Source organism: Jaculus jaculus, chromosome 1 (genome assembly GCF_020740685.1).
Source record: "Jaculus jaculus isolate mJacJac1 chromosome 1, mJacJac1.mat.Y.cur, whole genome shotgun sequence".
NCBI lineage: Eukaryota > Metazoa > Chordata > Mammalia > Rodentia > Dipodidae > Jaculus > Jaculus jaculus.
Window position 1 is genome coordinate 269,643,906 of NC_059102.1, and position 136,195 is coordinate 269,780,100.

General features: G+C 45.7%; 1 protein-coding gene and 1 non-coding gene across 2 annotated transcripts; both read right to left on the bottom strand.

Moving 5' to 3' along the window:
• Window positions 1-257: 257 nt before the first annotated feature.
• Window positions 258-113,404, bottom strand: Pkd1l2 (polycystin 1 like 2). Its single transcript, XM_045143266.1, has 43 exons — window positions 113,104-113,404; window positions 110,262-110,426; window positions 109,620-109,805; window positions 105,060-105,170; window positions 101,633-101,780; window positions 88,528-88,757; window positions 87,016-87,420; window positions 85,093-85,170; window positions 83,716-83,765; window positions 81,026-81,140; window positions 79,271-79,478; window positions 76,768-76,888; window positions 75,085-75,226; window positions 73,791-73,967; window positions 69,865-70,010; window positions 69,105-69,296; window positions 67,509-67,640; window positions 65,702-65,884; window positions 64,193-64,317; window positions 62,152-62,278; window positions 61,064-61,195; window positions 58,919-59,141; window positions 57,393-57,586; window positions 50,628-50,858; window positions 49,392-49,493; window positions 45,370-45,548; window positions 42,760-42,906; window positions 37,907-38,106; window positions 36,722-36,939; window positions 35,598-35,814; window positions 25,120-25,348; window positions 22,763-22,967; window positions 20,880-20,979; window positions 17,215-17,352; window positions 13,742-13,927; window positions 11,458-11,785; window positions 10,576-10,709; window positions 10,143-10,270; window positions 8,416-8,576; window positions 6,204-6,414; window positions 3,787-3,888; window positions 1,617-1,748; window positions 258-682 (listed from the first exon to the last, which is right to left on the bottom strand). Exons 1-43 carry the CDS (start codon window positions 113,402-113,404, stop codon window positions 521-523), a joined length of 7,401 nt encoding a protein of 2,466 aa, XP_044999201.1. The 3' UTR covers window positions 258-520.
• A 5,095-nt stretch (window positions 113,405-118,499) lies between these two features.
• On the bottom strand, window positions 118,500-118,607 carry LOC123458266. The gene has a single exon (XR_006635559.1). It is a non-coding gene; the product is annotated as a U6 spliceosomal RNA (small nuclear RNA).
• Window positions 118,608-136,195: the final 17,588 nt, after the last annotated feature.

A 136,195-nucleotide genomic window follows, 5' to 3' on the forward strand; every position in this document is an offset into this window, starting at 1 on the left:
AATGCTAATGGAGCCAGACATGGTGACCACATCTTTAATCCCAGCACTTGGGAGACAGAGGTAGGAGGATTGACATGAGTTTCAAGGCCACCCTGAGACTACATACTGAATTCCAGATCAGCCCAGGCTAGTGTGATTCTACCTTGATAAAACAAAGCAAAGCAAAGCAAAACAAAGCAAAAAAAGAATAAAAGAATTACTCTTAAGGCCACTTCCCACCAACCAAAACAATGAAATAACTGTTCTGTAGAGAAAACTTTTTCATACAATGTGTATGCTTTTATTTCTAGGAGAAAACACATTTGAACAAACAGGCTCTCGCACAGTGGCAATAGTATGAATGTATGTGTAGATATATACATACATGTGTATGTATGCATTCTTATTGTTTTGCTGGCTGGGCTTAGAACTCTTCTACAAACACTAAAACCAGTGCTCAGGAGAAACAATAGAATAATGTACAAGTGCCAGCCTCAGGTTCAGGTTTCCTCATGCGTGGATGATCACACTGGTGAACAGCTTATTCTCTGGGCAAAGCTTGTGCCAGTTCAGGGGACAGAGCCTCTAAGGGTGACATGGGCAGCTCGCTGCTGCTCCGAGGCTCCTCTCTTCTGCACTTAACACCCAGGAAGCTGAGTATTTTTGTCAGGAGCAAATCTGCAATCTCTCCTTCCTCTGACAGCTGCAAAGAAAAAAGGACCCACAGATGGATCTGGAACTTCCTCTTTAGCACTTTTATTTTATTTTATTAAGCTGGGTAACACGTGGCATTTTTATGTGAGTATATAATGTATTTAAGTATATCTTCCTTATTGTTTATTATCCTCTCCTTCCCCATCCTCTTTGTTCCTCTAGACATTTTCTACTTTTTTTTTTTTTTAAAAATACTTATTTATTTGAGAGAGAGAGAGAGGAGGGGGTGCAGAAAGAGAGAGAGAATGGGCATGCCAGGGCCTCCAGTCACTGCAAACAAACTCCGGATGCATGTGCCACCTTGTGTATCTTGCTTACATGGGTCCTGGGGAATAGAACCATGGTCCTTTGGCTCAAAGCGGTTAAGCGCTTGCCTGTGAAGCCTAAGGACCCCGGTTCGAGGCTCGGTTCCCCAGATCCCACGTTAGCCAGATGCACAAGGGGGCGCACGCGTCTGGAGTTCGTTAGCAGAGGCTGGAAGCCCCGGCGCGCCCATTCTCTCTCTCTCCCTCTATCTGTCTTTCTGTGTCTGTCGCTCTCAAATAAATAAATAAATAAATAAATAAATAAATAATTAAAAAAAATTCCATTGTGCAGCTGGGTGTGATGGCGCACGCCTTTAATCCCAGCACTCCGGAGGCAGAGGTAGGAGGATCGCTGTGAGTTCAAAGCCACCCTGAGACTCCATAGTGAATTCCAGGTCAGCTTGGGCTAGAGTGAGACCCTAACTTGAAACCCCCCCCAAAAAAATTCCATTGTGCATATATAACACATTTTCTTCCTCCACTGATGGACACCTAGGTTGGTTTTATAACTTAGCTACAACACAGATAAGCCTCAAGAATATTAAGAGGAAGAAGCCAGGCATGAAGCACATGTGCATATGACCCCATTTACAAAGAGAACAAACCAAAGGCACTCACCTGCTCATATTTTTGCTCCTCGTTGAAGGCCACCAGAATGACAGAGATAAATAGATTCAGCACCACAAATGTCATAAAAACTATGCAGGACCCAATGAGGAAAGAGCCAAGCACTGGGCTGTAGTCCAGGACCTGAGAGGAAGAAAGCCACTCATTCCTGTGTCTTGTGCCCATGTCTTCAGAGCTGAGAGGCTGGATCCAGGAAGATGCCCTCTGCCTGGAGCTGAAAGTGGGGTCTGTGCTGTCGAGCAGCTTGGAGAGGGTGTAGGCGATATCCCTGCCCACTGTGGCCCCTTGTAGAGACAAATGCCATTCCTTCCTAAGGTTAGACATGCCCCCTAGTACAGCCCTCCCCTGATTAGGGAGTGCCTGGCAGCAGAAGCTGGACATCACATTTTGATGAGCAGAGGTCCCTAGGACAGGCTGCCTAAAATAGAGGGGAGATTTTTATTGGCCCAAAGCTCTGCTTGCCAGGCCATATACTCAAAAAGGTTCCCTAGGGGAGGGTAGGTAAGAAGTGCTTTTTTTCTTTGGAGACGGTCTCATGAATCCTAGGCACTGTGTAGCTGAGGATGATTTTGAATTTCCAATCCCCTCTCGTCTCTACTCCCAAGTGCTGAGAGTACAGGCATGAGCCACCATACCCATTGTGGCCATTTGAATGTGGAATGACCCCTATAGCCTCATGTGTGTGGAATACTTGGTATCTAGCTGGTAGCAGTTTACTAGAGGAGATGTGTTGCCAGGAGCGGGCTTAGGAATTATGTTATAGCCCAGTTCCCTTTGCCAGTAGAGCTCATCTCACTCTTGCTGCTTTCTGCCAGCTTTTGTGGCAAAATGTGATGTCCAGCTTCTGCTCTGCCATCTTTTCCCTGCCATGTTAAAACTTCCCCTCAAGACTGTACGCCAAAATAAACCCCCTCTTTCCCTCTGCTGCTTTGATCAGGTGTCTTGTCCCAGCCATGAGAAGGTAACTACAACACCCACCTAGGAAGTGTATTTCTTCTTTTTTTTAAATTTTTTTTGTATTTATTCTTTTTAAATTTTTTTTCTTTTTTTTTTTTTTTGAGGTAGGGTCTCACTCTAGCCCAGGCTGACCTGGAATTCACTATGTAGTCTCAGGGTAGCCTCGAACTCATAATGATCCTCCTACCTCTGCTTCCTGAGTGCTGGGATTAAAGGTGTGTGCCACCAAGCCCGGTCTTTAAAAATATTTTTAGGGCTGGAGAGATGGCTTAGCGGCTAAGCGCTTGCCTGTGAAGCCTAAGGACCGTGGTTCGAGGCTCGGTTCCCCAGGTCCCACGTTAGCCAGATGCACAAGGGGGCGCACGCGTCTGGAGTTCGTTTGCAGAGGCTGGAAGCCCTGGCACACCCATTCTCTCTCTCTCCCTCTATCTGTCTTTCTCTCTGTGTCTGTCGCTCTCAAATAAATAAATAAATAAATAAATAAATAAATAAATAAATAAATAAATAAAAATAAAAATATTTTTATTTTTAGCTGAGCATGGTGGTGCACACCTTTAATCCCAGCACTTGGGAGGCAGAGGTAGGAGGACTGCAAAAAGTTCAAGGCCACCCTGAGACTGCATAATTAATTCCAGGTCAGCCTGAGCTAGTGAGACCTTAGCTTGAAAAACAAAATAATATTAATAACAAAATTAATTAATTTTTTTTAAATCCTTGAAAAACCAATATATGTGTGTGTGTGTGTGTGTGTGTGTGTGTGTAAAATTTATTTGAAAGAGTGAATGGGCATGCATGCCAGGTCCTCTAGCCATGACAAATGAGTTCCAGATGTATGTGCCACCTTGTGCATGTGGGTCCTGGGCAATAGAACTTGGGTCCTTTGGTTTTACAGGCAAACACCTGAACCACTAAGACATCTCTCTAGGCCTTTTTTGTTTTTTTGAGACTGGATCTCATGTAGCTTAAGCTGGCCTTGGACTTACAATGTAACCAAGGATAACTCTAAACTTTTGATCCTCCTGCCTTTGCCTCCTAAGTGCTAAAATTTTAGGAGTATACCACCACTTTGGGCTTATAGCTCCTGGGGGTTGACTCCAAGGCCTTGTGCATGCTAGACAGATGCTCTATCAACTGAGCTACACCATTCCCTACTCCAAGATTCACAAAGGTATAATGGCAATGGCCATGCCCTCGTCCCACTTACCTCCTCATAATTAAAGATCCCCAACTGAAGGCTGATCATCGTTTCTGCCGCATCAAAGAGGGTTTTGTAGGAACGGAGTTTCCAACCAAATACCAAGTTTGTCTGTCACAGAAAGAGTCTTCATGAACAGAGAAAGAAAATACAAAGGTCCTCCCACTAATCCTGCTGACTGAGATGCTGGCCTGTGTCAGCCTCCTTGGCCTGACCAAGCTGTGGGGACATACCTGGACTTGCAAGTGGATGTGTATGCATACCCAGGTCTATATGAGATGTGTTTCTCTGTGGGCCTGTGTGTGCATGACCATACATGTGTGCCTTTATGAGAGTGTACATTGGTACTTACACACATGCACTTGTATGGGAGAGTATGCTTATGCTGTGTGCTCTGGAAGAATCTGCCTGATGACCTTGCCCAGAACCTTAGCTGTGTTCATAGTCCGTTGATGACGCCCACCTCCATATCCACCAGACAGGGAACACTTTCAGCAATCTCAGGGATTCAGCATCCCCTGTCTGAGCTACTACTACATTCATCAGATGGTGGTTCAAGACTCAGTGATGAATCTGGGTGCTCCCAGGCCCCAATCACTTTGTTGTGGTAGAGCTGAAATGGAAGGACAATGGGCTTCTGTCTGAACAGGACTCTTCCTCCACCACATTTTTCCTTACCCCACCCCAAGAATATACTAGGGCTGTGATGTCAGAGGAAGACCTAGAACTCCCTGGCTTTGTAGTTTTGATTTCTAGTCCCAGAGGATTTTTGCCATGTCCCTGAACTGCAGAAGGAGAATTGTGTAAATTCATGTGAACTAGGGTATTTGTGTGGGAGAGTTAGGAAGACACAACCTTTCACTACACATCTTCCACCATTCTCTCAATGCACCCCAGCTGTTCCTAAGGGTGGGAAAGGAAGATGGAAGAGCAGGGATGGGAGGATGCAGGGCTGTGGTGATTGGTATGCATAGTGGGGCTGAGGGAGGATGGAGTGGAATTTAGGCTACTGTGGGCTACAGATGCTAATGGTCAAGAAACACTGGCAAGCATGGAACTAGATGGGACCAGGATGAGGATGGGAAAGGGCCAGGGTGAGAAGATGACCAAGATAGGGCTGAAGTGGGTGGTAACAGGGCTATGCTGCAAATCACAGACTTGTTGAGCTTTAGGGTTGGAGTGAACTTGGATGGAGATCAGGATATGGTGAGGGGCCAGAAGAGGTCTTTGTTTCTCTTATTGCTGGAGAAATGGCTCAGCAGCTAAAGGTGCTTGTTTGCAAAGCCTGCTGGCCTGGGTTCACTTGCCCAGTACTGGCGTACAGCTAGATACACAGAGTGGTGCATGCATCTGGAATTCGTTCATAATAGCAAAAAACCTGTTACATCCAGTTTCTCCCCCTCGCCATTTTTCTCTGTTCTTTGCAAATAAATAGAAGTATTTAAAGAAAGAGTTGAACATTTAATGCTTTTTTTTCAGCCACAATTAAATGTGATTGTCAAAATGTTTTCACTGTTGGGCTGGAGAGATGGCTTAGCGGTTAAGCGCTCGCCTGTGAAGCCTATGGACCCCGGTTAGAGGCTCGGTTCCCCAGGTCCCACGTTAGCCAGATGCACAAGGGGGCGCACGTGTCTGGAGTTTGTTTGCAGTGGCTGGAAGCCCTGGCATGCCCATTTTCTCTCTCTCCTCCTCTGTCTTTCTCTCTGTGTCTGTCGCTCTCAAATAAATAAATAAAAAATGGCCGGGCGTGGTGGCGCATGCCTTTAATCCCAGCACTCGGGAGGCAGAGGTAGGAGGATTGCCGTGAGTTCAATGCCACCCTGAGACTCCATAGTGAATTCCAGGTCAGCCTGGACCAGAGTGAGACCCTACCTCGAAACACCAAAAAAAAAAAAAAAATTTAAAAAAATGTTTTCACTGTTAAGGTGCCAAGTAAAATAGCATTAGCCCTACTTAGCTTAAGTTTATTTTCATGTCTGGGGCAATAAGTACTGGAATAGCTTGTGTACATGGCTGCCTCACCTCCCCATCTCTCCTAGCTTAAGGACAGGGTAGCTCAGTTCGTCCATAGGCACATTGTGATTATTCTACCCACGTCTAGGAATTAGCCAGGCACTTTCAGAGTAATTGGGGTATCAGGAGAACTGGCATCTCCAGGTAGGTCTAGCTACAGAAAGGAGTCTTGCATGAGACACAGTTGGGTCCTTTTAGTCCCAAAGCTTATGTTTTATCACCTCCTCCTGACTGAGGTCCCAGTCTTTGTCATCAGAGGTGGCCATTTTATGAGCTCCCAGCTAAAAGACCCTAGACTCAATATCCATCATCTCCCTTGGGGTTCCCAGGATCTCCTAATCCTAACTGTCCACTCACAGCACCAAGTAGCTTACCACACACAAGCCTGAAATTTTCCCAAAGGAAGCACTCACTGCGATGGAATAAGCCAGGAGCAGGATGATGATGACAGTGGTAAAGCCTGAAATGTCACCCCAGGCACGGCGTAGGGCCGAGGTGACCATGTTCATTTTGGGATTCAACCGGAACAGGTGCCAGAGCTTCACTGTGGACAGGAGCACCAGGAAGGCAATGACGTATCCAAGGGCAGCGTCAGCCGCTGCTGTCTCGCTGAAACTTATCCCCCTGTCGGTCAGAATGGGAAGGCCGTCTCTCAGAGACCATGAGCAGCATAGCTGGAGTTCAGCTGGCTGCAGGCTTAGACATGCCATGATCTCAGAGGCCATCATGTCCAGTAATAGGTTTTGGAGGTAAAGTGGTCCCAATTATCCCAGCTAAGTAATGAGATAGTGATGAGAGTATCATCATGTTTCATATTCAGTCTCAACACGAGTGTGCTATTGTTTTTTGTTTTGTTTGAGATAATGTCTCATGTAGTCCAGGCTGGCCTCAAATATAGCTGAGGTTGACCTTGAACTCCTGATCCTCCTGCCTCCACCTCCCAACTTCTGGGATTATAGGCTAATTTGTTAATATAACCAATATTAAATTTACTTCATTATATTTAGGCATATTATTAATGGCATATAATATATAAATAGTAGGTGTGGTGGTTTGATTCAGGTGTCCCCCATAAACTTAAGTGTTCTGAATGCTATGATAGGTTCCTAGCTGATGGAGATTTGGGAATTAATACCTCCAGAAGGCAGTATATTGTTGGGGTGGCCATAAGGTGTTATGGCCAGCTTCCCCTTGCTAGTGTTTGGCACATCTTCCTGTTGCTATTGTCCACCTTATGTTGGCCAGGGGGTGATGTCCATCCTCTGCTCATGCTATCATTTTCCCCTGCCATCATGGAGCTTCCCCCAAGTCTGTAAGCCAAAATAAACCTCTATTTTCCCACAAGCTGCTCTTGGTTGGGTGACTGCAATACTAAATATCAGAGGCTTAAGGTTAAAACTCAGTGATAGAACAGGTACAGGAGAGGCCCTGGGTTCAATCCCTGAGACCAAAAAGAATATATATATATATATATATATACATACATACATACATACATACATATATGGTATATATATATATATACACATATATAATAAGAACATAATCTAATTAGCTATATAATTATAAATTATATCTTTATATATAGCTAAGAAAATGGACCAACATGTGTTTTATTATAAAAATATGAATGTAAGTATATAAAGTATAATTATTTATATAACAACTAATTATACAGAATTTATATGGTATGTGTATGTGTATGTGTGTGTGTATATATATATATTCTTCTAAGAAAGCAGGCCAATCAAAGATGGTGATGGGTTTGAAAGTGATGATAATGGTGGTAATATATCTTATAGTTTTTGTTGTGGTAGTTACTTTGAGATGGGTGGCAGGGGGTGCTCACTGATTTTTCCCGTGCTAGCCTTGAACTCCTGGGCTCAAGTAATCCTATCTCAGCCTCCAAGTGTGTGTCATTAGGCCTTGTTTAAAGTTCTTTTTTGTTTTTAGCCTTTTCTCCCCTAGGCTGCTTTGGCATGGTTCCTACACGGCCATCTTAACCAGAAGTCTAAAGTTTTTAAATCTATTGTTGTCTATTTTGTATTGTTGTTCTATACAGACATGTCTAAAGAGTCCTCTTGGGGGTTGGAGAGATGGCTCAGCGATTAAAGGTGCTTGTTTTTGGAGCCTGATGGCCCGGGTTCAGTTCCTTAGCCACCCAGACAAAGCACAAGAGTCTTGCATTTTATTTCAGTGGCAAGAGATCCTGGTGCACGCGAACACACACACACACACACACACACACACACACACACACAAAATAATAATAATAATAATAGAGTCCTCTCTACCTGAGGTGGAATGATAATAGGGTGCGTGAGTGTGAATATGATCCAAGTATGTTAAACGCATGCATGAATATGTCACAATGAAACCTATCCTTTTTGTACAATTAATATATGCTACTAAAAAGTAGGGAAATGAAAGAGACCTCTCCACCTCCATGACATCTGCTCCAGGCCCCACCCAGGCATGAATTTAGGTGGCTGCTGCAGTTACTTTTATCAGATTGTCCCTCTATCCCCCCCGAGGGCAACATTTCCAGAGCCTCCCATTGATAAAGCTGGTGGGCCAGGGGAAGGAGAAGGGGAAGGGCAGGGGAGCCAAGAAGAGGCCACTCACTGCCCTCTGTGCTTCCTGTAGCGCTGGATGTCACGCTCTGCCAGGACAGCCCTCTTCACAAACATTGCCAGGGCACTCCAGCTGGCCAGGATGATAGCAAGTTCCAGAAGATTCCACTTGCTGCAGAAGTAGCCCCATTTCTGCTTCTTCATGAGCTTACCCTGGGAAAAAAAGCCCAAGGTTCAGCTAAAGCCATACCAAAGGGCCTCTGGTAGGAACTGCTCTGGTTCCAAATGCTTAGGGTCCCTGGAGGCCTTTCTCAACCTTGTATGCAGACCCATCTGCTCTCACCACTAACACCAGCTGCAAGACTGGAAAGAAGTAAATATAATGTGTGTGTGTTGGGGGGGAGGGGGAGGTGGGAGTGTGTGTGTACTAAGGGCCTCCACATACCAGGCAAAAACTCTATAACTGAGTTTTATTCTCAGCCCTCTTTTTACTTTTTATTTTGAGACTGGCTCTATTAAGTTGCCCAGCTGGTATTGAACTCACTCTATAATCTAGGCAGACCTTGAACTTGCAGTGGTCCTGGCTTTGCCTTCCAAATGCTGAAATTACAAGTGCAAGCCACCATTCCCAGCTTGGTACCCTGTTTTAGGAAGCTCATAGGGGTGAGTTGCCTCATGGGGGAGGTAAGTGCAAAGGCCAAGTATCAGAGTCTGGATTCAAATTCTGATCTGGGGTCTGAGGGTGTAATTCAGTGTCGGAGTGCTTTTCTAGCATGCAGAGGCCCTGCCTCTGACCAGCCTCAGACACATGATGTCTGGGCTTTTGTGCCTTCCTCTCTGCAGTGAAGCAACAGGATCCATGTCTTATTAAAAGAAGAAAGCCACATAAGATCCTTCACACAGTGCCTGTCTCACGGTGAGCACTGAACCCATCCTGACTTTAAAGGTTGATAGGCCAAATGTGGAGGCTCACACCTGTATTCTCAGTACTTGGAAGGCTGAGACAGGAAGACTGCTAAGAGTCTGAGAACAGCCTAAGTTACATAGTGAGTTCTAGGCTAGTTTTGGCTACAGAGTGGTGAGATTCACTCAAACAGCTAACTACAAACAAATAAATAAATTGTTGGAGCAGGGGGATGACAGCCAAGAGACCTACTTTAGGAATGCACCACGGCAGTGAAGGAAAGTAAGAGAACAAGCTGGGCGTGGTGGTGCACGCCTTTAATTCCAGCACTTGGGAGGCAGAGTTAGGAGGATCACCATGAGTTCAAGACCACCCTGACACTACATAGTGAATTCCATGTCAGCCTGGGCTAGAGAGAGACCCTACCTAAAAAAAAAAAAAAAAAAAAGACAGGGAGAGATAGAGAGAACTTTACCTAATTCGCAGGGACCCAGGAGAACCAAAGCTGCTAAGATCCTCACATACTAAATTCACAGAATCCCCCCAGCACCAGGAACAGCCATCCACCCTGACCAACCTCTCAGCCCAGCTCTTTGGACCGTCTCAGTTCAGCAGGCACAGGACAATAGCATACCCACCCACCCCCAGGAAGGACCACCTCCGAGGAGTACCAGCCCCACTCCTTCCCGTGCCCGAGGCTGTAAACAGCAGCCTTGGCCATCCAGCCCTCAGGAGCCAAAGAAGGTCTTCAGACAAACCCTCAGGTAAAGTCTTCCCAGACTTCTGCCTTAGGCCCCACCTCAGGTAGATATGAAAGAAGACAAGGGACCAGGGCACCCCATTCAACCTCACTGGGGAGCCCCTGTTTCTCTTACCTGCACCACCATGTAATAGAAGAGGAAGAGGAAGTAAGCAAGCTCAGCCGCCACCACGAAGGGGTGCCAGCCATCTGTGAAGGGGTACAGGCGCAGGCTCTGCAGGGTCGCGTGTGTGAAGAAGGTTCCTGGGGAGCAAAGCACTTTTTGTTCACCCTGCCTGCTTAGAGCCATGGCTTCAAGTGGGAGCCCTCAGATCTCATGACTCAAGTCCTCTGCAGTGCTGGCAGGGTAAAGACAATGGATGCAGACACCCAGAGTGGACACAGGTTGGACACCCAGAACAGTGGACACACAAGAAAGGTAAACCAAGACCTACACCCCCAAATTTCCTAAACAGCTCTGCACTGGAACCCTGGCCTTGAGGCAATGGAGACCAGTTAAGTCAGGAGAAACAGCACAGGGTGAAAGTTTCCCAGGAGAACAGACTCACCCAGGGCACTGGTCTCCAGCGTGAGTGTGACAATGCAGAACAGGTTGACATTGGCATTGTAGACAGTGAACTCCACAAACACGGCTCTGGTCAGGGCATCGAGCCAAGTGTTGTCAAAGAGATATTGGAGAACTCTGTGGGGGAGGAGGGGTATTTTGGCATCTCCAATCTCTAGAGAGTCTCTGCTAGGGGCTACAGCTTCCTATGGAAACATTTTCCCTGTGCTCAGCCTGTGGCATGAGATGTTGGTTCCTGTGGTCTCCTGGCCATTGGAGAGAAGTTCTCAAAGGGGGCCCCTAGACCAGTTTTTGGAACCTGTTGAAATAGAATAGCTGGTGCTGGGGCCCAGAGAGGGATGTGTTCTTGGATGAGTCCTCCATTCTGGGGAGTAGAGTTCTTTTTCAGTCTGACAGCCATGGTGTTAGAGTGACCTTACAAAGCACGGGGGCTCAGGCAGGCAGCGGCCGCAGCAACCATAAAGCCAGCTTCCCTGGCACTGCCAGTGTCATGTGTTGAAAAGAGCATGTGCCCTGGGGAGGGGGCAAAAGGACCTGGGTCAAATTCTAGCTGTCTTTTGGGGAAGCTAGTACCTTTGCTAGTCCTTGTTTTCCCCATTTGCAATGGTGTGAATACCAGCTCCTTTAGATCACTATGAGGAGAAGACAGAATGTGTGTGTAGTAATGAAAACTGGAGAGGGCCTTCACTTCCAAGTCTGGAAACATGCTAAAAATCCTACTTGCACTATTCTAACTGTCCCTTTCCTTCTCACAGTGAGGTGAATGAACCTGGCTCAGTCCTGTTTTGAAGGCTACATCCTTTAATCCAATATGAACTTTAGCAAATGGCTTCACTAAGTTGCCAGAGAACCAAGTCTGCCTTACCTTGATGCACTTGGGCGATCTGTCCCCAAGGGGACCACGTAGCCACCTCCCCCATACACAGTGAGTTTGCCCCACATGGGATAACCTTGGCGTTGGCTTTGGCTCTGGTACTGCCAAGCCTGGGGAAAAGCATTGCTGTTATTGAGGGTGGAGACATTCCAGCCTTCTCCATAGTCTGCCAGGTCTTCAACATCCAGGGAATACGCTGCACGGCATCCATCCAAAGAAGCCTGCAGCTGCCGGGCTAGAGGACAAGAGCTCTCCTGGATCCTCACTTGGCGAATGTGGGCACTTCCAACCAGTTTGGAGTTCCCGTCAGTAACAAAGCCTAAAGATGAAAAGCTGGGTGGGCAACTGTATCAACTGAAATTGGCCTAATGTATTCCATGCTCCCAGACCTAGTTGCTAATGTGAACTTCCATGTACCCATCAGAGAGAGCCAAGAGAAGCCCATGGCTAACCTTAGGCTGCATTTATTTATCTTTCCATCTACTGTCTATGTAAGAACCCCATCAACTTGTCATCGACCTGCACACCATCTGTATCTTCCTCAACTCTCATATCCCAGTGGTACCATGGCCTAGTCACATTGCCTCTTCCATGTTTGGTTTGGATGTGGCATGTCCCCTATCAACTCATGTACTTGAACATTTGGTCCCCAGTTGTAGGCATGTTTGGGAAGTCTGAGGGACATTTAGGAGGTGGAGCCTTGCTGGAGGAAGTATGTCCCTTGGGACGGTCCTTGAGGTGTTACAGTCCAGCCATACTTGGAGCTCTTATGCTTCCTGTTTCCTTCCTGCTGATGTGATGCCGGCTGTCTGCTCCTTCCATACTTTCCCCACCATGGCTGACTTCCCCTTGAAACTGGAAGCCAAAATAAACCACTTCCTTCCTGCTTCCTGTTGGGTAACTGACACAGGTACCACCCTCCCTTTTCATCACCACTCTGCCATATCCCCACCTTGGCCTCCATCATGTCTGTCTAGCATCCTGTCTCAAGACACTTTACTCCAGCTTCCAGAATGAGGCTCCATAGACCACCAATTTGTGTTGCTCTCTTGAGTAGAAACCTCCATGATGCCTCTTTCCTTTAGGATAATGTGGCTATCCAACCTCGTCCCCCATCTCTCTCCTGTGCTGCTTCACACTCAGACACCCATGGCAGCCACACTAGGTGCTTTGCAGTTGCAGTTTCAAGGATACGTGGTTTTCTCGTGCTATTCTCCTTGCCTAGTCCACTGTACTTACCTGACCAATTCAGGCTTGCCTATCCCTATTTTTTTTAAAAAATATTTTATCTATTTATTTGAGAGAGGGAGAGGATATAGATAGTGGGCATTCCAGGCACCCAGCCTCTGCAAACAGATTCCATATGCTTGCATCAGCTTGTGCATCTAGCTTACATAGGTCCTGGGGGATCAAACCTGGGTCCTTTGGCTTTGCAGGCAAGCATCTTACTGCTAAGCCATCTCTCCAGCACAGGCTTACCTATCTCTTATTCAAGACATTCTTCATTCTGCATTATGGATTAGCTGTCCTTCCCACACACAGCCATTTGATTATCTCTCCTTCAAAGCATAGGGTCTATTACGTTTTTACATGTATATATGTGTGTGCATGTGTGTATGTATGTCTGCATGTGTAAAGTACACATGTGTCCAGATGCATGTACAAGTGAAACGTAAATGTCAGGTTTCTTAATCTCTCTCTATCATTTTTCTTTTCAAGGTGGGGTCTTGATCTAACCTAGACTGACCTGGAATTCACTATATAGTCTCAGGGTGGCCTTGAATTCATGGAAATCCTCTTACCTCTGCCTCCTGAGTGCTGGGATTAAAGGCATGCACCACCACACCCAACTTTTTTTTTTTTTTTTTTTGAGGTAGGGTCTCTAACTCAGGCTGACCTGTAACTTACTCTGTAGCCTAGGCTACCTTGAACCCAGCAAGATTCTGCCTCAATACCCACTTCTACCATATTTTATGGGATAGAGTCTCTCATTAAACCTGGAACTCACAGACCAGCTAGCTCAAGGGATCATCCTGTCTCCACTTCCCCAGGTGCTGGGATTATAGGCATGTGCCACCAAATCTAGCATGTTACTGAAGACCAAACTCAGGTCCTCATGCTTGTGTGGCAACTGCTCTAACCACTGAGTGTCTTCCCAGTTCCTGGTGGCTCTTGCTTTTCTTATGAGGCAGATGCTACCCGTGACCTGCACCTGCTCTCAGACAGTCACATGCACAAGGGAGTCTGACACAGTCTCAAGGCCAGATTACTGTACCTGGGTGATGACCATACAGGTTGCTCACAAGAGTAGTGTTTGCCCACACAAAGAAATCTTTGAAGCTCAGCACAGCAGAAAAGCCTTGAGTGAAGCTGTGCTCGAGGTGTCTGTTGAAGTAGTAGGCACTGGGGTCCCTCTGCCCATAGGCCACCAGTAGCAGCATCCACAGGAAGCCCAGGTAAGCTGAAAAGTATACACAGCCTGGGTCAGGCTTAACTCCCACCAAATCTAAGGTAGGGAAAGGATCAGTGCATGGCTCAGAATAGTGCTGGTCTCATAGACAGGCCCTTTGCCCCTTTGGTACCAGAGGTGGCAGAGAGGAGGGAAGTGCACAGACCACAGATTTTAGCCATTTCTTCCCCATGCGTCCTTTGCAAATGATTCAGCCCTTTTGTGGCTCATTCCTTATCATTCATATAATTCTGAGACATAGGATTGTGATGGATCAGTTAACAGGAATATGATTAATGTCAATTATGTTATTATTAATGCAATATAGCACATTAACATATACCAATTATATCAGTATATTAAGTAATTAATATTAAGATTAATCAATATTAATTAACATTAATCATAGCATATTCAAGTTAATATGAATATTAATATAAAGCATTAAAAACAAGACCTACCCAGAGTTTGTGCTTTATAAATGTCATGGTTTTTTTTTTTGTTTATTTTTTATTTATTTATTTGAGAGTGACAGAGAGAGAAAGAGGCAGATAGACAGAATGGGTGCACCAGGGCCTCTAGCCACTGCAAACACACTCCAACTGCATGTGCCACCTTGTGCACCTGGCTTACATGAGTCCTGGGGAATTGAGCCTCGAACCGGGGTCCTTAGGCTCACAGGCAAGCGTCTAACTGCTCAGCTATCCCTCCAGCCCAAATATTATCTTTTTATTGTTGTTTTTTGAAGCAGGGTCTCACTCTAGCCAAGGCTGACCTGGAACTCTGTAGTTGGCCTTGAATTAACAGTGATCCTTCTGCCTCACCCTCCTGAATGCTAGGATTAAAGTCTTGAGACACCATGCCTGGCTTATTTTTATTGTTGTTTTGAGACAAAATCTTATGTAGTTGGCCTTGACCTTGTTATGTAGACAAACTGGCCTTGAATTCCTGATCCTCCTACCTTAGTTTCCTTAGTCCTGGATTACGGGTAAAAACCACCAGACTGACAAGCATTTCTTTTTTTTTTTTTTCCTAAACTATTTATTTATTTGTTTATATTTATTTATTTATTTTGGTTTTTCGAGGTAGGGTTTCACTCTAGTCCAGGCTGACCTAGATTTCACTATGTAGTCTCAGGGTGGCCTTCTGATCCTCCTACCTCTGCCTCCTAAATGCTGGGATTAAAGGCATGCATCACCACGCCCTGCTTTTTTTTTTTTTTTTTTTAGCAGGTTCTCACTCTAGCCCAGGATGTCCTAGATAGAACTCACTCTGTAGTCCCAGGATGGTCTTGAATTCACAGCAATCCTCCTACCTCTGCCTCCCTAGTTCTGGGGTTAAAGGTACGTGCCACCATGCCTGGCTTTTTCTTATTTATTTCTTTATTTGTACAGGTGCATGTGCACTATGATGAGCATGTGGAGGTCACAGGATAGCCTCAACGTGTCTGTATTCTCCTTCTATCTTCTTTGAGACAAGGTCTCTTGACACTGCAAACTAACTCCAGTCTAGCTGGTCTAGAAGACTGGGTCAGCAGGCTTTGCAAGAAAGTGCTTTTAACCTCTGAGCCATCTCCCCAGCCTTGTATAAATTTTCTTTTTTTTTTTTTTCCCTCCCTCCTTCTCTTTCTTCTTTCTTTTTAAATATTTTTTAAATTATTTATTTATTTGAACAGAGAGAAAGGGGGGGGCAGAGAATGGGTGCACCAGGGCCTTCAGCTGCTGCAAATGAACTGTAGATGCATGCACCACTTTGTCCATGTGGCTTATGTGGATCCTGGAAAATTGAACTTGGGTCCTTTGGCTTTACAGGCAAACACCTTAACTGCTAAGCCATCTCTCCAGCCACTCTTTTTCCTCTTTCTCCCTCCCTCTCTTCCTTCCTTCCTTTCCTCTTTTTTATCTTTCTTCTGTCCTTTCTATACAGAGGATAGAATCCAGGACCTCATCCATGCACTCTACCTCTGAGTGTACTTCCTCCTTCCCTTATTTTTGAGGCAGAGTTGCACTGTGGTTCAGGCTCACCTGCAATTCACTATGTAATGCAGGCTGGCCTCATACTCATGGTGTTCCTCCTTCCACAGCCTCCTGACTACTGGGATTATAGACATGAGCCACAACACCCATCTCCATAGGTATTTCTTAGAATTTGCAAAGACCAGAGCATTTGCCATGTGATGGTGATGATACAGTAATGGCAGGAATCTCCTTGCACTCATGACTCTCACCACTTGCTGGAGACAGATGGGTGTGATGTAAGGATGAAGGGCCATTTAGACACAAAAATGTAAATCAAGAGGTCACCATCCTATCAGGAATATAGATTCCTACTGAACCAAATCCTCCTGGCTTGGGTGTGGGATCAGCATTCTGGGAACCTCTCACCCTGGGGGGCTTGGATAGATACCAATAACAGAAATAGGATAGGATAACTTGAGGGTACACAACCCCTCCTTCTATGAGGGTACACTGGTCACATATCCTATTTCTTAGCCTCTATCCCTCCTTGATGTACTTTCTTTGCCACCAGTGTTACTGGGATCACCGTGCAAATGGATTACATGCATCCAGAGCTGCTCTGGAGCCAAGAGGAAGAACATGCTGGGATGAGCACTCCTGGCCAGAGGCCGGAAGTCTCTCTAAAGAGACATTTTCTTCAGTGGTGTAGCCTCTGTTAAGTTGCCCATGCTGTGGTATATAACCCTCATCCCTGCTCATGTAAGCAACCTAAACTCATTGTGTTATCAAATAATAATAATAATAATAATAATAATAAACATGAAAGCAGAAGAGGGACTAGTTGGGAAAAGGAAGGAGGGAAGGGGTGCACTGGAATGTGAGGGGGATAAGACAGGACAATGGTAGGATTAACAAGATCAACATAACAGTAAATACATGTACGAAATTCTCAAATAAGTATTTAAAAACAATGATAAGAAGAACTAGCCCGAAGGAAAGGTGGGAGGAAAGAGGCATTCCAGACAGGTGAACTGCAGCAGATCAAAAGCTAGGACTCAGGAGAGACCAGTATACCTCGAGCTTAGGGTACAAGGAGCCCAGGGTGGCAGGGTGTGTGTGTGGTGGAGGACGGGTGGTGGTGGCGGCTGAGGGGGATTAGGGCAACAGGAGGAGCTCAGAGCTTATCCTGCAGGTTTAATGAATTTCAGGTGCAAGGGAGAAGTTGAGGTAAGTGCCATGCAGGGAGGCCTAGAAGCAGCAAGAGACTCATCCAAGGCCGCTTGCTTGGCTGGTGTGCCTGCTTCCGTTGTACAGAGAACCCAGGCACGGGCAGCCGCTCACCCAGCATTTCTCTGATGAAGGCGAATGCTCTCTGCTCTTTGAGGCGCATGGCTTTCATCTTCTCCACGGCCGCAGTGAGAGGGGGCTGGTAGGTGCTCTTGCTGCTGTGTCTGCGCCCTCTAAGAAAGGAATGGGGACCTGTGGGGACAAGAATACCAAGACAGTTCTCCACATAGCAGTGGAGCTGGGTGTTGTCACTACTTGGTACTGTAGCCATTCTGATAGGTGTGCCCTGACACAATAGTCTACCTCACTCCCAATATCTATCATTGCTTGTCTCCCTCCTGGCCTCTGCATTTCCATCTGTGACCAGATCCCTCTGGTCTCCAAAAGCAAATATAAAAATGTCTATAAGATCACACACTGGGTTGGGCCACTCTGCTAATCACAGATGTCCCTGTCTAAGCCCCAACATTGCCCTAGACCAAGGCCCATACAACCTGCTCCTTAACCCCTCTCTACCCTCACTATGAACCATCTCTCCCCACACAACTCCCCTTGCTCCAGCCATACTGTCAATAATGCCATAACATGACGAGCTCTGCCTCCCTTCAGAGGCTTCGCATGGGCCCAGGGTATACAGTTCTTTCCCTGCCCCCATCCTTCATGGATGGCTTAGATAAGCTGGAACAGTATTATTCCTCCCCAACCCTGTCCTAGTCACAATTCCTTAGATGTCACCTGCCCATTTACTTGCTTAATGATGCCTCCTCATAAGGCCTGGTGGTTTTTTGTGTGTGTGTGCATGTGTGTGTGTGTGTGTGTGTGTGTGCATGTTTGTGCATGTACAAGAATGCATTTGCATGTGAAGGCCAGAGGACAACCTTGGGTATTATTCCTAAGGTATCATTCACTTTTTATTTTTGGGGGCTTTTTTTTTGAGGCAAGGCCTCACTCTAGTCCAGGCTGACCCGGAATTCACTATGCAGTCTCAGGGTGGCCTCAAACTCACGGTGATCCTCCTGCCTCTGCCTCTCAAGTACTGGGGCTAAAGACGTGCAGCACCACACCTGGCTAGGCATCATCCACTCTTTTGAGACAGGGTCTCTTACTGGCCTGGAGCTTGCCAAGTAGGCTAGATTGGCCTGTCATTGAGTTCCAGGGATGCTCCTGTCTCTTGCTCCCTACCTAGCACTGGGATTATAAGAATGTAGTACCATAGCTGGCTACTTTAAGCCTTATCAGTTTATCAATTTAAGGCAAGTAATTAGCCATGAGAAAAGAGTACTTTTATTAAGCTCTGTTGATGAGAAATTTTTGATTGATAGCATTAGACTATAAGTGAAAAAAAAATTTCTTTCGCTGAAGAATGAAAAAGTAGCAAATGAGGAAGTTTAATATGTTTTAGCTTTTGTATCATGTTTGTTTAAATTTATTAGAAAACAGCAATATAGACATCTGTAGTGGTTCTATGGATTCTACATCACCGTCAGTTTCAGAACGTTGAACACGTCAGTGTAGCCCTCCTAACACTATACTACTTGGAGAACTTGATGCTACTATTAAGTTGTTGAAAGTAATTTGAAAAGTTATCCCGAAAATTATATTAATTCATGTGTTTTATTTTTAAATTTTCACTGCTCTGTCAAGTTTTCAGATTTTGAAAATAACCACAGGGAACTATCATTCAGGCCACAATTGTCAAAATTAAGCTTCTAGGTATTAGAAGTTGTTTTAAGGTATAACATTAAGATAAGCAGACCATACAAAAATCATTCCTAAAGCATACTAAGTGAATGTGTCTTGATGGACATATATTAAGATGCCTATTCTAATTTATTTCACAAATGGCTTTAAGAGTAAAAATGATAATCCCAATACTCGGGAGGCAGAGGTAGGAGGATTGCCGTGAGTTCAAGGCCACCCTGAGACTCCATAGTGAATTCCAGGTCAGCCTGGGCTAGAGTGAGACCCTACCGCGAAAAACCAAAAAACCAAAAAACAAAAGAGTGAAAATGAATGTTATAGCTCTGCAGGCATACTTGCATATGTAATACTTACATTTGCAAATTTCTCAATGTTTTATTAATTGTGTGGCTTTCAGTTTTTTAAAATATACATTTATTGATTGATTTGAGAGAGAGAGAGAGAGAATGGGCACACTAGGGCCTCTAGCCACTGCAAACAAACTCCAGATGCATGTGCTACCATGTGCATCTGGCTTATATGGGTCCTGGGGAATTGAACCTGGGTCCTTTGGCTTTGCAGGCAAGTGCCTTAACCACTAATTCATCTCTACAGTGAAGGCTTTCAGTTTTAAGTGAATCTATATATAGCCCATAACTTTATAATGACTACTCATTTGTTTTATCTTCAGTTAGTGAAAAATGTTTCATCTTAACTAAAAATCAAAATGTTGTCATCTATGTTCCATTTTTCATCATTTGATTTTTTTTTTTTTTTTTTTTGGTTTTTCCAGGTAGGGTCTCACTCTGGTCCAGGCTGACCTGGAATTAACTCTGTCATCTCAGGGTGGCCTTGAACTCATGGCAATCCTCCTACCTCTGCCTCCCAAGTGCTGGGATTAAAGGCATGTGCCACCGTGCCCGGCTCCATTTTTCATCATTGTTATTAGATTTAGTTAATTGTATAAGGCCATTAATGTATGTCATAAATATGTTGTAAATAAAAGATGTTTAATTTTGTTTAAAAGCCCCTCCCAAAAAAGGGCAAAAAGGACCATCCTGTTTTAAGTCTAAATTGCAGCCATAGTTACACACACTAAATTTACTAGAATCAACCAATTGTACCAACAGGAAACGAATTCTGTGTCAACTGTGTCCTCAGCCATCATTGCCTGACGCCCAGCCAGCCTCCTGGAAGAACTGCCAAATGAGGCACTGTATAATATTTAATTGGTGTGGAAGCTGGCGTTTCTTTGGAGAAAAATTACTCCTGTTTTGGAAGAGAATGTTAATGGAGTTTTGAGATGTGCAAAGCCAAAACTTGATCCTAGCCTGGAAGAATACAAACCCAGGGAGGCGACCCCACTGCCCAGCCGAGCTTCTATTTGTTGCCTCCTACTTTAAGCTCTCTGAGAGTCAAGATCATTATCCATTCAGTTTCACTTGCTGATTTGTTTGTGTAAAGCTCCTTTCAGTTTCTCTTGGGCATTTCACTTGGGAAGGAGAAAGTCATGTGGGAAGGAAGGGACTGTCCTACAACCATCAAAGGTCAGCATGGCTGTATTCATAAATCTTTATAAAAACAGGTAGAGACAGGTCTGGCACTCTGGTTGTGGTTAGCGGACACTCTGATTATGGTTAGCAGACTTTTGGTCTATTTTACAGCTATAATCTGCAGCTCATCTGTGAACTGATTACTTGTTTTGTTTTCATTCTAAAGTCCAGGATTATGAATGCCACCTGCTTGGGATTACATAGAACAGAGCCCACGCCAGACAGCTGAATCCCCAAGGGGGCTCTTCTGGATGAAAGACCATGTTGGGGTGTCAGAAAGAAAGACTGGAAGGGAAGGAAACAAGGAGGGAGTCTGTTTTCTCTGGCTGGTTTGGAGTGACTGATAAACCCAGGATGAAGGCTGGTGGGGAATAAGGTCTGAGGTTTAAAATGCTCCAGAGAATGGTCTCTGCAGGCTCACTCCGTCTTGAATAACCACTGGTGGTGAGGTCCCTGCCCCCCACCCTCCAGCCAAGATCCTATTACCTGAGCCAGACAGATGTCCCAGCAGTGGGAGCACAGACTCCTCTTCGTCATCCTCCTCTCGCTTCAAGACCAGTGCAAAGAAGGCAGCAAAGCCCAGCACCTGGAAATCACCCAGCATGAACCCCTGAGCCCACACTGGAACTCTCAAGGCCTACTCTGAGGGGTCGGGCTTGGGCCCCATTTGGGGGCAGTGGGCTCAGGAGCCAGGCTCTGAAGCAGTCTTGGGCAAGTAGTCATTACCTGGCAGAGGTAAGTCTTTTCTTGGAGGGAGGGCCATCAACCAGTTAGGAAGGCTAGAAAGTCCCAGAACTCTCCTGAGCCTTCCCTGGGTCTGTCCCTCCATCTTATTTTTTTAAATTTAATTAATTAATTAATTTATTTATTTGAGAGAGTGAGAGAGGGAAAGAGGCAGACACACACATGCGCACATACACACACACACAGAGTGGGGGGGGGGGGAGAATGGGTGCGCCTGGGCCTCCAGCCACTGCAAACGAACTCCAAACGCATGCCCCCCTTGTGCATCCCCTTGTCCTGGGAAATTAAACTGGGATCCTTTAGCTTTGCAGGCAAATGCCTTAACTACTAAGTCGTCCTTCCAGGCTCTCCACTTTATTTTCTGAGGTAGGTTTCTCACTGAACCCAGAGCTCACCAGTTCAGGCTAGACTGGCCAGTGAGTCTCCTCCTCCCCGGTGCTGGGATAACAAGCGCATGCTGCCTTTTGTATATGGGTGCTGGAGATTCACACTCAGGTCCTCATGTGTGTGTGGCACATTTTACTGAATCACCTCCTCAGTTCTCTTAACTGTTTCCTAAGGGAATAGCTTTTTTTTTTTCTTTTTGAGGTAGGGTCTCACTCTAGCTCAGGCTGACCCTGAATTCACTATGTAGTCTTGGACCAGCCTCAAACTCAGTCCTTACTTCTTTTTCTTTTACTTTCTCTTTTTTTTGTTGGCAATAAATAAAATACCTTTATTACATTTTGAGTTAAAATTTGCATGTTTCCTAGATAAAGTAGTAATTTTTTTTTTCAAGGTAGTAGCTCAGTCTATCCCAGGTTGACCTGGAATTCACGAGTCTCGGGCTGGCCTCACACTCAGGGTGATCCTCGTACCTCTGCCTCCTTAGTGTTTGGATTAAAGATGTGTGCCACCATGCCCAACCCTAGCCCTTACCTTTTTTTTTTTTTTTTTTTTTTTTTGGTATTTTGAGGTAGTTTTTTGCTCTAGCCCAGGCTGACCTGGAGTTCACTATGTAGTTTCAGGGCGGCCTTGAACTCATGATGATCCACCTACTTCTGCCTCCCAAGTGCTAGGATTAAAAGTGTGCACCACTACGCCTGGTTTTTTTTTTTTTTTTTTTTTTTTTTTTTTACAGTTATTTATTTATTTGCCATGAGGGAGGAAGAGAAAGAGAGCACATGGGCACTCCAGGGCCTTTTGCCACTGCATGCAAAGTCCAGACTCATGTGCCACTTTGTGCATATAGCTTTATGTGGGTACTGGGGAATCAGACTTGGGTCCTTAGACTTTGCAGGCAAGCACCATAACTACTAAGCCATCTCTCCAGCCCCAGACCTTTTCAATTTAAGTTTTCTCAGCTATAAAAATTCTCACAGTCCTAGTGGTCATCGTGACTATGAAGTGTGTTATTCCTCAGCACAACAGTATGTAGGGCCAAGGGAGTGACCAGGAACGAGGGTGACGATGAATGTAATTGTCTCCATCACCTTCCCTGCACCAGGACCTGCAAGGAGGTGGTGGTCCACATTTGTTAAGATAAAACAAAGAATGACCAAAACTCGAAGAAGGACTGTTCACAGGAGGGTAAGGGCGGGCAGAGGAAAAAAGGACAGCTACTTTGAGGGGCTAAGGGTTCTGACCTTCAGCGGCTGGGTGATGAAGACACTCTCTACAAAGGAGACAGCCATGGAGATAAGCCACCTGAAGGAGCTGGCCCGCCCATAGTGCAAGCCATACAGCATGGTGAAGAAGGCCGCTACTCCGCTGGTGGCTGTCACCAGAAGCCAGCCCACCAGGACACACCACCAGGGCAGGCCGCGAGGGGGCTTTCTAGCCCGAGGAAGGCTGGAAAGAAGAGTAGACAGATTTAGTCAGAGTGCCACCAGTGGGCTCAAGTTCAAATATTTGGCATAGTGGTGCACGCTTTTAATCCCAGCTCTCAGGAGGCAGAGGTAGGAGGATGGCTCTGAATTCAAGGCCAGCCTGAGACTACAGAGTGAATTCCAGGTCAGCCTGGGCTACAGCGGAACCCTACCTCAAAGAAAAACAAAGGAAAGAAAAAGGGCTGGAGAGATGGCTTAGCAGTTAAGTGCTTGCCTGTGAAGCCTAAGGACCCTGGTTCAAGGCTCCATTCCCCAGTACCCACGTAAGACAGATGTACAAGGTAGTGCATGTATTTGGAGTTCGTTGTAGTGGCTGGAGGCCCTGGCACACCCTTTCTCTCTCTCTCCCTCTTTCTTTCTCTGTCTGTAGCTCTCAAATAAATAAAAATAACCAAAAAAAAAAAAAATTAAAAAATTTCCTTTCTGCCCAGACCTCTGTGACCCTCAGTTTCTCTTACATAATTGGTACCTATTGAAAGAGATAATTGAGATAATAGGCTTCCAAGATAAGCAATCTCATTTATTCAATGATTACTAGGGGACAGCCCCAGTCGAGGTACATGACATAGATTCACTCCATCACCCTCACAGCAAGCCTAGAAGGTAGGTTCTACATCACTAGAGCAAAGTTCTTTATTATGAAAAGGTCTCCTCCAATCAAAATCAAAAAGGACAGCAAACCCCCAGGTACCCATCTACTGGTTTAATGGTCACCACCTTGCTATGTCCATTTCATCTACTGGTACCCTCTCCATTCCTTTTCATCCATGATGTGTGTGGAGAAGACTTTAAAAATAAATTCCAGGCGAAATGCAAAACCATCACTAATTACCTCAGAATACTTCTCAAAATGGTTATTATACTTAGTTGCCATGCCTTTGTTACTTCTAGCAATTTTTTATATTTATTTGAGAGTGACAGACGAGAGAGAGAGAATGGATGCACCAGGGCCTCCAGCCACTGCAAACGAACTCCAGATGCGTGCACACCCTTGTGCATCTGGCTAACATGGGTCCTGGGGAGTCGAGCCTTGAACTGGGGCCCTTCGGCTTCACAGGCAAGCGCTTAACTGCTAAGCCATCTCTCCAGCCCACTTCTAGCAATTTTTATTTTAAGTATTTTAATTAATTAATTTATTTATTTGAAGAGAAAGAGGGAGAGAGAGAATGCGCGCACCAGGGCCTCCAGCCACTGCAAATGAATTCCAGATGTGTGTGCTCCCTTGTGCATCTGGCTAACATAGGTCCAGGGGAATCCAACCGGGGTCCTTTGACTTTGCAGGCAAACACCTTAACTGCTGAGCCATCCCTCCAGCCCAATTTTTATTTTATTTTAATAACTTCGTTTTATTTTTATGGTTCTGAGGATTGAACCCAGGACCTTGAGCATGCTAGCCATATCTTTAGCCCTTTGAATGTAGTTTTGAATTACGAGATAGGGTATCACTAAATTGTCCAGGCAAGCCTTGAACTTGTGGTCCTCCTGCTTCAACCTCCCTAGTAGCTGGGATTACATAACTGCAATGTCAGCCCAGCAAGTGAATAATTCCTTACTGACATCTGATAACATCTGTATACAAAGCTCACTAATTATCTTTTATTGTGGGGGGACTGAGGGCAGGGTCTCACTGTAGCTCACATTAATCTGGAACTCACTCTGTAGCTCCAGGCTGGCCTTGAACGCATGGTGATCCACCTACCTCAGCCTCTTGGCTGCTAGGATTAAAGGTGTGCATTACCATGCCCAGCCTTCTTACCTTTAAAAATGTCCTTGTATAGCGCTTGCCTAGCATGTACGAGGACTTAAGTTCAATCCCCAGCACTGCATAAATTAAATAAATATATTTTAAGTTTGAATCAAGAGATGGACATTGTCTACTTATTTTATAGCTAAAGATACTGAGGCCCAGAGAGCTTGGCCCAATGGGAAGCAGCCCATTCAAATATGGTTATACATTGTACAGAGAGAGAGCCCTGCTCTCCCCACCTCCTTGACGACCTTCATGTGCATTCAGTGGGCTCCTGAGTCCTTATGCTGGGAGGACTGACTGTTTAAGGCTGATCAAGGTGTCCTGTCCTATAGCCCCAGGCTCGGAACCCAAGGAAGTGTATTACCTGGCACGTTCTAGGGCAGAAGTGACAGGCTGTCCCCCGAGGCAGCTCTTCAGGATGTGCAGCTGCTGGAGAGCCTGGGCATGGCTGTGGCTGTGTGGGAAGCCTTGGGGTCCCACCAGCCGCAGCTCCTGCTCCACATGCTCCAGCTGAAGGTAAAGACACTGTCTATAGGCACTGTCCTTCCAAGTTCCACTCCGGTCCAGCTCAGCCTTGGGGCACCATGTTTCCTCTGGAGGATCAAGAGGAAAGTGATCAGCTGGTGGTCATGACCATACACGAGCCACAGTGAAAACAACAGGGCTGGAGAGTTGGTAAAGTGTTTGCCTTGAAAGCATAAGGACCTGAATTTGATCCCCTGAACCCATGTTAAAATGCTGGGTGTGGTAGTACATGCTTATAATCCCAGTGGTTGAGAGGCAGAGACAGGAGAAACTCAAGGGCTCCTTGGCCAGCTAGTCTAACCTAATTAGTGAGCTTCAGGTTCAATGAAAGACTTGTCTCCAAAGGAGGTAGAGATATCTCTGTCACACCCTCCAAGGCTCAATGACCATTGTGGAAGAGATGGTGAAAAGGATGTAAGAAGTAAAGGATGGGGAAGAGATCTTTGGAATGTGGTCTTTAAGATACAGAGTGGCTATTGCATTCATGAACTCATAGTGACTGGCTATTCATGACTTACACATGACATGCATAATATGAGGGTAACGACAACAAACAATGCCATCAAAGTGGAAGAGGGATAAGTTGGAAAGAAGTAGTTCAGAGGAAGGGGATAGAGTAGAGAGGACAAAGAAAGGCAGTGGGAAAAAAAAATTTAAAAAAAAAAAAAGAAAGAAAGGCGGTGGGAGGGGGAGGGGATAATGACCAGGGTACATTGGGTATATGTATAGAGTTTGTCAATAAAAAGTTAAAAGAAGGGCTGGAGAGATGGCTTAGCAGTTAAGGTGCTGCTTGCCTACAAAGCACCCAGAATTGGTTCCCCAGGACCCACGAAAGCCCGGTGCACAAGGTAGCACATGTGTCTGGAGATCCTGGCCTGGCATACCCATTCTATCTATATGCCTGCACCCCCTCTCAAATAAGTAAATACTTTATTTATTTATTTATTTATTTTTGTTTTTTGAGATAGGGTCTCACTCTAGCCTAGGCTAACCTGGAATTCATTATGGAATATCAGGGTGGCCTCGAACTCACAGCGATCCTCCTGCCTCTGCCTCCCAAGTACTGGGATTAAAGGCATGTGCCACCACGCCCGGCAGTAAATACTTTTTTTAAAAGTTAAAAGAAAAAGAAGTGGACAGTGTTCCTCAGGAATGACACCAGACACTGTCCTTTGACCTACACACATACACACACATGCAAAATGAATGAATGAATAAATAAACACTACAGTAACAGTAGCAACTTTGAGTTCATTTGCCATGTGACATGTGTGAGAAATCTGAGGTGCAAAGGGACTGGAGTGAGCACCTAGGGCTACAAAGCCTGCTGTATGATGTCAATGGTTTTCTTTTTACTGGGGACAGTTTGAAGGCTTCTTTACTCATAAACAAGAGAATACTCTCTTCATTCATCACCAGCTCCACACCACTGCTGTTTCTGCCTCACTGCTGTGCCCTGGAGTCTCCTAATGGCACTCCTGGATACAGCACCACCCTGTCTCAGAACCTTCAACATGATCAGATGAGAACTTGAGTCCTGCTCTGCCAGGCACCAAGGATCAGGTAAGTCTTCATCTTTTGTGATCACATTTTTTATACAAAATATTTCTAATAAGGTGAATATGGTGACTCATGCCTTTAATTCTAGAACTCATGAGGCAGAGGCAGTAGAAACATTGTAAGTTCAAGGCCACACTAGTCTACATGGTGAGACTCTCAAAAAACAAATAAACAAAATAAAACAGGGCTGGGGAGATGGGTTAGCGGTTATGGTGCTTGCCAGTAAAGCCGAAGGATCTAGGTTTGATTCCCCAGGACCCACGTAAGCCAGATGCACAAGGTGACATATATATTTGGAGTTCATTTGCAGTGGCTGGAGGTCTTGGTGCATCCATTCTCTCTCTCTTGGGTATACCCACTCACTCTCTCCATACGGACTTTGTTTTTGAAACAGGGTCTTGATCATGTCCAATCTGGCCTCAACCTGACCATCTTCCTGCCTCAGCTTCCAAAGGATTGGAATTAGAGGCATGTGTCACCTATTTGGCCTTCATGAGTGTTTTTTTTTTTTTAAACAGCTGAGAAATTTTATTGAAAATGGTAATACAGAAATACCAGATTCTCATTTTAAAGTGAAATTGACAGCATCTTCCAGAACTTTCCTAGTACTTCACCTTTCCTGTTATTACACAGAACAAGTTTCCAGATCCAAAATAACAAATAAACCTACTAGTAAATATTTTCCCTTGGCTCTAGACTCTATCCTAGTTATTTTTCTAACTTTTACTTTTTTTTGAGGTAGAGTCTTGCTCTAGCCCAGGCTGACCTGGAATTCACTATGTAGTGCCAGGCTGGCCTTGAACTCACAGAGATCCTCCTTCCTCTGCCTCTGTGCTGGGATTAAAGGCGTGTGTCATCATGCCCTGCTAACTTTTGCATTTTACCCTTTCAAGAATGGTTATTTTTTAAACTGACTTATAACTGTGAAAATTGGATGAGTGTTTTAATTATTATTATTATTATTAGTTTTTCAAGGTAGGGTCTCACTGTAGCTCAGGCTGACCTGGAATTCACTATGTAGTCTCAAACTGGCCTCAAACTCACAGCAGTCCTCCTACCTCTGCCTCCCAAGTGCTAGGACTAAAGGCATGCGCCACCGCACCTGGCTTCATGAGTGTTTCTCTATAGCTGGTTTGTTATAATTTAAGTTTCCTTTTTTTTTTTTTCCCCCAGTGCTGGGAATGGAACTGTACAGCTTATGTATTCTAGGCACATGCTCTTCCACTAAGCTACATCCTCAGCCACAATCCTTCTAAAATGGTTTTTGCTTTGTTTTGTTGTTTGTTGGCCAGGGTCTCTTGCCACTGCAAACTTTCTGGCTTTATGTGGGTACTGGGGAAATGAATCAAAGTTGGCAGTCTTTACAGGTAAGTGCCTTTAACCACTGAGCTATGTCTAACGTCCCCAGCTTCCTAAAGTTTTAAGGATTTTTTTTTTGTTTTAAATCAGAGAGGCAACACATATTTATGATAAGAAAAAAACACACACACACACACAAATTCAAACCTCTCTATGATACCTAAGCCCTTAAGAGACGGGTTTGAGGGAGAGAGCTCAGGGCGTAAAGCAATTGCTGCTCAAGCATGAGGACCTGAGTTTGAATCCCCAACACCCATGTAGAATGCTGGGTGTGCAGGGCGTACCTGTAATCCCAACAGTGGGGAGGTGGGATTCCTGGATCTCACTGCCTAGTTACTCTAGCTGAATTCAAGAGAGACACTGCCTCAAAAATTAAGATGAAAAAAGCTGGGCATGGTGGCACATACCTTTAATCCCAGGCAGAGGTAAGAGAATCACCATGAGTTCGAGGCCACCACATGCAAAAAAAAAACCCAAACAAACAACAACAACAACAAAAAAAACAAGATTTAGAGACTCTTTGTCTCTGTAGTTGGAATAAGGCCTCAGTCCTGGGGCCCTGAGCTGGGAGTGGCTGGCTCCCAGGACACACTGCCCTAGGAGTGGGCTATGGACTGGTGTTCATCTTCCCTGGGGATGCAAAACAGCTAGCTCCCCCCATGCCTGCTTCCCTTGTCACCAGTAAGAGGTGAATATGAAAATACCATATGCTGGTGTAGGAGACAATGGCTGGCTACGTACGTCACAGTCCCTGACTCAGACTAGACAAAGGCCCAGGGTCATGTTCACTCTACCTCCCTCTTATTGGAAGCTTCCTCCTTCACATTCCTGATCTGGCCTTGCTCTCTGAAGTCTCAGCTAGAGTCCAGAGCCAACATCCGTGGTGTTGTAAGATTTCTACTAATGTTCTGGGAAGACTTTGTCCACACCAATCATAACATTACTCACTGAACACCTGCTTTGTATCAGGCTGGTGTCTAAGCATTTTACATGGCTTATGACCTCATTCAGCGTTCACATGCCAAGAAGCAAGGTAGGTCAGTACCCCAAATGACAGAGGAGCAAAATGCTCTACGAGGTGTTGAGCAATTTATCCCAAGTTGCACAGCTGCTATTGCAGCTGGGAGATTCCAAAAGTCTTTGTGCTTTTAATCTATCTATATCTCTATCTCTATTGATATCGATATCGATATAGGTATATATAGATACATATAATTTATTTACTTATTTATTTATTTGAGAGAGAGAGAGAAAGAATGGGTGTCCCGGGGCCTCCAACTACTGCAAATGAAATACAGACACATGCTCCACCTTGTGTATATGGCTTACGTGGGTACTGGAGAATCAAACCTAGGTCCTTAGGCTTTGTAGGCAAGTGCCTTAAACCACTAAGCCATCACTTCAGCCCCCATTCTGTGTTCTTTAAAAAATTGTTTTTGTTTATTTTTATTTATTTGAGAGCGTCAGACAGAGAGAGGAAGAGGCAGAGAGAGACAGAATGGGTGCACCAGGACCTCCAGCCACTGCAAACGAACTCCAGATGTGTGCACCCCCTTGTGCATCTGGCTAAAGTGGGTCCTGAGGAATCAAGCCTCAAACCAGGGTCCTTAGGCTTCACAGGCAAGGGCTTAACCGCTAAGCCATCTCTCCAGCCCCTGTTTTCTTTTTTTCTTTTGCTTGTTTTTACAAGGTAGGGTTTTACTCTAGCCCAGGCTGACCTGGAATTAACTATGGAGTCTCAGGGTGGCCTCAAACTCACAGCAATCCTCCTACCTCTGCCTCCCAAGTGCTGAGATTAATGGTGTGCACCACCACGCCCAGCCAGTCTGTGTTCTTAAAGTGTGTGGACCACTGTGCGCACCAATGCCCCCAAACTCAGCTAGTGCCCATTGAAGCCAGGGGTTGTCTGAGCTGCATAATGAAACCCTTATCCAAAAAGTGGGAGGCTCTGAAGATGGCTCAGTGGGCAAGAGTGCTTGCTGTGCAAGCATGAGGACCTGAGTTTCTTCCTCAGAATCCATGTGCAGAACTGGGTGACCCCAGTGCTAAGGGGGCAGAGATAGAGGATTGCTGGGGCACCCTGGACAGCTAATGTAACCTAACACCCCAGGTTCGGCGAGATACTTTCGAGGTGCACACATACACTCACACATGTGCACACAAGACAAAGTGACACCAACTGATTCTTTCCTTAACTTCTTTACTTCATTAGGATGATTAAAATAGGACATGGTTGCACCATTTCTTTATCTTTCCTCTCTCGTTCTCTCTAAAAAAATATTAAAAGGGCTAGAGAGATGGCTTAGCAGTTAAGGCACTTGCCTGTGAAGCCTAAGGACCCATGTTCGACTCTTCAGATCCCACATAAGCCAAACACACAAAGGTGAGGGAAGTACAAGGTTGCATCACTAGGAGGTGCAAGCATCTTAGAGTCCGATTGTAGCTGAGGCCCTGGAGCTCCAATTCGCTCTCTAAAAAAAAAAAAAGATTAAAGGGAGTATGTTTGGAAATGGATCTGGTTCACTTTGTAGCCCCTGGGGCTTTACTGGGGCCCAGAGAACTGAGTAAATTCATTAAGGTCATAAACTGGCTCACAACAGGACAGGGACACAGAGACATTTCTGATAAACAGAGATCAGATCAATGGATGGATCCCACCTCAAGAAACTCGAGTCAAAAAAGATGGTGTGTGAAGACTTCCAGTTAAGATGGTGGTGTAGGAACCACACTAAAGCAGCCTAGAGGAGAAAAAGCCAAAAACAAAAAATAAAATAAAAAAAGAAAGAAAGAAAAATACACTCTTCTACTAAAAAGTGAGGAGTATAAGAAATTATCAACTGCAGCAGAGAAGTAGGAGAGATTCAGAGCACCCAGAGCCCACAGAAGCGGGCAGAGGTGGCTCCAGCAGCGTCAGCACCAGGTCCACGTGGCCACAGCTGCAAGGCTCGGCTTGAGCTGCAGGAAGAGCCCGGTGAGGGGATTCTCCATGCACATGGGCCTCCTTGCAAACTGAAGAAACATGAAGGGATGACCGCAGGGACCAATGGAGCAGCTCATGAGGAAGAGGATTGCAAGAACCAACAGGAGAACTTCAGCCGCCATCCATAGTCTCCCCTCTCCCACCGCCAGCACAAGCACCAGAGACCTGGGGAAGGGAGCTCACCTACGCAGTACCCAGCACAGGTGATCAGAGCAGTGACCCAGTCAGCCTACCTGAGCCCACAGCACAACAAAGAGGGACCCAAGCAGGAGCGCAGCATAACTGAGACCAAAACCATCTAGATGGATTCAGTGGTGAATTTTACCAGACCTTCATGGAAGAACTAACACCAATGCTTCTTAAACTTTTCCATTAAATAGAAAAAGAAGGAATCCTACCAAACTCCTTCTACAAAGCCAGCATCACCCTGATATCAAAGCCAGACAAGGATAGAAAAAGAAAAAAAAGGAAATTACAGACTAATCTCCCTCATGCACATAGATGCAAAAATTCTCAACAAAATATTGGCAAACAGAATATAAGAATATATGAGAAATATCATTCACCCCAACCAATTGGACATTATTCCAGAGATGCAGAGATGGCTCAACATATGCAAATCAATAAATGTCATACATTATATAAATGGACTGAGGGACAAAATCACATGATCATCTCATTAGATGCAGAGAAAACATTTGGCAAAATTCAACATCCCTTCATGACAAAAGTCCTACAGAGACTGGGAATAGAAGGAACATATCTCAACATAATAAAGGCTATCTATGACAAACCTACAGCCAACATAATACTAAATGGAGAAAAACTTGAAGCTTTTCCACTAAAATCAGGAACAAGACAAGGGTGTCCACTGTCCCCACTTTTATTTAATATAGTACTGGAAGTCTTAGCCATAGCAATAAAGCAAGAGATGCACATAAGAGCAATACTTATTGGAAAGGAAGAGATCAAGTCATCATTGTTTGCAGATGACATGATTCTATACATAAAGGACCCTAAAGACTCTATGAACAAACTCTTAGAGCTGATGAACTCTTATATCCATGTAGCAGGATATAAAATTAACACACATAAATCAGTAGCCTTCCTATATGCTAACAACAAACAAACAGAGGATAAAATCAGAGAATCACTCCCATTCACAATTGCATAAAAAATACCTTGGAATAAACCTAACCAAGGAATTAAAGGATTTTTACAATGAAAACTTTAAAACACTCAAGTGAGAAATTGCAGAAGACACTACAAAATGGAAAGACATTCCTTGTTCTTGGACAGAAGAATCAACATTGTGAAAATGGCAATCTTACAAAAAGTGATGTACACATTTAATGCAATCCTCATCAAAATTCCAATAGCATTCTTCACAGAAATAGTAAAAAACAATCCAAAAATTCATTTGGAAGCACAAAAAACCTCAAACATATAAAACCATTTTGAGAAACAAAAATAAGGCTGGTGGTATAACCATACCTGATTTTTAATTTTTTTTGAGGTAGGTTCTCACTCTAGCCCAAGCTACCTGGAATTCACTATATATTCTCAGGATGGCCTTGAACTCATGGTGATCCTCCTACCTCTGCCTCCTCAGTGCTGGGATTAAAGGTGTGCACCACTTCGCCTGGCTAATCCATACCTGATTTTAACCTATATTACAGAGCCATAGTAACAAAAACAACATGGTACTGGCACAAAAACAGACATGTAGATCAATGGAACAGAATAGAGGACCCAGATGTAAGTCCAGGTAGCTATAGCCACCTGATATTCCACAAAAATGCCAAAAATACTCATTGAAGAAAAGACAGCCGCTTCAGCAAATGGTACTGGAAAAACTGGATATATATCTGTAGAAGGATGAAAATAAATCCTTATCTTTCTCCATGCACAAGAATTAAGTCTCAATGGGTCAAAGACCTTAATATCAGGCCTGAAACTCTGAAACTGCTACAGGAAAAAGTAGGGGAAACTCTTTAACATATTGGTATTGGCAAAGACTTTCTGAATATAACCCCAGTACTCAGGAAATAAAACCACAGATCAACTACTGGGACCTCATGAAATTACAAAACTTTTGTATGGCAAAGGACACTGTGAATAGAGCAAAGCAGCAACCTACAGGATGAGAGAAAAACTTTGTCAGCTATACATCTCATAGAGGATTAGTATGTAGGATATAGAAAGAACTCAAAATATAAAATAATAAATAAAACAATCCAGTTAAAAAGGGGGCTATGGAACTAAATAGAGAGTTCTCAAAAGAAGAAATACAGATGGCATATAAATATGTAAAAAATGTTCTATAACCTAGTCATCAGGAAAATGCACACTGAAACTATGTTGAGATTCCATCTCACTCCTGTCAGATTGGCTACCATCATGAAAACAAATGGCCATAAATGCTGGTGAGGATGAGGAAAAAGAGGAACCCTTCTACACTGTTGGTGGGAATGCAATCTGGTCCAGCCATTGTGGAAATCAGTGTGCAGGTTCCTGCAAAAGCTAAAAATAGATCTAACATATGACCCAACTATACCACTCCTAGGCATATATCTCTAAGGATTTGTCTCATTACCTTCGTGATACGTGCTCAACCACATTTATTGCTGTTCTATTCACAATATCTAGGAAATGGAACAAACCTAGATGTCCCTCAACTGATGAGTCCACAATGAAGATGTGGCACATTTACACAATGAAGTTCTACACAGTGGTAAAGAAAAATGAAGTTATGAAATTTTAAGGAAAATGGATGGATCGGGAAAGGATTATACTTAGGTAACCCAGACTCAGAAAGTTAAATGACACTGTTCTCTCTCATATGTGGATCCTAGCTACCAATGATTTGACTTTTATGTGAGAAGGAATAAAATTCAGTAACAGAGGGACAAGCTAGAAAGGAGATATAAATGCAATAGAAAGGAAGGAAGGGAAGAGGGTACTTAATAGGGTGGTATTGTATATATCTAAGTAGAAGAATAGATTAATGGGGGTGAAAAGGCCTAAGTGAGGTCAGGGGAAGAGACTGAGTAAAGGAAAGGTGGAGGGAGGGCTAATCAAAATCTAAGAGAAGCCGGGTGTGGTGGCGCACTCCTTTAATCCCAGCACTGGGGAGGCAGAGGTAGGAGGATTGCTGAGTTCAAGGCCACCCTGAGAATACATAGTGAATTCCAGGTCAGCCTGAGCTAAAGTGAGACCCTACCTAGAAAACAAAAGAAAAGAAAAACATACAAAAATCTAAGAGGATACATTGGCACATGTGTCTGGAATTCGTTTGCAACAGCTGGAGGCCCTGGAATGCCCATTCTCTCTTTCTCTTCCTCTTTCTCTCTCAAATAAAAAAAATAAAAATAAAAACCTTTAATTAAAAAAAAAGAGAAATGTGGACAATGACTGATTCAAGAATGTCAGGGGTCTTATGGGAGAAACCAATTGCTCTATAATCATATCTGAGGCCCACCCACTCTACAAGAGAGAAGTCACACGTGGTATTGTAAATTTTGGCCAAAAAGTCTATGGCTAGGTACCTAGGCCCTAGGGTGGGGGCCAGGGGGTGCAGTGGGAACCAGTGCTGTATTGGAATTAACTATGTAGCCTCAGGGTGGCCTCGAACTCTGTGATCCTCCTATCTCTGCCTCCCAAGTGCTGGGATCAAAGGCGTGCGCTACCACACCGGCTCAAGGAAGATTTTTAAGGAGAAAGTTAGAAGGACTCCTAGGTGGGAGAGGCAACTGGGTAGGGGAAAAGACATGGGGGAGGGAGGGAGAGGAGGAGAGGCACAGGGAGACAGGAGTCTGCTAACACTTTGCCTGGTTTACTTGCCTTTTATGGAACTTATGACAGGAACTGGATAGAGAGTGAAGTAATCTTTTTTTTTTTTTTTTAGATGCCGGGGATCGAACCCGGGGCCTCATACAAGAGAGTGAAGTAATCTTTATTGCATGTGATTTACTGTGGGCTTGAACCAGTGAGGGGCCTACATACCCTGTGCATGCGCTGATCACATGCCACTCACCCCACCAAGGGGATGATCACAATCACCTTGTCTGCTCCCTCTCCCAACTGGTAGAGTCCTTTTCCTTTCTTGTCCTTCAGCTACACATGGCTTATAATGTGGGTCACATGACTCTCTTATTCTCCACCACAGACCCTGCCTTCACTGCCTAGAGGAACTAGCTCCTGTCTCAGTGTGAGGCAGCTTGGCATTTCTGAGGACAGCAAGGTCTCTGTAGTATGGAGAGGGTGGCAGCAGTGTGGTGTCTCCTCTCAAGCAGCAGCTGGGGAGGGGAACCCAGGGTGAGTCCTTGAGCCCCTAAAAATATAGACATGGCCCTCTGACCAACTTCACCTGACTCTGGAGAGTTGCTTCCCTTAGCATGGAAATGTTCAGGACTTACCTTTTACTTGCACACACCCAAGAGTGAGGGGGAAAGGGTCCTCTTTCTTTTTAGCTTCCTCTTGGAACCCCTGTCCTTCCTTGTTCCCTGGGCAGATGATGTCTTCTAGCAAGGCCAGGAGATTGTTGATGTCCATCAAGTTCACAGCATCCCAGCTGGAGGCTGGGGATGGCAGCTTCAGTACTTTAAATAGTGAGTTGACAAGTCTCCACATATCCTGCAAGGTAGCCCCGGTGTGGTTAGGGCATATGAGCCACAGATGAGGGCAAGGAGGTCAAAAGCATCCCATGCCTGCTGATCCAGAACCTCAACCCCTTCTGAGTTATGATTTTGACCTCTTTGAACTTCTGTGACCTCTAAGATTTATCTTCTAGGGTTATTTTATGTGCACGTGTGTAGTATGTGGTGTGTGTGTGTTCATGTGATGTGTGGTGTACACAATGCATGTGTTGATGCGGCACTCCATTCATGTGCCTGTGGTGGCCAAAGGTGAATGTCAAGTGTCAAGAGCCACAGTCTCTTCATTGATTCTGGAGCTGTGATGTTTTTGTGAGCCCCAGTGATTCTCCAGTCTCTGCTCCCCACAGCACTGGGGTTCCAGACGTGTATGGCAACATCCAGCTGTTTACGTGGGTACTGCAGATTAAACTCAAGTGGTCTTAGGCCCCTTCAAGCCCATAGGCTTGCACATGAAGCACCCTTCATTGTAGCGCCATCTCTCCAGCCCTACTCTTCCAGGGTTTAATAGACTCATTCTAGGTTGCACTCTTCACGCATGGCACATATTCAGCACTGAAGAAAGGCTTATTGAGTAAATGATTGCACGGGGAGTTTCTTGTATAGGCTTCCAGCCTAGGAATCTACAGTGATGGTGGGGTTTTCACAGTAGGTACTTAAAACTATGCATCTGTATGTGTGTTGTGTCTATCTGTGTTCGTGTGTGTATATGGGGGGAGGTTGGGTATGTGTGTGTCAAATCTGTGTTTTTAGCTGATGAATCTTGGTAACTAAGACCTCTAGATAATATAGGGTTGCCAGGCCCCAAGACCCAGCCTGCAACCCACTTCTTCTGAGTTATACCACCCCTCCACCCACATATATACCAGTTGAGGTTGAGGACATGCCTTGGTCACTGTTTCAGGTGTCAGAAGTCCATCCTCCACAGGCTGTGTGGAGGGAGTCAGGCTGGGGAAGCCCTGGTCCTGTTTCCCAGTATCCTGGGCCTTTGTGACTCGAGCACGGGCATTTCGAAAGATCTGGACTATCAGGAGGTTGATTGGAAACATGAGGGCAGAGCTCTCCAGCCCAATCATTACTTCTTGCCAAGTGAATTCAATTTTGCCTGGGGAAGGAGAGATAGAGGGTATCAAAGAGAGACACAGCCACCAAGGACCCAGTCCCCTCTGTCTAGATATTCAGTGAAAGAGTAATCCCGCCCAGGTCCTGGGAAGTCACCAGTAAGTCCTTGGCTGATAAGAGGTTCTTTGTTACCCAGGGCAAAGGATCATGCCAGATAATTTGTGCTGACAGGTAACTTGTGGTGGGCCTGACCCACATGGCTCAGCTTGACCTCTGAAGGGGCCCGAGGCTAAGGTCACCATGCAGGGACCTGGTCAGCCATATCTACAGGACTGAGCTTCAGTAATGACTGTGGATCAAAGCCAGATGTGTGTACACACCTGTAATCCCAGCACTCAGGAGAGGCAGGAGGATAGTGAATTCTAGGTTAGCCTGGGCTACAAAGACCTTATCTCAGAAAACCTAACCAAAGGGCTGGAGAGATCACTCAGCCAGGAAAGTGCTTGCCTCACAAGCTTGATGACTGTGTTTGATCCCTAGTACTATGTGCAATGTCAAGCATGGTGGCAGAACCTGTAATCCCAGCACTGGGGAGGCTGAGACCCGAGGATCCCCAGGGCTCGCTGGTCACATCGTCTGGCCTAATTAGTGAGCTGCCACTGAGAGACCATGTTTCAAAGAAGATGGACAGCAAACCCGAGAATGACTCCCAAGGTTGTCCTTAACCTCCACATACATGCACACATATGCACATGTTCTCACTCATGTGCGCCCACACACATGAACATACACACACCCCTCCAACGTGCATACATATACATAAAAAAGAGAAACAAACTACATTAAAAACTAAGAAAAAACAAGTGACTTGTTTTAAAGGAATAAATGAAAACAAACAAACAAAAATACTAAGGAAAAATCCCCCTGGGTTATCATGGCCTTGCTGGGGCAGTGAAGACTGGTGTCCATCAGCAGCTGGCCCCAACCATCATAAGAAAGCTAGGAGCTACCTAAGTCCATCTTTTGCTCAGCTGGATCCTTGGGCACACCCCAGAACATGATGCTGGTCAGCATGGTGCAGAGGAGCAGGGAGAAGCAACAGGACACCCTCTGGACACGTGTGAAGTTGCTCCGAGTTGAGCCACTGAAGACAGAGTACCAGATATGTCCTTCCTGGAAGCCCGTGGAGATTTTCATGAAAAATAGGTGGCTGCAAGCAGGTCAGAGAGAGGGGTGGGCATTGAGGGACAGAATAATTCACAGAGAATAGTGTTTTAGGAGCCATCCTGTAGTCACTTGTAAGATTTAGTGCGTGTATATCTTGTTTTTGTTTTGAGATAGGGTCTGATGTATCTCAGGCTGGCCTTGTACTTGCTATGTAGCTGAGGATGACCTTGAACTTGTGATTCTCCTACTTCTATCTCCCAAGTACTAAGCACTGTGATTGTAGGCATGCATCAAACATCAGTTTTTGTTTTGGGCTTTTTAGAATATTTTATCTGTTTGTATTTATTATTATTTATTTATTTATTTGACAGAGAAAGAGGGATAGAGAGAGAGAATGAATGGGCACACTGGGGTCTCAGCCACTGCAAACGAACCCCAGACACGTGTGCCCCTTTGTGCATCTGGCTAACGTGGGTCCTAGGGAATCGAACCTGAGTCCTTTGGCTTTGCAGACAAATGCCTTAACCTTTAAGCCATCCCTCCAGCCCTTGTTTTGAAAGGCCCAAGAAGCCAGGAGCCTAGAAATACTATCACGCTCCAAAAGAAGCTTTAGCGGGGCCCTGCATACCTCAAATTCCAGGCCCTACTCTCTGCTAGAAAGTAAGTAAAAAGTCACTCTTCTTATTGTGTCAGAGCCGGACCTCAATATAAAACTAGGTAAAAGGGCGTAAGACAGGCCTTTAAGGATGGGAAGTGAGTAACTGATTAAACCACTTATCTGGCTTCTGTAAACTGCTCGCACCATAAGCCCTAGTAACCTGTCTTAACTACACTTTGTCACCCCCACCCAAGAGCCCACGCAAATGCTGACCTCTGAGGTTATAGGAAACTGATTGGTCCATGGAGCATGGGCTTGAGTAATTTAAAATGATTGGCTTAGAAACTATGGAGTGGCATAAACCGACTGGCCTGCACTGTGCGGGCTCCTGATGCTAAGAAATGATTGGTTTTAATGCACAGGCTTTGTTAGAAATCCTATAAAAACTGTCCCGTTCCTGCATTCGGGGCTCTGCAGTCCTCTACTCCTGTGTGGTGTACGACTGTGGGCCCCAGCGCGCTTGGAATAAAAATCCTCTTGCTGTTTGCATCAAGACCGTTTCTCGTGAATGATTTGGGGTGTCGCCATTTCCAGGCAGAGCGTGGGGTCCTCGTTCTGGGGGGTCTTACAGTTTATCTTTTTAAATTTTAATTTAATTTTATTTTTTTTCAAGACAGGATTTTATTCTAGTCCAGGCTGACCTGGAATTCACTATGTAGTCTCAGGGTAGCCTTGAACTCATGGTAATCCTCCTATCTCTGCCTCCTGGGTCCTGGGATTAAAGGTGTGCACCACCACAGCAGGCTTTGTTTATTTTATTAGAGAGAGAGAAATGGGCACACCATGATCTCTAGCCACTACAAACAAACTCCAGACACATGTGCCTCCTTGTATATCTGGTTTTATGTGGGTACTGGGGAATTGAACCTGGGTGCTTAGGCTTCATAAGCAAGTGCCTTAATCACTAAACCATCTTCCCAGCCCTGTTTTGCTTTTTGAGGTAGAGTCTGACTCTAGCCCAGGCTGATATTGAACTCACTCTGTAGTCCCAGTCTGGCTTCAAACTCATGGTGATACTCCTACCTCAGCCTCTGGAGTGCTGGGATTAAAGGTATGAGCCATCATATCCAGCCCACCAAACATCATTTTTTAAAAGCATTTGAGACAGTATTAGCATATAGATGTTTAATCACTGTTTACATTATTTTTGTTGTAATTTGAATATAATAATATAACCATATGTGGTGGTTTGAATATATTCAGTTCTTTATTGTTTGTAGTTTGCATCTGCTGGCTACCTGGCTGGAGGCAATATCACTGGGTGATCTTAAGGTGTGGTGGTGGGTTTCAGATTTCAATCTAAAGATACGCAAAATGTGCCTAGCTGGAGTTCCTGAAGTGTGCTGTGGCTTTTGGCTTTTGGCTTGTGCTCTTCTCTCTCTCTCTCTCTCTGCTTGGGCCTGTGAAGGCAGGCTAGCTTCTTCTGCCATTATGGAACTTCCCCTGGATCTGTAAGCTTCAATAAATATCCCTTCCTCCATAACTGTGCCTGGTCTGGAAGTTTATCTCAGTGAACCTGAATCTGTCTGCTATACCATAATTTATTGATTTTGTTATAATTAGAACCTTGGAGGATAGTGGTACAAACTCTGTGGCTTTGGGTTCAAACTGAATTCAGTTTAAGAGAACAAAACCTGCAAGCAGGGTGTCTGAAAGTGAGAGTCTTAGTAAGGATGTGTGTCATTTCCCATGAGCGTCATGTAAGAAGCCACTGGGGATATTCTAGGGACTGTACATCACCCGGCCTTGTGGGTAGACTGGACTTGTAGTGAAGGTACACAAAGAGAGAGGTCAAGTACCCATAATAGTGATTTTTCCATGTTAGCCTACCCATCAACAAGTATTTGTACTTGGCACTATGTGCCAGGTACTCTTCTAGGCCCTAGGGGCTTGAGGTAGGAAGACATGGCCTTGCTTCCAGAGAGCTCCCTGCTGAGCCCTCCCCTCCCCCCACAGCCTAGTTCTGACACAACTGGGTTATAACATTTGATCCTGTGACTGATAACCTTGAAACACACACCAGACATTGTTCCATGGAATCTGTATGCTCCCTCCAGGATCTACGAAAGCTGAGCCCTGCACAGATCACACAACAAGCCAATGGTGGATGTGTGGGATCTACTCCACATCCTGTCTGTCAGCCTCTTGTGGTGTAATTTCAACTCTTCCCTCTTGGAGGCAGTTGGGAGGAAGTCACCTGAATGAATGCACTGGAAGCCGACCGAGGGTCCATAGATAAGCAGTGGTGGAGTCTGCTTTGTGTCATCCAGTCTGTGGACTATTGCAAAACAGTTTATGGGGCAGGGGATGTAGCTCAGTTGGTAGACTGCTTGCCTAGCATGCACACAGCCCTGCTTTTGATCCTCATCACTCCTGGTGGGTGTGGTGGCTTATGCCTGTAATCCTAGCACTCTGGAGGCAGAGGCAAGAGAATCAGGAGTTCAACTCATCCCTAGTTACATATTAATTTCAAGGTCAAGCAGGAGTTCACGAGACACTGTCTTAGGAAAAGAAAACAAAGAAAGAAGGAGAAAAGAAAGTAAGAGAGAAAGAAAAAAAGAAGAAATGAAAGGAAAAGAACAAGAATTGGAAGCCAGGTGTGATGGTGAATACCTATGATCTCAACACCCTGAAGCGTCAGGAGTTCAAGGGCTGCTTTAATTATATAGCAAGTTTGAAGCCAGTCTGGGCTAATGAGGCCCTACCACATACAAGATAAAAACAAATTTGAGGACTGGGGAGATGGCTAAGCAGTTGAAGTGCTTGCCTGCAAAGCCTAGGGACCCAGGTTCAACTCCTGAGTACCCATGTAAGCCAGATGCACAAGGTGACACATGCATCTGGAGTTAGTTTGCACTGGCAAGAGGCCCTGGCATGCCTGTTCTGTCTCCCTGTCTATCTGCCACTTTCTCCCTCTCTCTCTCAAATAAATAAAGTATTAAAACAAATTTGACTCAAACATACTCCCCCAAAACAATGGACATGATACATTATTAATAAAAGGCAACATATTTAGAGTAATGTACTACCTTTAAACAATATACAGAGTTGAATATGTTTGTGTGAGGGTGTACATTAGTATCTGCTTCGATCTGTTTGCATAGCAGCGTGGAAGGACAGACAACAGAAAAGGGGATGTCAAAAATGAGTAACCCCAAGGGAAGCATGTGCTGAAGATCAACTGGGTAAAACCACACAAAAAAACGAGAGCAAATGACCAGCTTCCCAACAACCATTCAAATACCATGTTCACCAATATGAAAATTACTGTCAATATGCAATACGTTTATACAATAAACTCAATTGATTAAAAAATACTACCCTATGTCATTTACCAAGAAATATGGATAACTGTCCCCGTCATTCTCACCACCTAAAGACATGTTTTTTTCTTCACAGAAAAAACAATGTGTGTGTGTGAGTGCATGTGCGCTGGTGTGCTTGTATGGGCCCTCGCTGGTCCTCGCCTTCCACTCTGTTCAACATAGGTTCTCCCTTGTTGTGGTTTCGCTTCTGAGAATGCCTGTGAGCTTTGCAGTTCTCTTGACTCTGCCTCCCATTGTTGTCCTAGGTACATTAGGATTTCTGATATTTGAGCCACTTTTCTGTTCAGCTTTATGTGGGTGCTGGGGGTATGAACACCAGTTGACAGGCTCACAGAGCAAGCATCTTTGACTATTGAGCCACCTCCTCAGCACGTGGAAGATACTTGGTCTCGGAGGGTGCACATCACCCTTGGGACAGGACACAGCGGTCTTCATGGTTACATAATCACATACACCTGCACTGTGAGGCTATTTTCCCCAGAGAGGAAGGAAAAGGTAAGGACAGTTCTTTATAAGGAAATAGGAAAATAAATAAAAAAGAAAGAGACAGCCAAGCATGGTGGCACACGCCTTTAATCCCAGCACTTGGGAGGACAAGGCAGAAGGATCACAGTGAGTTTGAAGCCAGCTCGAGTTTAACTCCATTTTGGCCTGGGCTAGAGTGAGAAACAAAAAACAAGAAAAGAGAAATAAATGAAAAATGAGGAAGCACCTGAACTGCTTTCTGTCCTGCTCTGTGGCCACTGGAAACACCTTGTCAAGGACACAGTCTCCAACATCAATGGACAGCCATGAGTTGCAGAGGAAGCACCACTTGCGGTCCGTCACTGGGTCGTAGACCAGCACACGGCTCACGTACCTGGAGAAGGAAGCCATAGTGTTGAGGCTAAGGTGTGGGGGATGACGTTTCCTTGGATACCACAGAGGAAAGCCTTTGCAAACTTGACCCTCAAGAACAAGAGCTCCTGGGACGTGCATGCATATTCTCCACTGTCCTTGGTGCTGGGCCGCGGTGTCAAGCGGCCACCTGTGGGAGGATAGCCAGTACTTGGGGCCAGCCAGGAGGGGGCCACGTGTTCACAGACAAGCTTTGGAAAAGCACATTTGGACACTGAACCTCCACCAGGCAGGCAGCCATCTCAGGGTCATGCAAGAGGAGCCAAGTAGTGGGGAGGGATGTATTCTGGTGAGTTGTGGGCTGAGAACGGAGAACACAGACCTCTCACATTCTGTCTAGACAGCAATGCCACCATCCTCTACCTAAGTCCTAGAACTTCCTGCATCTCCTCTAGCCCAGTTCAGTTCTCCAAGGCTCGGAGGATGTGATGTCACTTTGCCTGTCACAGGAGGTCAGGTACAAGTGCAGCTTCCTGTCACTGCGTAGCCAGCAGAAACAGTCATGATGGCCAAGCCACCTGCCCTGTGTGCTCACCACAGTGGGCACCGTGCTGAGGTGCCCTCCACACATAGCTCTCATTTCTGGGAACAGAACCCCATTAGAATGCAAAGGCCACCTGTGTTAAGATCGCATGACCTCTGGGGTGGTTGACACCCAGTGATACACAGCCTGATGTGAGCAGGACCTGAGCATTTTTTCTTTCATGTGTGTATGTGACATATGCATGTGTATATACGTGTGATCATATATGTGACACACACGGGTGTAGGTGCATGTGTGCATGTGTATATGGAGACCAAAGGTCAAGTTGAGTGTTTTCTTCAATCATTCTCTACCTTATTTGAAAAAGAGAGAGAGAGAGAAAGGGAGAGAATGGACATGCCATGGCCTCTAGCCACTGCAAACTAACTCCAGATGCATGCACCACCTTATGCATCTGGCTTACATGGGTCCTGGGGAATTGAATGTGGGTCGTTAGGCTTTGCAGACAAGTGCCTTAACTGCTAAGCCATCTCTTCATCCCCTCTACCTTATTTTTTTCTCCCTGAATATGGAGCTCACCAATTCAGCTAGTTTAACTAGCCAGCAAGTCCCAGTGATCCTCCTGCCTCCCTCTCCCCAGTGCTGAGACTGCGGGTATGTGCCATTGTGCCCGGCTTCTCTGTGGGCTCTGGGGATCTGAGCTCAGGTCCTCATGCTTGTGCAGCAAGCTCTTCACTGACTGAGCCAGGACCCGGGCATTTGATTCAACTTTGAACAGCTCCAGGATCCCTAATCAGTTGACTGGGCTGCACCACAGCTCCACAGCTCCCTCTGGCCTTCTGTGCCCTCTGTCCTTCCCACTCCCCAGAGGTGCTGACTTGAGGACCCCCTTAACAGACACCCCACATGTTCAACTCCATCTCAGGGTCAGCTTCATGGACATATGGTAAGTTAAAGACAGCAGTAAACTGGGCATGGTGGCTGTGGTCCCAGCATTTGGGAGCCCAAGATAGGGACGACCACAAATTTGAGACCAGCCTTGGCTACATAGTAAGAGCTCTCCTTCCTCCCCTTCTTTTTTTTTCCTTCCTTCCTTTTTCTCCCTTCCCCATCTCTGCCCCATCCTCTCTCTTTCTTTTCTTTTGACAGGTTCTGTCTCATGTAGTCTAGACTGGCTTCAAAGTCACTATGTAGCCAGAGATGACCTTGAACTTCTGATCCTTCTGCCTCCACCTCCCAAGTGCTGGGGTTATAGGCATGCACCAGGCCTGACTTGTTTCTTTTTTCTTCTTTCTTTCCCTTCCCTTCTTTTTTTTCTTCCTTCCTTCCTTCCTTCCTTCCTTCCTTCCTTCCTTCCTTCCTTCCTTCCTCCCTCCCTCCCTCCCTCCCTCCCTTCCTTCCTTCCTTCCTTCTTTGTGTCTCTCTCTCTCTCTCTTTCTGACAAGGTCTTAACTGTAGCTCAGGCTGGCAAGGAGCACACTATATAAAACGAGCTGTCCTGGCACCTCCAGTCATCCTCCTGCCTCTCTCTCTCCTCTCAAATATCGGGATTACACATGTGCACTACCATGCTGGAGAATGCTGTGCTTCTTTCAAAGCCGCCAACTGCTGGTGTCTGGTCAGACCGACACCATTCACCTGGGTCACTAGCTTTGGCTTCAGGAGGCCTGGACAGGACCTTACTCTGAACGTGTAGCTGTGTGACCTTGGATATGTCTTGTGTTGATGCTGCAAAAAGGCCAAGTGCGGGGCCATCCAAGTCCTTCTCCTTTGTACTGTTCCAGTGTGTATGGACCGGGAGCCCAGGGGCTTCTCTGAGCCCAGGTTGCCTCACCTGTGGGATGGATCCATTCTGTGTGTTTGCAGGGCTGTGAGAGCCAGGAAGGCAGCCTCAGCCCCCTGAGCTTGGCACGACCTGTGGACAGCCCTCTCCCGACTCACCATGCTGGCCGGTCCCCTGAGTTGTCGTGCCACAGCCTGAGGCCCGTCAGCTCGCCCAGGGGAAATAGGGTAGCGAGAAGGAAGACATCCACTCCTCCTCGCTCAAACACGGGGGAGTCTGGGGCTGACAGGTGGTGGGGCTCACTCTCTCCAGCCAGTCCATACAGCGTGATAGTCACCTGAAATCCAGAGACCAGGAGTGGCTAGCTGTAATTAGAACTGAGCCAGGCCGGCCTGGCCCTGTCACTTTCTTTCCCACCCCCTCTTGGGTCTACCCGAGTTATATTTTCTGTCACATGCGGATTTGGGGCGACCCAGCTACATTCATGTCTTGGCGATGAGTAGACTCCTAAGTGCTGGTGGTAACCTTTTCACATTCAGCATACGTTTATTTATAAGGGCCAATGGTAGGAACTGGCTTCTTGCCTAACAACTATCTTTCAGTACCTGCAAGGGTGCCTGGCCTTGAGACAGAAGTGGAGAAGTGCTCACCACTCTGCAAGTACACATTCCAAGGGTCCACCCTAGATCTGCTGAGATCTGCCAATTAAGAATATTGGGGCTGGGCGTGGTGGCGCACGCCTTTAATCCCAGCACTTGGGAGGCAGAGGTAGGAGGATCGCCGTGAGTTCAAGGCCACCCTGAGACTACAGAGTGAATTCCAGGTCAGCCTGGGCTAGAGTGAGACCCTACCTCCAAAAACAAAAAAAAAAAAAAAAAAAAAAAAAAAGAATATTGGGGACTAGGCCCAAAAGTGTGTTTTTCTGAAACTGTCCAGGAAGTGGTGAGGGAAGTGCCTGGTTTTCTGAGTCAAAGTCAGCATTGTTGCAGATTCTGCCTCTGCTTTGCCTGCATCCCTCAGCCTTGCCAATGCAGTGCTTCCGCATCCTCATCCAGCTGTCAGCAACTGAGGCTCTTTTCTCATCCTTCTGTTTTTGGAGCCCTCCCTCCCTCCCCCATTCCTCCTTCCTTCCTTCCCTCCCTCCCCCATCCCTTCCTTCTTTCTTTCTTTCTTTCTTTCCTTCCTCCCCTCTCTCCCTCCTTCCTTTCTCCTCCTTTCCTTCTTTTCCTCTTTTTCTTCCTTCCTCCTTTCTTCATGCCTTCCTTCCTTTTTCCTTCATTTCTTTCTTCCTCATTCCTTTCTTGTTACTTTGTCCTTCCTTCCTTCATCCCTTCCTCCTTCCTTTTTCTTTCCTTCCTTCCTCCTTCTTTCATTTCTTTCTCCTTCCTTTCTCCTTCCCTCTTTTCTTCCTCCTTTCTTCCTTCCTCTTTCCTGTCTTCCTCTTTTCTTCCTTCTTTCGTGTGTGTGTGCACATGTGTGTAGTATGCATTCATGTGGAGGCCAGAGGACAACCTTGGCTGTCATCCTCAGGGATGCTGTTTGCCTCTTTTGAGACAGGGTCTCTCATTGGCCTTGAACTCACCAAACAGGCTGGAATAAGCCAATAAACTCCAGAGATTCTCCTGTCTTCACCTCTCCAGCACTAGGATTCAAACATGCACCACCATGCCCAGCATTTTACATGGGTACTGGGGATCAAACTTAAGTCCCCATGTCAGGCAAGCACTTTACTCACCAAGCCATCTACCCAGCCCCAAGAACATGTTTCTTATGGTTTCTGAGCCCCATGGTGGGTAGGGGAGATCAGGCTCAGGAGCCAACAAGGACAACTGGATTCATGATGCACCCGTTACCAGCCCAGGGTCCTTTCTCTGTGTGGTGTTCTACTCCCCTACTGGAGTTTCCTAGGATCCCCGGTCAGAGAAGTGCCTTCTCTGGAGCCCTCATCTGAGAGTCAGCTTCTACAGAGGTGGCTGGATGTCTCCTGTTTTATCAAGTGTCAGCTGGGGCAACATGACCTAGACAAGAACCAGTGTGCTCGAGGAATGTACACTAAGGCAGCGTCAACCTGTGGCATGACTACAGCATCCACGAAGAGAAACTAACTGCCAGTGAGCTCAAGGCTTTTAAGTCCTCCTGACGGCGACTCTTCAGTGTCACATGGCAGTGAGGGAAAGGGATTTATGAATCCACACAGCAAATAGTTAACTAAGCACCAACTCTGGATGAGATGGCTTGTCTAGACCTAACACATGGCAATAAAGAGAAATATTTAATATTAGGCAGTGGGTAACAAGAGAGGGTGATAGAGGGAAGAAAGAAAATATTGCATGCTTTCTCATGTGGAATCAAAATTAACGACATGTACATGTGACATGAGAGCAGAAGGAGGACTCACTGGGGGAGGAAGGGGAGCAGTGAAAGGTAGGAGGAAGGATTGAGGACAGTGTGTGTGTGGGGGGGGTAAATATAAGCAAAGTACAATTATATATGCAATTGTTATAATAAAAATTATTATTATTATTATTATTTATTTTGGTTTTTCAAGGTAGGTTCTCACTCTATCCCAAACTGACCTGGAATTCACTACGTAGTTTCATGGTGGCCTCGAACTGTTAGATATCCTCCTACTGCTGGCTCCTGAGTGCTGGGATTAAAGGCGTGTGCCACCACACCCGGCAAAATCTATTATTTTTAAGTTCAGAAAGATTTTGCTCCAGAGCTTAAAGCCTAAGAGAAGGAAGGAAGACAGCACTCTTGCCAAGAAGGAGGTAAGAGGGTGTTCTGGAAAGTGAAATAACACTTTGAAGCCTATTTTGTATCCTAAGTAAAGTAATTATCAAAAACATTTAAAAATTTTAAAAAGTACATAAATAAAATCATTTAAGAATAAAGGAAAAGCCAGGCGTGATGGCACACGCCTTTAATCCCAGCACTCGGGAGGCAGAGGTAGGAGGATCGCCATGAGTTCAAGGCCACTCTGAGACTCCATAGTGAATTCCAGGTCAGCCTGGACCAGAGTGAGACCTTATCTCGAAAAACCAAAAAAAAAAAAAAAAAAAAGAAGAAGAAGAAGAATAAAGGAAATAAACATGAATCCCCTTCTCCCAGCGAGCTTGATTCCATTTCTGAAAACAATGGCTTTCTTCCCAGGGCTGTGTGTGGAGCTCTTGAAGTGTGCAACTTGGGTTCTGCCATAATACAGGATAGGTTTGCTTCATCTGTGAGCAGACTCACAATGGTGCAAGACACTGGCTGTCTGGTGATTTGGAGGGGCATGTGACATATGGCCAGACCCAGGCTTCTCTGAAGCTTCCTCTGCTCTCCTCTGACATCCTGGAGTTCAAGGTTAAGAGTCTGTTTGACAAAGATTCTTTCCTTGAACAATAACAACAAATGCTAGTGAGGTTGCATGCAGAGAGGGTGTGGGGAGAGAGATATTGAGCATGGCCATACCAGGCCTCTTGCCACTGCAGATGAACTCCAGATGCATGTGCCACCTTGTGCATCTGGCTCTATATGGGTACTGAGGAACCAAATTCAGGCCAATAGGCCTTGCAAGCAAGTGCCTTTAACTGCTGAGCCATCTTCCCAACGCAACAGGCCCAATCTTGAGAGGGTCTCCTGAGGGAATTTTCATCATTTCCTCTGGTGGCTCTTATTCCCCTCTTCTACAATGTTCCCTGAGCCTTGGAGAGGATGGTATAAATTTATGGTTGTTTTCTCCCACTTAGGGCTGAACATTGGGCCACTCTGGCACAGTAATTAAAAACATTTTTGGAGGCTGGAGGGATGCCTCAGCTGTTAAAGGCACTTGATTGCACTTAACTTGGCTTGTTAAAGGCCTAGGTTTGATTCCCCAGTGCCCACATAAAGCCAGATGCATAAAGGGACCCATATATCTGATTTTCATTTGCAGTGGCAGGAGGTCCTGGTGCATCCATTTCCTCTCTATCTTTTTTCCTTCCTCTCTATTCCTTTCCCTCCCTTTCTCTCTCTACTTGCAAATAAATATATAAAATGAAAATATTTTTTAAAACATTATTTTAAAATATTCTTTTCTCTAAAATATCAAGGCAAAAGAAGAAAAATAACTCAGTAAAACTCAACACCTCCACCACAGCAGAGCCAGCACTTGACTGGTGAGACATACAAGCCAAGGTTCTGTGTTGTCAGGTACCTTTGAAGACGTGGCTGCCCCGCGCCGGTGTCCCGTGTAGACTGTCACCAGGTAGTGGTACTTGGCAAAGGGATCATTGTCCTCCAGCACTGTGACCTTCACCTGAACAGAAGGACAGTGTTAGGAAGACCCTCCCCAGTGAGTGCACACACAGCTGAGAATGAACTAGGCATTCATGCAGGGTATTCATCCCATCAGGTGAGAATGGTTCTTTATAAAAGCAGCAGTTCAAGTAAAAGATATTGGTAAAATGAAAAAAAAAAAAAAAAAAAACAACAACCCTCAACGTGCATTCCTTTTTAAGTGTGCCCTATGGAGTTAAATTGGAAATGAACTTAGTATTAAGCTGACAATATTCAATGTGAACCACACCAACTGTTCACATGCAATTTCTCAAAATGGACTAACCAGATCTGTTTCTGAGGGAATCCAGAAGGAATAAAATAACAAGGGAAGCTAACACAAACTGCAAAAAGTTGGAGTCCTTTGGGAGCTGGTGTGACCTCTGGGATACGTGGCTCATCTCTCCCTTCCTGGAAGGTCTGTGTCCCAACTGCTGGGAGCTATGGTCAAGGATATGGGGGTCATCCTCCTGGGGCAGCTGACAGCCACTGACCCATCTGTGAGGAAAGACCTGGACATTTCAACCCAGCTTGGGACTGGTTGGACTGTTGCTGGCAGTGGCTTGACCTCTCCTGCTAGCCAATCTGCTTACTCCCTAGATGCCCATATACCCACATATACCCACAGCCTCAACTTCTGGGCAGAGGGCAGAGAGACCAGGCTCTGCTTGCCATTGTTCACTCCCAGTAGAATGTACACATGGCGCTTTTGTGTGCTTGCAGCTGGTACAGTCGTCTTGTGTCTTATGCCACCATGTGACGTGGTCCTCTAAGAAAAACCACTATTTTGCAAACTACTGTCCTGAGTCCTTCTGGGAAACTATTGAATATGGGGGGGGGGGTGCTCTCTGGACCTTTCAACACAGGTACCTTTCTCGTAGGCTTCTGGGTGCATAAATGGGGTAATTTCTAACATGTAGTAAGACCATAGTTAATGACCAGAGTGTTATCTTCTTGGCAATCTGATGAAAGGAGACCTAAACAAAGCGACTAAGTTAACCCCCAGCGCTTAAGGATGGAATGAGCACTGGCCCTATTCAGATCCCTGGGCTCCACCCTCCACAGTGCCTGCAAGGGGATGTCCATTGCTCCTTGGTCCATTCCCAGGCCTCACCTTGGCTTGGTCCTGCGCATCCTTTCTCCTTGCCCAGATCACCACCAGCACGTAGACCACACAGAGGCAGCCCACCGTGGTCACCACCACAGGGTTGTCCTCGAAGGTGGCAAAGAGCTCGGCAGTCTGGCGTACGTTGACGGCATTGGGCATCACTAGGAACGTGCTTCCAAAGAAGGTGAGGTGGTTGCAGAGGCAGTGTGTCTGGGAGGCAGTGCTCCGAGGCCCCACCTGCACGCCCCCAAAGAGATTACTTGTGAACTTGCTCCTGCCTGAGCCCAGGAAAGAAAAATGATGTCCACTTTGGGGTGGACACTGGACAGCCAGCTTCTTGCATCTATGGATTTGAGACCGTCTCAAAAATTTGTACATATATATTATAATCTATATGATATCTTAAGATATCATATATAATATTATACATTAAAATAAATGGGCTTGTACTGAAAACGTATAGTCATATTTTTTTCCCTTGCATCGTTCACCAAGTGATACAGAGTAACAACTGTTTTACATAGCATTTATATAATATTAAGTGGGTGTTAGGTGTTATAACTGGGACTCCAGATGATTTAAAGTGTATGAGAGAATGTGCACGTATTACACTTTTTATATATAGGACTTGAGCTCCTGTGGATTTCGATGTTCATAGGCAGTGCTGAAATTAACCTGCTTTAGATAAAAAGGGACAAATGAACTGGGGAATGAGGTTACGAAAACTGCTGGGCCATTGGCTTTAGGGTTGTATGGGGATTTTAAAGTCGAATTAAAATTTAACTTTAAAATTTAGAGAATATTATTTACATTTCCTTGTGCTGGAGTCTTTCCACAAAGAGTAGGTATATAGAGTATCATTTAGTACTCGATCACTGCACCACATCCCCATCTAGCAAATATTACAGTTTCTGTTTGAGGCTTTTAATTTTCGGACAATTTCAAACATTGGAGTGCAATGTTATCATATTTGCCCCTTATTACTCTCTCTTATTCCCCTCCCACTCCTGCTGACCCTTCTATTCCCAATGAGTCCCCCTTTTATTTTTATGTCTTTTTTGTGACCTACTGAGTTTAATTAGGGCTGTGTGCATGAGCGAGGGTGGGGGTATTTCTTGGAGCATGCCCACACACACCACAGAAGAAAACAATGCCCCCGCTCCCAGCAGCCATTAACTGCTCCTCGGAGACAGAGGTGGGGCCTCGTCGGCATTCTTTGGGGTTCTTTTTAGAGAGTCTGTGCAGCCCAGGCTGGCCTTGAACTTAAACTTCCTACCTCACTTCCTACCAAGTGCTGGGATTAGAGGCATGTATCACCCTGTCCAGCTGTATTTTTTTTTTTTTTCCCCCAGGTAGGGTCTCGCTCTAGGCCAGGCTGACCTGGAATTCACTTGTAGTCTCAGGCTGACCTCAAACTCTTGATAATCCTCCTACCTCTGCCTCCCGAGTGCTGGGATCAAAGGCAAGTGCCATCACACCTGGATATTTTTTTTTTTTTAATTTTTATTTATTTCTTTGAGAGCGACAGACACAGAGAAAAAGACAGATAGAGGGGGAGAGAGAGAATGGGCGCGCCAGGGCTTCCAGCCTCTGCAAATGAACTCCAGACGCGTGCGCCCCCTTGTGCATCTGGCTAACGTGGGACCTGGGGAACCGAGCCTTGAACCGGGGTCCTTAGGCTTCACAGGCAAGCGCTTAACCGCTAAGCCATCTCTCCAGCCCACACCTGGATATTTTTATTTATTTATTTGCAAGCAGTGAAAGAGAGAAGAAAGAGAGACAGAGAGAATGGGCACACCAGGACCTCTAGCTGCTGCAAATGAATTCCAGATGCATGTGCCACTTTGTGCATCTGGCTTTACATGGGTACTGGGGAGTTGAACCTGGGCTGCCAGGCTTTGCAGACAAGTGCCTTAACCACTGAGCAATCTCTCCAGCCTCTTGAGTATTATTTTTAACAAACAGCTTTATATCCATCAATAGCAGATATTTTCCAAGTCTTGCCAATCCACTTTGCCTGTTTTAAAGAGGGATTATAGACGAAAATGGGTCCCTATTGTTCCATCCTCCAGGAGCACTCTCAAACGCAAGCTGTACCTTCTCATTCTTTGTCCACTTGAGGCTCAGCCCCAGGATGAGCAAGAAGTGCTGGGAACTGATGTCGGGCCTCATGAGCAGCCAGGACAAGAACACAGTCTCAGTTGCCTGAGAGACTTTCTGCTTTGCAGGCTGCAAGTCCTTGAGACCCAAGTACTCTCTCAGCCTGGAGAAAACTAGAATGGTTGATGAACAGAAAAGGCCAAATTTGGGAAGCCAGGGGAAGAAAAGGGAGGGACAAATGTTTACCTCCAAGTCTGGTGCCAATGCCATGCAGCCCCTCAGGTGGGCAGGCAGGACACAGGTTGAGCAAGGGCAGGCACCCCCCCACCCGACCTGTGCTCTTGCTTTACTCCAAACCCCTTGGGCAGCTTGAACCCCACCCCAAGACCCTTTCATGTGGGGAGATTTAGTTCATCTTTGGAGCAAGCCCAGCTCTGCCTTTCATTCCCAAGTCTGGGTGATAGGGACAGCCAAGGCAGAAAAGACTGATATCTGGAAAGTTCTATGCTTAAGCACCTGATGAGGAAGTGCCTCCACAGCCCCATTATGACCCCACAGGTCTCTCCTTCCATTAATGACCCACCAGCCAAGGTTCACCCAACACATGGGCATCATGCCAGCTGCTCATTACAGTTCCATGTGAGTCTTGGTTCTGTATCTGCTCCAAGGTATTTCCCACTGTTTCCTAATCCTGGTCAGCATTTGGCACACAGCAGCAGCTCTTACTGGAACACCTGCTACACCTGAGAATAGGTGGGGTTGGTTTCAGAGAGGAGACCCAAGCAGGTCTGGGAGCCAGGGACCAGTCTTGGTTTATACCCAACATCTTTGCCCTGCAGGGTTTCTCAAAGATCGTGAGGTCAGTGGCTTTCCCAGCCTTTTCTATAACCAGAGTCCCTTTTGGGAAGTAGGTGCTGGGGTCTGAATCTAAGGCCTCCAGGGTGCTCGACAAGTGCTCTACTTGTGAGGTATGCCACATCCAGGAGGATGCATTTGAACATCAGCAACTAATCCGCGAACCTTCCTGTGCCAGCAGGTGATTTTAGCATCCTTGGAGGAAATACGTACAGGTTTTCAGACACAGCAATAATTCTGCCTTTGCCCTGAATAGGGTCCTGCAATTTGGATCTGTCTTTGACTTTTTTTTTTTTAATTTTTATTTATTTATTTGAGAGCAACAGACACAGAGAGAAAGACAGATAGAGGGAGAGAGAGAGAATGGGCGCGCCAGGGCTTCCAGCCTCTGCAAACGAACTCCAGATGTGTGTGCCCCCTTGTGCATCTGGCTAACGTGGGACCTGGGGAACCGAGCCTCGAACCGGGGTCCTTAGGCTTCACAGGCAAGCGCTTAACCGCTAAGCCATCTCTCCAGCCCTGACTTTTTTTTTTTAAAGCCTGCTTCTTAAACAGGGCATAGTGCCTTGTGCTTTTTTTAAAAAAATTGTTTAGTTTTATTTATTTATTTGACAGTGACAGAGAGAGAAAGAGGCAGAGAGAGAGAGAGAGAGAGAGAGAGAGAGAGAGAGAGAGAGAGAGAGAGAATGGGCATAGCAGGACTTCCAGCCACTGCAAACGAACTCCAGACACGTGCGCCCCCTTGTGTATCTGGCTAATGTGGGTCCAGGGGAACCGAGCCTCGAACCGGGGTCCTTAGGCTTCATAGGCAAGCACTTAACTGCTAAGCCATCTCTCCAGCCCCTGTCTTTGACTTTTTAAAATTATTTTTATTTTTTGGTTTTTCGAGGTAGGGTCCCACTCTAGCCCAGGCTGACCTGGAATTCACTTGGTATTCTCAGGGTGGCCTTGAACTCATGGTGATTTTCCTACCTCTGCCTTCCGAGCGCTGGGATTAAAGGCATGTGCCACCACACCTGTCTTTGTCTTTGACTCTTTATAGAATTCATCTAAACATAATGATTCCATATGTTTATTTATGGATCCTCAATGAACTCGATGTGAAGATCTTATGTTCTTACAGCTGCATCTATCATGAGCATCACCACACAAAATAGATTCATCATAACTTTGGGACTACACATGACATCTGCATATCCCATGATCATCTGTGTCTGCCTTAGAAAATGTTTTTTTTTAATTAATATTTTGGTCTTGTTTTTGAGACAAGACCTCATGTAGCCCAGGCTGTCCTCACTGTGTAGCTGAGGTTAACTTTGGACTACTGATCCTTCTACCTCTACCTCCAGAGTGCTGGGGTTACACACCTAAGCCACCACCTCCATTTTATGTACTATTGGGAGTAAAACCCAGAACTTCATGCATACTAAAAAGCCACTCTACTAACTGAGATAACTAGCTCTGAGAGTGAATTTTGTTGTTGTTTATTTGAAGGTTTTTCACTGTAGCCCAGGCTGACCTGAAACTCACTCTGTAGCTCAGGATGGGCTTGAACATCCTTTTACCTCAGCCTCAGAGTGCTGGGCTTAAAAACATGAGCCACCATACCCAAGCTGTAAGGTGTATGTTTTTAATAACAACAAGCATCTCGGAATTGGTCACTGGATTCATCCATGAGAAATTTCCCCAAAACAGGTTTAGCTAAATGGTTCTATTCCCTATCCCCACCACTATCTTGAGCTTTCTGTCCTTGTCTTTAAAAAAAAAAAAATATTTGAGAGAGAAAGGGGGGGGGAGGGAGATGAACAGAGAGAAAGGGAGAGAGGAAGAGAAAATGGGTGTGCCAGGGCCTCTAGCCACTGCAAATGAACTCTAGATGCATATACTACTATATGAATCTGGCTTATGTGGGTCCTGGGGCATTGAACCTGGGTCATTTGGCTTTGCAGGCAAGCACCTTAACTGCTAAGCCATCTCTCTAGCTCATGTCCTTGTCTTTTGATTTCCATCTTTTTAAATTTTTTTTGTTTATTTTTATTTATTTGAGGGGGGGGAATGGGTACACCAGCGTCTCCAGCCACTGCAAATGAACTCCAGATGCATGAGCCACCTTGTGCATCTGGCTAATGTGGGCCCTAGGGAACCAAACCTGGGACCTTTGGCTCTCAGGCAAATGCCTTAACCACTAAGCCATCCCCTCCAGCACCTCTTGATCATTCTGGATCCAGGTCACCCAGCTAGTATAGAACTTGACAAGTCTATCTGATGGCTGAGCAGAATCCACGGCCTCAGTCCCTATGGCATCCTGAGGATTGGAATGCAGGAGGATTCCCATGCCAGCAACAGGGTAATAAGACGGTTTGTGGGAGAAGAAATTTGGCAGGAAGCCACCTACCCAAGCCTGTTCCTGAGGTATGGAAGTGTGTGCTTCAAGCATGTGCTGTGTCCTGGAAATCTCCAGTACCATTATTCTTTCATGGGCCTAAGGGGACTCTGTGGGTTTGGCAATCAGAAGCCAGCACAGGGATTGATTAGGAAGTTGTTACTGCAGCCAAGATAGCCCAGAAGGGACATTCTGTGTGCTCTCCATTTGTGGCTTTTATAAAAGCACCTGTGATGCTTGTCATTGGAAAGCGAGTGGTATTCACTTCTGGTCTGTGTCCTTGTCTATGCTTCTCCCTCAATGGTTTTTCTCACCGATATATCCCATCACTGTGACACGGTGAACAATGGGAATAAATGATTGGAAGTGCTTGAGATCTATAAGTGGACATGGATGAGTGATCTTTTGATTCCAAGTGAGGCCTGCTGATCTTGGTAGGGTATTCAATGATGAATTAGTCCAATTTCAGGAGACTTAAGAAATCTGGAATGGTTCCCAGAAAGACGGCACTGGAATGGAAAACTATAGAGAAGCTATTGGAGTTTTCCAGGCAGGAGTAGGTAGAGAGGACTTGGAGGAGAGGTGCATATGCAATACATGCAAGGGGATGAGACAGTCATACCTCTAAGAGGGTTCTGATGGCCTCAAAGACAATGTGTGCCTGCAGGACACTATCACTGGCCTCAGCTCCCTGGGGCAGACATAAGCAGTCCCTAGACAGGAATTTGATTACAATAAAGCTAAACGCATCCTGGAGCACACAGCTGGGAAAGCAGTCCACCACAGTGATGCTCCAGACAGACAGACATGGCTTTGAGTTGAACCACATATTGGGTATAGAATTTGGGGCAAATTGATTGAGTTTCCTGAGCCTTTGTTTTACTGTCTGTAAAATGGGAATAGCCACTCTTTTGAAGAGAACTGTGAAATGTTGATGAGGTAATGCAGGAAAAACATGGAAAATAGCACTTGGCAGAGAATAAAGGCACAGCTGAGGTCATTTCCTTAGAAGTGACACCCTGGCCTTCCCCAGAAATCCACAGTGGGCAGGCTTCCTGACTCACTCATCCACTCATTTGATCATCACTTGTTCCCAGTGGAGAACAAAGCACAGTGTTTCTTTCTCTCTCCCGAGGCTCCCCAGGGAGCCAGGCACACTTAGATGCACTCTCAGGCAGTGCTCAGAGGACCATGCTGCTGAGCTCGTGGTGAAGAGGACGAGAGTGCCTGGGGTTTATAGCAGGAAATATGACCTAGTTGGGCTTGTGAGTTTTCTCAATTAAGCAAAGCTAAGTTGAGGACAAGGGGCGCATTACGAACACAGGAATGGCCCTGCAGAGCCCCACGAAGGACACTGCACCAAAGCCTCCAAAAGAGATCAGGACAAGAGAAGACACACTCTACCAAGCGGCCCCAACTTCCTTCTGCCTTACCTGGCACCCAGAGTTGTCCCAGGTCTCCTGAATCTCATCCCAGAACACACAATGGGACAGGAAGGTGGTGATGCCAACCGTGTGGTTCCTGTCAGAGACGGGTTCTGGGTCAGACTGAGGGACCACGGTCAAATAGTAGATACCTTCTCCAAAGGGCAGATCTTCTGGGCCCAGGATCCACGTGGCCAGTTCACCTGCAGGAAAGAGGGCTCTGGTGTCACTGAAACTAAGGGAGAGGGACCATGGTGACACTCAGACCTGGAAGGTCTCCCCATTGTCCTGGGAGCACTTTTACCCCCTGAGAACAGGAGCACAGAGAGGTGCCGCTGCTTCGTGTGCAGAGCCACGGCTGAGCACGATGTGTTCTCATGCGGACTCTGCTCCTCACTAGCTGTGTAATCTCAGATGGATGACTGGGCCTCTGTTTTTCATGTTGTTGTTTTATTTTGAGCCCGGTTCTCATGTACTCCAGGCTGGCCTCAAACTTACTATATAGCTGAGGCTGGCCTCTGAGCTCCTGATTGTTCTGGCTCAGCCTTCGGGTGTTGGGGTTATCAACATGTATCATCATGTCCAGCTTGAAACACTGTGTTTTTATCTGGAAAGTAGAGATTGCAATAGTCTGCACTCCGAGGGTTCTTTCTTTCTTTCTTGACAGAAAGAAAGACAGACAGGTGCCAGGAGCTCCTGCTGCTGCAAATGAACTCCAGATGATGTGCTTTACCACTTTGTGTGTCTGGCATTATGTGAGTACTGGGGAATTGAATCTGGGCCATCAGGCTTTGCAAGCAAGTGCCTTCAACCATCTCTTTCCAGTTCTGTAGAAGGTTCTTGAGGGTCTTGTCAGCATCTTCAGGGTCTGAACTACATGCCCACCTAATGCAGGCAAATGATATCAATAATACTAACCCAAACAAGCTGCTGTCAGGTGGCATATTCCTTCCTTTTAAGCTTTTTAAAACTTTTTATTTATTTATTTGACAGAGAGAAAGAGACAGAGATAGAGATAGATTATTAGATGATTGAGAGAGAGAGAGAGAGGAATAAGACAGGGCTTCCAACCACTGCAAACTAACTCCAGACACATGTGCCACCTTGTGCGTCTGGCTTATGTGGGTCCTGGGGAATTGAACCTGGGTTCTTTGGCTTTGCAGACAAGTGCCTTAACTGCTAAGTTATTTCTCCAGCCTTTTCTTATTTTTTTTTTTATTGACAACCTCCATAATTATACACATGGAAATTACCTTCTCCCACTTTTTGCAACTCCACTCTCCATCATACCCTTCCCCCTCTCAATCAGTCTCTTTTATTTTGGTGTCACCATCTTTTCCTCCTACTATGATCTCCAGCCCTTTTAAAAACATTTTTTATTTTTATTTATCTGAGAGAGAGAGAGAGTGAGAGAGAGATAAGGAAGGGAAAAGAGAGACAGAATTCCTTGCTTTTACCCATGGCATTGGAGCCTCAGGTTTGAAGCTCGCCACATCCAGGAAGCAACTCAAGAAACAGCCCAGGAAGCATAGTACCTGCAGCAGTGGCCGGCAGCAGGTGGGTCTGAGCATCACATCTGGTCTGGCTGGGATGGCAGCCATAGGCTAGGCTGAGTGTGAGCGGCACTGCAGGTCCCCAGAGCAGCTGGATCCCCAGAGCCGCATCCCCTGTAGTCACGTTCAACCACAGAGCTTCTGGGGTGGCCAGGCTCAGCATGGTCGGCTCAATGTGTTCTTCCAAAAGCCGGGGGAGCAGGATCTGTCATCAAAAATAAGGACAACCAGAAAATGGCAACCAGGCGGCCTTCCAGCGTGAGCACCTGCGAGCTAAAATCTTCACAGAGTCATGGCGCTACAGTGGGCAGGACTAATTCTGGCTACAGGCTGTGGGAGAAGAGCCCAGCTTCTAGATATTGTCTGTGGCTCTCTACTCTTAGCCTCTTCCTTAACTGTCCGAACCTCTCCTGTTGTAATTAAATCACCTCTTTCTCCTCTGTAGCCAATGGCTCCTTCTACTTCTAAAGTCCCTGTAATGCCATTGGGCCCCTGGCTAACCCAGTCCCAACTGTAGATCCTCAAATCCTTAAATTCTATCCTATATACAAAGTCCCTGGTAACATTCCCAGGCACTTGGATGGAAATGTATACATCAGTAAAACCTGCTATTCAATAGAGGAGGGCTGGAGAGATGGCTTAGCAGTTAAGGTGCTTACCTGCAAAGCCTAAGAACTCGTGTTTGAATTGCCAGGTCCCACGTCAGCTAGACAGACAGTGGTGCAAGTGTGCAATGTTGCATATGCGCACAAGGGGGCGCATGTGTCTGGAGTTAGTTTGCAGCAGCTGAAGGCCCTGGCACCCATTCTCTCTCTCTCTCCCTCCCTCCCTCTCTCAAATAAATAAAAAATAATAATTAGAGGTAACTGTACATGACTAGAAAAATATCAGTAAAATATTAAAAGAACCTGAGCTCCTTTTATACCATATGTTTGTGTTCTTGTTTAACTAATCTAACAGAGAACCCAGGGACGTAGCTCAGTTAGTAGAGTGCTTACAAAGCACACATGCAGCCCTGAGTTCCATCCTCAGCACCACATAAAACTGGGCATGGTGGCACATGTCTGTCATCTCAGCACTTGAGAGGTGGAGGCAGGTGGATCACAAGTTCTGGGTCATCTTCTACCTCATAATGAATTAAAGGCCAGTCTTGGCTACTTGAGACCCTGGCCCCCACCTCCCGAAAATCCAGCCTGTACTAGAGTAAGACCTTTCCTCAAAACAAACAAGCAAACAAAAATCCAACCAATGAGTTCCAGAAAATCCCATAGGACATTTTAGAAGCTACATTATAAGTGTGGTTTGTGCAATGAAGATGATTAAAATTCTAATCAACAGATTCATACTCAGGAAAACTTGTTAGACACCCAAAGATGGGTGAATGATCATACATGTGAAGTTTTTTTTAAATTTAATATATTTTATTTATTTATTTATTTGTGAGAGAGAAAGAGGGAGACAGACAGACAGACACACACACACACACACACACACACACACACACACATACACAGAGAGAGAAAGAGAGAGAGAGAGCGCGAGAAAGCAAGAGGGGAAGAATGGGCGGGCCAGGGCCTCCAGCCACTGCAAACAAACTCTAGATGCGTGAACCCCTTGTGCATCTGGCTTACAGCAGTTCCAGAGAATCAAACGGGGATCCTTTGGCTTTGCAGGCAAACACCTTAACTGCTAAGCCATCTCTCCAGTCCCATGTAAAGTTTTAAGTTAAATGTAATGTTAAACACAGAGTGAGGGTCATTTCAAACGATTTCCTTCTTTTTTTTAAAATATTTTTTGTTCATTTATTTATTTATTTATTTGAGAGCGACAGACACAGAAAGACAGATAGAGGGAGAGAGAGAGAATGGGCGTGCCAGGGCTTCCAGACACTGCAAACGAACTCCAGATGTGTGCACCCCTTTGTGCATCTGGCTAATGTGGAATATGGGGAACTAAGCCTCGAACCGGGGTCCTTAGGCTTCACAGGCAAGCGCTTAACTGCTAAGCCATCTCTCCAGCCCCGATTTCCTTCTTGAACCAATGCTTTCATAACTGGCCAGACTTGGTCTCAACAAAGATGAAGAGAAAGTCACATGCCATCTGTCTTCTAACAACACCTATGTCTACCTCAATATTCTGCGACAGGTTCTTCACTGGGATGGGCTGTCCACTGAGGCTGGTCAGACGAAGGCCACCCACAGTTCCACTGACATCAAAGCGGCTCTGAGCTGGGAAGGGACTCTTTGGGAAACTCATCATCTACAAACCAAGAGCAGGGAGCATTACACAAGACCCAATGCGGACAATGAGGCCCTAAGATGGGGTGAGTAGAGTCGTCCTTGCTACTCAAGTAAGCAAAGCAAGGCTGAGGACAAGAGGGGCATTCTGAGCACAGGAATGGCCCTGCAGAGCCCCAGGCAGACACTGCACCAAAGCCTCCAGAAGCCCTTGCTCCCACCTTCAGCTGCTGCGCTTTTCAGGGACGTGGCCTTATCGAGAACCCAAGTCAGACTTGCTTTGGCTGAACAATTACTGGAATGTAAAACTGTCAAGTCTTTCTTTCTCAAAAGTCAATCCACCCAGCTCTCCATGCCTTTTGAGTTCATATCTACGGATTCAACTAAATGAATTGCACCTATACTGAATAGGCACAGACATTTTTTCTTGACATTATTCCTGAACAATATAGTGGAACTATTATTTACTTAGCATTTGCATGGTATCAAGTATTACAAACAACCCTGAGAGGAGGGAGGCAGGTGGGAAGATCTGTGCAGGTTATATGCAAATACATCCCCATTACATATAAGGACCTGGGCCTCTAAATTTTGGATGGGAGGGGGTTGACTCTCAGTGTCCAGAAGAACGCTGTTGGTCTCCTTTCACTGAGCAATCAGATGTGTCTTCATGCGGGGTGGGGGAGCCCCCAGCTTGCGGGTTCTTAGCCATGGACTGCAATCTGAAGAACAGCCTCTGGAGTCAAGGCTGCTGGGGAAAGCCTTGTGGCATGGTGGGAAAGGGATGGATTTGCGTGTCCAGGGCGGTGGGTCTGAGTCTCACCGGTGTCGCTGGCTGACGGCTGTTGAGTCTTTGACATCAAGTGTAACATGAGTCTAATCCTACCACAACGTGGCTACCAGCGTGAGCGCGCACAAACGCGGGCCCGCCCTCTGCGCGCTGCGGAGGCTGACCCAGGGCGGCGCTGCTGCGCTTACCCTTATGTCCACGGGCCCCTGGCTGCCTTCCACAGCGCGGAGGGAGGCGGTGACAGGCAGAGTGAAGGTCGCAGAGTTAGCTGCAGCAACGCGCACCGAGGAGCCTTGCCAGCTCCGAGGCTGGATTCTGACCACCGGGTGAGAGAGGGAGAGCAGAAAGTCAGCGCCCGCTCCCGCATGCTTGCCCCTCTGAACGGGCGGCTCGACTTCGATGCCGTTAGCACCGGAGCAGCTGGCGCCCCCGTGTGGATCGGAGGTCCATGAAAGCAAGCTTTTGCCAGCTTCGCTCACCGCTGTACCCCTATTCTTAGCAAGTGTCTGGAACATAATAGGAAGTCAGCAAATGTTTTTGTTGAATAAAGAAGCTTGGATGTAGAACTTTCTCCAGGTTTCTTTCCCCTACCCTCCATGAGCTTTGGTGTCATGGGCTCCCAGTCCCTTCTTTTCTAACCTTTGACTTTGACCATTTGTCCCATCCCATGAGACTGGACACCTGGTTCCAGAGCGTAGCTCTGAGCTAGATGTTACTCTGGGCATCTGCTGCAGGGACCCAAAAGAGCAACCGAAGCCGGGCGTGGTGGGGCACACCTTTAATCCCAGCACTCGGGAGGCAGAGGTAGGAGGATCCCCGAGAGTTCAAGGCCACCCTGAGAGTACAGAGTGAATTCCAGGTCAGCCTGAGCTAGAGTGAGACCCTACCTCGAAAAAAAAAAAAAGCAAAAAAAAAAAACCCGGCTCTGAGGAGCCGAGGACTGGGCTTGGTGAGGGAGGCCAGCAGGGACTACAGCATCACTACAGCATCGTAGTGGTGGGGAGGGAGGAGGGCTTTCACAGAGGGAGGAAGGGCTCAGAGGCCTGCTTCCTCCTGGTCGGATGTGATTGTTGCTACCTGAAATCAGAGAAGCTGCGATCACTCACACGAGGCCTCCATAAGATCAAGCCCAGAAACATTCCCTGTGGAAGAGCAGGGAGAGTTCAGTAGGCATGTGAGACTCAGGAGGGCCCTTGCTTCTGGTGGAGGACTTAACCGTTGCTCGGAAGAGGGCTCTTATGCCGTGGTGGACCCCAGGGAGTGTTTGTGTTCTTGCTTAATCCAAGTGGCCTCACTGATACACCAAACTGGGCCTGGGTAGAACCATTTCTTTGATCTGTTGTTGTCCTGTTTATCTGCGGTGAATTAAAATAGATTCATGGGCTGGAGAGGTGGCTTAGTAGTTAAGGCACTTGCCTGCAAAGCCAAAGGACCCAGGTTCCATTCTCCAGGACCCACATAAGCCAGATGCACAAGGTGTTGCATGCATCTGGAGTTCCTTTGCAGTGGCCAGAGCCCCTGGCATGCCTGTTCTCTCTCTTCTTTCCCTCTCTCTTTCAAATAAATAAATAGATAAAAGAATAAAAAATATTTAAAATGAATTTCTCAGGCTGGGTGTGGTGACTTATACCTGTAATCCCAGTATTGAAAAGGCAGAGGCAGGAGGATTGATGCAGTTTGAGGCCATCCTGGTCTACATAGCAAGTTCTAGGCCAACAAGGGCTATATGGTAAGACCCAGTCTAAACAAACTTAAACAAACTTCCTGGGAATAATGACACAACAGAAGGTATAGGTATACCAAGCACTGTTTGGTGCTCCCTGAGACAAGCCCTCATGGAAAGTTTGACTTGGATTCCCGAGAGCCTATGAGTAACAGGCTGACCAGGCCTACCCAGGACATAGTTAATGGGGAGTGTGCAGGGCCTGGTCCCATTCATCAACTCCTTTACCCACACTTTTCTGCTGTTACTGCCTCCCAGGACTCACTTGGTGACTCTAACACTGGAACCTCAGAATCGTCCTTCCTGTCTAGTACAAACACCAACCATGGCAGAAGACACTTTCCGAGTAAAGAACACTCTGTCACCAGCTCTAGGTCATAGCACTTCTCCAGTCCCCAAGGCAGGCCTCCTGGGTCATGTCTGCCATGGGATCTTGGGATGTGGGGATGGAATGAACAAGGTGAGGACATAAGTTTTCTTAGGCATGCACAGAACAGCTGGTTTACCTGTTTGTGTACATGGAGATGGAGGGAGTGGCCAGAGTGGCTGGAAGGCTCCCAGGCAATGTCCCCAACAAGAGGGCAGTCTGCACGTGTTCCACAATCTTAAGTAACTGGGCCACTGTGGGGGCCTGGAAAGGGAAGCAGAATGCTGCTGTGGGCCGTCACCCTATGCACTTTTGGCTGCTGTCACCAGATTAGTATGATACCCTCAGTAGGGACCAAGAAAGGACCCGGTGTTTGGGTTGGGGTGGGCAATGACAGTCCTGCTAGTCACTGGAAAAGTCACCGTGTGAAAATATTCCAAATGTCTGCCTGACTCCTGGGGACCCTTTCTGTCCTGGCAGCCCTGCAATGCAGGTGCTTTCTTTCCCTTTTTCCAGGAGGGGACAGGGACACACAGAGAGAAGAGATGATGTCGGAAGTCACACATGGAGTCACACCGAAGGGAAGAGCCAGGATTCATGGAGAAGCATCTGGCTTCAGGGTTCCCACGCTGCGCCACCATGCTGTGCAGCTCTGGGCGCCGACACACAGCAGGCCCAGGTCTCGCTCTAGGGCAGAGGAGAGCCACAGGCAAAGCCGCTCCTGGGTCACCTGGGTGTGGGCTCCTCTCCCTGTCCCATCTAAACCCCCAGGTCAGACCCATACCCCTGATGACAAAGTTGGGGTGAGGACCCAGGAAAGGACCTAGTATGCACTGTGTGTGTATGTGTGTAAAGAAAAACCATTACTGCATATAAAATTGTGGCTATAAGTGTTTGAGTGTGCATACACAAGTTGGTATAAGCACAAATATATAAATGAGTATGAGTATATGAGTATATATGATTGAATTTGAGTGTGAGCCTGAGGTTGTATTTGTGTGTGTTCAAGTGTGTATAGATAATTGTACATATTGCTATAGCCATCTGTAGGTGTGTATGAGTGTGTAGGACTGCAATTGTGAATGGCATTGCATGTGTGAGTATGTCGGTGTGGCCATGTGTGAGAATCTGTATACAAGCATCTTTGTACATGACTTTCCTTTAGCTCTTCCTTAATAAGAAAGGTGGCTCATATGATTAAAGGACTTTCTGGGCTTTGTGGCTCTGTCATGATGCTGTCCTAAAAGGCAGCTTACCAGGGACCCTGGGGTCCACCTGTGTATTACTTGTGTCTGGCTCCTAAAGACAGTGTGTTTTGGCTAAATAATCCAGGACTTTATCCAAACTTGCAGCAGGTGGCTGATCCAGGCTGAGGGAGGGCACCTCGACGTGCTGACGAGGAAAGGAGACCTGGAAGTTGTATCAGCTGCCCAGGTCACGGGCTCACAAGGGGTGGAGGCGGGACTCACTCAGGCTGCCACACTCCAGAGTGCTGCTCTCTGAAGCCTTCTTCCTTGTCCCTGAGAAGCCCTTCCACCTCAATGCCTCCCTTTCCTCATTTGGAAAATGAGGAGGTTTCACCTTGAAAGTCTGGGGTGAGCTGGGCATTCAGCGGGTGATAGGTGTGCATATTGCTGGGGACACCCACCTGGCTGCTGTTGATCCCCGCAGGCTCTTCTGGTCCATTGCTGAGGGAAGCTTCCAGCACACTGCCCACAGCCTGAAACAGGTCCCTGGTAGCTGCCTGGCGCCTCTGGTCCTCAGGACGGGCTTTGGCACTGACTGTCAACAGGGCTTGACTAACATGCTGAAGAGCCTGGCTGGCCTTCCGCTGGGATTACCCCAAGAAAGAAAAGCAGTGTGAGCCCCTGCCTAGGCTGGACTATTTCCTGCACCATTCATGGAATAAGGGGTACAGTGGAGGGGAGCAAGGCAGGGCCCAAGGCAGGGAAGAGCTGGACCAGCATATATATGAACATATATATATGAACAGCATATATGGACCAGGTTCTTTTCATTTCAGACTCTAAATTCTTCTCAGAGAGAAGAGTAGCCCAGTCCATTTCTGAATCCTTCCTAGAGTGCCTTGCATCAATGGCTCACACATAGTAGGCATTCAGTGACATTTACTGGCTGTGGAGATGGATGGAGGAGATAGATGGGCAGATAGATGGTAGATGAGTAGATGAGGGATAGATGGGTGAATGCATAGAATGGGTGTGGCTGGAAGGGAGGATGGATGGGTATATGTATGTATGGATGGAAGAATGGATGGATGTTTACTAGACTGATAAATGGGTAGTGGTGGGTGTGGGTGGAGAGATGGATGGAAATGTGAGTGGATTAGAGATGGAAGAATGGAAAGAGAATGGATGAAGGGTGAATGGATCAATGAACACAGCACTTATCCCAATTATGTAATTATATATGTATTTTTGAAATTGTCTGTTTAATGCCTGTCTGCCCCAGTAGCTTGGAAATGCCACAAGGGCAGAGTGTATGCGTGAAAGAATTCAGTCCCCAGCACATGGGCATTCAGGAAGCATTTGTGGAATGAGTGAATAAATTAGGGCAAGCATACATGCACAGAGGGATGGGAGGATGGGCATGGAGAAGGACGTGTATATACGGATGCACACAAAACAGATGGACGAACAAAGAGCAAGTGACGGGGAAGTGTCACATAAGCAGCTCGGGTCCCCTGGAAGAGTTCCAGCTCCAGCGGGTGCGGTGTGTGGGAACCACCCCGCCAGGGCGAAGGGGCGGGCGGGGCCAGGCTGCTCTCCTTCTGAGTGCTTCTACCGCTTCGTTTTAGCCCTGAGCTTCCACAACCCTGGAAACATGGAACTTTGCTATGGTTCTCCAGGAAGCTGATCCCAAGGCAAGAGTTTGAGGGCCATCTATTTATTTATAGGTGGCCCGGGAACACTCTAGGGGAGTGGGAAGTAAGACCGAGAAGTGTAGGAGGTGTAATCAAGCCCATTACCTGGGGCTTAGTTTTACTTGGGGTGTTGTCTATCAAGAGGGATGAGGAGCTGGGGTACCTGTGCCCCTGCCCCATCAGCCTCACATCATTGCATGAATTCCTTGCCACGTGGGCAGGTAGAGGGGCTCTGGTCCCCAGGCTAGAAAGGTCCTCAGACTAGAAAGGCAGGAGGTGGGTGCCAGGCAGACATATGTTGAGGTATGGGGGAAAGCGTGTGTGGGTTTCAGAAGCAGCATCTGGACATAGCCTTGGGACATAAAGATGAATGGGCTCCAGGTACTCCCCAGGATTCTCAGTAGTGGGAACAGTAGAGCGATAGGTCATCAAACCCAGTGTGAGACATGGGAGCATCCAGGAAGTATCTCTTGGAAAGAGCATACCCAAGGAATCCCTTTGACCCATGCCCTACTAAGCGGCCACCTGCCCAGCATGGAGGTGCCATGACCATGGCTTAGGGGGTGGATCTCACCTGGGCGAAGAGTGTGAGCTCCTCACTGCAGTGAGTCACCTCTCTCAGCACATCAGCAAACCTCTGTAGCCCCTGTATGTCCTCCAGGCCGACAGTGACTGTGGACAGCAACTCCAGCACATACTCTCTGACCTTGGCCCAGGGGAGACAGGTTCAGAGAGGAATTATTACTCCAGAGGGTCTGTGAAGGTATCTCAGGCAGAACAAAGGTTACAGGGGTGACCAGGCTCATTTGGGTTTTCTAAAGCCCCATAGTTCTGCACTTGCCTCACAGGATGTGTGGCAGGAAGGACAGTGACCTCCCAAAGATGTATTTTTTCCCATGTGTGTACATGTGGTGTGCATGCATGTGTATATCTGTGTTTGTATGTGGGGGGCATATATGATTAGGTGTCCAAACGTGTGCATGTGGTGGCCAGAGTTTGATGGTGGGGTCTTCCTCAATCACTTTCTACCTTATTTGAGACTCGATCTCTTACTGAACCCCAGAGCTCACTGATTCTGCTAAACTCACTTAGCCAGTAAGCCCCAGAGCTCCTCCTGTCTCTGCTTACCCAGGACTGGGATTACAGGTACATGCCATCATGCCTGGCTTCTATGTAGATGCTGGGGATTTGAACTGTGGTTCTCATGCTTTTCAGCATGAATTGGTAAAAACCAATTTGTCCATGTTCCGGTCCCCCTGATATCCATGTCTTAATCTTTGAAAACTGACCATGTAACTTCACAAAGCAAAAAGCACTGTGGAAAATCCCTTTGAAGATGTGGTTTGGTATCTTTGGTTGGGGAGAATATTCTGCATTCATAGTGGGACTAAGGTAATCACAAGGGCTTTTAAAAAAATTTTGGTTACTTTTATTTGTTTGAGAATGACAGACAGAGAGAAAAAGAGGCAGATATATATATATATATAGAGAGAGAGCATGCACACCAGGGCCTTCAGCCACTACAAATGAACTCCAGATGCATGCTCCCCCTTGTGCATCTGGCTAACGTGGGTACTGGGGGAATCGAGCCTTGAGCCAGAGTCCTTAGGCCTCATAGGCAAGCGCTTAACCGCTAAGCCATCTCTCTAGTCCATCACAAGGGTTTTTATAAGAGAGAGATAGGGGGCGAAGAAGGAGATGGATGATAGTGGCAGTAGTGGGGAGAGGAGAGAGCTCTGAAAACAGAACAAGGGGGCCCAGAACAAGGACAGTATATGGCCCCTAGAAACTGGAAAAGGTAAGGAGTGGATTCTCTCCTATAACCCCCAGAAGGTTTGCAGCCCTGCCTGGGTATGCTTGATATAGGCACTCCTCTGTTTCATCATCTTTAGCGTGTGAGGGACCTGGAGTGATGCTGCATAATTTTCTTCCAGTTCCAGAAGGCTGTGACTCCGTGATGGTGGGCGGAGAAAACAGCCTATCAACACAGAAGGCATTGGCTTCATTTTATGTCACTCACCAGAAGGGCCAGAGCAACAAGTTATAGGGACCACTGTGAGACACTAAGCCTTCTCCCAAGGAGAAGGAGACCCTGTCTCCTCACCCCAAGTGGTTTTATGTGGATCCTGGGGCCCCAGCGGGAGAGTTTCAAAGGGCCCAATCAAAGCACCTTCCATCTGACATCCATCCTAAGTTGCCCAGAGCCCTGGCCCTGGGCCTCCTGGTTCAGTGCAGAGGACACAGCCTTGGCCAGCAGGAGTAGCTCCTCAGGGTTGCTCTTGTCTTGAAGAGCCACTGTGATTCTCTCCAGTGTGGCAGCTTGGAATGCCACATCCTCCACACCAACATCAGCAAGTCTCACCTGATTGATAGGGAAACCAGAAATGGGCTCAGTGGTTTTCCTTCAAGAACTGGCAAGTTCTGGAAGCAGAGTAGGCCTGGCATGGGGACTCTTGGACACCTCCTGAGGCTAGGAGTGCACCTGGACTCACTTATACCAGGTACTTAGTGGCCACCAATGCCATGTCTTGGGCAAACCCATAGTTCACTACTTCATACTTCCCATCTACACCTACTTCTGAGCTGTGAACTTCTCTTGGGGTTTCTCCAAGCTCTGCCCTCATCCTTTTTGCTCAATCTCAGTTCCAACTCATTGCTGAGTCCTTCTGCTCCAACCTGTCCCTGCTTCCAGAACCTACGCACATACGAAATATAAGATGTACAAAGGGAAAGACTGTGTCCATGTGTCTAAGGCCATAGCCTTAGGACTTGGCACATGGCAAATGCTCTGTCAGTATTGTTGATGGAATCAATAAATCACTCATTCATTTTCTATGCACTCAGCTGCCTTCCACCTGCCATCCTTGAGGTGAGGTGCAGATGGGTGGAGACATTTCCTCAGTAAGGAAACAATGGTCTTCACCACCTACCTTAACCGCTGTGTGGGTTTGCTGTCTGTCTCCTGCTTGATTGGTGACAGCAATGCCCACTGTCAGCATAAAGCCATCGCTTTCTTTTCCAGGTGGTAGGTACGCGGATGGAAGGGCTGGTTCAGGGCCACAGTGTAGGCAAGAACCTGGCAACATGGGCACAGGGCAGTGAGGAAGGTGTCGCCAAGTCCCAAGGAAACCGAAACCCACACAGTCACAAGACACAAAAGCCACAGTTGTCAAAGGTGTGCCAGACACTGGGATTCTACATGGTTGGTAAGAAGACACTGTCTTCTCCAAGTCATTCAGTGTCATGTCTAAGTAACTGTGGGTTGCTGCAATTTTGGAACTGCTTTCCTAACATCCATGAAACATTGAAGGACACCTTCCTATTTACAATTTAAAAAACCCACTTGGGGCTGGGGAGATGACTCAGCAGTTAAGGTGCTTGCCTGCAAAGCCTAGTGACCTGGTACTCATGTAAAGCCAGATACAAAAATTGGCGCATGAATCTGGAGTTTGTTTGCAGAGGCTAGAGGCCCTGGCATGCCCATTCATGCTCTATTTTTTTCTGTTTTCTCTCTTCTCTTTCTTTTGTAAATAACTAAATAAAAAAACAAAACCCAAATACTAAAAATTGGGCAGGGGAGATGGCTCAGCAGTTAAAGGGGCTGCTGGCAAAGGCTGCCCAACCAGATTTGATTCCTCACCACAGTACCCACGTAAGCCAGATGCACAATGTGGCGTAAGTATCTGGAGTTTGTCTGCAGTGACAAGGGGCCCTGGCATGCCTATACACCCTCTCTCTCTCTCTCAAGTCAATTTTTAAAAAGCCATTCAGAGTGGTAAGCCAAGTTCCAAAATGAAGGAAAGGGAGCATAGGGAGGAGGAGAGGAGAGGAAGGAAGGAAGAGAAGAGAAAAAAGGGCAGTAATGACCACTGAAGCCTTGACTCAGGACATATCCCAGCTCCTTCAAGAATGAGCAACTTTGTTTTTGTTTTGCTTTTAAGTCATTTTATTTATTTATCTTATTGTTTTCTTTTTCTTTTGAGGTAGGCCTTACTCTGTAGCCCATACTGGTTTGGAACTTACCATCTAGCTCAGACTGGTTTCAAATCTGTGGTAATCCTCTTGCCCTAACCTCTCCAGTGCTGGCATTATAGGCATGACTCACTGTGCCCAAATTCTGTGTTATTTATTTATTTTTATTAGTGACGACTTCCATAATTATAGACAAACCATGATAATTCCCTCCCCCCTCACTTTCCCCTTCACAACTCCACTCTCCATCATATCCCCTCCCCCTCTAAATCAGTCTTTAATTTTGATGTCATCATCTTTTCCACCCATTATACTGGCCTTGTGCAGGTAGTATGAGACAGTGTGAGGTCATGGATGTCCAGGCCATTCTGTGTCTGGAAGAGTATAAGGAGTCCTACCCTTTCTTTGGGTCTTACATTCTTTCTACCCTCCTTTTGCAGTGGGCCCTGAGCCTGGGAAGGTGTGATAAACATGTTGAGCACTCCTCTCTCACTTCTCAGCACTCTGCTGTGTTCGTTTTGATTTTGGTTTTCGCTGGTGGGCCTCACCAGTGGTAAGCAAGCACTGTCCTGCTGACCTCATCCCCAGCCCCACAGCAAAGCCCTCCCTGCTTTTGTCTCAGGGTCTCCTTGTCCTACATGTCTTGGTTTATCAGCTGCCTCTGCCAGCAGACAGAGATATTGAGGTCAAGGACTTCCTCTATTCTCTTCACAGTTATGCACCTAGCATAGTCTAGTTAGCACCTACAACACAGCTTAACATTTGACACATCTTTGTTGTAAAAATGAGTGATTGAGTATCTACTGTTCCTTAAATGCAACCCAGATGTTAGCATTGATTGTCAACTTGATAGGCTCTAGAATCACTTGGGAGGCATTTCTCTGGGCATGTGTCTGTGTGGGAGGGAGTTTCTAGATTAGGTTAAATGACGTAGGAATACCCACCCTAACTGTGGGTGGTACCATTCCATCATCTGAGGCGTCTGAATGAAAAGGCAAAAGCAAGTTGAGCACTGTCATCCGTCGCTCTGCTTCCTATGGATTGGATGTGGCCAGCTCTTTATGCTGTTGTTACCAAGCCTTCCCCATCATGATAGAGTGTATGTCCTCTAGCAGTGAATGAAAATAATCCCTTCCTCCTTGAAATTACTTCTTTTTTTAAAAAAAAATTATTTATTTATTTGAGAAAGATAAAGATGGAGAGAGAGAGAGAAAGAGTGGGTGCACCAGGGCCTCTAGCCACTGCAAATGAACACATATGCCACCTTGTGCATTTGGCTTTACTTGGGTATGGGGAAATCAAATTTGGGTCCTTTGGCTTTGAAGACAAGTGCCTTAATGGCTAGCCATCTCTCCAACCCTAATTACTTCTTTTTTTTTTTTTTTGAGATAGGGTCTCACTGTAGCCCAGGCTGACTTGGAATTCACTATGGAGTCTCAGGGTGGCCTCGAACTCACAGCAATCCTCCTATCTCTGCCTCCCAAGTGCTGGGATTAAAGGCGTAAGCCACCACACCTGGCTCTAATTACTTCTTGACAGGGAGAGTATTGTCACAGCAACGAGGAAAGGAAAGTCAATAATATAACAGGTATCACTGGAACTACCAATCACTGTATAGCTTTAAGGCAGTCATAAAGTTATTGGCTTGCATTTGATCCTCTGCTCACACCTCCTTGACATCTTGCTTATCTATATGAGGTGCAGGAGGATTAGAGGGCTAAAGGGAATAACCAATCGAATATGGTGCCCCTTTGGGGTGAGAAATGAAATCTATTCATCTCACTTGGATTTTCAGTCCCAGCCCCAACCCTTTTTTGTTTTGTTGAGGTAGGTCTCGCTCTAGCCCAAATTGACCTGGAATTCACTGTGTAGTCTCAAATTAGCCTCTAATTCACAGCGATCCTCCTACCTCTGGCTCCCTAGTGCTGAGATTAAAGGCATGCACCACTTCTTAACAGCCCTGCATTCCATTCTTTGATTGGGAACCCCATGAAAGCTACCCTCCTGCGGCTTCAGAAGGACTCATGCCTGCCTTTCCCTGGTTAAGGTACACGGTTTTTGTCATGTGATGTCTTATACTGGGTACTGGGAGTCGGCTCAGCACCCCTAGCTCTGGAGAAGGTTCCAGTTCAACTAGAGCCCACGCGGTGCTCATATGAAGGTCCTCAAGTTCCCAAACACACAGGGAGGCAACAGAATCAGATGCACCTCAGAAGACCAACCTCCACCAAAATAGAGGCATAAATGGGAGGCGGGCTGCCCCACATCACCCTTCTGCTAACGTCCACTAGAGTCTCTAGTGCGGTTATGATGATGGTGGTGATGGCTGACTGCGGGATTTCATGCTATGTGGGTGGGGTCTCTGATGGGATCTCTTGTCAATTTTTCCAAAAATGTTGTTCTTTTAAGTCAGCTTGTTCATGACATCACCATCCTCCACTGTCACTCACAGAGTGAGGTCAATACAAATGCTGACGGTTCTATGAACTGGCTCCGTCTCCATCTTGCCAATCGCTCTAGACTTTCAAAAAGTCATGACTGCTCTGTGTATGGTGCATGCATGTGTGCAGTGTGTTAAGGACAGGGTCCTCATATGTCCCTACTTGTCATACTTCCGTGTCGCCTCAACCATTTTATCCTTTTATGTACCTTATGCAGGGACAGACATCACCGTGTGCCCCTGGGCTCGGGCCATTGCTGCTTTTACATGGGGTCCCCATGTGTGATAACTTGGCCAGTGCCCTGGGGTGGCCAAGGCTTATAAGTCCCTCATCCTGCCAGCTCCTCTCCCTCCTAGAACACATCCTTAGAGAGGGGGGAGGTCTCCATTCTTGGAAAACATGGGCCCAGGAGCTGAGCGGAGAGCAGGGTTCCCGGCTGGTACCTGACTGCAGACAGAAGCAGTACTCAAGGGTTCCCGGAGCTGTGGAGGTCGTGCAGAGGACGGAGAACCTCGTCAGTATGGTGCCCTCCTCTGGGGCAATCGTACAGGTGGGCACTTCGGGAGAAGGCAGAGTGCTGATCACATAGGTGTCTTCCCCATAGGCATATGTGGTCAGGGCTACAGAGTGAAAGCACAAGGGGGTCAGAGATGATGTGGGGCAGAAAACTCCATCACACCTCAGGACAGTCTGGAGAGGGTTAAACATGCAAATTCCTGGGCTCCTCTGTAGATCCACAGCTTCTGAACTCTCTGGAGATTCTGGGACAGTCCCTAAAATATTCATATCTAAGAATCCCCCTGAGGCAGGGGCCTGAGGATATCTTTTGAGAAATTGGACAATGATTGAGGAAAAGAATCAGATGTAAGCTAGAATTCCAGTCCTGCTCTTTACTATCCAAGCGACCTTGAACTTGACATTTGCCACCCGTAAAGTGGGACCCATGATGGTAACTTTGTCATAAAGATTTCACGAGGAAGAATTCCAGGAAGCCACATCTTGCTCAAGGTGAAGGAAAGAACCAGAGTCAAGAGCTGGAAGCACACTGACCCCATCCGTCATCCCACCTGCTTCCATCCCAACACCCACTGGGAAGAGCTCCCATCTCTCCTGTAAGACCCCCCATCACCTGCTCCAGCCACCTACCTTTTCACCAAGAGCACATGGCTGTAAGAGCTGGGCAAATGGGAACGTTGGTTGATTACAACTGATTCCTTGGCCTAACTCAGTTGAGAAGGCATGGGGTAGATGAGGAGGGCACATTTAACTAGCTCCAAGTTTGTGCTGGCGTGGTTGGCCTAGGGCTGCTGTAGGAAATGTAGTTTCAACAGCCAGGCTTTGTGGTACATGCCTGTGATCTTAGCACTGAGGAAATATAGAATCAAAGGAATCCCCACCCCCAATCACAGTCTTTGTTTTGAGAATCTCCATTTCCCACAATGGGTTTGATGTAAGTGAGCAGTTCTAACTCCTTCAGGTGGGATACCCAGGTGGCACCAGTCCAGGGTGTCCTGCTTGTCCCACTGGCATTCTGTCACTCGTTGTGCATAAAAACAATTCTGAGCAGGTTGACATATGAGGAAACTGAGGCACTAAGACATGAGATCCTTTGCCCAGCCACCTAGGCAAAGCCACGGTGGTGGGATTCACTCTAAAGCCCATGTCCTGCCCCACACTAGGCCAAATGTTTCTGTTTGTGTCAGTTCCCTGACACGGGACAGAGAGGTGACTCCTCACCTGTGGCGCGGATGTGGAGGACTTGTCCCCAGGTCTGCAGGAAGCTGCTGTTCAGCAGCAGTGTGGAGGTGTTGCTCTGAAGGAGGGTCAGAGAGTGAGGCCAAAACCCTCGGAGTTGGCAGGAAGCAGGAAGTGGCTCAGCCTGTAAGAGAACAGCAGTCAGAGTCTTACATCTATAGTCATGCTCCCAGACCTCCTCAGGAAAGTGGTTTCCAACTTCCGGGAGACCTATGAGATTTCTCTCTGATGGGTGAATGGAAGACACTGTTTACTTCCCCACAGCCAGCAAATAGCTAGTCTCTAGCCTTGTATGTCTCTTGTCTGAGGCTTGGTTCCCAGGAAAAGGTGCCTGAGAAGGGGATCTGTGTGCAAGTTACTTAGTGGCCGGGGGGAGGTTCTGAGGAGGGGATCTGTGAGCAGGTCACTTAGGGAGGGAGGACTCTGAGGAGGGGATCTGTGTGCAGGTCACTTAGGGAGGGAGGACTCTGAGGAGGGGATCTGTGTGCAGGTCACTTAGGGAGGGAGGACTCTGAGGAGGGGATCTGTGGGCAGGTCGCTTAGGGAGGGAGGACTCTGAGGAGGGGATCTGTGTGCAGGTCACTTAGGGAGGGAGGACTCTGAGGAGGGGATCTGTGGGCAGGTCACTTAGGGAGGGAGGACTCTGAGGAGGGGATCTGTGGGCAGGTTGCTTAGTGGGGGCATGCACATAGGGGAAACCAGGAAGAGGACTGGTGAGACAAACAGAACAGGGCAGAGAAGGAATAATGGGAAACACTTTTAAGGGCATCCAGGGGCTAGGGAGGTGGCTCCGTGGGTAAAACCACTTCCTGTGCAAGCATGAAGATCTGAGTTCGGATCCCTAGAGCCCTTGTACATACTGTGGCAATACACATCTATAAAACTAGCACTCAGAGCTGGGCATGGTGGCGCATGCCTTTCTTTAATCCCAGCACTGGGAGGCAGAGGTAGGAGGATCGCTGTGAGTTCGAGGCCACCCGGGGACTCCATAGTGAATTCCAGGTCAGCCTGGGCTAGAGTGAGACACTACCTCGAAAAACCAAAAAAAAAAAAATAAAAAAAAACTAGCACTCAGGAGGGTAGGATGAGGTTCTGGGCCAGGAGAATCCCAGAAGCTTGAGGGCCAACGAGTCTGACATGCAGTGGTGAACAAGAGACCTGGTCTCAAACGACATGGAAGGGCATGACCAATACCAATGGCTGTCCTTTAACTTTCACACGTGTGTCATGGCAAGTGTGAGGCCACACTCACACACACATGCATACAAATACAAAGAATAAAGTAGGGGAGGGTTCCAGCCTCAGCCTGGCCCCATGGAGCTCCGTAGCATAAGGTACTGAATGTACATTGCCTTCCTTGAGGCAAGGGGGCTAGTCTCTTAGACCTCCCACACCCATCAGCGGTAAGCCACAGCCCCTGCACAACAGCTGGAGGAAAGTACACCAGCCTGGAATTGGATATTGATTAGGGCATAACAGCATCTGCCTCCCATAGGCTTGACTCCTTTGTATCCATTCATCCTGCTGTGTATTCCCAGTTCCCTTGTGGCATGCTCCCTAACCCGACTCCCCTACACTGGCTCTGAGTCAGGCTGACACCTGTGAGTTCAGGATCGCATGTTTAACACATTCCAAGGAATGATCCATGTGATGTGGTATCCTCACCTTCTCCAGTGAGGGCTCGTCTAAGTACCAGCTAAACATGGCAGCTACATCATTGTCTCCCATAGTGACCTTGAGCAGAATGTCTTGGTCAGCTTTCACTGGCTGGCAGTTTTCCTCACAGCTGGAAGAGAGACAGAATAGAGAGAGAGGAAGTTCCTTTGGACATTGTGACCACCTGTCTAGTGTTTGACTGATTCTTTTTTTTTGGTTTTTCGAGGTAGGGTCTCACTCTAGCCCAGGCTGTCCTGGAATTCACTATGGAGTCTCAGAGTGGCCTTGAACTCATGATGATCCTCCTTACCTCTGCCTCCCAAGTGCTGGGATTAAAGGCATGCGCCACCGCGCCCAGCTTCTTGCCCAGTTCTTTGTTTTTGTTTTCAAGATGGGGTCTCACTCTAGTCCAGGCTAACCTGGAACTCACTCTGCAGTCCCAGGCTAGCCACAAACTCGCAGCAATTCTTCTACCTCTGCCTCACTATTGATTGCTGGGATTAAAGGCATGTGCCACCATGCTCTGCTAAGTGCCCAGTTCTTTTCAAATCTTTGGAGAGGGTAAGAAATGACCTTTGTCCAAATGCAAAATGGAGTAAAACCCACAATTGCTAAAAAAAAAAAAAAAAGAGCTGGGCGTGGTGGCGCACGCCTTTAATCCTAGCACTGGGAAGGCAGAGGTAGGAGGATCGCTGTGAGTTTAAGGCCACCCTGAGACTCCATAGTGAATTCCAGGTCAGTCTGGGCCAAAGTGAGAAGCTACCTTGAAAAAAACAAGACAAAAAAAAAAGAGAGAGAAAAGAAAAAAGAAAAAAACCAACACAGAACCTTTGTCAGCAAGCTGAAGAGACACATGGCCGGGCCAGATTCCCATTTCACTCCATATGCAGTGGTATGGATGGGAGGCTGGAACAGAGTCCTGGGTTCAAATCCTGTCTCTTTCTACTTACTGCTCACCCTCTATGAGTCCCTTCAACCTCCAGCCACTGCAAATGAACTCCAGATGCATGCGCCCCCTTGTGCATCTGGCTTACGTGGGTCCTGGGGAATTAAATCTGGGTCCTTTGACTTTGCAGGCAAATACCTTAACCGCCAAGCCATTCCCCCAGCCCATCCCTTCAATTCTTTAAACCCCAGTTTCCTCATTGCAAAGTGAAGGGATAAACCTAGACTACTTCAGAGATTCTTTTTAGCTTTAATAATAGTGACAGTGCTGTGGAGCTTTTGCATGCATTAAGCATTCATGTGTGTTTCTGTAAGTATGGGTACCCATGTGTGTGTGGGTGCTCATGCACACATGTGTGCATATGCATGTGCTTGTGCTTGTGGAGGCCAAAGGCTGAGGTTGGGTGTCTCCCTTGATCTTTCTTCACGTTGTTTATGGAGATAGGGTCTACCGTGAACCTGGAGCTTGCTGATTCAGCTAGTCTAGCTAGCTAGCAAACTTGCCTGTCTCTGCCTCCTGAATGCTGGAAGCACAGGTGCGTGCCACCACACCAGGCATCTATGTGGATTCCAGGATCCAAACACAGGTCTTCACACTTGTGTGGGAAGTACTTTGCTTACTGTGAATGCTTTCCCGGCCCCAGCACTGTGTTTTTATGGCATGCGTCACAGGAATAAATGACTTCCATAGGCATCTGGATATCTGATGCTCATAGCAGCTCTGGGAATGATGGGTCAGAACCCCTAACGCGTATGCTAGCACAGCAGGCTCAGAGGACTTACACGATTTGTCCCAGGTGACACAACTCCTGAGTGGGTGGGTGGAATACAGAATATGTGTCTGAATCCTGTAATGTCCTGCTCCCTCTCTGGAGCCCCTGAGAGTCACTTCGACATCTGCTGCATGTCCAAACCACCCTCTGCTATTGTAGAACTTTCCAAACCATGCAACTTCCCTACTTCTCTCCTCAGGGTCTGCTGTGGTGCGAGCCCTGACCATGTCCCCTCCTGCTCAGAACTCTTGGAAGACTTTCTGTATAGAGCCTCGGGAGAAGATTCAAATCTGATATGGCCTACAAGGACTTGCCTGAACCAGCCCCACCTTACTCTCTCTCTCCTCCTCTATTCCAAGGAGGAACTGGTCTCTCTCACTTCCTGATTCTCTTCTCTCCTTTGCCCATTCTGTTCCCTCACCAGATTCCTTTATCTGGCACATTAGATCTTCCTCCTCCTCCATTTTCCCCCCTTTATGTGGTGCTAGAAGTCAAACCCAGTACTTCATGCATGGTAGACAAGCACTCTACCCACTAAGCCACAAACAGCCCAGCTCTCAACAACTCTGAAGCCCAGCTTCTGCTGGAAGCCCACCCCAAGCTAGAGAAGTTGTCATAGGCCTGTGCTGTCTCCCTTCTTTCTTTTCCATCAGTCAATTGCTAATACCCAGGAAGTGAGCCCTATGCGAACCCAGGGGGCAGGACCCTAAGTCGGAGCCAGCCTGTGCTGGGTCTCAGAAAGTGTGTCTGGTGAATGAATGGCAGCCCTTGAGGAGCAGGGCCTCATGCCCCACCTGATTTGAAGCGGAAGGCGCAGGGGACTGGACACATAGAGACACCGTTCTGTCTTGTGCTCCAGCTGCTGGCCCTTGAGGATGGCCAAGCGCAAGGTGACAGCAGAGTAGGGTGTTGGCAGGCAGGATGGTGGGACCACCAGCTCCCTCTGGTCTGTGTGGAGCCGCCGCCTTTCAACACAGTCCCTCCACTGAGTCCAGCAACGCCCTGAGAGAGATGGGCAGACACTTACTCACCGTAGCTCTGCACCTGGCACATGGAACTTTCTGACTAATGCATTGTTGTTTTAGACAGGGTCTGGCTTAGGTAGCCCAGACTAGCCTGAAACTCATGATTTTCCTGCCTGTACCTCCTATCTGCTGGGATGACAGAGGTGGGTCACCATAAAGAGCCTCTAGTTAATCCATTTTTAGTAAGGTAGTTATGAAAATAGCCACAGAAGAAAACAAAGGTTGAACTAATGACAGCATTGTCTATAAAAACAAACAAATGGAAAACCCTAAAAGACTCAAATGACAGCATTCTGGCTTGATGGTCTGTTGTGCAGCTATGGTGAAAATGAAGCTCACAGGAGGGCACTATGGCAGCAAAGCATGCAGAACATGCTCTTGTCATTACAGCAGGTTTTCAGGACTGAGTCTCATGTAGCCCAGGTTGGCCTCAAACTTGCTATGTAGTGGAGGATGACCTGCAACTCCTGATCCTCATGCCTCCACTTCCCAAGTGCTGGGATTACAGGAGTGCACCACCACACCTGGCTCAGGACGTTATTTAATGAAGAAAAAAAAAAAAAACACCAGGTAACAAAAGCAGCATGTGCAGTATGAATAACATTCATTTTACTTCTAAAAGAATGTGTATGTAACTAGGATATATCTATATTAAAAGTGCACCCCAATACTAAAAGCCTGTGCTTCCACCCATACATCCTCCAGACTCTTTTTTTTTCCCCAGTGATATAGGGTGTGTGTATGTGTATGTAGGGAGGAATCCACCCAGCGGGGAGGAATATTTCATCCCTGACATTGTTTGAAATTCCCAAAGCATAGCGAGGATGAACAAAGTAGATTGTCTTTTAGTGTTTTATATATGTATATATTTGAGGTAGGGTCTTGTTCTAGCCCAGGCTAGCCTCAAACTCCCAGTGATCCTCCTACCTCTGCCTTCCAAGTGCTGAGATTAAAGGCATGCACCACCGTGCCCAGCTATGACTTTTTGAATGTGTGTCGGGGGGCAGTGCGTACATGCATGTGGAGGCCAGAGGACAACTGTGGGTATCCTCAGGAATGCTGTCCACCCTCTTTTTTTTTTTTTTTTTTTTTGAGACAGGGTCTCTAATTGGCCTAGAGTTCACCGATTAGTGTAGACCACTTGGCAGTGATCCTCAGGAATCCTCCTGTCTCTGCCTCCCCAGCACTGGGATGACAGGTATGCACCACCACACCCTGCATTTTATGTGGTTACTGGGGATCAAACTCAGGTCCTTCCACTTATGAGGCAAACACTTTACTGACTGAGCCATCTCTGCAGCCCCTATGATTGCTTTTGATCTCTCTACCACCTTGTCACCTTGCATTCAGGACCTCTCTCCCTCTTGATTGCCTTACTCCTCTACCTCTCACTTCCATGGACTCCGTAATCTCTGACACACACAAGTTATACAGAATGTCAGATGTAAGTCATGCCAGTGTGAAGACAAATATGCAACAGAAAAGTCTGGCTCTATGCCTAGCTTCTTGTAAGAAAATACCTACCGCAGGACCAGTGGAAGCCTAAGTCCGGGTCGCCGTCTGGCCAGCGCAGTGTGACTGCTGTGAAAGGGTCTGCGAACAGACCAGGCTCCGTGTGTACCTCCATGACCTTGTCTCCCTGCAAAAGAAGTGACCACTAGTGAGCTGCCCCTCTACAATTAGCCTCACAGTGGGGTGCTGCATTCAATCTATTCTCTTTCCCCAGAGCTGTGTGTTCTGACAGTGGCCACTGGGTGAAGCTTGGAATGCAAAAAGGCCCTGGCTGGTCTGCATGGCTATTCTCAGGAGCCATGTGGCCCTTTGCTGGGACTCACTGGATAAGTAACTTTATTCTGAGAGTGGGCTCAGAGATAAAGGTCACTCTCCACTGGGCTCTGCTCTGACATCTAGAGACATGGGAACAGAGACGGCCATCACCCTGAAGCTCAGGGGGAATGTATTAAGGCAGATAAAGAGACCATGGAAGGGGGAGGCAGTTGGTTAAGAATGTGGACCTGGGAGTTGGGTGTGGTGGTACATGCCCTTAATCCCAGCACTCGGGAGGCAGAGATAGGAGGATTGCTATGATTTCTAGGGCAGCCTGGGTTAGAGTGAGACCCTACCTCAAAAAAACAAAACAATAGCCGGGCGTGGTGGTGCACGCCTTTAATCCCAGCACTTGGGAGGCAGAGGTAGGAGGATCGCCGTGAGTTTGAGGCCACCCTGAGAATACAGAGTGAATTCCAGGTCAGCCTGAGCTAGAGTGAGACCCTACCTTAAAAAACCAAAACCAAACAAACAAACAAAAAGAACAACAAAAAAATGTGGACCTTGGGGCTGGGTAGCTGTCTCAGCAGTAAAAAGGCATTTGTTTGCAAAGCCTGAAGTCCTGGGTTCAATTTCCCAGTACCCACATAAAGCCAGACGTACAAGGTAGCACATGTGTCTGGAGTTGGTTTGCAAGGGGTTGCCACATTTGGCACACAGGAAAGGTACGGAGCTGCTACTCTGATACATGGGACAGTGACAGCAGAGCCAGGGGAGGCTTCCCCATGGACAGGCTCCAGAAGCATCAAAAGGAAGAGGACGGAGAGCTGCCTGGGACTGGTAGGAGGACTTTCTGGTGGGACCGGTTAAACTACTCAGCTGTGAGCCTGTTGCTCAAACTAGAGGGCTTGGCTGGAATAACAGGAGGCCACAGTAGAACTCCATCTCTGCCGGCCTCCCACCAGCCAAACCCTTTGCTCTGGCACCTACCGGTCCATATCATCTGGCCCCCGTGGATCTCTTGTCAGTTTTCCACCTCCCTCTTCACCAGACTCCAGCCACACTAAGGGTCTTCTCACTCCACCTACTCAGAAAGCCCTCCACTATGACTGTGGCTTATCTTTATGTCAACCTTATCTGTTGTTTGACAAGGTCTCACTATGTAACCTTGGCTGGTCTGGACCTCACTATGTAGCCTAGGCTGGCTTCAAACTCAAGACAGTCTCCACTGACTCTGCCTGTTAGGCTGGGATTACAGAGGTGCTCCACAGCACGCCGGCTCCTCTATACCACCTCCTGAAAGGCCTTGTCTGACCTCTGGCCTTTGTTGTCACTGCACCCATTGGTTCTTGTTAGACAATAACAATTATTTTTGTTTGTGTATGTGTGTGTGTGTGTGGTATGCATGCATGTGTATATGTATTCATGTGTGTGAAGGATGCACATGTGTGTGTGGATGCACAGGCACATGTGTACACATGCATGTGGAGACCAGAGGTTGACACCAGACATCTTCCTCATCACTTTTCACTTTATCTTTTGAGTCAGGGATTCTCATGGAATCTTTAGCTCACCAATTTGGCTAGAATAGCCAGAAAGTCCTGGAGACTCCCTTGTGTCTGTCTCCCCAGCATAGGGATTACAGGCACGTACCACCATGCCCAGCTTTTATATGGGTGCTGGGGATCTGAACTTGGGTCCTCATGCTTGTGTAGCAGATACTTTACTGACTGAGCCATCTCCCCAGGCCCTCTCACAGTTCCTACTTTCTCCATTTACTGGCTGAGCCATCTCCTCTGCCCTTTTCACAGTCCTAATTTCTTCTCATTTATTTGAGCTTCATGAAGGCAGGGACTACATCTGTTCATTTCCATTCTCTCCTAGCTCCTAATACCAATCCTTGGATAGCACAGAGACACAACAGGTCTTTGTTATTCCATAAATGCAGGAAGGAACTGTGTCAGCAGCATGAAGTTGAAGAGTCAGGCTTGCTATTAACATAAAGACCGTGAGCTTATTTTCTCATGTAAGTAATAAAGGCTATGAATTTTCCTCTGAGTGCTCCTTTAGCTGTATCCCACAAATTTGGGTCATTATAATCCTAGTTAGAAATATGTCTTAATTTCCCTTACAATTCTTCTTTTAACCCATTAGGTTGTTTTTTTTTTTTATAGAAGTGTGATGTTTACTTTCATGTCTCTGTATCTTGGGTGCATTACTGTTTTACAACATGATTCTGTTATGGTTAGAGAACATACTTTGACTTCCATCCTTTTGAGTCTCTTTTCAAATGGAAGAAGGCAGGACTGCCATGAATACAAACAGAAGAAGGCTTTGGGATTCTGGGTACTCTGGCTTTTGGTAACCAAAACCCAAAACTTAAAAATAAACAGAATGTTTGGGCATCTTCTTCTTGTAAAGTTAAAATGTTTTTAAAAGATACTCACATTGTTTCCTTCAGCATTTGTTCCAGATGGTTCTTGGAGACTGGAAGGGGCTATGAACATAGTGAGAGCAGGTAGTAAGCTTCAGTGGAAAACTTCATGGAAGGCTTTTTAAAGGTAGACTCATGCAGGCTTAGTGGTGCACACTCACAGTCCCAGCTACTCAAGAGGCTGAGGCAGGAGGATCACTTGAGCCTGGGAGTGTGAAACCAGTTTGGATAGTATATCAAGACTCCTCTCAGACAAATAACTTACAAAAAACAGAGAGGATCATGCTGAAGATGCTTTGGGGGCATCAGCCCATCTTTGGAAATGGTTCTAATAAGCATGGGAAACAATATTGGAGTGAGAGGGAAGTAGGACACAAACAAAGCCATCATGCCCAGGACCACTGGGCCAACACCACCTCCTCGGAAGTTAAAAAGGAGACATCTGTCAGTGCTGGTAGACCAGAAAGGACTCAGAGTCAGATAAGTGCACCGTGGGCTGCTGCTGTTTAGCTGTCACTTGGTGGTGGGGCAAGAACCCCTGATTTATAATATGTGCCAGTGTCTATGGAATAGATATTTCCACCAAGATGGATCTCAAGCTACCAGCCTGACATGACCAAATGGTGAGTGAGAGGAGACAGAAGCAGACAACTCTGGCACACTGGTAGGAGTGACCACAGTGAACAACCATGTGTGCTCACCTTCTTCTTCTTCTTCTTTTTTTTTTTTTTTTTTTTTTTTTTTTTGCCTCTTTGGCTCTGTGAACCTGAACAGCTCAGCTCAGTTCTTCCTTCTGCCATAGCTTCCTCATCCTCACATGAGGCTGAGGCCACCCTGTTTCTCAGGGACGTAGGAGCACTGATGTGTGCATAACTTATGCACATCACCTTGTATCCACAGCACCACAAGCTCAGTGGCTTGAAGCAACACAGGTTAATTATCTCTCAGTACTACTTATTTTTTGTGTGTATGTGCACATGCACATGCACACACACGTGTGTGGAGACCCCAGGACAACTTTGAATGTTGTTCCTTCAGATCCATCCACCTTCTTTTCAACATGGTTTCTCACAGACTGGCTAGCCAGCCAGCCCCAGGGATTCTCCTGTCTCTACCTTTCCAGTGCTGTGGTGACAAGCGCCATACCCGGCAATTTTTTGTGGGTACTGGTACGCAAATGGTCCTCAGGCTTGCAAAGCAAGTACTTGACTGGCTGCGTTATCTCCCCAACACCAAATTTTTCTATTACTTCCCATTACCATCTCCTTCAAGTAACCAGAGAGTTCTGATCATCTGCAGAACAAAGTCTCCAGAATCCTGTTTGAAAGGCCCTTTGCTAAGCCCCAAGTAGGTGGAGCACCCTGGACTCCTGGTAACAGAAACACCTTGCCTGTGACAGTGATATTTCCGATCTCCAAGGTCAAGTTTGAGAAGGCATTCCTCACATGCACAGTGACCAGAAAGGTGCCTGCAATGAACGAGAGCCAAGAGTCATGGGCTTTGTCATTAGTTGTTCAATCTGATCTGAGCATTGTGCTCTTGCAGGGTTCATTCCAACAACAGCTCCAGAATATTTCATCTCTAAATGTTTAATGAGCCCTGCTGTATGGTAAACATGGGGCAAAGTTCTGGGGACATAGAGATGAAGACACATAACCTCTAGCAGATATATAGATGGTAAGTGCCTCACCATGGCAAGGACTGGCATAGGGACAGAGTGGTACAGAATGGGGTCACTTAATCTTGGGAGAGAAAGAAACAGGAATGGGCTCAAGCCAGGATAAAGCTTTATCTCAAAGGATGAGAAGGTTCTGTAAGGTTGGGGAACCTTGTAGGCAGGATCTGTCTATGATGGAGGTTGGAGGTGTGGAAAGAGGGAAAGGGAATGAGGGAAGAACTGCCTGTCTTCTCTGGGAAACACAATGGACTGACAAGAATGGGTAAGAACTCCCTATGGACCAGCGGAGGGCCTTGGGAAGACAGGTGCTGAAGAGGTTAGAGAATGAGGATCTAACAGAGGGAACTGGGAGAGGCCATCTCCATCCTGGGAGCTATAGTCTGAGACCCAGTAAAGGGCCTCAGAAGCCCACAAAAGCCCCTGACAGAGACAGCTTCAAATAATGGCTCCAAGGGCAAAGACCTGTGTGCCCCTTTAGTGTCTTCTCTCCTACCAGAGTAGCCCAGATCTTTTGGACTGTTAATCATCTGACAATGAGAAAAACATCTCCAGACTCGTGTGTGTGTGTGTGTGTGTGTGTGTGTGTGTGTGTGTGTAGGCTCATGTGTGTATGGAGGCCATAAGATCATATTGGGTATCTCTATTGTTCTCCACCTTATTTTTGTAAACAAGGTTTCTTCCTGAACCTGTAGCTCACCAATTCTTCTAGACAAGCTAGCCAGCAAGCCCTAGTAATCCTTCTGTCTCCTCCTTCCCAGCGCTGGGAATCTAGTGGGTGCTGCCACGCCCAGATTCTTACATGGGTATAGGGAATCTAAACTCAGGTCCTCAAGCTTACATGGCAGAAGCTTTACCAGCCAAGCCATGCTCCCAGCCTCCGTCTATCACCACCCCTGCTGTTCCTTTTGCCAAGTCCATACATCCCGTACATGCCCAGTGTCATTTCCTTCCTGATGTACCTCTGAGATCCAGGGTAGTGTAGGCCAGAGCCTGGGCAGGCCAGAGACCATCCCCACATTCCCTCCTGCTGATCCACCCCACCACCCTCCAGGGAACCAGATTAAGTGCAAATGTGTGCTGTGACCTTCTCCCTGGTTGGTACGTCCTTCCTCTGTCAGCATCTTGACACCTCCTCTGCCATCACCTTTGACCTCTGTCTCTCTCACCAGTCACAGACTGCAGTTTCCCAGACTGTACTCTCCTACAGAAATGTTGGAGACATTGGCAGACACCTGCTCCCCTCTAGTAGTATTCAAAGGGGAGGTGTTGTCCCTCACTGGAAATTTGTCAATGTCTGAGGACATTTTTTTTTTTTTTTTTGTCTGTCATGACCTGAGACATTGGCACTACTTGAATCTAGTGGACAGAAGCCAAGGTTTTAGTGTGGCGGATAGCCTCAAAGGTGACAAGGAGTTACCCAGCCCCAGTGTCAGGAGTGTTCATGGTGAGAGCCCCTGCCCTGCGAGCTCTTTAGGGTCAAGTGGTATATGTGTCTTCTTATTCCAAGGGATGGGCTCGGTACGTTTATCAAATGAGCCACTAGTGCACTGCGGACACACTAAAAAGCTGGCTGGTACAAGTCAGACATGGAGAAGGAGGGATGTACAGAAGCAGAAGCCATCAGCTTCAGTGTACCTTCAACCGGAACTGCCACAGGGTACGTCCCAAATGTCTCCCCGGTGCTTTCTTCTTTTTGGGAGAAGTTTGCATGGAGTCCTACCACTTCAAAGGTCAGCTCTTCCAGAGTTCCATGAGCCACTGAGACATTGACCAGCAGGTCCTGCCCAAGCTCCACTTGGTCAGAAGCCCAAGATGCCCACAGCCCTGAGAGTAGTTCAACAAAATGGACTGTGATGTTTACAGAGGGCGTGGAGGTGGTGCTGTTGCTGATGGCTCGGATCTCCAGGCAGTGCATCCCAGGGCCCAGCAGCTCCTGCGTCTCTCTGTCCAGAGTCAGGTTGTAGGGCAGCGAGCCTCTCTGGGTGACAGACTCAGCCAGAGTTATATTACTCAAAAGCACAGCATAAGTCACCCCTGTTCCTGGGTGGGGTGAGGAACATTTAAGAAGGTTGTTAACAAGCATGCAGGTGATTTGTTTCAGACTCATGTTCCACTGTCAGATTAGTCACATAATCATGGATGTGGGCTGAAAGAAATAGGGAAGGACATGCCACCTCCTCAAATGGTAACTGCGATTATTATTGGATCCTCTCTGCTCACTTACACTTTTTTGAGTTTTGTTTTTTTTTTTTTTGAGGTTGGGTTTCCCTCTAGCCCAGGCTGACCTGGAACTCACTGTGTAGTCTCAGGGTAGCCTTAAATTCACAGTGATCCTCCTAGCTCTGCCTCCTGAGTCCTGGGATTAAAGGCGTGAGCCACCATGCCCAGCTTCCCAGCTTCCTTTTTTAACTGTGGGTTTTTGGACTCAAATTTAATTCCTCATACTTGTTTAGCAAGTACTTTCCCAATTTAGCCATCTCCCCAGCCACAAGGTGGAATCTCTTAATGGATGAGCTGATTTTTATGCATGAGAATAAGCCTCAAGTCTTGTTTCAGCCAAAGAAGATGGAGAGATTTCTTTCAGTCTCCACTGGTTACTGCTTAGAACCTGTAAACATAAGGTTGGGGATTTAGCTCGGTGGGTGAGTGTTTGCCTAGCAAGTATAAGGTTCTGGGTTTGGTCCTTAGGACAAAAAAAAAAAAAAAAAAAAAAAAATCACAAAAGACTGAAAACACAGTTGCTAGAACCTGTCAACATGGAGCTGTTCAGCCTACTTTCCACTAAGTAGGGGCTCCCTCACAGTGTGCGGACAATACTCCTAGCTGGATACACTAAATGGATGATCTAAGAAATCAGATTGGGAAGGCAAAAACTGTCACTGGCTTGCTGAACTTCCAATTCCCAGCAAATGTCTGAGCCTTTCAGTGCCATTATAAAACATGAAGTCGATCCTAAGTGGGCTATCGCAGGCAAAGCAGTGAAAGAAGCCAGTGACATCATAGGTACTAAGTGAAAAAAAAGGTAGCTGAAACACTAATCATGCAATCAGCGTTAACATTGTTAAAGCCTTGAGTTAGCTACTTAGACTTGGAGGAGAATGAAGGAGCCTCCCTTTTGCCTTCTCCTGTTCAGTGTTATAGACTCACCTCCATTCAGTTCCACCTGAATCCACAGGGGATCCCCAAAGACAGCCTGGCAGAGAAGGCTAGCTCCAGGCCTGGACAGGCCGGCACATCCGGTGACAACGAGCCTTTCCATCTTGTCTCGCAGCATCACTTGCTTCTGAGCTGTCACGTGCCACTCGCTGGTTGAGCACTCCACAAAGATGGTGAATTCCCCAGGGGTGGTAAACTGGTGGGTTATAGTGCTGGACATGCTGCCGGCCACAGTTAGAAATGTTAGAGGTTGGGGGACCCTCAAGTAGCACAGTCACACACACTCACACCTCTCCTGCTGTGCAAAATTGAGAGGGGGGTTGGGACTTAACTCAGTTTGGAGTGTGTTTTTGTCTAGCACCCACAAAACCCTAGGTTTGATTCCCAGACCTGCATAAACTTGGATTACAGACATGTGTCACCAAGCTTGGTTTGTGCAGTGTTTGGAGTCAAACCCAGGACCTAATGCATATTAGGCAAATACTCTATTTATGGAGCTGCAACCCTAGCTCTTGTTTTGTTTCCTTTTGTTTTTTCTTTTCTTTTTTTTTTTGAGGTAGGGTCTCATTCTAGCTCAGGCTGACCTGGAATTCACTATGGAGTCTCAGGGTGGCCTTGAACTCATGGCAATCCTCCTACCTCTGCCTCCCGAGTGCTGGGATTAAAGGCGTGAGCCAGCACGCCCAGCTTGTTGTTTTCTTTTGTTTTGATCTCCTTTCTGTCTTGGTTTTGACCAAGAGGTAGTCCAAGTCCTAAAACATGCACTAGGTGAAGATAGCAAAAGCCTCTGGAGAAGCCTCCTTAGTACAGAAAGGACCAGAACCATGTAAACCCAGAGTTTAGGAGGAGTTTCTATTTCTACTGTTTTCTTTCTCTTTATCCTCTCCTGGCTTGAACCTGCTCACTATCTCGGAGCTGCACTGAGAGCACAGGGTGATGCAGACACCTGAATCCCCAGGAAAGGTCACCAACGGAGACTTCGGTTGTTGGAAAATTGTAGAGTGTGAAGAAAGAGTGGAAAGGATTCCTTAATTCTGTGTTGAACCAACATTGATGATGAGCACACTCCATACTACACTACTTCTACCACCAGTAAGCAGTTGCTATCCACAATGAGCTATTGGTCAGAGAGACCTATGATATCCCCAAAACAAGACAGGTTTCTATCAAAGGACTTGATTAACTTCTTGAGGTAAAAGGTAAGAACCTCTTGCTCAAGACACCATATGCTGCCACACAGAGCATGGAGAGACCTGGATGGAATTCAGAACAGAGCCAGTCCCCAGATAGTCAGTCCATCTTATGCTGGAAAGCACTACATGAGCTACTGGGGTGATGTGGCTAACAACAGTCTGAACCCAGGGTCTAAGCCACTCAGAAGCAAACCCTGACAAGGTGCACATACAAGTTCAATAGTGGCACACATCCTTGGTAGGTAACCAATAGCTTTCTGTTTGGCTAAGAGATCTGCTCAGTGGAAAGGAACCCATATCTGGATGTGGGAACCAGGCTAGAATCCTATGGAGGCAAACATTATGTTCTCCATTGTGAAGCTCTCACTAGTCTTTGGCTAAAAGAGAGGATACCCCCATCAACTTCTCCCTAAATTAATAACACTTATCCCATTTAACCTGTGATGACTTCACTCTCCACTGGAGACTCTGCTTTTCTTTTTCAGAAGACCCAACAAGATAAACTACCCTTCATACTTCAGCCAAGCTCCAGCTGAAATCACAGAGGAATTGGGAAGATAAGCAAGAATGTAGTTTCCATGGTGAGCCCAACAATCAGTGCCAGGGTGTAGGAGACAGACCCTGAGGATATTTAACACTTACTAAAGCAGAGATCCAGAAGCTTCTAAGAGCTTGTCACTGAAGTAGACTTAAAATACACCCATCATGGCTCAGGGAATTTTACAGTAAAGAAAGCGGAAAGATTTTAAGAGCCATAAGTTGGGACATCATGCCCAGGGGCATTGCCTCCCCCCAACAACTGACTGCTGATCCAACAATGCACAACTCGCACACAATCCCACAGGGAATGCCTTCAACCCCACCAAGGAAGGGCCCAGCAGAATGGGGGCAAGGATGAGAGAAAGGGTGTTACCAACACATGATGTATCCATACTAAGTATATTTGTAATGATTAAAAAAGAAAAATCATTCAATTTGAAAGACAGAGGGAAAATATTAAAATTTAAAGACTGATCAGAGTGTCAGCAAGCTGTGTGACAATATTGTACAGATTGTGTCACTGGAGCTTCAGCGACTCTAAAGAGATAGTTAAAGAAATAATGATAATAAACTTCCCAAAAAAGACATGTGTACAGATTAAGAAGCCTACTGGAACCCAAGCAGGAGAAAATGTAAAGAAAAAAAATGTAAAGAAAACCACCACACACATGCATATAATAACTAAACTGAAAAAAATATCAAAATAAAGGAGGAAAATCCTTGAAAGTAGCCAAATGGGGGAAAGTGGGAAAGGGAATACATTGCTTAGAAGGAAAGCAGGATTTGAATGACTGCAGGTTTCTCATTGAATCTATGGATGTTGGAAGACAATCAAACAATATTGTTAAGGAACTGAAAGAATAAGACTGACCACATAGAATTCTAGAGTTAGTAAAGATATTTTCCAGAATTAAAGGCAAAATAAAGATACTTTCAAGAAAACTTGAGAGACCTTGTTGCTGGAAAATCTCAAAAAAATGCTAGTGAGAGGTGTTTCAGATAAAGAGAAATAAACTCAGAGGGACACCACGAACATCAGAAATGCAGGAGGTGCATAAGGAGGGTGGATAAGTGTAGAGTATTTTTTTCCTTTTAAAATTCTTTCAAGTACATATAGTGTTAAGAGATATTTCCAAGCTGGACATCATGGCACATGCCCTTAATCCCAGCACTCAGGAGGCAGAGATAGCAGTATCTCTGTGAGTTTGAGGTCCACCCTGAGGTTACATAGTGAATTCTAGGCCAGCCTGGGCTAGACTGAGACCCTACCCCCAAAAAACCACAAAATAAAAGTTATTTCCAGAGACACCAGTAGGTCGCCAGAAGCTGAGTACCAGGGAGCTCAGCACAGGCTCCAGTCCCAGATGGTGGCAAATACTGGGGAGATCTGAGACTCATCAAGATGATAAGAAGAGAAATCCCAGTTCCTAGCTCTGGAAGAGTCACCCCTTCCATAACCATGAGAGCCCAGGGAGCATTGCAGAGGAAGTGGTGGAATGAATGTGAGCACTGCTCTCACTGCTAGATAATGTCTCTGTGGAGATGGTGATAGATACTGAGGAGACTCAACCCTCATCAAAGAAAATAAGGGACTGTCAAGAAATAATCACTAAAGGAGACTTCTACCACATCCTTCAAGGATCAAGGAACACTGTGGAAGAGGGGACAGAAAAGAACTTAAGAGCCACAGGATAAAGAATTGTATTTTGGGGGACTGTCCTCCCAGCATAAACTTATTGATGCATTCATGACCCCACAGTGGTTTCCATAAGACCAGCATGGTTCTAAACCCATCAACATTTTGATATAGAGGACAGAGAAAGAGAAACAGAATGAGACAACAAAACAGAGGAAGGACTGTCTTGAAAGAGGAAGATTCTCAGGGCTTGGGAGGTCAAGGACAAAAAGGAATAATGGGATAGGAACATCATTAAATTACTGTATGTTCATGTATTAAAATTCTGAATAAAGGGCTAGAGAGATGGCTTAGTGGTTAAGCACTTGCCTGTGAAGCCTAAGCACCCTGGTTCAAGGCTCAATTCCCCAGGACCCACGTTAGCAGATGCACATTTGCAGTGGCTGGAGATCCTGGCACGCCCATTCTCTCTCTCTCTCCTTTCTCTCTCTGTCTCTCGCTCTCAAATAAATAAATAAAAATAAACAAAAAAATTCTTATTAAAAATCATCTTACAGAGGTATTTTCAATGTACAATCACACATGTGACAATTATCATATAGAAGAGGAGGGTAAGAAAGCCTATATACTGAATAGATGAGCTAAGATGGAATCCTAAAAATATTCAAATAATGCAAAAGAAGACAGGAGAAGGGGAGCAGAGGAAAAATAAAGGGGATATCTAGAAAACAAATACAAAAATTGGTTTTTGGTCAATAATCATATCAATTGTATATTATCTAAATAGAACTATCATTGTGCCAGATTGAATCTTTTAAAACCAAGCCCTAACCTGCAAGAAGTTCACCATAAACATCTGCAAGCACTAAGTAAGAGACAGCTGTGCTGAGGGTGTAGCTCAGTGGTAGAGTTCTTGTCTAACATGTGCAGCGTCCTGGGTTTGACCTTCATCACTGAAAATGAATTTGGCAATATTAGAAAATCTGGGTTTCAGAACATGAAAAAATTCTACGAAACGTGATTAGTTTTGAATAGCAAAGGCCAGTCTGTCTGTAAGAAGAAACTTAGTCCATTCTTTGACATCTATGTCAACTGAATTTGCCCAGGACTAAAAAGCAGAGAAGAGGATCATTCCAAGTTTCCTTTGCCCAGGGATTTCACCAAGGGAGAAGATTCTAAAGTGGTTTTTAGAACCTGCTGCTAGCAAATGGGATCTGGGCTTAGAATACAAAGAGAGACAGCAAATGAAAGCTCATCCTATGATCTGATGACCCAGCAACCCATCCATGACTATACATCCAATAAGAGTATATCTATCTATATTTTATACACACACACACACACACACACACACAAACACACACACACACACACGTGCTCTATCAGCCTACCCATATAAAAGACTTGCTAGAATGTTCATAGCATACATCTGATAAGAGCCCAAACTTAGAAACCATTCAAGTATCCTTTTTTTTTTTTTTTTTTTTTGGTTTTTGTTTGTCAAAGTAGGGTTTTGCTGTAGCCCCTGAAATTCACTCTGTGGTCTCAGGGTGGCCTCGTACTCACAGCTTCTTCCACCTTTGCCTCCCAAGTGCTGGGATTAAAGGTGTGCACCACCACACCCAGCTAAAGTATCCAAATCATTATCCACGCTAGAATGGATAAGTAAATCAAGGAACATTCACACAGTAGAATGTTCTGTAGCACTTAGAAAAAGAAGTCACAATTATGTATTGTATGAACAAATCCCCAAACTATAATGTGAACAGAAGTCAAGCACAGAGCATATACTTTAAACTTCCATTTACATAGATTCCTAAATCCATTTATTCTACCAATGATGCTAGAAAATTTGGACAGTGGCTAGCCTGGGGAATAGGATGCAGGAAGGTGCCTAAGGGGGTGTTAGGGGAGACCAGTCACTTTTTTTTTCTTGATGTGGGTGCTGGTTACATGTGTGTATGTTAATTGTGTAAAAATGAATTGAACTGTATCATTTTATGTGCTTTTCTATATACACACATACTCTACTTCAATGAAAAGTCTTTACTTATGATATTTAACTGTCAAGAACTTATGGCTGCATCATTTTGTTATGGCACTTGACAAGTAGCCATACAGGTTGGTGGGTGAAGCCTTCATACCAAGCTGGGCAGGGAGGCAGAGCAGCAAGGGTAGGAACTGAGCATCAGATTCACAGACCCTCAGGTTACCTGTGTAACGGAATATCTCAGCTAAGCTCTTGGCGCCTCAACTCCCTGATCCACACAATGAGGACAAAGCCAGTCTTGGCTAGGTTCTAGTAAGATTTAAAAGAAGCAATGGCTAAGAAAGTATCAAGTATGTAATAAACCCAAGTTTTGTAGCATTTTGTATAAGATAATGTGCATAACCTAGTAAAATAAAAAATATATACTTTTATAATATTAATGTAATCTTTTAAAATCAGAGGCAGGCATACAGAGAGAGAGAGAAAGAAGATGGGCACACCAGGGCCTCCAGCCACTGCAAATGAACTTCAGATGTGTATGTCATCCTGTGCATCTGGCTTACATGGGTACTGGGGAATTGAACCTGGGTCCTTAGGCTTTGCAGGCAAGCACCTTAACCACTGAATCATCTCTCCAGCCCCTCTTTCTTTCTGTTTTTGTTTGTTTGTTTATTTATTTATTTATTTATTTTTTGGTTTTTCGAGGTAGGGTCTCACTCTGGCTCAGGCTGACCTGGAATTCACTATGTAGTCTCAGGGTGGCCTTGAACTCACGGCGATCCTCCTACCTCTGCCTCCCTAGTGCTGGGATTAAAGACGTGCGCCACCATGCCTGGCTGTTGTTGTTTTTTGAGATAGGGTCTCACTCTAGCTCAGGCTGAGCTGGAATTCACTATGTAGTCTCAGGGTGGCCTCAAACTCCCAGTGATCCTCCTACTCCTGCCTCCTGAGTGCTGGGATTAAAGGTGTGCTCCACCACACTTAGCTAAAAAATATTTTTTATTTATTTTTAAGCAGAGTAAAACAGACACACACAAAGAAAGAATGGGTATACCAGGGCCTCTAGCCACTGCAAACAAACTCTAGACGCAGGCACCACTTTGTAGAACTGGATTTATGTGTATACTGGGAATTAAACCTGCGTTATTAGGATTTGGAGGCTTAACCTTAACTGCTGTGTGATCTCTCCAGCTACACTCTCACATTTTTTTTCATTTATTTATTTATTTGAGAGCGACAGACATAGAGAGAAAGACAGATAGAGGGTGAGAGAGAATGGGCGCGCCAGGGCTTCCAGCCTCTGCAAACGAACTCCAGACGCGTGCGCCCCCTTGTGCATCTGGCTAATGTGGGACCTGGGGAACCGAGCCTTGAACCGGGGTCCTTAGGCTTCACAGGCAAGTGCTTAACTGCTAAGCCATCTCTCCAGCCCACATTTTTTTTTTGAAGTAGGGTCTTAACTCTAGTCCAGGCTGAGACTGATCTTTAACTCACTCTGTAGTCCCAGGCTGGCCTAGAACTTACAGCAATCTTCCTACCTCTTCCTCCAAGCGCTGGGATTAGAGGTGTGGACCATAATACTAACAGTGTCTACCAGGTCATTCCCAAGCCTGAGTTATCTTCTCTGTAGATGCTGTTATGTGTTGCCTTTCATAACATACGTCTCCAGGCACCACAGCTGAATCCACATCCAGGAATCTCTTTAGTTTTAGGGAGATGCCCCACCCCAAGTGCAAGCAAGCCCCTCCCCAGACCCTTCTGTATGCAGACACTGCTCAGGGCCAGTGTGGGTACACCCACTCTATGGGACTAAGCCAACCTAACTCAGCGGTCTGTTGCTACTGCATCCTGCTTCCACCTCTTCCTCTTCCCCTCTTAGCACCTTCCTCCTGCCCTCCAAATTAAAGTCAGCTTTCTGGTACCTAACCCACATACTCTCCCAGGAGCCGTCCCTAAGACTGGCTGGCATCCCCGGCTCCTCCCGGCTGAGGCTCTCTTGAGCTTCCCAGCATCTCTCATTTTCCCACATAGCCCTGTATGCGTGCCAGGCTGGCCATTCCCCCTAGATGTGCCACCCCTGCTTTCTAAATCCACACCCATTCCCAAAGGACCCAGAACCCTTTATGGCAGGTATCGCCTTCTGTGCTTTCCAATGACCTGGGTACGTCCAGTCTACTTAAAGAGTTGTTTGTCGGGGCTGGAGAGATGGCTTAGCAGTTAAGGCGTTTGCCTAACAAAGCCAAAGGATCCCTGTTCGATTCTCCAGGACCCATGTAAGCCAGATGCACAAGGGGCACATGTGTCTGAGTACATTTGCAGTGGCTGGAGGCCCTGGTGTGTCCATTCTCTCTTCTCTCTTTCTCTCAAATATATATATGAATGAATATATGTGTGTGTATGTGTGATGTGTGCATGTGCATGTATATATAAAAGACTTGTTTGTGTTATCTTGTAAAGAGTCCCCCCCCCTTTTTTGGTGGGGGTTTCAAGGTAGGGTTTCACTCTAGCTCAGGCTGACCTGGAACTCACCATGTAATCTCAGGGTGGCCTCGAACTCACTGCAATCCTCCTACCTCTGCCTCCAGAGTGCTGGGATTAAAGGCGTGTGCCACCACACACGGCTAAAGTGTCCCTTTTACCAACAGGACCCTCACTCTAAAACAGCTAAGGTGCAGAACCAACTCCAAGGGTCAACTACAAGATCCACCAGTAGGTGGCGATAAGTTACCCAATGTTAGACTTGGACAAATTTTGCCTTAATCAAACTGTCCCATAAAGTTCATAACGCAGAGCCTGGCCTGGTGGTGCACACCTTTTAATCCCAGTAGACATGGGAGGAACTCCTTGAGTTCAAAGCCAGGCTGAGACTACATAGTGAATTCCAGGTCAGCTTGGGCCAGAGTGAGATCCTACTTCAAAAAAACAAAAACAAAAACAAAACAAAACAAAACCAAAAAAAGCTCAAAATGCAATCTTAGAATATAGAAACTTTCCCAGTACAGAAAGAAGAAAGAAAACAGCCTGCCACAAAAATGAACAAAAGTGTATAGCAAGGGCAAGGCGACAAGGCCGCCTCTAAAGGGGAACCCTCAGACCTTACCAGGCTGGTTCCACCTGAAGTCAGCTCTCCCCTCCCATGTCACATGGGTACCCACAGTGGAAGTGAAGGTCCGATTTTAAAATCCCTACATCCAGATTAACAAGGAGATAAGCAAAATTATGTGTTTGTAGAAACACATGAACGAAAAGCAAGCAGGGCTAGGGATGTGGCTCAGTGGTGGAGGAGCACGTGCATACAATCCACCAGCGATGGGCTCGAGCATGGCTCAGTGGTAGAGCGCTTGCCTAGCATGAAAAGGCCCTGGGTTCAATCCCCAGAACTGCACAAAACAGAGAGGAGTGGGAGGGAGAAATAGAGGCCAATTGTGGTGGCACATGTCTGCAAGGCTAGGCAGGAAGATAACAAGTTCAAAGCCAGCCTAGACCACATGAGTACAGTGTGAGATCCTGTCTCAAAAAAAAAAAAAAAAAAAAACCAAACAAACCAGGGGCTGGAAAAATGACTCATTGGCTAAAGGCACTTTCTTGCAAAGCCTGCAGATCTGAGTTTGCTTCCCCAGTACCCACATAGGACCATATGCACAAGGTGGCACATGCCTCTGGTTTTGTGTATAGTGGCAGGAGCCCTGGCATGCCCATTCTCCCTTTCTCACTCTCTTTATCCTTCTCAAGTAAATAAAAAATTTAAAAAAAGAAAAAAAAAAAACACAATCAACCAAACAAAAAGAGGGGCTGAACAGACCCAGTTATTCCCTTACTGGGCATGTACCCTAAAAGTGCCACACTTCAGCTCAGAAAGATTTAGTCAACCATGTTTATAGCTGCTCAATTTATAATAGCCACGAGCTGAATCAATCCAGATAACTAATATGTGGTATAACTACACGATGGAATTCTACACAACAGTAAGGAAAACCAGCACAATGAAATTTGCATAAAAATGGTTGAACATGGAAGACTTTATTCTCAGCGAACTCACCCAATCACAGAAAGATAATCACTGCATAGTCTCACTCATCTATAGCTACTAACTTGAAACTACCCAATTTGCCAACATACCTACTAAGCATCTAGAGGAGCAGACAATAAGGAGGGAGGGTAAGTTGAGGGAGGAGGGGGGACACAAAACTGGACCTAAAAGGCAATGGTACCATAAAACTCTACATCCTAAAAGACAGACCAAATGGTTGACCCTTCACCAGGCCCTTAGAGGGAACACTGGACTCACAAGGCCCTGGAGAGGGTACAATGAAAACTGTCTATTATCTCCTCCTATTTCTGCTTCTCTCTCTCTCTCTCTCTCTTCCTCTTCTCTGTCTCTTTTATATCACTTATCCTGTTCTTCCTTCTCTTCTTGGGTGCTGACCTGTAACTCACGGTACCAGCAGGTGGTTATCATCCACAATGAGATTTTGATCATAGAGACCTACAAGGTCTCCCAAAAGAAGACAGATTTATCTCAGAACACTTGAGGACCCACCATAGGTTAGTGGTAAGACCCTACTGCTGAAGACTCCATACACTGTTGGGACATATCATGGAGTGACATGGCTGGAAGCTGGAAGAGAGTCAGTCCCTAGAAAGTTAGCGTGTCTAGTGCCGGAAGGTGCTACATGAATGACTGGGGAAAAATGACCATTATCTGCCCAAGCCACACATGGTCTAACCTTCCTAGCAGCAAACCACCTGATGTGATGCTCACACAAGTGCAATAGTAGTGCATAGCCATGGTGGGAAACCATCTGCTCTCGATTTGGCTAACTGATCTGCTCAGTGGAATGGAACCCATAGCTGGAGCTGGGAAACAAGTCAGAACCATATCCAAAAATGAACTCACTCTTCACTAAACTTTCTCTAAAAAATAATGGTTATCACATTAACTTGGTGCTAACTTTACTCTCCATTGGTGAGTATGCTTCTCTTTTTCAGATAGATGCAGATCCTAAGGGAGAGAACCACCCCATCATACCTCAAAAGGGCCCCAGCTGAAACTAAGAATAATTGGGGAAACATGCAAGAATGCTGTTTTCTTAGTGAACTGAGAACCAGCACAACTGTGAAGGAGATAGACACAGAGAATAATCAACCCCTGCCAAACCAGATATCCAGGGACACAGAGGCACCGAAGTTCTCAACATGGAAGCAGACCTAATATGAACCCAACATGGCTCAGGGAAATTTGCAGAAGAGGGGCCAGAAAGAATGTCAGAGCCACATGTTGGGTCATGACACACAGAGACATTTCCTCCTACCCAAAACTAAAGGCTAACCCTACAATGCATGACCTATATACCCCAACAAGAGGGTCCCTGTGCAGGGGGGAGGACAGGGAGTAGGCTAACAATGGTACCAATTTGACTGTATTCACTGACTACACAAATTAAAAAAAAAAAAAGAGGGGCTGGAGAAGTGGTTCAACTGATAAAATGCTTGACACACAAGCATGAGGGCCTGAGTTCAGATCTGCGCACGATCACATAAAGTACAGGCAGAGGGACACTTGCCAGTAATCCCAGTGATGACAAGGATACCAAGCCTCACTGACTAGCTGGCCAAGCCTAATAGAGGAGCTCTGGGTTCAGTGGGAAACCTTGTCTCAAAAAATGATGTGGAGGGGCTGGAGAGATGGCTTAGCGGTTAAGGCGTTTGCCTGCAAAGCCAAAGGATCTCAGTTCAACTCTCCAGGACCCACGTAAGCCAGATGCACAAGGGGGCACATGCATCTGGAGTTCGTTTGCAGTGGCTGGAAGCCCTGGCATGCCCATTCTCTCTCTCTCTGCCTCTTTCTCTCTCTCAAATAATTAAATAAAATATATTTAAAAAATAATAATGTGGGGGCTGGAGACATGGCTTAGTGGTTAAGTGCTTGCCTATGAAGCCTAAGAACCCCTGTTCAAGGCTTGATTCCCCAGGACCCATGTTAGCCAGATGCACAAGGGGGCGCACACATCTGGAGTTCATTTGCAGTGGCTGGAGGCCCTGGGGCGCCCATTTCTCTCTTTCTCCCTCTCTCTCTCTCATTCTTTCTCTCTGTCTGTTGCTGTCAAGTAAATAAATAAAAATAATAATGTGGAGAGCAATTGAGGAAGACATCCAATGTCAACCTCTGGCCTCCAAACACAAGCACACACATATGTCCACGCATACACACATGCATGTATAACACACACACACACACACACACACACACACACACACACATACACATACACACAAAAGGAAGGGGGAGAAGGGGAAGAGACAGGAGGAGTCAGGCAGGTAAGCACAGTGATATTAGCACACAGTATGGCTTCTGTGTTAAAATCCATGCCATTGTTCATACTGCCAAGGTAGTGCTGACTGTGAGCACTGAGAAGTTACCCGCACTGGGAAAACTAAAATGAGAGAAAAGCCAGGGGGGTAATTTCAAGGTCCAATGAGTCGTTAAAGTAATAAAATTGGACCACGTAGAGGTAGTGGTAGAGGGGTGTGCCACCATGTATTTCTTCTAAGAAAGAGCAGGGGAAAACTGTAAGTTCTTTTTCTCTCTCTCTCTTGGTTTAGAGCTGATGTCCAGAAAGATGTTACACATTGCATATGGCTTATGTTTGATTTTAGTCACAGAAAATTTCCAAGAGTAAAATGTCAAACTCCTTTGGATTTGCCACCCAGGATGGATAAACATTAGCATTTTGACCCACTTGCTTCTGTTTTAAAGCACTGTGTCCCTATCATTGGAAAATCCCTGTGTAACAAACAGTCCTAGTAGGACTGAATATAGTTAGTGACTTAGCATCCATTGTTTGCTTTATAAAATGGTTGCAAAATGCCCACGGAACAAAGCCCTGAGCATTTCTATGATGCAGACATTGCCCTAGACAAGCATCATCGTCTATAGCTTGTCTCTCATTTTGCCCACAAAACAGTTAAGACAGATATAGAAATGACAGGGAAGGAAAGAGAAACCCAGGAAGCCCAGGGCCTCTCAGGGGTTCAACGACAGTAGCAGCAGCTAGGATTTGAACTCCAGCTTCAGGAGCCCGTTTCATCTGGTGTCATGGTACATACATGGGCAAAGCGAGTTCCAGCGGACAGTGTCCATGGCACACATGTGGCACACACTGGAGCCCAGTGAACAGTGTCCATGATAGCATATGGTACCTATTAGGTTCCAGAGGACAGTGCCTGTGGTACACACACGGCGCACACTGGGTTCCAATGGAAAGTGCTGTGCTGGGTGATTTTCATTTTGTTTTTATGGACAGAGCAATATGGGCTTAGAGAGTGTAGCAGTGTCACCCATGGTGCACAGCTGGAGGCTGGCAGAATGGCGAGGCAAGCTAGGACTGCCCAGCATCCTGGGGCTCCCGAGGCCAAATGAAGACAGCAGAACACACGGGAGTCTGGGCACACTGTAGCTGGTGTCCCTCAGGGAGCAGACTTACTGTTTCACAATTTCATTCTCACTTACAGAAGACCCTCCACCACCCTGGTGACATCCAGTTGTCCACAGGACATGTGAGAGAGGGAGTGCCTACCTACCTAGCACTAGTGGGGCTGGCCCAGAGAGGCAATTCACCTAGAACTCCCAAGAACTATGAGAAATAGTGCCATTCCAGGCACTAGGTTCGGGGGTGGCTTGGTATGTAACAAAACCTGACTGATAGGACCCAACTCAAAGCCAGACATGGTTCTTACCTGGGAGGGTAGTAGGGATCCAAAGTGTGGCCATCTCCCAGGCTCAGTGTGCAGGACAGGTTTCCAGTGAAGGGAGTGAGGAGCCATGTCAGGGAGATGGTGACATCGTCAAAGACGAAACTCCCATTGGGCACGACCAGCCGCAGGCCTGCAGATCCAGATGTACAAGACGCCTTGTGCAGTCACCAAGTAAAGTCGTGTGTTTCTACCTAAGATTCACTTTCCTTTATTCACTAGGCTGTTTTTAAAAATATTTATTTATTTATTTATTTGAGAAAGAGAGAGAGAATGGCTGCACCAGGGCCTTCTGTCACTGTGCTCCAGACACATGAGCCACTTTGTGCATCTGGCTTTATGTGGGTACCAGGAAATTAAACCTGGCCCATCGAGCTTTGCAACCAAACACATTTAACCACTGAGGCATCTCTCCAGCCCCACCAGGCTGTTTTTATTTATGTGAGATATTTAGTTTATCTTCACTTTTTATGCACATATGTATATGTGTGCATTTGTGTGTACATGGGTGCACAAGTGCATGTGTGCCTATGGAGAACAGAGGGCGACCTCGGGTGTCATCCTCAAAGACATCATCTACCTTTCAGACACAGTCTTTCATTGGCCTGGAGATCACCAATTAGGCTACACTGGCTCGTCAGAGAGCTCCAGGGATCTCTGCCTTCACTCCCCAGTGCTGGGATTACAAATGCAAGCCACACTCAGCACTTTTACATGGATTGAGGGGCGGGAGGTCAAACTCAGGTCTTGATGTTTGTAAGACAAGCACTTATGGCTCAGCTATCTCCCTATCACGTTATTTTTACCTTTGAAAGGCCTTCTGAATTTTATGTTTCATTCCTAGGTAATATACCACCAAAACATAGAATTGGAAACATATAGAGTATAGAATGACGAGAGGCTCCACTGCACAACCACCCCTCTGGCCCCAACACAGCTACCCCAAAGCAGCCATTATTACCAGAGCCCTCGGATCCTTTCAGATATAGCTACATATGCACGTGCACACACACACACACACACACACACACACACACACACACAGGGTGGCTTTTAAAAAAATTCACACATATGGGGTATGTTTGTTCACTATTCAGTATCCTGCATTTCTTCCACTTAGTACATCTCAGGATTTCTCTTTAGAACTCTAGCTGCATAATGTTCCTGAATTAATAAAGCCAGAAGTCTACTGGATGTCCAAATCTATTTTAGAACTTCTAGAATGACAAGAGGTGAAACTCCTGTCAGAAAAATTACTTGACTAAGGTAGCAGATGAATTACGGTAAGCTACTTCACATTAAGTTGTACAAAACATTGAACTTCAGCTGCTGGCATAGGGCTGGTTGGGTGAGACAAGTAGAACTTACTGGGGCTTCCCCCAGCCCTGTGCTAACCAGGGCACTGCAATCTTCCAGTGCCTGGGCACTAAAATGCAAATGAAAGGCCATCAGGGCCCTGATTCCCAGGTGTGTGAGTGAGGGTGCTCATGCGCCTACTGGGCACTAACTAAAGTCCCTCCTTTGTGAATTAGAATCTGTTTGTAATCAGAGCACACCAGTTCCTAGGGACAGGATAAAATTGGGGTGGAGCAGAAAATCTGGCCCATGTGGTTGCCACACCCAACACACCCCTCTGCCCTAAACCACACACTTGTCTGGTGACAGCGCTCTGTGGCTGATGGAGCTCCAAAGGACACCCTTGTCTACAAGCAAAACCACCAGACAGAAATTGCCACCAAAAGCCAAGCCTGCCCTTCTCCAACAGCAGAATGGAGGCTTCCCACTTGCGCTTAGTGTCACCCAGACACAGCTGAGAGCCGATGAGAAAAGCGGCCTCAGGGATCTCAGGATGTTGCCCCTCCTGCATGCTGTCCTCCGTGGGCCCTCCTTCCTCCTACATCCCAAACTCTGTTGTCCCCTGGGGACTCCATACTTTCCCTTCAGAGCTTGTCCCTGTTGCTCACACCCCAGCAGAAGTCGCCCTTTGGAGTCATTTTGTCACAGGGTGGCACAGTGTGACTTCTCAGCTTTATAGGAAGTTAGTAGGGATAGAAATCAAATCGATGTGACCATTGGGAGGGTAGTTTACCAATGTCTATTATGTGGGCTGGAGAGATGGCTTAGTGGTTAAGGTGTTTGCCTATGAAGCCTAAGGACCAAGGTTTGATTTCCCAGGACCCATATAAGCCAGATCACAAGGTGGTGAATGCACCTGGAGTTCATTTGCAGTGGCTGGAGACCCCGGTGCACCCATCATGTCTGCCTCCTTCACTCTCTCTCTCCCCCCTACAATGAATAAGTAAATAAAATACTTAGATGGGATCTTTTTGAGGGGGGTAGAGGTAGGGTCTCACTCTAGTCTAGGCTGACCTAGAATTCACTATGTAGTCTTAGGCCTCAATCGCTTGGCAATCCCCCTACCTTTTTCTCCCAAATTCTGGGATTAAAGGCGTATGTCACCATGCCCAGCTAAATCAAATATTTTAATTTTTTTCAATTACTAAGGATTTCTTCTTGGAAAACAATCCCAGACAGCAGACAAGGTGCATGTACGAGAGTGAACTCTCCAGGTGATAGGTAACAGGAAAGCTGGAAGCAAGCTAAGTGTGCTCAGAAGGGGAGTTCTGTTAAAATCTAGTGTGGGACACAGTGCAGCCAGGCAAAGCGTCAGATGGTGAGTTGGATAGCTAGCTGCTCAGGTCTATTTTTAAAAGAACTGAGCTGTGGTGGTTTGTTTCACATGGTTATTTTTTGTGTGTTTGTGTTTGCATGCGCATGGGCACACACATGTGTGGGTGTGTGTTCATATGTATGAGGCTGGAGTACAAGCTGGGTGTCATTCTCAGGAATGTCACCCACCTTTTTTTTTTTCATTTCTTTTTTTTCTTTTCACAATTTTTATTAACATTTTCCATGATTATCAAAAATATCCCATGGTAATACCCTCCCCCCACCACTTTCCCCTTTGAAATTCCATTCTCCATCATATCCCCTCCCCATCTCAATCATTGTACTTACATATATACAATACCAACCTATTAAGTACCCTCTCCCTTCCTCTCTCTTCCCTTTATATCTCCTTTATAACTTACTGGCCTCTGCTACTAAGTATTTTCCTTCTCGCTCAGAAGCCCAATCATCTGTAGCTAGGATCCACATATGAGGGAGAACTTGTGGCGCTTGGCTTTCTGGGCCTGTCACCCACCTTTTTTTGAGATAAGGTTTCTTGATGCCCTTGAGCTTGCCAGTTAGGTTACACTGGATGACCGGCAAGCCCTACACCACACACACACTCGTGTGCACACACCACACACATGGAGAAGAAGGAGGAGGAAGAGGAGGAGAGGAGGGGAAGAAGAAAATTCCCATGCCCAAGCCAACGGGGGGGGGGGGGGGGACGACGATGACTCACCTTCCAGGCACTGGTAGTGCACCCACAGGTAATTGCCCCACATGGGACACAGGTCTCCAAAGTAGGTCCCATCTGCTGCCACCTGGCATGCCTGCAGCCCCTGGCACTGGCCTGGGAAACACCCACATCCCAGCAAAGACAGGAATGGGTGGGAGACAAAAGAACAGACACTCAGAAGAACTTCACAGAGACGTGCCTTGGATACCCAGCAGCTGCCCAGCAAAGGCCTGCTGTCATCTACAGGTGGTGAGCTGAGAACCAAAAGGACAGGAGAGCTGACCTACTGCTCCCTTTGCAGCTGGGGCCTGGGGCACTGACTGCCAAGTGTAGCGTGTGCCCCATCTCCTAGAGGGCTCATGGAGACAGAATTCCAGACCCGGCTTCTTGGGATTCTGATTCAGTAAGTCTGCATGAGGCCCAGCATTTTACTTTTCTAATAAACTCTGAGGTGATGTTGGTGCTGTGGGCCTGGGGACCTTGCTCTGAGCACCTCTTCAGATAGCCTAAGCAGGAACCAGCAAGATAATTCTGGCAACCTTGGGAGCCTTGTGTTCATCAGGGGTGCCAGGTGCCTACAGAAGGGAAGACCACAGGTAACCCACAGCAGGAAGGAACCCCAGAGTCATCGGACACCTCTTCCTCCTTATCCCAGTCTATGTGCCTGCAAAGGATTATGGGAGAAAAGGACCGGGCACCGCGGTGCGGGAATGTCCTCTCTTGTGCCTCCTCCCTCATACATGCTAGGGTTTGATAAGTATACATGTCTATGCAGTTACTTAGCCAGGGAGACCTCCACCTCATGCCGGGACACTCTCCTGGGCCTGAGTTTCTCCCGTGCCCTCACTGTTTCCAGTGCCCTGTTATTGGCATGGGCCCACACTCCTGTCTGTACATGGAGCTGCCAGGGTGACTCTCCACCTGGAAATTCTTTCCAATCACTGCTGGAGCAGTCTCCCCACAAACTTAGGGGCTCACAGCAGCACAGGTTTGTTACCTCTCAGTTGTTTAGCTTTTTAAATTTATTTTTATTTTAGAGAGGGGGGGGAGGGAGGGAGGAAGGGAGGGAGAGAAGCAGAAAGAGAGAAACAGAGAGAGAGAGAATGAGCACACCAGCGCTTTAGCTGCTGCAAATGAATTCCAGATGTGCGCCCCCTTGTGCGCGTGTGCAACATTGCGTGCTTGCATCACTATGCATCTGGCTATGTGGGACCTGGAGATTCGACATGAATTCTTAGGCTTCACAGGCAAGTGCCTTAACCGCCAAGCCATCTCTCCAGCCCCTTTTAAAGCTTTTATGGGGCTGGAGAGATGGCTTAGCGGTTAAGCGCTTGCCTGTGAAGCCTAAGGACCCCGGTTCGAGGCTGGATTCCCCAGGACCCACGTTAGCCAGACGCACAAGGGGGCGCACGCGTCTGGAGTTCGTTTGCAGTGGCTGGAGGCCCTGGCGCACCCATTCTCTCTCCCTCTCTCTGCTTCTTTCTCTCTCTGTCTGTTGCTCTCAAATAAATAAATAAATAAAAACAAAAATTTTTTAAAGCTTTTATGTGTATAATTATGCGTTGATGTGTGCATGTGTATGCAGGTGCATATGTGTGTACATGCACCCATGTGTACATTTGTGTGGAGGCCAGAGGACAGCCTTACGTGTTATTCCTTCAGGGACAATCCATCTTCTTTGAGACAGGACTCGAGAACTCAGATTGGCTGGTCAGCAAGCTCTAGGAACCTGCATCTTCACCTCCCCAGCGCTGCGATTCCAAGTACACATCACTACCCTTGTCTTTTTTTTTTTTTTAACATGGATTCTGGGGATTGAAGTGCCCATGTCTATGAAGCAAGTGTTTTACCAGCTGAGCTATGTCCCCAACACTTATTATCTCTTATTTCAAGAGGTCAAACGTGTAGGAGGCTGGGCTGAGGTGGTTCTGCAGCAAAACCGCTTTCCTTTCTGGGGACTTTAGGGAGCACTCTGCACCCAATATCATTTTTCAGTAGAATTCAGCTCTCAGCTCCTCGAGGCCACTCTTGGTCTTTACATGTGGCCCCAGCCTCTGAGACAGCGATGGTGTGTCCAAGCTGTTCACACCTGAAATCGCCCTAACTCCTCCCACACATTCGGCCTCCAACCAGAGACAGGCCTTTGCTTTTAAGGGCTCCTGTGTTTGGCTTCTTAGCAATCCTATGTTTCTGGAAAATAACTCCCGGGTTAAATTCCCTCTATTGAAAGACCTAACATAACTGACTCTCATTTTTCTTTCTTTCTTCCATTCTTCGTTCCTTTCTTTCTCTTTTTTTCTTTCCTTCCTTCCTTTCTGTCTTTCTTTTTTTCCCTTTCCCTCCCTTCTCTCCCCTTCCTCCCCTCCCTGCCTTCTTGCTTTCCTTCCTTCCTCTCCTTTCCTCATTTCTATATTTTTTGGATGGGGTCTCGCTGTGTTGCCCTCAACCTTTTGGCCTCAAGCAATCCTCCGGCCTGAGTGGCAATTTTCCTGCCTCAGCCTGTTAAGTAGCTGAAGCTGCAGGTATGTGCCCACTGGCCCCCACTCAAAACATTTAAGAACTGCCTCTTTAAATTGTGGCTGTGTGTGTGTGTGTGTGTGTGTGTGTGTGTGTGTGCAGGCAGTCTACACTGAGCTAACCCCAGTCTCCACCATAGCTCCCAGTGAGACAGTGGGGTTCACCCCTCAGATTTATATACGCCCTTTTAAATCCATGGCACTATCATCTCCAAAGGACCGGGCCATGTTTCAGATGTTCTTGCTGCTGGATTGCCTGTAAACAGGACAGTGCCTGGCACTGAACAGACATGAAATCTGCTTTGCATGAGTAAATAGACCACACCTTTTGTTCCTTTCTGCTGTAGCATTTATCATTATTAGGTACCTGCCTAAATGCACATCCATGTCCCCATTGGACTTTGAGATCCTTGAAGTAGACTGTTTGATTCATCTTGTACCTACAGAGCCCAGGGGAATGCATATAGATTGGTGCTCAATAAATGTTTATTGGCCACTGAGTGAGTGAGTGGTCATGGCACTTGGATGCAGTCAGACTTTCTTTGACCCTTCCCAATGGGACTGAGAGTCTCTTCCAGTGTGATTTCTGAGGTGTGGCTGCCATGTTTCAAAAGCTTATAGGTGAGCCTTTGGGGAGGAACCTGCATCCCCCAGTGCACTGTGGTGAGGAAGGCCCCACAACCTGTCTGGCCGGCCCTTCCTCCTCACAGACCATAGTTCAGCATTGCTAGAGCACCAGGGAGAGTTCCCAAAGACCAATGGGCTGAGGTCAGTATTTCATATCCCCAGGCCAACTCTGGGGGGAGCAAGGGCACTGTAGTGGACATATGGAGGCAAGAGGAGAAAGAGGCACCTTCAAGGGCAGAGAGACGTGCAGCGGCAGGAGGCTCAAGGAGTGCCATACGTGCAGCCCTCCCCAGATCCCTGGGGAGATTTGGCTACAGCCAAAGCCTCTGAGGACAAATGCTGAGAAGCACTTGTATGGAGGCTGGTCCTGGGCACCCAGCCTGGCCACCCATGGCTGTGTCATCCTTAGCTGGAAGCTAAACCTTATACCTTCCTGCGTCCCTGCTTCCTGGTCACTGCAGCAGACAGCTGAGGGCTCCCTTGTCCTGGGTGATGAAAGTCGCTGAGGACTTAAGGGAGCTCCAATAGCCCCATTCATCCCTGAAACCGAATCCTTGTCATACAGCAGATGTGGCTGAGAGAAGATTTAATCTAATTTAGAAAGGTAAAGCCTTAAAGAAATGTCTGTACCAGCCATTTTCACTGTGGCAAAGACTGAAAACCATCCATCTCCCAACAGGCAGGAGATAAATCATGGCCCATTTCTACAAGCAAACTAGGAGAACATTTCTACAATGAACTAGAAGAACATGAGTCAAGGTGGATCACATCTCTCCACAGCAGTGTTGAGCAGAATGCACTGAGCACAATATTGAAAGAGAAAACACTGGGGAAAAGCACATGTAAGACAGTTCCATTTGTATAAACGAGGCTGCACAAAGCTTAGGGATGGAAGTAGAAGCAGAATTGAGAACCATGTGTGGGATTAATGAACCCTGGGTTCATGACAGCAATGGGATCAAGGAGAGCCCTGCAAGAGCCTGACAACATTATGGCCAACTGAGTGAATGACTCTTAAGCACATGTTGTCATGTTGTATGGTGTTATGATCTGACAAAGGTGAGGAGTGGCTCTCTGGGTGGGGAAGTCAGCATAATGTTCTTTGTTTTTGTCTATATGCTTGAAATGTTTCCTAAGTTTTAAAATTTAGATTACAAAGTTAATGTTTTCTGAACTCAGAAGGAGAGGGGGTCAGAAGCCTCCATGCCCTGCTAGCTGGCTTTGATGTCTACAGAGGGTCAGATACAGCCCCCTGCTTCCCTGCTTGATGCCATGGGCAGGGACTGGCTGGCTTTCACACACAGAGAAGGCTCAGGCCATATCTGAAGTGCATCAGAACTTTCTAGAACCCTTTACTGAGCACAGAAGACTAATAATTGCTCTCTCTTCCAGCCAGAGCCACAGATTACCAGGGTCCTACCTTCAACCTCCTCCTTGACGCTGACCCAGCCGCATTCCTCCTCCAGCTCTGAGGGGTGCCAGGAGCCCTGGGTGCAGTAATGGGGCGTGTGGCGCCCATAGAAGGCATCCTGGACCTGAATGACTTCCCCTGAGCCACAGTGCATGGTGGCATTGTGTCTTTCACAGGCCAGGCTGCGGCCGACCCCTGGAGCAAAGGGAAAGTGACATCTTAGAGGTGCACAGTGGGCAAGCACTGAATGATGGGAAGTGAGGGGACAGCAGGAGTCAGGGCAGGGTCAAACACAGGGGCAGGTGGGTATATCAGGGAGACGTGTGTGTGTGTGTGTGTGTGTGGAGGGTGGGAATGAAAGGTGGAAAGTCCCAGAAAAACTGAAGTGGGTTCGGATGAAGACAAGCAGGAAGGTACCTGCACAGGGAGAGAGGCACTGAAGAGACAGGGAGATGGAGAGGCCCACCAAGAGACACAGGGGAGAAACAAAACCAGAGCTAGGGAGAAAGAAGGAAACGAAAGACCATGAGCAACCTGAGATGGAGAAGGGGGTGCGGAAATAGAGGTTGGGAGTGTAGACTGAAGGAGGCAGAAAAGGCAGGCAGACAGCCGGGAAGGCGGGAAGGAAGGAGAGAACCCCTGCTAGCTCACCAAACTCGCAGATGAAGGCGAAGGTCTGTGTGCAGTCCGCCAAGGCAGCCCACCGGGACGAAGGGCCTCTCCCGATGTAGCCACAGGCCCCTGGGCCAGGTGCAGTCTGTCCTTCCTGCCAGTTGCTGTAGCTCACGGTGGAGGTGTCCAGCCAGGTTCCAGGCCCTGGGGTGGGGAAAGAACCAGCAAGACTTAGGAGTGCCCTTCTTTTTCTTCTTCTTCTTTTTTTTAAAAATTTTTTTTGTTGTTGTTCCTTTTTTATTTATTGAGAGTGACAGAGAGAGAGAAGAGAGAGAGGGAGAGAGGTAGATAGGTAGAGAGAGAGAGAATGGGCATGCCAGGGCTTCTAGCCACTGCAAACGAACTCCAGATGCGTGCACCACCCCCTTGTGCATCTGGCTAACGTGGGACCTGGGGAACCGAGCCTCGAACCGGGGTCCTTAGGCTCCACAGGCAAGCGCTTAACTGCTAAGCCATCTCTCCAGCCCTTCTTTTTTTTTTTTTTTTTTTTGGTTTTTCGAGATAGGGTCTCACTCTAGCCCAGGCTGACCTGGAATTCACTCTGTAGTCTCAGGGTGGCCTCGAACTCATGGCAATCCTCCTACCTCTGCTTCCCGAGTGCTGGAATTAAAGGCGTGCGCCACCACGCCCGGCTTCTTCTTCTTTTTTAAAGTTATTTATTTATTTATTTATTAGAGAGAGCCAGAGGTAGATGGAGAGAATGAGAACACCTGGGCCTCTAGCCACTGCAAACAAACTCCAGACGCATCTGCCACCTTGTGCATCTGGCTTTGTGTGGGTATTAGGGAATTAAATCTAGGTTCTTTGGCTTTGTATGTAAGTGCCTTGACTGCTAAGCCATCTCTTCAGCTCCCCCCACCACCCTGCCCTTTATTCTTCATGTGGAGATCTTGCCCAACTCAACCTGTAGCATGTCACAGGTGTTCCCAATATGGCCAAGCAAAAGCTTCTCCACACCAGGGAATGAGCGTGTCTTTCCCATTAGCTCCAAAACTGACATGAGAACCAGGGCACCAGAGTGCCTGCTGCAACTAAACAAATGATGTTTCCAGCTGTGCCTGCCCATACTGCCATACTGCCCATACTGTAGCCAAGGCCAGAAGTGTGCCAGGAATGCTTGCAGGTGTGCCACAGGTCTGCTCACACGTGTCTGGGCAGAGCTGAGCTCAGGGAAAGACAATCTGCATTGCTTCAGGTCTTCTTGCTGCTGCAGCTCTTAAAGAGGTGTGTGTGCGTGTTCAAGAAGCATCTCAACCAGGCGTGGTCATCCCAATACTTGGGAAGCTGAAGGAAGAATATCCAAAGTTCAAAGCTACACTGAGCTATATAGCAAGACCTTGTCTCAAAACAAACAAACAAACAAACAAAGTGGGGCTGGGAGGATGGCTTAACAGCTAAAGGCACTTGCTTGCAAAGCCTACCAGCCTGGGTTGAATTCCTCAGCACCCATGTAAAGCTGGATGCAAGATGTGGTTCATGAGTCTGGTATTTGTTTGCAGTGGCACGTCCCCTCCAGCCTCCCTCCCCACACACGTGCATGTGAACACACAGTTTTTTAAAAAAATACTAAAGTAAAAATAATAATAAGTGAAAAGTACTTTAAAGATACTAACGAGCCAGAAAACAGTAGATATAAAATGTTCATATTGATTCAAAGATAGAATTACTAACTTTAAGTAGAAAATAAATTAATGAAAGAAATTATCTTTAAACCCTATGAAAAGGAGTAAAATGGGCTGAATATGACCCACATCTAAGCATTTGCATGCCTGGACTCTATGAGTGCAGATGCTATTGGATTGCTCAGTGTTCTGGCCCCTCTTTCATAGATCACATTAAACCTTGGCAGCTGGACTGGGAGAGGGAGCCTTTGTGGGGTGAAGGCTCCATGAGGACACTGAAATGAGACCATCAGCAAAGCACTTGACCTGCACATTGACATCTCAGTGAGTGAGCAGTTGGGGAAGCCCAACATAGCTGGGGGAAAAGATATGGACATGCTGAAAATAACCAGATCATGATGTTGTGAGACTATTTTCTCCTTTGTAAAATGGGAACTGAGATAATAACTTTTGGGTATATTTTAAGACTCAAAATGATAATGGCCATGAAACGCTTTTTCTACAAGCACTAAAGAAGACGCAGCTAGCAGTGTTATTGGGGGTAGGCACTTCCGGGGGCGGGGAGAGGGCACTGCCTGGCTTGCACAAGGCCCTAAGTTCAAACTCCATCACAAGGGCATGCAATAGGATATTTCTAGACTACTTCTTGTGCTAGTTACGGTGCATTAATTATTTTATTTGATCCACAAAACAACCAGAGAAAAGGATATCCTTACCATGACAGCTAGGACATAAGAATTTGCTCCCCAGGGCTCTAGGTAAGGAGTGACAGTGAGAATATTGGTCACATGCTTCACACAAAACATAACTGCTGAGGCTGAGGAGATGGCTCCATGGGTAAAGTGCCTACCATGTGAGCAGGAAAGCCTAACTTTGGATCCCAGCACCATGGCAGTGCCTACAATCCCAACACCAGGCAGGTGGACATAGTGGGTTCCTGAGGCTTGCTGGCTAATGGATCAGCCAAATTAATGAGTTCTGGGTTCAGCGAGAAACCCTGTCTCATACAAATAGGGAGGGGAAGCAATAGAAGAAGGCTTCCACAGACACTTTGGACTCCACATGCAAATCTGCACACACCTGCACTCCCACACGTATGCAAACACATACAGTCATGGTAGCACGCACGCACGCACACACACACACACACACACGCACACACACACACACAAAAACCCCACAGCTACCACAGCGCCTACCTCCTATGGTCCCATTGGGTGCTGAGGTCCCCGTGAGTCCAATCCACCATTCCCTGTCCTGGGAGATGTGCTTCTGCAGGAAATGTTGTGTATCTTCATCACGAACAAAGACCAGGTGGCCTTCATGCCCTTCACACCAGCCCTGGGCACCATGGAAGGTGCGCTCCAGTGGCACGAATTCATAGCAAGCATCTCTGAAGGCCACCTGGTTCTTAGAACAAATGCTGCTCTCTTCTGGCTTAGCCATAGTAGCCCCAAACCTCAGCACAAGCCCCCAAAACACCAAGCCTGCTACCCTCATCTTCGGACCACCACTGGGCTGCTGAGTGGAGCTTGCTCTCGGTTCCTTTATATTCTGTTCTCCCACCACCACCCACCATCCATCTTCCCTTCTCTCTTTGCACCAAATCATACCAGTCCCCTTTTGCTTAAGAGATAAAACATTCAGGGTGAATTTGTCTACATTTTTGCTTCCCCTATCTCTTTATTCAATGTCTGTTTCAAAGCCCATTTTTTCACAGAGGTCTCTCAGAGAATGATAAAGTTGCCATAACACCTGTCTGCATGTCAACCATTAGTTATGGATAAAAATCCATAGCTATTGTTTGTTTTTGCTATTACTGGCATGCCAAATGTTTCAGGGGAAACCATTAGCATGTGGGACGTAGGTGATAAAACAGACAGAACAGTTAGCGCCATGGGAGGGTGCAGGCAGAACAACACTCACTGGCCATCTTATTGTGTAGAACTGCAGCTGTGTCCACATGATAAGCAACTCCCCTCCCCATTTATGTTGCCTGAATCTGACTGGATAGTGAGGTATCTCCTGATTCATCACAACGTCATTCATGCCTGGTGGAAGGCAAAAGCACCCTACAAAACTTACTTGATGTCATCAAATAAATTTTCATTCAAAATTCAGAACTGTCTATCCTCGCCCACTGTCCAAATTCTCCAGGTAAGTTTCCAGGATCTCTGGATAATATTAAATTTTCTGGGCTGGAGAGATAGATTAGCAGTTAATGTACTTGCCTAGGAAGCCTAAGATCCCAGGTTCATCTCCCCAGAACCCACATAAACAAGATGCGCATGGTGGTACATGCATCTGGAGTTTGTTTGCAGTGGTTAGAGGCCCTGGTGTGCCCATTTTCTCCCTCTCTCTCATAAGTGACTAAATTAATAAAAATAAAATATTTAAAACAAGCAAACAAACAAAAAAAAGAACCTCATAGCTTTGTATTCAAGGCTCTGTAGAGTCCAACTCCTGACAATACTGCCATGCCCATCCCTCAAAATACAGAAAGTAGGCTGTCTTGCTTCTTGCAGATGGGAGTACAACTAGGTATAACAGTGAAAAATGTGACAGTACCTGCCAAATCTTAAGCATGAGCTCCATAATACATTCATGCATGTGAAATGTCATATGTTATTACAAAATTTTGTAATAACAAAAGTGGAAATAACCTCATGTACACTGATGTTAGCAAACTGATTAACAAAATGTAGCACATCTACAAACCAATTAAAAAATGGGGGGCTAGTTGGGCGTGGTGGCACACACCTTTAATCCCATCACTCGGGAGGCAGAGGTAGGAGGATTGCCAAGAGTTCGAGGCTACCCTGAGACTACATAGTGAATTCCAGGTCAGCCTGAGCTAGAGTGAGACGATACCTCAAAAAAAAAAAAATGGGGGACTGAAGAGATGATTTAGCAGGTAAAGTGTGAGAAGCTGCATTCAGATCCCCAACACCCGTGTCAAAATGTTAGGTATGGTGGTGTATGCTTGTGATCTCACTCTTAGTATGGGGGGATGTGGAGACAGAGGGCTCCCCAGGGTTTTCTGGCTAGCTTGCCTAGCCTAATGAGTGGCTCCCAGCTCAGTGAGAGACTGGATCTCAAAAACTAAGGTGGACAGCTGACAGAAAGCGAGAAAAAGCTAAGCTGCAAGCAGTTCAGTGGGAGAAAGATAAATCACTATAGGAGATACTCAACAGTGGACACTACAAGCCTTAAATTTGGCCAGCCAGGCCAAATGAGCCAATGGGTGCAATAGTGGCATGTCTGTTATAGGGGAAACCATCCACTCACTAATTGGACTGCAGGCCTGCTCCATGGGAGGGAATGCATCCCTGATACTGAAAACATACCACAGGGGTAGTCATGAGCCCTAGGAGTGTAATGTCTGCTGGTGTCTAGCAAAATGTATATACTGTGTTCACCAAAGTGCCCAGGAAGCACTTCTCTTGATGTTCATACCCATATCTTATTGCTACTCTCACTTTTGGTTAGAGAACCTTCCCTTTTCAGATGGCAGTGACCTTGGGATGACTCAGAAGGCACTATGGTGCTGAGAAGAAGTGACAGAGGAGTACTCAGTACTTAAATATCTCTACCACACCTTCCAAGGCTCAGAGTTCATTGTGGAAGAGGTGGCGGAAAGAATATAAAAACCAAAGGAAGGGTAGGATTGCTTACAACGTGCTCCTCCAGACACAAAATGGCCTGGGTATCCATGACCTCACAGTGCCTGAGATTACCTACACAAGACCCTCATAATAGGAGGAAAAGATGATGATATCAAAATAAAAAAGAGAGACTGATTGAGAGGGAAAGGAGTATGATGGAGAGTGGAGTTTCAAAGGATAAAGTTCCCACTTTTAGAGAGGGAATTAGCATAGGTTATTGTCTACGATTTTGGAAGTTGTCAATAATAAATAAATAAATAAATTAATTAATTAAATAAGGTGGAAAGTAGTTGAAGAAGACATCTGATGTCAGCCTCTGGCCCCCACAAGCACATGTACATACATACATGCATACACATGTGAGTCTATGCACATTCAAACACTCATGTCATATGCATACCTTACACAAAAATAATGAATGAATGAAGGATGAAATTTAGAAGGATCTCTAAGGTTCTCTTTAATGTTAAAAACAAAGTCTGAGTCACTCTGTACAGTTAAGTCCTGTTTGTATAAAAGCACACGCAGCTTGTCACTGACACATGCCCAATGCAGCCCATAAAGAAGATGAAAGATGCCAGGCATGGTGGCGCATGCCTTTCATCCCAGCACTCGGCAAGCCGAGGCAGGAGGATTGCCATGAGTTCAAGGCCACCCTGGGACTACATAGTGAATTCCAGATCAGCCTGGGCTAGAGTGAGACCCTAACCTCAAAAAACAAAAACAAGAAAGAAGGAAGAGGAGAAAGAGGAGAAGGAGGAGCAGGAGAAGCAGCAAAAAACAGGCAATGATGATTGCCTGAGGGCAACTAGGTGCTTAGTGACAGAAAGACAGGAGACCATTACTTCATTGCTTCATTGCCTCCCCACTCTCCTGTCCTCTTAACTTGGGCCTCTCCTGACCCTCCTGTCTCCCGAGAGCTGAGATTACAGGCATGCACCATCATACCCATCTTTCTTGTAACTTTTATTTTGTGCCATGTGAACAGATTACTTGCTTAAAAATAATTAACTCTTTTTAATTTGTTAAAATATAGTTAATTGATTTATTTAAGAGAGAGAGAGAGAGACAGACAGAAAAAATGAGCATGTGAGCTCCAGGGCCTCTTGCCACTGTATGCAAACTCTAGGTGCATGTGCCACTTTGTGCACCTGGTTTTATGTGGGTAGTGGAGAGTCAAACCCAGACCATAAGGCTTTGCAAGCAAGCGTCTTTAATCAATGAGCCATCTCTCCAACCCAACTCCTTTAAAAAAATTTCCCAGTCCTGTCATCTTCCATAAGCTCAAAGTTACAGCTCTTTCCAGCAGTCACCACCCATGGCAGTGCCCTTCCTCCATGGCTCTTTTCACATATCGTTCTGTCCCCTGTGCCAGGAATATCTGTATCCCCAGCCCTTCTCTGACCACGTCCTTATCCTTTAAGGCTCAGTTCAAAAACCATTTCCTTTGGGAACTTTGTAGAGCCTACTTTCTCTTTTCTATTCTTTTTTGGCCCAGGAGATCAAACCCGTGGCTTTGCACATGCCAGTCAAGTGATCCACTACTGAACTATAGCCCCAAGCACCTCTATTTTTTTTAAACAATAGGGTTTTTATTGAAAACCTTATTGTATGAACAAATTGCATAAAATTCCTGCCTTCGTTGGTTATACTCATATATTATCTCTCCCCACCCCCATTCCACTGAGGGCCCTCCTCAGTGGGGTTATCTGTAGGCACTGTGGAGTCATGAATGTACCAGTCAGTTTCTGTTGGCAGGATAATGCTTCAGAATACACCTTCCAATCCTGTGGCTCTTACATTCTTTTTATCCCCTCTTCCACTGTATTCCCTGAGCCTTGGAGGACCGATGATAAGTCTCCTTTATTGTTGAGCTCTCAGCAGCCTCTGGCTTTCTGCTTTGATGAGTTTTGAGTCTCCTCAGTGACTACTGCCATCTCCCTGGAGGAGGTTCTCCGGCAAGCAGTGAGAGCAGCACACATTAAATAATAGTTCTACTGTGACCTAATTCATATACAATACAGTGAACTTATTTTTAGCAATCAATTCAAGGTGTCTTATATCTTTACAAGATTGGGATTGGGGTTCTAGTTCAGTGGTAGAGCACTTGCCTAACATGTACATGACCCTGCCGATCCTCATCATTGAAAAAAAAAAAAAAAAAACTTTCCCTGGGAATATATTCACAAGGCTCTGCAGCCATCACCATGAATGATTTTCAAATGTTTTCATTACCACAAAAGGAAGCCCTCCACCCACTGAGCAATTGCTCCCCACCTCTCCTCCCCACATCCTACAGCACCTCATTACTTTCTGTCTGGATGGATTTGCCTCTTCTAAACATTGCATTAAGCAGAACGCTGTTGTATATGTCCATCCCTTCTTCTCTGCCTGGCTTTTCACAGCATCATGCTTGTAAGGTTCACTCGTGCTGAGCCATCTCTTCAGTCCTGAGACAGCCTTTTTTACCCAACAAAATCCCTGGAGGTTCCCAGTTGTTACATTAATTAAAAAAAATATTTTATTTATTTATTTGAGAGAGAGAGAGAGAGAGAATGGACACGCCAGAGCCTCAAGACACTGAAAACAAGCTTAAGACACATGTGCTACCTTGTGCATCTGGCTTCACATGGGTACTGGGAATTGAACCTGGGTCCCTAGGCTTTGCAGGCAAGTGCCTTAACTGCCGAGCCATCTCTCCAGCTGTATGTTGCATCTATTTTTTACTGCAAAGTACTATTTGTATGGTATATTATTGTGATTACACCATACTTTGTGCATCCACTCACACACTGAAGGACCCATGGTCTGGATGGTATGTTTTCATCCTTACTAAAAAAATTCTATACACATACAGAAGGAGGAAGCAGTAATTTGAAGGCAGGTGTGGTAGCTCACACCTGTAATCCCAAGAGGATTACCATGAGTTTGAGGTCAGTATAGGCTCCATAGCAACCCTATCTCATCCTTGCTCAGGGGCCATGCTAATCTTCTCTGTATTGTTCCAATTTTAGTACGTGTGCTGCCGAAGTGAGCACCATAGCAACACTGTCTCAAAAGAAAAAAAAGTTACTCCAGGATATAGAAGAGAGCCATATAGGGAGATGGGACCCTGGCATCTTCAAAAGAAAGGCCAGTTAACAGATTCTGCATCTGGTCCAGAGAACTAAGCTGTTTACTATCAGAGCTTAAGGTATTGACTTGCTCTGACATGGTGACTATTTTATTTGGTGAACACAAATCTCTGCATCTGCCTCTGGATCGGCCTATTCTGGGAATTTCATATAAATGGAATCTTCCAGTTTGTCACATGTTCTGTTCAGTTTCTTTCTCTGAACACCACGTTTTCCAGGTTCGCCGTGTTGTAGTGTGGACTCACAGGTGTGCTCAACCTTTGGACATTGCAACAAGATGTCGTATCTATAAAGTTCTCATGTGAGAACTGTGCAACCGAGTTATAGAAAAAATATCATGTTGTTTGAAGTAAGTTTATAGTTTTGTTTGGGGCCACATTCATAGCTATCCTGAGCCACTTGTGCCCCTGAAAGCAGGCTGGACACACCTGGAGCTACATGCCTTCTTTTTTTTTAAATTTTAACTTATTTATTTGAGTGTAACAGACAGAGAGATAAAGAGGCAGATAGAGAGAGAAAGAATGGGCACGACAGGGCCTCCAGCTGCTGCAAAGGAACTCCAGATGCATGACCCCCTTGTGCATCTGGCTAACGTGGGTTCTGGGGAATCAAGCCTCAAACCAGGGTCCTTAGGCTTCACAGGCAAGCGCTTGTCTGCTAAGCCATCTCTAGGCCCTCTACATGCCTTCTTATAGCTCAGCAGCACCCTTACATAGACAGAACCCATTTTCTTTGTCCCTCTTCAGATGATGGACATTTGGGCCATTTTTCTCCATGAGCTTCTTGTGGGAGGGACAACATCTCATTTATTTCCATTTATCACATGACTAAAACATAGGAGGATTTAATGAATGTTTGCTTGGCCCCAATGTCCAGGTTCCAGGCTGACCCTTAGCCACTCCATTTTCTAGAAATCCCTCCAAACCTTGAGGATGGCCCTGTCAGACAGAGGAAGGGCAGGGCAGGGAGCTGGGAAGAACATGGTGTCATCAGCTGACTCAGAAGCTGGGAGACAGGCTGGGCAGAGCTTGCCTGTTATCTTCAGGGGCCAAACTTCTAATGACTTCCATTGGTAAACTGTGTGAAAGGCTGCACAGAAGGGTAACGTTTATCTCCCCAGAAAAGGCTTGGTATATGCCCTTAATGGAACTTGCCTTGAGGCCTTAGATAACATTGCAGGAAATCTGCAGACTAAATTCCAGTTTTGAATTCTTTGAATCCTGATAAATTATAGGCCACTAAGCACAGAATTTGGCTTGGTGATGTCAGCTTTCAGTGTTCCTTAACCTCTGTGTCCATGAGCTTCCATTGCAAGTAAGCAGGACACAGCTGGCATTGTGTACACATGTTTCTTTTTTTTTCTTTTCACAATTTTTATTAACATTTTCCATGTTTATAAAAAATATCTCATGGTAATACCCTCCCCCTCCACACTTTCCCCTTTGAAATTCGATTCTCCATCATATTACCTCCCCATCTCAATCATTGTACTTACATATATACAATATCAACCTATTAAGTACCCTCTTCCCTTCCTTTCTCTTCCCTTTATATCTCCTTTTTAACTTACTGGCCTCTGCTACTAAGTATTTTCCTTCTCACGCAGAAGCCCAATCATCTGTAGCTAGGATCCACATATGAGGGAGAACATGTGGCGCTTGGCTTTCTGGGCCTGGGTTGCCTCACTTAGTATAATCCTTTCCAGATCCATCCATTTTTCTGCAAATTTCCTAACTTCATTTTTCTTTGCTGCTGAGTAGAACTCCATTGTACAAATGAGCCATATCTTCATTATCCACTCATCAGTTGAGGGACATCTAGGCTGGTTCCATTTCCCAGCTATTATAAATTGAGCAGCAATAAACATGGTTGAGCATGTACTTCTAAGGAAATGAGATGAGTCCTTAGGATATATGCCTAGGAGCGCTATAGCTGGGTCATATGGTAGATCAATCTCTAGCTGCTTTAGGAACCTCCACACTGATTTCCACAATGGCTGGACCAGATTGCATTCCCACCAGCAATGTAGAAGGGTTCCTTTTTTCCCACATCCCCGCCAACATTTGTGATTATTTGTTTTCATGACGGTAGCCAATCTGACAGGAGTGAGATGGAATCTCAATGTAGTTTTAATCTGCATTTCCCTGATGACTAGTGACATAGAACATTTTTTTTAGATGCTTATATGCCATTCGTATTTCTTCTTTTGAGAATGCTCTATTTAGCTCCATTGCCCATTTTTTGATTGACTTGTTTGATTCCTTATTATTTAACTTTTTGAGTTCTTTGTATAACCTAGATATTAATCCTCTATCATATATATAGCTGGCGAAGATTTTTTCCCATTCTGTAGGTTGCCTCTTTGCTTTTTTCACTGTGTCCTTTGCAGTGCAAAATCTTTGTAATTTCATGAGGTCCCAGTGATTAATCTGTGGTTTAATTGCCTGAGCAATTGGGGTTGTATTCAGAAAGTCTTTGCCAAGACCAATATGTTGAAGGGTTTCCCCTACTTTTTCCTCTAGCAGTTTCAGAGTTTCAGGTCTTTAGTCCATTTGGACTTAATTCTTGTACATGGAGAGAGAGAAGAATCTATTTTCATCCTTCTGCAGATACATATCCAGTTTTCCAAACATCATTTGCTGAAGAGGCTATCTTTTCTCCAATGAGTATTTTTGGCATTTTTATCGAATATCAGGAGGCTATAGCTACCTGGACTTACATCTGGGTCCTCTATTCTGTTCCATTGATCGACATGTCTGTTTTTGTGCCAGTACCATGCTACTTTTGTTACTATGGCTCTGTAATATAGGTTAAAATCAGGTATGGTGATATCACCAGCCTTATTTTTGTTGCTCAGTATTATTTTAAATATTTGAGGTTTTTTGTGATTCCAAATGAGTTTTTGGATTGTTTTTTCTATTTCCATGAAGAATGCCTTTGGAATTTTGATAGGGATTGCATTAAATGTGTAGATTGCTTTAGGTAAGATTGCCATTTTCACAATATTGATTCTTCCAATCCAGGAACAAGGGATGTTTCTCCACTTTCTAGTGTCTTCTGCAATTTCTCGCTTGAGTGTTTTAAAGTTGTAATTGTAGAGCGTCTTTACTTCCTTGGTTAGGTTTATTCCAAGGTACTTTATTTTTTTTGATGCAGTTGTGAATGGGAGTGATTCTCTGATTTCATCCTCTGTGTGTTTGTTGTTAGCATATAGGAAGGCTACTGATTTATGTGTATTTATTTTGTATCCTGCTACATGGTTGTAGGTTTTTATCAGCTCTAACAGTTTGCTAGTAGAGTCTTTAGGGTCCTTTATGTATAGAATCATGTCATCTGCAAATAATGATAACTTGATCTCTTCCTTTCCAATTTTATCCCTTTTATGTGTGTCTCTTGCCTTATTTCTATGGCTAAGACTTCCAAAACTATATTAAATAAAAGTGGGGACAGTGGACACCCTTGTCTTGTTCCTGATTTTAGTGGAAAAGCTTCCAGTTTTTCCCCATTTAGTAATATGTTGGCTGTAGGCTTGTCATAAATAGCTTTTATTATATTGAGACATGTTCCTTCTATTCCCAGTCTCTGTAGGACTTTTATCATGAAGGGATGTTGGATTTTGTCAAATGCTTTCTCTGCATCTAATGAGATGATCATGTGATATTTGTCCTTCAACCCATTTGTATAATTTATAGATTTGCGTATATTGAACCATCCCTGCATCTCTGGGATAAAGCCTACTTGGTCAGGGTGAATGATCTTTTTGATATACTCTTGTATTCTGTTTGTCAATATTTTGTTGAGAATCTTTGCATCTATGTTCATGAGGGAGATTGGTCTGTAATTTTCTTTTTTTGTTCTATCTTTGCCTGGTTTTGGTATCAGGGTGATGCTGGCCTCATAGAAGGAGTTTGGTAGAATTCCTTCTTTTTCTATTTCCTGGAAAAGCTTAAGAAGCCATGGTGTTAACTTTCCCCATGGCATGGTTGAAGCCCTGGAATCCTTCAACCAGACTAAGCTACAGTTGTCTTCTGTGGTAATGAGCCTGATAATATAATGTCAGTGTCTTCTTGTTGTCATCAGCTAAAAACAGCATGTTATCAATGTTATTTATAATATTACAAGATCTGCTTGTCATATCATTATTCTTATTATTAATGGTCGCCTGCCTTATCTTACTTCCTCAGCCTCCAGCTGGGATCTCCTGCATTTATGCCCCATATGAATCTCTGCCTTAAGGTCTGCTTCTTGCGGAAGCCCAAGTGTGGGCAGGTGTACCTCAAGTGCTGGGACCACTGGGCCACGGGACTTAAGCATCTCCATGATTCTTGCCGAGGACTTAGTACTCTCCTTTTAACATTTTCATTGACAATTTTCATACATGTACCTATTGCTTTTTGATCATAACCCCCTCCCATTACCTTCTGTTTTTCCTCTTTCACTGAACCCCTTTTTCCAACTACTCCCTCATCTATTTTATGTCATTTTTTTCCTTCCTTCATCATCCATTCTGGAATGTTGATAGGCCCAATATTGTGCAGGTTTCTTCAGATAATGACAGCTGCCATGAGGTCATGAATGCAATGGCCACTTTGTCTCTGGAAGACAGAAATCCAAAGCATTCCTCTCCATCCTCTGGCTCTTTTATCTTTCCCTTCTTCTACAATAATCCCTGAGCTTCAGAGGTGGGGATATATATATTTCATTTAGTGTTGAGTGCTCCACAGTCACTTATTTTCAGCACTCTGATGAGTTTAAAGTCTCCCCAGTTGTCACTTCCATTTGCATAAAGAATCCTCTCTGATCTAAGGTGAGAGTGGATAGCACCATATTTAAGCCAGTGAGTTCTCCTTGGATGCTTATGTTGCTGGTCCCACTTGAAGACTTTCCCCAACAGATCAAATCCTAAGAGACACATTGCACAACTGGACAGTGCTTGGGTGTTTGGGTGCCTTCCCAAGGTGCTGGATCTTATCAAAGTCAACTTGATTGGATCAAGATTCAAGCAAGAGACAAACTTCTTGGCAGGCCTGTGAGGATGTTTCCAGGAAGAAGTAGCTGAGGGTAGAAGATGCCCCCTCAGAGTGAGCAGCCCTTCCAATGGCAACCTAGATATAATAAATCCTTTTTATAATATGGGTTCATTGTATCAGCTCTATTCCTCTAGAGAACCCTAACATAGGGATCATATCTGGGAAGTAACTTGTACCATCCTCAGCCAGTGGAATGGTGAGCATGATCTCTTGATTTTGAAAAGACATGTATGCAGGTGAACTCTTCAGTCTTGCTCACATATGCTGGTTGGTGCATTTACAGGATAACCTGGGCCTTAAAGGATTAGTCATACAGAATGGGATGAAGAATAAGAAGGTTTGGGATGGGGTAGAGCTGGTAGTAAGGGTCTCAGAGATGAGCCCAGAATGCAAAAGCCTTAAATCTTATCAGTACCCCAGGATGCACATAAATGCAATCACCCCAGTTACCACCCTCCATGGAGTGGTCTGCCATGCCTGGCCCCATCCCCACATTTTTGAACATCCTGTCTTCTCCTTCAAGTGTGTCTCTTTTCTCTGCTTGCTTGCATAGCTTTAATAGAAAAAGAGAGAATCTATAAGTGTATGGCTATGAGGATAAACCCATTTTACTCTTTGCCATACCAATTTTAATATTGTTTTTGTTTACTGACTATTGTGGGTTGAATTACGCCCCTCAGAAACAGAAACAGTTGGCTAGAGAAATGGCTTGGCAGTTAAAGTGTTTGCCTGCGAAGCCAAAGGACCCAAGTTCGAGTCCCCAGGACCCACACAAACCAGATGCACAAGGGGCACATGCATCTGGAGCTTGTTTGCAGTGGCTAGAGGCCCTGGTATGCCCATTTTGTCTGTCTCTCTCTCTGTCTCATCGCAAATAAATAAATAAATAAATAAATAAATAAATAAATAAATAAATGAATGAATGAATGAAAAAGACTAAAACAGGTAAATAAATAAAAGAAAAAAAATTATTAAAAAAATAAACAGAAACAGTTAATCACATGACTAGACAGACTATGAAATGGGGGAAAATTGCTAGCTATATATCTGACAAAGGATTAATATTTAGAATATGCAACAAACTCATAAAAACTACATAAATATCAAGCAACCCAATCAAAAAGTGAACTAATAAAATGAGCAGACAGTTCTTAAAGGATAAAATATGAATGGTCAATAAACATAGAAGACATGGGTGCTGGAGAGATGGATTAGTGGTTAAGTTGCTTGCCAAGAGACCCCTGCTTGACTGTCCAGGACCCGTGTAAGCCAGATGCACAAGACGGCACATGCATCTGAAGTTCGTTTGCAGTGGCTGGAGGCCCTGGCACACCCATTCTTTCACTCTCTTTCTCTCTCTGCCTCTTTCTCCCTCTTAAATAAGTAAACAAATATATGTGAATAAATATATAAGTATAAATAAAATAAATATATAAGTAAAATATATTCTAAAAAACATAGACGAAATGGCTGGCCAGATGTGGTGGCACACACCGTTAGTCCCAGCACTTGGGAAGAAGAGGTAGTATTATGGGGTCTGGCGTTGTACAATTAAAACCATTGACTCATGGAACATGAGGCAGTTTTATTGGGTAAAAAATAAAGAAAAAAAAAGCAGGTCTGGTATACTAGGTCTGCGCCCCAAAGGGAATCTCAGGGAGGCAGCCCTGAACTTTTCACAGTGTCAGCGTTTATTGGAAATAACCACATGATGTTAGAAAAAAAACCCAGATGCAAGTTAACCCATAAGTCACAATTTATATGTGACAGTTACAGCCATAGAAGTAAAAAAAAAAGGAACTTGTAAACAGATCTGTTGGCCAGTTACAAGAAGCGCCCCTTGGGGGTGTGAGGTAGGCCTGTGACCAGGAGTCCAGCTTATCTTAAAGAGTTTGCTCAACAATGCAGGCCCCAGGTAATGCTATTCAGACCAGCAGAGCCTCCTGTTTACCTGCCATTAGCTAAACAAGTGTTTCATTCCATTCTTTTATGAGCTCCTACAAGGAAGTGACTTCTATTTTCCTCTAAGATAGGTATAAAGAAGTGTAGAGAAATATAACATTTTGCTCACTTTATAGTAGGAAGATTGCCAGGAGTTCGAGGCCAGTCTGAGACTACATAGTGAATTCCAGGTCAGCCTGGGTTAGAGTGAGTCTCAACCTTGAACAAAAAAAAGGGGGCCCAACTTCATTAGCCATCAAAACCGTTCCATCTCATCCCATTCCAAATGGCAGTCTGTTAACTTAATAAAAACCAATAATAACAAATGCTGATGAGGATGTTGACAAAATGGAACCCTTCTATACTGCTGGTAGGAATGTAAACTAATCTAGCCACTATAGAAGACAGTCTAGTGGCTCATCAAAAATAACTAAATAGCCGGGCTTGGTGGTGCATGCCTTTAATCCCAGCACTCGGGAGGCAGAGGTAGGAGGATCGCCATGAGTTCAAGGCCACCCTGAGACTACAGAGTTAATTCCAGGTCAGCCTGGACCAGAGTGAGACCCTACCTCGGAAAAAAAAAAAAAAAAAAACTAAATATGAATCTACCATATGACCCAGATATACTGCTGCTGGGTATTTACCTGAAGGAATCTTACTTAACATATCACAGAGATACTTGCACATCAATGTCTACTGCAGAATTATTCACAATGGCTAAATTATGGATCCACCCTAGGTGTCTAGTCATAGAGGAATGGATGCAGAAAAGTATATGTACACAATGGAATTTTCTCAAGATGAAGAAGAACAAATCCAGGTGCGATGGGGCATGCCCATAATTCCAGCACTTGGGCAGCAGAGGCAGGCATATCAGGAGCTCAGGGGCATTCTCAATTATATTGTGAGTTTCAGGCTAGCCTGAACTACATGAGATTCTGTCTCAAAAAAAAAAAAAAAAAATCCGTCGGGCATGGTAGCACACACCTTTAATTCCAGCACTCCAGAGGCAGAGGTAGAAGGATCCCTGTGAGTTTGAGGCCAGCCTGGGATTATAAGAAAGAATTCCAGGTCAGCCTTGGCCATAGCAAGACCCTATCTTTAAAAAAACAAAAGCAAACAAACAAAGAGTGAAGTCATTTTATTTGAAGGAAAATGGATACAATTGAAATAATCCTAAGTAAATTTAAGCCAATCTCAGAAACACAAATACCATGTCTTATTCGTGGTTTCTAAATTTTATGCAAAATCATGTATGTATACATGACATGAAAGTAAAAGTAGAGCTAAGGGCATGGGAGCCAATGGGAAAAGGCAGAGCAAAAAGGGGGGATAGGGAGGCATAAGGGGGAATATGCTCACGTGCAATGTATACATGCACAAAAACTTAAAACTAAAAAAGGAGTAAGGACGTGTCATATCATCCAATGACAATGACACTTGCCAATTAACAAAAGTGATGATGACTTACCTTAACCCACCTGTACCAATGCAATAAATAAAAATGTATTAACTTAAAAAAAATCAACTCCCTGGTACCTTTGAGTGTGACCCTATTTGGAAACAGAATTTCCTATCCCAGCCATTAGAAGACACTTGTGTCTTTGCCTGTGTTTCAATCTACCTGCTGAGACTAGCATATTACTGGCCTACAAGTAGTTGTGCTTATCACCATTGTTTGCTTTTCTGTTTGCTTATTAGACTTTGAGCTTGTTGAAGCCAGGAATTATGATTCTTAATTTTTCTATCTTTACTAGTCAACATTACACTAGTCTCTGATGATTTTGTGGAATTAATGGACCCTCTTAACTGCTAATGGCATAATTTAAGGTCTTCAGCTCAGTGGTGATGGTTCCCCTCTGGACACCTGGGAAAGCTGACCACCAACCCTTTTCTCTCTCCAAGAAAGCAGATGCCACTTCTGTGGGGACTTTGCCTGTCACCTTTAACCCTGCAAGCCAAGATTTCATCATTATCATCAGCTCAGCTTATCACCCTGGCTAATTAGCAGCACCATTTAGAAATTAACTTAATTGGAAAACTGCAAAGTAATTTAGATATGATAACATTATCGCCAAAAGAAAAAAATTAACTTATTTTAAGCAATAACTTGATAACAAAAGATATAGAATTGCAAAATAAGACTGTGGGATTTATTTTATTTTATTTTTTATTTATTTTTTTATTTTTAAATTTTTATTAACACTTTCCATGATTATAAAATATATCCCATGGTAATTCCCTCCCTCCCCACCCCCCTGTGGGATATTTTTAACAGCACACATGGAAATTTCTTTTCTTGTTGATTTCAGCTTTTGCTTTTGGAGGTATGCATGTGTGAACGTGTGTCGTGCTTGTGCTGCGTGAGCATGTGCGAATGTATGCACGTGTGTGCCGAAGTGAAGAGGCCACAGTAGATGCTGGGTGTCCTCCTGTATTGTTTTTTGCCTTATTTCCCTGAGACAGAGTCTACCACTAGAGCTCCCATTTTTCTGGCTGACCAGGGAGTCCCAACAATCCTTCTGTCTCTACCTTTCTTACCACTGGGGTTACAGGCATGCATGGGCACACCTGACATTTTATGTGAGCGATGACAATTAACTCAGGTCCTCATGCTTGTGCAGCAAGTGCCTTCATCCCTGAGGAATCTCCCCAGCCTCTAGGCTTTTACTTCTTAAAAAGATATTTATGGCTCCTAGGTCCCCAATTCCCAGATACTCTGCTCCAGAGGGTACATGCACAGAGTGAGTAGCCCAGAGCTCCAAGCTCATTCCCTACTTCCCAGTTCCCTGGTCCTGGTACCCCTGCTGCTGGCTTGGGGTGGCCTGGACCCCATGTGCATGCTGAAGAAGCAGGCCTTTTGCTCCAACTTACTGATTGATTGGCCCCTGGGCCCCCAGCCCCCTGTTCCCCTGAGCCAGAGGGAACATGGGCCATTGTGGGATTTGGCCTCTTGTTTCTGGCTCCCCAGCTTCCTGGCTTCTGGTTCACCAACCCCAAGTTACCTTATGCTGAGGAGTGTGTGCAAGTGGAGTAAGTAGGCCTGAGCTTCCAGTTCCCAACCTCACAGTTCCCCAGGTAATCCTGATGCCCTTGAAACCTCCACAATCTGCACATCTGTGGTTATAACCCATTCTGCTACAATTCAGTTCACATCTGAAATAGAACACTCACTGAAGATCCTACAAGGATAAATACTTGTTTCCTTCTCAAGAAAATAAGACTTTTTCATGAGATGGGTAGACCATAATGCAAAAAACAAACAAACAACAACAAAACCTGGACTTCTTTCTGTGTGAGTATGACAAAAACTTAGTAGCATAGACCAGTAAGCTAGAAAGAAGATATGAAGGGAATAGAAAGGGAGAGAGGGGGTACCTAATAGGATGGTATTGTATATATGTAAGTAGAAGAACAGATTAATGGAGGTGAAGAGGCCTAAGTGAGGTCAGGGGAAGAGATTGAGTAAGGAAAGGTGGAGGGAGGGCTAATCAAAATCTAAGAGGATATAAATAAGTCATATGGGAATGTACTTTTTTGGACAATGGAACACAAAGGAGCCATAGATTGTTACTAGAAAATTTTCAGTGCCAGGGATGGGATACCTTTCAGTGAGTTGTTGGCCAGGGAGGTCCCTGATGCCCCCCAAACATTACAGGCCATTGATGAGGCCCTTGATTTCTCGCCAGGAATAGATAAGACCCTATTGCTGAAGATGCCACATACTTGGGTTACAAGATCACTGAGAAACCCTGCTGGAGCTGAGCTGAGCTGAAAACCTCCTCCATGTAGACCAGCTGTCATAAAGCTGGAAAATGCAATGCTGCATGCAGTTCAATGTGAGAGAGAGAAATCACCAGTGAAGATACCCAGCAGTGGACACTGCAAGGCTTAAATTTGGCCAGCCATGCCAAATAAGCCAACAGGTGCAATAGTGGTACATCTGCTATGGGGGAAACCAATTGCCCTCTAATTTGACTGGAGGCCCACTCCATAGGAGAGAATACATCCCTGATACTAAAAACCTACAACAGGGTAGTCATGAGCCCTAGGGGTGTAACGTCTGCTACTGTCTGGCTAAATGTATATACTATGCTCACCAAGCTGCCCAGTAAGCACTTCTCTTAACATTCATACCCATATATTAATACTACTCTCACTTTTGGCTAGAGAACCTTCTCTTTTCAGATGGAAGTGACCTTGGGATAACTCAAGAGGCATCATGGTACTGAGAAGAAGTGACAGAGGGGTGCTCAGCACTGAAATATCTCTATCACACCTTCCATGGCTCAGGGTCCATGCAGAAGAGGTGGCAGGTAGAATGTAAGAGCCAAAGGAAGGGTAGGACTCCTTACAACGTGCTCCTCTAGACACAGAATGGCCTGGACATCCATGACCTCACAGTGCCTTATACTACCTACACAAGACCCTCATAATAGGAAGAAAAGATCATGACATCAAAATCAAAGGGAGACTGACTGAGGAGGGAGGGTTATGATGGAGAGTGGAGTTCCAAAGAGAAAAGTGCAGGGAAGGAGAGAATTATCATGGGATATTGTTTATAATTATGGAAGTTGTCAATAAAAAATAAAATAAAATGAAATGGAACTCAGAAAGCAGAGATCTCCACCATGGATGCCTAGTTCCGCAATGGAAGCCTCCAATGAATATATGAAGAAAACTACAGAAATTGAATCCCTAAATGAACACACAATAAGCTTTGAGACCCTGATCAAGAGAATTGCTAAAGTAGAAGCAAATAATCAAAAAGCCAACAATTGCATTAATGAAATTGAGCAGAATTGTCTCTTAGAGCACATAGATTTTGTCACTGGGTTTAACTTAGTGGAAGAAAACTAGAGAGGCCTCAAAGAGGGATAAATGAATTCAAGGTGAGTTTAATGAAGACAAAAACCAAGGAGAGGGGAAAGACTTCCTGAACAATGTCCCAGTAGCCCAGGAAATTAAACAATCTCTCAACCAATGGGATCTCATGAAGCTAAAAAGCTTTTAAACAGACAAACATACCATTAGCAGAGCCAATAGATTACCTACAGAATGGGAGAAAATTTTTGCTATCTATACCACTAACAAAGACCTAATATCTAGTATCTACAAAGAACTCAAAAACCTGAACAATAAAAAGAAAAATCAAACAACTCACTCAAAAAATGGGGTAGAGAACTGAATAGAGAGTTCTCAAAGGAAGAAATATAAATGGCTAACACACACTTAATAAAATGTTGAACATCCCTAACCATCAGAAAAATGCAAATTAAAATAACTATGAGATTTCACCTTACTCCAGTAAGGATGGTAATTATTAAAAAATCAAAGCTGGGTGTGGTGGCGCACACCTTTAATCCCAGCACTTGGGAGGCAGAGGTAGGAGGATCACTGTGAGTTTGAGGCCACCCTGAAACTACATAGTGAATCCAGGTCAGCCTGGGCTAGGATGAGACCCTACCTCAAAAAACAAAAATAATAATAATAATAGTAATAAATAAAAAATAAAATAAAATAAAAAATCAAATAACAACAAATGTTGGCGAGGATGTGGAAAAAGAGGAACCCTTATCCACTGTTGATAGGAATGCAAGTTGAACAACCACTGTGGAAATCAATATGGGGATTTCTGAAAAGATGAATATAGAACTACCAATAGACCCAATTATTCCATCACTGGGCATTTATCCTAAATGCTCTATGCTACAGAGATATTTCTTTTATTTTTTTTTGTATTTATGCTTTATTTCTTTTCTTTTATTTTTTAAAATTTTTATTAGCATTTTCCATGATTATAAAAACAATCCCATGTTAATTCCCTCCCTCCCCCCCCCCACCACTTTCCCCTTTGCAGAGATATTTCTTGAACCATCTTTATAGCTGCTCAATTCATGATAGCTAAGACCTGGAATCAACCAACCCAGGTGCCCATCATTGGACGAATGGATAATGAAGTTGTGGTACATATACACAATGAAATTCTACTCCGCAGTAAGAAAAAAAATGATACAATTAAATTTGTAAGAAAATGGATGGACTTCGAACAGATCATACTCAGCGAATGCACACAATCACAGAAAGACAAAGGCTGCATGTTTCACTCATCTGTTTCCTAACCTGGATCAGCTTGGGTGGCTGGCATAACCTAATAGGCAACTAGAGGCCCAGACAATAGGGATGAAAGGGTTTGGGGAGAGGGGGAGGTTTGAGGAAAATAAACACAAAACTTAACCCGAAATAAACTGATACTATAGAAACCTTTCTCCTTAAAGGTAGACTAAAAGATATAACCCTCAAAAGGAATATAGGGAGAGCACCCCAAAAGAAGGGACCTGGAGAGGGTGGGATGAAACCTAACCTTACAAATTTTTGGCTCTGACCTTTAACTCCCAGTACCAGAAATTGGTGCTATCCACATTGAGCTGTTAGTCGGAGAGACCTAAGAGGTCCCCCCAAACAAGCAGGCTTCTGTCAAAGCATTTGATTAGCCACCCAAGGTAAAAGATAAGAACCTACTGCTGAAGACACCATATGCTTCTGGCACAGAACCTGGCTGGAATCCAGAAGAGAGCCAGTCCCCAGACAGCCTGTCTAGGAAAGTGGCCAACCACAGTGTGAGCAAGCAGGGGCCTAAGCTACTCAGAAGCAACCAGCCTGACAGAAGTACATGCCAGTGCGATGGTGGCACACAGCCTTGGCAGGTAGCCAATGGCTTTCTGATTGGCTAATAGATCCACTCAGTGGAAAGGAAGCCATATCTGGAACTAGAAACCAGGTTTGAATCCTATGGAGATAAAGATTATGCTCTCCAATGTTAAGCTCCCACTAGTCTTTGGACAAAAGAGGAGTTACATCCATCAAAATCTCCCTAACTTAATAACACTTATCCTATTTAACCATCCTGACTTCACTCTCCATTGGAGAATCTGTCTTTCTTTTTCAAAAGGTAGTGAGACCCGAGGAGATAAACCACCCCTCACATCTTAGCCAAAGCCCAGTTGAGACCTCAGAGGAACTAGGGAGATGAGCAAGAGTGCTGCTTCCATGGTGAGCCTGACAATCAGCGTGAGGGTGAAGGAGACAGACCCTGAGGATTCTCAACACCTACCAAAGCAGAGATCCAGAGGCTCCTAAGAGCTCATCACTGAATTAGACTTAAAACACACCCACCTCGGCTCAGGGAATTTTGTGGAAGAGGGAGTAGAAAGATGGTAAGAACCACAGGTTGGGATGTCATGCCCAAAGGCATCCCCCCCCCACGACTGCTGCTCCCACAATGCATAACACACAACCCTATGGGGAGTACCAGCAACCCCACTGATGAGGGTCCCCTGCAGTATGGGGGCAGGGAGGAGAGAAAAGATGGTAACAGCACATGATGTAGCCATACAAAGTATGTTCTTAATAAAAACAAAACATTCTAAGGCGCAGCTGAGCTGTCACATGTCTGCACAGGACATTCTTTTGACTTAGTTCTCATTGTCTATTGCATAAAGGCCACATTCCTGCAAACCCTGCCAAATCCAGTTCCAAAGAAGTTTTTCCATCTTAGAGGTTAGTGGAGTCTAATGGTGGTTGCAAATCCAGACTCAAGTTAAGCCACCGTGGTTCAGTACTGGGTGCTATGAATTCCATTCCATCGACCTGCGTAGGACCTGGACAAGCTGATGCATATAAGACTTCCACAAAGAACTTGACTCATAGACAGTACTCAGTGGATGGTGGTCACTGTTTTTCTATATGTACTCAGAGAGACAAGAAAGAGGATGTAATGCACAGTGTCCTTATTCTCCCAAAAAGCCTGATAATATAGATATTGCCTTCCTGTGTTTTTTTTTTAATGCAAGACAGTGAGAGAGAGAGAGAGAGAATTGTTACACCAGAGCTTCCAGCCAGCCACTGTAATCAAACTCCAGACACGTGCACCACCTTGTGTGCACATGTGATTTTGTGCACTTGTGTCACCTTGTGCGTCTGGCTTACCTGGGATCTGAAGAGTCAAACATGGGTCCTTAGGCTCTGCAGGCAAGCAACTTAACTGCCAAGCCATATCTCCAGCCCTCTTCCTGGTTTTGTGGGATAAAGTGATACTCTGAAAAGTCAGGTGACCATAGCTACAATTGTTCAATCTTAGGCTGAGCTGCAAATCCAGGTCACTGGATTCTTATACAGTCAACTCTTTTCTATCCTTGTAATGCCATTTTCCCCCTGAACCCTTCATGTATGCCAGACATCTAATCTAATCTCACAAGGATGTTAGCTTCTCCAAGCTTAGAATAAATAACCCTGATGAAGACACAGGTGTTGAGACCTGACAGCAGGATAAACTGGCTGGTATCATGGGACTTACAGAAATGTGGAACAGAGGGACGTGCTTCCAAAAGGAGGAGGGAAAAATGTATCGACATTTGACATGGTTGACAACTGTCAGGAGTCAGGTGCTTTTGTAAGACCCTTCATTTACAGTGGCCCTGAGATTCTGATGTCATTACACCCCATTTTATAGGTAGGAAAAAGGAGGATCAGGGGGTAGCATTGCCCAAGCTCACAGGAACAGGACAGGCTGGAACTAGACTCCACTGTCAGTCAAGCACAAAGCCTCGTCCCCTGGGCCAGGCTCCTTGGCTCCTGCTGCTCATGTTAGAATTATCTGGAAACAGTTCTCAAAATACTGGTGGCTGGCTCCATTTCAGAGAACCTGAGTCAGTAGGTCTGGAGTGGGCCCAGCACTGGCACTTTCATACTCGCACCAGGGGATTACAACAGACAGCCTCGGAGGAAGCAGCCTGCTGGGGAGCTCTCTGAAGCTGAGCAGCTCTCAGGCCAGTCCTGACTCCCAGCATCCAGTGCTGAGCTCCAGAAAGGGAAGAACCTATGTTCTTTCCCCTTCCTCTTTTCCTCCCTTCCTTCCTCCCTCCTCCCTTTCCTTTTTCTTTTATCCTTGTTCCCTTCCTCCTTCCTTCCTCTTTCATTCATTTTATTTGAAATTAACCTTAATTACTATGTAAAACATAAATGATGGGGCTGGGGAAATGGTTCAGTGGTTGAAGGAGCTTGCTTGCAAACCCTAACAACTCTGGTTTGATTCCCCAGTAGCCAGATAAGTCCAGATGCACAAAGCTGTACATGTATCTGGAGTTCATTTGCAGTGGCAAGAGGTCCTGGCATACCAATATTTTGTCCCTCTCTCTCTCCTAATGAATAAAATATTTTTTAAAAACATATAAAAGCCATGCATATTAACAAGGTACCCCGTGATGTTTCAATTTGTGTGTGTTGTGTCGTGTTGAGGTCAGGTTAAGCATGGCCTTTTGTTCTCTTCCCACTGAGAGGAAGGCTGGTTCCTTGACCTGTGTGAGTTAGTAGTAGTTCACTAAGTTTCCATCAATGCTCACAGCAAGTTCAATGCCGATTCTAGGCAACAGCATCATGTTAGGATATGTGAATATCAGGAAAGTCTAGGGCCAATACAGCCATCATTCCTTTCATCTCATAGTCCAGGAAATTAAAGTTTCTTTTTTAAAAATCTTTTTATTTTATTTTATTTTTTAAATTTTTATTAGCATTTTCCATGATTATAAAAAAAATCCCGTGTTAATTCCCTCCCTCCCCCCCACACTTTCTCCTTTGAAATTCCATTCTCCATCATATTACCTCCCCATAACAATCATTGTACTTACATATATACAATATAAAGTTTCTTTTAACCATTCTTCTGTCCCTGAGAAGTCTTTTTTTTTTTTTTTTAAGATTTGTTTTTATTTATTTATTTGATAGAGAGAAAGAGAGGCATATATAGAGAATGGGTGTACCAGGGCCTCCAGCCACTGCAAACAAACTCCAGAGGCATGTGCCACCTTGTGCATCAAGCTAATGTGGGTCCTGGGGAATCAAATGTGGGTCCTTAGGCTTCAGAGGCAAGTGCCTTAATCACTAAGCCATCTCTTTGGCACCCTCATCTTTATTTTTAAGTGGGAACATTACAGAAAAAGTCAATGAAGCAGTTCTTTTGTATAACTTTTAGATTGTATTAAAAACAGTCAAATGGTGCAGCCAATCTTTCTCTTTCTGTGTCTCTTTCTGTCTGTTTTCTCAAATAAATAAATAACTCAATAAAAATTTTTAAAAAATTTAAAAACAACTAAAGGGCTGGAGAGATGGCTTAGCAGTTAAGTGCTTGCCTTTAAAGCCTAAGGACCCCAGTTCAAGGCTTGATTCCCCAGGACCCACGTAAGCCAGGTGCACAAGGTGGCGCATGATGTATCTGGAGTTTGTTCACAGTGGCTGGAGGCCCTGGTGCCATTTTTTTTTCTCTCTCTCTCTTGTTCTCAAGTAAATAAAAATTAAAAAAAAAAAAAACAACAGACAAATGAAACTTCCCTGTGTCTGCAGTGGGGATGGTATTCTCCATCCCACAGCAGACAAAGGCGTGAGCAGAGCATGTGAGGGTCCCCTAACTTACAGAGCCTTGGCTGGCCCTGAATGCAGGTCTCCTCTCTCAGACCATAAACACAC

Bases quoted from the DNA above. Each gene is read 5' to 3' on its own strand.
- Pkd1l2 (XM_045143266.1), bottom strand. From the start codon at position 113,404: ATGAGGGTAGCAGGCTTGGTGTTTTGGGGGCTTGTGCTGAGGTTTGGG. The intron at 42,907-45,369 runs GTGAGTCGGGAG...TTCCTTCTCCAG, and splicing joins TCAGGGGACCGGCCAGCATG to GTACGTGAGCCGTGTGCTGG. The intron at 36,940-37,906 runs GTAGCTCCTAGC...CTCCTTCCCCAG, and splicing joins TGAGCAAAAGATGGACTTAG to GCAAAATTGAATTCACTTGG.